At 36.6% G+C, this 144,179-nt stretch overlaps 1 long non-coding RNA gene across 1 annotated transcript; it reads right to left on the bottom strand.

Annotated features, from left to right (window-relative positions):
* Nucleotides 1-50,845: 50,845 nt before the first annotated feature.
* On the bottom strand, nucleotides 50,846-133,723 carry LOC140843262 (uncharacterized). The gene is made up of 5 exons (XR_012120874.1): nucleotides 133,702-133,723; nucleotides 66,521-66,623; nucleotides 64,057-64,131; nucleotides 52,566-52,780; nucleotides 50,846-51,147 (listed from the first exon to the last, which is right to left on the bottom strand). It is a non-coding gene; the product is annotated as an uncharacterized lncRNA (long non-coding RNA).
* Between the last annotated feature and the right edge of the window lie 10,456 nt (nucleotides 133,724-144,179).

The raw sequence follows: 144,179 nt of genomic DNA, 5'->3' as shown, positions 1-144,179 counted from the left end.
GTAGGTTCTGAGCCCATGGCATATCCTAGTAAAGAAGGCTTTTTAGTAGAGCAATATTCTAATTAACCACAAATCACCTTGGCAGATAGCGTGGATTGCTGATGGCCTAATAACAAGGCTGCTTCACAGAGGTCCTCTCATATTGGAAAACAGCTCCCAAAATATGGCCATTCTGCACACTTGTCAACACACTGAAGCCACAAGGTGCCTCAGGCCAAGAAGGCCTGTGTACTACCTTTCTACCCAGCTGACACTCCAGGCATAATTTCAAGGGACTTCTGGGGAATTCTAACAGGTTCTTCGTATAGACTGCTTAGAATTTATAGTATTATAAAAAACTATTTTCAGATTTTTAGGATAGCAGAACCAGAATTAATTTCCCAAAATGACCCAAGACTTAAAGAACCCTCATTCAGTTTCTTTACTGATCTGAACAATGAAGTAGAATGAAGGAAAGTCACTAGCCCAAAGGCACACAGATCTAGCTAATTAGTGGCAGAGGTAGAGCTAAATTCTGGTTTCCTGGATTCTGGTTCAACATTCTCTTTTAGCTCTATATGCTACCACCCATTAAGATTATTGGGAGGATTATAGAGGAAAGGCAAACAATCTGAAATTAAACTGACACAGGAAAAGGAGTAATGGTAGGGAGGACATATTTTCCAGGAGGCTGTGACTAAGCTTACAGATGGGACAAAAGGGGCTCGCTCATTAGTGTGTATAATCATTGTGTAAAATACATTCATATTCTACATATTTCTCAACTGACATGAATTTAATTTCCACAGGTTCTATTCTTCCAATAGTCTCTGCATTCAAACTAATTTGTAAGCACTGTGAAGACAGTGACTTCCACCTTCCAAGGTGTGTTCATTGCGTTCCCTTGACGCAGCACAAAGCTGGGCCCACAACAGTTACTCAGTAACTGCTTTCTATGTACTGATTGTGATACTTGCCAAAACATTCACCCTTCGAATATGCAAATTCCTTTAAGGTTTTTCTTTTTGTTTTAGCAAAGTAACATTTAGAGCTTTTCTAGTACAGTGTGCTGTCTTGATTTTCCTACTCGATTTCAACTCTAGTGTGGGATATTTTATTTAGAAAACATTTCTATTTTATTCAGTCAGTCATTTTTCAGCAAAATTCACAAGTCCAATTATTATTTAGATTAATATAAAGTAAAACACTTGAAGTTATGAAGCTTTGTTTCATGAAAGACTTAAGCAAACAAAGGTTATTCTACATAAAATGCCACATAAAGAATTTAGCTGACTTGAAAAGCAAGAAATGGGAGGGAATATGTGCAAAGAATTACATACAAATGGAGCACTAGTGGTTTCTATGGTAACCAACATAAATGAATACCTTTTTGGAAAATGGACAGTCGGTGAGATGTAAATTTATGAGCACAAAAACCAAAGAACCAATCCAATCCTATGGCATGTAAAGAAGTCCACCATTTTCCCCTAAATGGAATTGCAAATTACAATAAAAAAAGTGTTTTTGCTAACAGACCTGTTCAGGAGATTTTTTTCTTTATTAGTTGTTTTGCCTTTCAGATATTTTGAGTACTATTCAAACACTTATCAGTAATTGGAAATGACGTTTTTATTGTTCACTGGATCAATGATTAAAAGTATAGTAGGGAAGCCAATAAGGCCATCATTTTCCAACAACCCCTTCTTATCAGGATGTGGTAAGTGACTCCAAGTGATAGGAAAGAATTCGGTTTGGAGATCCAGAGAAGTCAGAGTGCAAGGTGAAGAAGGAACTCATTAAAGGAAGAGTAACAGGGATCAGCAGCTGTCTTGCAGGCAGCAGAGGAAGGAAGAAGAGGCAGGAAAAGGAATCCTGGTCAGCATAGGGCAAATCCCTTACCAACTCCAAAGCCAAGGTCACCTTGTGCCCAATGTCCGCTTGAATCTGCACAGCATTGGAACTACGCCCCTACCACCCCAGAATTTGGAGGAGCTGCAGAGCAATGGACGCAATGAGATTATGTTCTGGAAACTTCCCAAAGCAAAAAAAGGAAATTTTCAGGCAGGTTACTAAAGAGCATGATTGTACAGCTGCAGTCCTGTCTGGGTCACCCAGGCAATGGGAACTTGCAAGCCTAAATCAGAGCTCTCAAAAGCCCCTCTCTACTTATTTGAAGTAGGACAGAGACAGAGTGAAGACTTGTGTTTAAGTCTGGAGAATAGAATGAAATAGGAAAATAGGAAAACAAAGACACCACTGGAAGAATGCAGAGAAAAAACATAATGAGTTGAGCAGTAAGAAGTCTTTATTTAAGGCAAAAAGGTACACGCTTGAAGAAAGGGGAGTGTAGGCAACCACAGAGAGGAGGTGCCATAACGGTTTAGGGTTTGTGGTTTTAGAGGGCTTTTTGGGTAGAAGTCAACATAAGGCACATTGTATATAGGTGATTCATAGTTCTTTTTAAATTTTGTCTTAAGAATAGGGTTGTTTAGGTGACTGTGTTAGTCTGGATCTCAGCATTCTTTATCCACTAGATTTATTTACACTTCGGAGGTCTATCTCCTGTCCTGGTTACAAAGTTACTTGATTAAGGGTCTGGAAGAAGAGGAAGAACAACATATAGATTAAGTTAAAGAATAAACTGGGCCTTTTTTGCACCCTAAGGGGATTTTACAATGGCCTGATCTAATTGATACAATGAAGACATGGGCTGTGCTCTGATACTTTTATTTACCTGGGGAATATCCAGACATTCCAAGACACTCCTGGCTTTTGAGACTTCAACTAATTAACTAATTAACTCTGTGAGTCCTTTATGGCTCTCTGGTTTTATCTGGTTAACTCTTTGAGTTCCTTTGAGTGGGCTCCACTGGCCTTATTTCTATCTCTACCAGCTTATGTCTGTCTCTCTGCCTGACACAAGGATCAGGACACTCAACAGGATGAATTATTTGAAATTAATTAAAAATGATTATGAATCCAAAAAAAAGGAAAGAAACATATATCATTTGCTATACACTCATCCAGGCAAGTAAATAAATCCCCATTGTTATAAAAACTATACTAAATATATCTTCAGTTTTATAGATGGGAAAAAGAGAGGACTGTGTGCAGCTATTTTCAGAGACAAAGCAAACATCAATGTCCAGGTGCCCTGTAGCTTTTCTGTTTAGTGTACGTTTGGCCCACTCAGTATAATAAAGATGGTCAAATATTATACAATTTATAGTCATTTAAAGATACATCATTTTACTCCCATAGTGAATAATGGTTAAAATAAGACATTTATCTGAAGAAGAAACTTCTTGCAATCATGTAAGAGTTACAGTGATGAAGAAAGCTGAAAATTTCAACATTTCATGTAAAATTGCTCTGAATAGGAGAAAATTTCACAGTGTACGTTGGGAAATACTTTCATTTAATACTTGTATCATTAATATCATAGAGATGTCTAAAAGTCAGTTGGCCAATGCCTTTGAGTATTTAGTTCATATTTCATTTTGCCAGTTCTCTTGCTCCATGTGTCTGCCTATTCCAGCACTTTAAAAGGAAAGGGTTTTGTCAAAACACTGAGTGTCTGTGTACTGCTTCAGGTTGATGACTGATGCTACAGCTTCCCTCTGCCTCAGGGTCTTAAAAGTTGCTCCTACATCATGCACAGGGCCTCAGTTCTTTGTTCTTCAACTAGTTCATGACAGTTATGTCATCAGTTTCTAAATATGTAATTGTCTATCATTCATCTTACTCCAAAATGATGTTACTGATTGAGCAAGATAATAACATTGAAATCTAAACAGTTGGTCCTTACAAAAAACTTCTTAAAATTTTTTCATTCAAAACGATATAAAGGTGCTAGAAATGCAAGGATGAATAGGATGTCCTGCTGTCCAGGATGTTACTTGCTAGTGAAAGAAAGAAGCAAAGTAATTGAACAAGGATTCAGTAACAATTCAAAAGAAAACCCTAAATCCAAACAAGTTTTGAAAATTTATCTTTTAATTTCTATTGCTTTGTTTTGAAATTCCTTATTTTCCAAAAACAGTATTAGTGGGAAATTAGCAATGATGCTCTGAAAGTCTAACAGAAGCTATGCTTAAGACAATTTCAACATATGTCAGGCAATACTCCTGAAATTGCCTTCCATGAAGTATCTTCCTGGGTTCCTGAGCCTTTTCTAATGTCTGGAGAACTTATTAAATGTTTTTATGGTTAAATCTTATGCAACTGAAAATTTGGATATAAAAAAACAATAATAATCAATGTATATAAGTTACAGAAAGTTTATGTCTTTCTTCAATAAATACAAAGCATACAGGAAAGATAATTTTATGAATTTACATGATCATCTAAAATTTTAGTGTTTCAAAAATGACATTACTTACTCTGTTGTATTATCGAAGAGTACAGATGTTTCTGGGAGGCACCAGAAGCCCTATCTACACTGAGCAGCTATAAAGCCCACCTACATTAAGTCCTTCTCCCTCTATACAACGACTCCTAGACCAAAAAGAAGAACTCCATCTCTCCAATCTGCCTTCCAGGCAAACTAGTACATACTCGAATCATCTCCTAGCCACCTACAGTAAAGATAATTTATCTAAAGCTGAGTACCCTCAAACATTTAAAGTGTTTTTGCAATATTCATTGTTTGAGCAATGTATTCACAGGATACAAAACGCAAATCTTTGCTGTGTTGTTCTCTTCTTTAACATGAAGAACACAAAGCTGAAAAGTAATGAATATTGCAATGTTGCAAACTTCCTCAATTCAAAGACTTCATTACTTTTTACTGTCCTTCCATGCAGGCAGATATAGTATTAAAAGACTTTATTGGCTGTAAGTTTTGTTTAGAATTGTGACCACTTTGGCACTAAAAAATCTGTCAGTTTTCTTAAAGAGTTGTTAATATAGTTCCCTCCTTCTTTGTTAATCAGTATATCCATGTATACTGGGCTAAAGTGGAAACTAAAGATGACTCAGTTCTGCTGTACTTACCCACACATTTACAACTTCTGGTGCTCTTCATTCCTCTCTTTAGATTCACATTTCCATGTGATGTCACTGTCCTTTTGCCTGAAGGACTTCCTTTAACATTTCCTGTAATGCTCATGTGCTCAAAATGATTCTTTCAGTTTTTGGTGCAGTCTAGAAACCTCTTAAGACAGTACATAGGCAACTGTAGAGCTCACCTTGTTTGTTTCCATTGTCTTAGGAATTACTGTCCTGTTCGTTGTCTATTGTTCAATTTCTGAAAACACTTGTTTTACATATTTCACCTGTTTTTTGTTGTTGTTTACATTAGGAGGGTAAATCTGGTACCTGTTACGCTGTCATGGCAGAAACCGAAGTCTTTTTCTTTATAGATGAAAAACTTAATTAACTTTCAGTGAAACTATGTCATGGAATATGTTCATTGTTTTCATCTTTGTGCTTAGTGCTTTCTTTGCTTTGTCAAAGATTTTATGAAAATAAGTATAACAGGATGTAAAAAATAATTTTTGGCTGAGTGAATAAGAGACAATAGATGATACATCTCAAAGGAGATGACAGAATGTACACATGACTTACAAAAAGTTTCACTGTCTTCAAACCTCTTGTTCATACTGAGGATGTAAAAGAATTTGGAGTTGAAAGACAGAGAAAAAAAGATTTCTTTAAAGTGACCTGAAGCTGTTCTGTGAATTCTACTTTCTGTAAAGAGAAAATGAGTTTTCATCTCAGGGAAAAGGATTTCAATGAGGTAACTCAGAGGACTAAATATGTGTACTCTGCAATTGGAGGACCTAGTAGTCTAGTGTCTACTCATATCTGTACAATCTAAAGTCTAGCTTCCTCTGGCTAGCTTTTCCAACAGCAAAGCAAGGCAATAAATCCTGAATTGCATAAGACTTGCATTCCCAGGGAATGCATAGCTGTTTCCATTCAAGAACAAGGTTTGAAAAAGAGCTGGCCTTTAGTTATCTTATATTCTGTCAAATTCCACCTGGAGAACAAAATAGACAACAGCAGAAAGAATCTAAAAATACTGCTGGGTTACTTGGGGCTGAAAAAGAAGTAAATGACCAGAAGGCAATTAGATGCATTATCCTCTTAAAGGAAATTTGTCTTAGGTGAGATATCCCTAGCACCTACAAGAAAAAAACTCACTCTTAAACATCTGTTAAGCCCAAAAGAGAACCTCACACAATGCCAATCAAAAGAGAATCCAAGGAGTCTAGTAAACATAATGTTCCTCATGTAATTATAGATTAATGATACCAAAAAAAAATGTATTGTTCCTTCTTGAAGATGCTATGTAAGCTTGATCTAAGCCACCTTTTTAAGTTACTAAACCTGAGTCTTACACCTCTATATATGTGATATATATCTGATTTACATTTATATATGTGATATAAACTCTTCTTTTTCACTTAAAAAAAAAAAGAGAATCCACCTACTCTTCTCCTATTTCCAACCTACCTCAAGGGCCACAAACAGCATTTGTAAAATGAGGAGGAAGGAGGAGAAATGTCTATTAGGAGAAACCTCAACTTTAAAGTAACTTTGGATATTTGATTATTATGGAGAACAGAAAATTTTGATTGCTAAATTGTGACATTTAGTGACTGTTGAAATGTTTATATTACCTAAGAGAGAGCAGAAAAGCTGTAAGTTCTACTCAAGTTTTCATCAGGAGAAAGGAAAAAATTACTTCCACAATTTAGATTTAAAGGGCTGTTAAGACAAGAAGAGTCAAAAATAAGGTAGCTATAATGCCATCTTACAGATTTGTTCTTGTTCAATGTAAAGATTACACAAGAACCCATGAAAGATAAACAAAATCGCAAGTGAAGATAGGAACATTAGAAACAAAAAAATAACTAAAAATTCTGCTACGTAGAAACATACCAAAATGATTAAGGAAAGAATGTTTATTTACAAGCCTACCTAAATGTGTACAATAATTTTACCCAAGAGGATAATTGAATGAAAATAAAAGACTATTATGAGTGCTTTTTTTAAAACTCTTCATTGTGTCTTTTAATTTTTGCTTAATTTTAGCAACTCTTATCCTTTCAGTGTAAACATTTTGGTTTCTGTTACATTTTATCCAACATATAAAAATCACAATGCAATGTCTGACTAAATTGATTTTCAAAAATTTTGTGTGCATTATAGATAAGAAAATGTACTGCAAAGATATCAGGAATTACCACATCATGTACTACAGCCATTTATTTGTGGAAATGGAGCATGAAATAAACTATTTAGTTCATTAGCTCAAGTAGGAGAGCATTGTTCAAGCATGTTGTCCATGTATCACTGATAACCAGTGTTTAGCATGTAGACATGCACAACTGTTAACATGGTTAAATAATGTAGAATTCTCTTCATAAAAAGCAGAGTATGTAATTTTTATATGTGATTTATAAAGTAAATTTGTCAGGGTCCATGGGCAGAGCTTGGAATAGAGATTAATTAAATACTAAATTTTTACATTTTTAGAAATGGATTTTTGAATGGTCATATCCTCCTCATTCCCTTTTTCTCTAGTGTTATCTCAAATGAAATTTGTCAAGACATCTGTGCAACCAGTTAAAGCTCTGACTCCTTCTGAAACCAATATCCACTCTCTGTTCTTGATAAGATCTTATAACACATTATTGATTTCCTGTCAAGAAGCACCTCTTGGTGGACACTGCTAAACACTCTAATAATACTAAATGGGAAGAAATCCAAAGGAAATCTTGTACATGATGTATTCAAATCATCATTTTCCTCAATATTGAAAGGTAGGCTGATTATATTTTAAAGGTGGAGCAGTAGATAATGTTTTGTTCCCTGAGGTTACCAATAAGACAACCTATAATAGTAACTCTGTCACTTTCCAAATATAATTCACAACTTTAATAGCAAAAGCTTTAAATTCTGTTCTTAAAAATTAGCAGCATTATTCTAAATAGTAATATACAAAAATACCACAGGTTTCTATGACACCTGAATTAATAAAATAATATAATCACACAGAGAAGTACACAGAACAATGAGAATGAGTATTCTACACTTCAGTGATATAGGTGAATCTCACAAACCTGGTAAGCAAAAAAAGCACACCCAAAAGACTACATACTGTATAATTATACTTACATAAAATACAAAACACAGCAAAACTGAAATGTGCTGTTACAAGTCAGGATGTGGTTACCTTTGGTATGGGCAAATGGTTATGGGATAATTAGTGACTTACATGAGAAAAGTTTCTGGGGTGCTGGTAACAATCTGTTTCTTGAGCTGGGTGCTGGTTGAAGAGATATGTTGAGTTTCTGAAAATGCAGTGAACTATATGATTATGATATGTTCTGTTTTCTAAGTGTAGATTATACTTCAATAAAATGTTAAAAATAATCCTACTTGGAGGCAGAATGGAATATGTAAGTGCCTTCCTATTAATAGCGAGAGCATCTAGGTGATGATAGACTGGGATGCAGGTCTCCCACAGCAAAAAATAACAGCAATTACCGACAGAAGACACACAAGCTGAGGGAAGAAGCAACGGAGAGACCCATGCCATCTGAAGGTCAGTAAAGACTACAGGATATTACTGCTTCAAATGCAAAGTCAGCAATGAAAGGCTTCAAGGAACATGAAAAATAATATAAATATGATACCAAAGGAACATCATAATTTTTTAGGAACCAGCCCCAAATAAATGGAGATCTGGGATTTACCAGATAAAGAATTCAGAATAGTTGTTCTAAGGAAACTCAGTGAACTATAAGAAAGTACAGAAAGCACAAATAAATCAGGAAAACAACATGAATAAAATGAGAGATTTAACAAAAGGTAAACATCATTTTTAAAAAAGAAGGAAACAAACAATGGAGCTGAGGAATATAATGAATGAAATTAAAAATACAGTAAGTGCATCAATATCAGACTTCATCTAAGCAGAAGAAATAATCTGTGAAGCAGAAGACAGGTCATTTGAAATTATCAGTCAGAGGAGAATGAATCAAAAAGAATTTAAAAAGGGAAGAAAGCCTACTTTCTTGAACTAAGAGATACCAGTAGAAGAAATAATATGTGAATTACTGGAGTCCCAGAAGGGTAAAAGAGGCAGAAAGTAAAGAAATAATGGCAGAGGACTTCCCAAATCTGGAGAGATTTGGCCATCAAAGTTGATGAAGCTCATAAGTTACCAAACAAACTCAAAGAGAGCCTTTCTAAGATACATTATAATAAAACTATTTAAAATCAAAGCCAAAAAGAGAATTTCAAAAGCAGCAAGGAAAAAAATTCCTCACATACAAGGGAACTTCCATAAGGCTATAAGCAGATTTCTCAGCAGAAAACTTGCAGGGCAGGAGATATATTGACTGCGCCAAAAGAAAAACACTGCCACTTGAGGCTACTTACCTGGCAAAGTCGTCCTTCAGTAAGAAGGAAAGATAAAGACTTCTCCAGACAAACAAAAGCTGAGGGAATCAATCACCGCTAGTACTGCTTTATAAGAAATGCTAAAAGAAATTCTTCAAGTTGAAATGAAAGGATGCTAATTAGTAACATTAAAACATATAAAATATAAAACAAATTGGTTAAATATATAATCAAATTCAGAATACTCAATATTATAATACAGTGGTGTGCTAATCACTTGTTACACTAATATAGAAGTTAAAGAACAAAAGTATTTAAAATAACTACAGCTACAATAATTTTTAATAATATAATAATATAGAAGGATGTAAATTCTGACATGAAATTATGAAATTTAATTTCATTCATAAAATGGGGGGATAAGGAGGGTTTTGTATGCAGTCTAGATTACATTGTTATCAGTTTAAAATGGTATATAAGCTGTTTTACACAAACCTCATGGTAACTACAAACTAAAAACTTATACAATAGATAAATGACAGATAAAGAGAAAAGAATCAAAGCATACAACTAGAAACTAGAGAAAATCATCAACTCACAAATGAAGAAAGCAAGAGAGAATGAAAGGAACAAGGGAACTACAAAACAGTCAGAAAACAATTAATAAGACATTAGTAAATTTTTACCATCAATAATTACTTTAATGTAAATGGATTAAATTTTCAAAATCAAAAGTCATTGCAAGCCTACTGGATGCACAAAAATGAACAAGTGGAATTACATCAAACAAAAAAGTTTCTGTACAGCAATGGGTGCCATTAGCAGAACAAAAAGGCAACCTACAGTGTAAGAGAATATATCGTAAATGACATATCTGATAGGGGTTAGTATCCAAAATATATAAAGAACGTTCATGCCTCAACACAAAAAAAACAAAATAACCTGAGTAAAAAAGGGGCAGAGGACGTGAATAGACATTTTTCCAAAGAAGAAATAAGATGGTCAAGAGGCACATGAAAAGATGCTTCACGTCACTAATCATCAGGGAAATGCAAATCAAAACCACAATGAGATATCACCTCACACCAGTTAGAATGGCCACTATCTACAAGACAAGAAACAAGTATTGGCAAGGATGTGGAAAAAGGGACCCTCCTACATGGTTGGTAGGAATGTCAATTGGTCCAGCCACTATTGAAAGCAGTAAAGAGGTTCCTCAAAAAACTGAAAATAGAAATACCATACAACCCAGTAATTTCAGTCCTAGGAATTTACCCAAAGAAAACAAGAATCTATGATTCAAAAAGATATATGCATCTCTATGTTTAGAGCAGCATTATTTACAATAGCCAAGATATGGAAGCAAAGTTCCATCCTAGAGGAATGGATAAAGATGAAGTATATATACATTGGAATATTATTCAGCACCCAAAAAGAAAGAAATCTGCCATTTGTGACAATGTGGATGGAACTAGAGAGTGTTATACTAAGTGAAATAAGCCAGGCGGAAAAAGACAAACACCATATCATTTCACTTATATGTGTATCAAGAACAAAACAAAACAAATAGTAAACTCACAGGCAATGAGAAGTGTCTGGTGGTTATCATGGGATAGAGGTGGAGATGGACAGGTAAAATAAGTGAAGGGGATAAAGAGGCACAAAATCTTAATCATAATATAAATTAGTCATGGGGATGAAAGTAAGGGTAGAGAATATAGTCAATAGCTCTGTAACATCTTTTTATGCTGACATTAATTATATTAGTTGGGGTGAACATTTAATAATGTAACTGTTGAATCACTATGTTGTAAATTTGAAACCAATATAACATTACACAAAACTATACTTGAATTAAAAAAACACACACACAATGAAATATCACCTCAAAAGTAATAAAATGAAATCCTTAACTCTAGAACCTAAAAATTTTGACCACCCCAAGTCTTAGAATATATAAAGCATCACATAGAAATGTGTGGGTGTGGGAATAAACTAAAATTCATACATAGTAATATGTATTCTTTACTGCTTGCTAATTTTGGAGCCATTTAAGGTCTCTGTCACCAAAACATAGTATCTAGGAGTTTCCTGCAATTCAGAAATACAATTCCATGTCCACAATTATCAATACATACTCAAAAAACAGTTCACACCTTAGACCTCTCTGCTAACTGTTTCTGTCTGTATGTGTTAACTCTGAGTCTGCCGCCTCCATAAGCTCCATACCCGATGACTGGGGAGTACTCTGGAAGGCTGAGACTCCAGTCACTGGTGGAGGAGAGGCATACTCCACAGTTCCCACTGAGACCCAAAACAGAGGAGGCAAGTTTGAAAGATTTGCCAGCAGCAGGAGGAGTTCCAGAGGGGCAAAGGTTGGATAGAGCTGTCTCCACAGGAAAAGAGAAGGTGGAGATCTCCCTAGCCTTCCCTGGGCCTAACAGGTGTAGAAACTCTTGGGAGCATGTAACACTCATTCTCCCTCACTGGAGGCTCAGCCTTGAGGTGCTTCATGTGTACCTTCCCACACACCACCTGCCCACCTGCTCACTTGGCCCAGCAGCACTAGACTTTGCTGCCTAGAAGGCAGAGAGAGGCTTGTCCAGCTTTCTTGGCCCTGTCTCAGCCCAATTAGAGAGGCGCCTATAGAAGCCACCTCCTTCCTTCTTTGGATTGGGGAGGGGCCTACACCCAGTGATGTGTACCCCACTGCCACTGCCACCATGCACCCACACACCCCCACTGATGGTGCACAACCATGCACACACACCATGTCCCTATGTGATTCACTGCTGCCATATGACCACACTACTTATTGCAGCCCTACCCATGCACCCTACTGCTGGGGGACTTGCCTCCACCATATGCCTGCCCCGGAGCTGTGTGACTGCCCAGCCCACACCATTACCCAGCAGTGCTGCCATTGCTGCAGGGAAAGTAGAGGTCAGCCCTGCCCACACTGATCCCAGCAAACGCACCCCTGCTTTACTCACAAAGGGCTAGCAGAGGCAAACTTCCAGCTGTAGCAGACTGAAATAGACCACTGCCAGCAGACAGACAGAAAGGCAGCACTGTCCATGGCACTCCAACAGCAACAGGGCTCTGAAGCAAAGCAGAATAAGGCACTGGAGAGGAAAGAATGTTGAGCTTCTGAAAAACACAGGATGCCTTCTTCATAAAGCCATTTTTCTCTAGATCAGGAAGCATAGCACATCCATCTAATACAAAGGAAGAAACCCAGAAACCCTGCCAAAATGAGGAGGCAGAAGAATGTGTTCCAAACAAAGCTACAGGAAAAGACACCAGAAAGAGGACTAAATGAAACAAAATCACCGGTCTTCTTGATAAAGATTTCAAAGTAAGTAATAATTGTGCTCACTGATCTGTGGAAAAGTATTGATCTCAGGGAGGACTCCAACAAAGAGATAGAAGGGCTGAAAAAGAGCCACTCAGATCTATAGAATACAGTAACTGAAATAAAAAATAGAATGGAGGGAATGAATAACAGATTACTGCAAGTACAGAAAACAATGAGATGGAAATTAGAGAACAGGAAAACAAGGAAACTGAGGAACAGAGAGAAAAAGAATCTCTAGGAATGAAAGAATGGTAAGAGAGCTGTGTGACCAATCAAAACAAAACAATATTCAAATAATAGGGGTACCAGAAGGCGAAGAGAGAGACAAAGGGATAAAAAGTCTCTTTGAGGAAATAATTGCTGTAAACTACCCCAGTCTGGGGAAGGAAATAGACACTAAGGTCATGGAAACTCAGAGAGCCCCTAACAAAAGGAACCTCAGGAAGACAACACCAAGACATAATTAAAATGACAGAGATTAAGGATAGGGAGAGAGTTTTAAAAACAGCCAAAGAAAGAAAAAATATTACTTATAAGGGAAATTCCATCAGGCTATCAACAGACTTCTCAGCAGAAACTTTACAGGTCAAAGGGAGTGGCATAAATATATGATGTATTAAAACAGAAGGACCTTCAACCAAGAATCCTCTATGCAGCAATGTTATCATTCAAATTTGAAGTACAGTTTAAATATTTCCCAGATAAACAAAGGCTGAAGGAATTTATAACCACTAAACCAGATTTACAGGATATGTTAAGGAGACTTCTATAGACAGAAATATTCCTAAGCCCAAATAGTTTTCCCCAGTGAAAATAAACCCACAGTAAAGGTTGTAGACCAAACACTTATTAAACAAGTACATAATTAAAACAAAACAAAAGAAGAAAAATCAACTCTACACAAAATTGGTCAAGGGATACACAAAAAGTACAAATTATGACATCTAATACATAAAGTGTAGAAGAGGAAGAAGAAAAAAGAAGCAGTTTTAGATTATGTTTGAAATAGAGCAAACATCAACTTAATATAGATTGCTATATAGTCAGGAAGCTATCCTTGAACCTTATGGGAATCACAAACCTAAAGCACATAATAGACAAAATATAAGTGTAGGAGAGAAATTCAATCAGAACACTAAGGAAAACCATCAAATAACAAGAAAAGAGTATAAGAGAGGAAGAAAGGAAAAAAGAGGAACTATAAAAATAACCAGAGAACAATTAATAAAATGGCAATAAAACCATACCAATCAATAATTACCTTAAATGTAAATGAACTGAATGCAGGAATCAAAAGACACAAAGTGGCAGAATGGATAAAGAAACAAGACCCATCTATATGCTGCCCACAAGAGACTCATTTCAGATTCAAAGACATACACAGACTAAAAGTAAAGAGATGGAAGAAGACATTTCACCCTTCTAAGATTGGACCTGGAAGAAACAGAAAATCTGAACAGACCAATTACTAGCATTGAAATTGAAGTGGTAATCAAAAAATTCCCAGCAAGCAAAAGCCAGTACTAAATGGCTTCACAGCTGAATTCTACCAAACATTTAAAGAAGAGCTAATGTCAATATTTCTTAAAGTATTCTAAAGATAAAATTCCAAACTCATTCTATGAGGCCAGCATCACTCTAATACCAAAACCAGACAAAGACACTAGAAAAAAAGAAAATTTTAGACCAATGTGCAAAAACCCTCAACAAAATATTAGAACTGAATTCAAAAATACATCAAAAGATCATCCATCATGACCAAGTAGAATTTTTCCAGGGATGCAAGGATGGTACAATATTCATAAATCAATCAGTATCATACACCACATTAACAAAAAGAATAAAAATCACATGATCATCTCAATAGATACTGAAAAAGCATTTAACAAAATTCAACGTTCATTCATGATAAAAACCCTCAACAAAGAGGGTACCTATGTCAGTACAATAAAGGCTCCCAAACAAGCACCACTGGTCATCATACCCTGGACAGGATTGCTAGTTTCCAAAATCAGCTTGGTCCACATGCAAAACTATGACTACAGCTAATTAATACACCTCATTCTACTAATTTCCCATCTATTATTTTACACACACACTGGGGCCAAAAACTTTCAGCTCCATTAAAGCAAGCAGAGAAAGCTTTTTATTCTTGGTAAACCATCACTACCAAATATGCTGGACCCACTTGCAACATTCTTGCCATAACTAGTCTCTTCATTACCACCTCACAGGCCCTCTTTTCTTCCTACTTCATTCACTTTATCTCTTTTATTAACAGAACCCTTTCTTTTTTTTTTTTAAGGAAGTCAGAATGAGTAATTCAGAAAATGTTCCAAGAACACAATTATCATAAAAAGCAAGAATTTCTTCAGAGTTTTCTAGAAGTAGCTTGGTAGAGAGAGAGTGTCAGGATACAAAGTACTGACTATGGAGCCCGTCACAGATTCAATCTCCCTGTGGATGTTTCCTCATTTGTTTCAGGAGGACATTAATAGGACATACATCATAGAAGTATTATATAATATAGGATATATAGGATTATGGGTCTTGGTACATCTAGTGTACTTAGAACCATGTCTGACACACGGTGAGCGTTTGCTTTTACTCTTATTGTTGGCAACCTCTGTTAGAGTTCTAAGGTAGAGAATACAGGCTCTGGAAACAAACAGATTAGGGTTTGAGTCCTGACTCTGCCTCTCACTAATTATATGGCCCTGGACAAGTTACATAATGATAATAACAAGGATATCTGCCTGATAAGATTTTGAAGATTTTGCCTTATGAAGATCAAATAAAAAACATGGACAAATCTACACTCCTCAAAAACTGCTATTACTAGTATTAGGAGCTCTCCCAAAGTATTCAGGGAAAGAAGGGCTAAAATAAACTAAATAAAAACTGATGAAACACATACAGTTTAGTTTGCAATTGCTTAAATAGAGAAACAACACCACAAAAACAAGCTAGGGATAGGAGGAGAAAAAGCCACATAGCAATTAAAGAAGTATAATGCTATTGTTACCAAACTCTCAGGTTCGTCTCCTATTGCTTAAAAGAAAATCCAAGCTCTTCTTCTATTCCAAGATTCCAAACTGCCTTTTTATCACTATGCAGCAAAAATGAAAGCAACTGTATATTCCAAATGATAATTCTAATACAGTGTCCTGATTTTTTTAATGAGGGTTTTAAAAAATTATTCAGGGTGGATTAAGGATTGTGCATTGAGCATTGACCCCCCCTATACAGTTTTATTGTTGTTAACAACCATTTGATCAATAAATATGAGAGATGCCCTCACAAAAATATATATATATATATGTATATATATATATATATGCACACTTCCAATTGTAAAATAAATAAGTAACTGGGATGTAATGTATAGCATAAGGAATATAGTCAAAATATTGTAACAACTTGGTATGGTGATAGCTGGTACCTAGAATTATCATGTATATAAATGTTTAATCATTGTGTTGTACACCTGAAACTAATGTAAAACTGTGTGTCAACTACCCTTCAATAAAAAATAATTATCTAAAAAAAAAACACATGTATGAGACAGGAAGACTAATAAACAAAAATGGAGACAAAAAAAAATAACCAGGAAGACTAAGAAGAATCTTAATGTCTCCTTCATTCAAAGATAAACATTTTGGGACCACTTAGCAGGTGTACATCCCTAGCCCTTTGTCTCTCAACTGCCTATAAAACCCCTAGACAATGCACCACCCTTGGGACAAGGGCTGTCTTGTCCCAATGCTAGGAGCTCTGTTCTCTCGCTTTATCTCTAAATTTAAAAAAAAAAATTATTCAGTCACTTAAAAAATTCATTTGGATACCATAGTGTAAAACCAAGTTGGGTGCTCTAAATCATCTCTTTAATTTTATAGCTAATGTAACTGAGAACAAGAGGGGTTGAATGATTTACTCAAGGTCACACAGCTCCTAAATGACAGAACTGAAGTTAAATTAACCCAGACTTCTGATTCCTAATTCACTGGTCTTTCAACAATACATACTGCTTGCTTCTCTTCTCTCTTGTTTTTTTCTTTTTAATCTTGCACCAGAAAGATGCATCTTCTCTTTTATTGGTTCATTTCTTTGGCATGTATATATCTCTTTATCCCTGGGAAGGTGAAACTAGCACACACAGAAAGTGGAATTAAATGCAAGAACACAGAAAGTGGCCATGCTTCATTAAGAGCTATTGGAGTAAACCTACATGCAGCAGAGCAACGATTTCGCCATAACTATCTGATTTTCCATCTTAGAGAATCTGTGTGTTCCTTGCTCGTGTCTCATTAAAAGTTATTGTTGGTTCACTGGGGTAATTTTTAAAGTTTGGATGACGTGGACTAAACTTACTGCCCCACACATGAGAACTTAACTGTACCTGAGGTTCACAGACCTATTTACTTTCTTCAATACATTTCTGTCTATAGTAATGGGAACTTGAAATAGACCCTAGTCAGTAGGAAAGATAACATCATCTGCTTTTCAATTAAATTATCCAGCTCAACAATTTCTTATTTACACCAATGCTATCACCAGATGGAGGGGAGGACCGATATATCTATAGCTGAGACTTTATTTTCTTTTCCAAATTCTAATCCCTTTCTGATTTCCCTCATTCTTAATTTACTAGGGGAAAGATGTTCATTTTCTTGTTCAAGAAAATAATTTCCTCCTGGTAGGGGTAAAATTAAAAATCTTCCTAAGGCATATATCTTTCTAAAATTTGTTTTTGAGACAAACAACCATAAATATTTCATTATAACTGCTTTGCAAAATAACCAAGATGCCTAATATATAAACTGAATTTTATCCATGCTACCAGCAAGGAAAGAAACTGTAAATGCAATGTTTTGTTCTCAAAATATACAGTTTAGAATCATGTCATACTTTTTCCTAACAGATACTGCATTTTCTTTTCATTGTTAAATTAGTATGGACAAAAGTGAGAAATGAATTAATTCTCACAAGTAGTCCTGCCTTTACAGTGCTAATATTGTGGTAACTGATAACCATCAGTTGTGTTATAGCTCCATCTTGCTCATATTCGAGAATTCCCAAATGGCCTTCTTATCATGACTCAAAGGAGAAGGCAAATACGAATCAAAAAACTCTAAATTCCAGGCCAAACAGAACCTGTACCTTTTTATTTACTAGGAACTTAAAGAAAAGGGAAACTGAGAAAAGGGAAGAATTTGGATTAAGGAAGATGCAGGAAAATATCTTTAGTGAGGCTCAATTTAGTCTTCAGTGATTTCTGGGACTTACACTGGACCCTTCATAGGATTCCAAGAGACTCTGTAAGGTCTCAGGAAGTCGGCTTCAATCAAAGCACCAAGGGACTGTCCCCCCAATCCTCACATAGAGTTCAGGTCCATCCAAACACACATACGAATGAAGAGGTAGAACATATAACTGCCACTATAATTTACAAAAATAAATTTGTAAGGGATCACTTACTTCACACATTATCCTATAATTATCTTGCAAATATTTTTTTCCCTCACACTTCCAAGTACAATGTCTAATGTAAGGACTATATCTACATAAAATTATAAGTACATTCCATTCATAAAGAACCCCTAGTGGTCTGAAGGTTCTCTATATTTCTCAGGACAATTTCAAGACGATACATCTGCTAAAGATATTCCAAATCCTATGTGTCTCCAATATAGCATTGTCTTCAGAAACTACAAACTGTGTACAGCAATTAGTGATAGAAACCTCATACCTTTGGATACCTCAATAACCTGCTATTTCATTATTGACTCTTTTTTGAATACCTAAGATTGTTTTGGTCATAGAGGTACTCAAATTAATGTCTTCAGTGAAAAGGAACCAGCTACACATGAGCAAAGTTCAATTCTACAGAATCCCTATTCGATCAAAAGATCTTCTTCACAATGGCCCCTTATTAGCCCCGCCAGTAGCAATCACCGGAGAGACATACCCTGCTTCATCCTCCGTAATAAAAGGTTTGCAGAGCATCAGGCAACATAGTCTCCTGGCCTTCAATGGGGTCAAAATTCAATGTCTTCCAAGGCTTTCAACCCTCCTAATTGTTTTATATATATATATACATATCATCATGACTTCCATATATAGAAAAACTTACAAATGTTGTATTAGGTTTCTATCATTTTCCCTATCCACATAAAATCTCCTATTTTCACATAACAGCAGTTAGAGGTATCTCGCCTCTTCCCTTTCTCAGTCCATCTAGAGCAGGTAAGTAGTTTTCATCCCTGGCTCTGGGCTTCATGTGTCCTCAGCACTGCCCATCAAAGCCTCACACTTCATGAACAAAGTGATTTCATTTAGGATCCCAAGCTAGAACAATCAAGGCCAATGAAACTCAATCCCAAGGATATTTTATTAACATTTTAGGAAAGGGAAATTTTCGCCCCAATGGGGGATGAGTGTGGAGAAGGGTGCAGTTGGTTGGCCTGCCTGAAATTAAGCTAATTTAGCAAAAGAAAGAAAGAAAGAAAAGCCGAGAAGTAAAGAGAGACTAAATTGTGAAGACCTTATTTAGCCCTCAGATACAGCTCTCCTGAAGCCTGACCTATGCCTGGAATTTTCAGTTATATGGATCGATAGACTCCTTTTTCCTTTAAGCCAGGTTGTATCACATGCAATGAAAAGCCCTCAATACATATTTTATTAAACTTTTGTAGCTTTATTCAAGGTATACTTTTCAGGCAAATCATAATGCAAGCTTTTCAAAGAAAGCTAATTTTATTAATGAGTTTCCTGCAAATGGGTACACTGGGTATTACCACCATAAATGCAGATAATTTGTCTTCCTTTCTAGTGAAAAAAAGTGGAGTAATAATATGAATATCAATTAGAAAATTGGATTTTTTCATATCTTAAATTCAAACAAAAAGGTGGCTTTGATACACGTCTGAAATTTTTCAAAATAGCATTAAAATTTTTGGATATCAAGCCAAAGAATATCTTTTTTATTATAATGAGGCCAGTCTGAATTCTAAGGAAAACAAAATGAAACCAAAAAAAAATCAGAATGCCATACATTAAACAATAACAGCTTCATTCAAAACATGTAAAACCTCCACAATTGCTGTTTTGCTCTACAGTATGACAAGCCCTACCTTGCTGGCATTCTAAGGAGAATGGGAATGTAGGGAAATACTATCCTCACTATCCTAAAAGGAAAATATTTGCATCTTCTCTAATAATTTTCTGTCAAGCTAAGAAAAAGGATCTTTCTCATTCTTTGTGTTCTTTCCAAAGCTGGCACAGAATGTGTAGCAAATGAAAAAAAAAAAGTGTTTAGAAGAGCTCGTTTTCATGCACTACAGATTCTAACCTTGTCTGTAAGAGCCAAGGTTGAAGCGTCCCATGCCAAATTAAATCTAAGATGTATGCAGGAATGAAAAGGGTAGCATTCCATGAAAAATTACACTGTTCAGTTAAAGTGGCTAAGGTTTATTAAATGTGCAAAAATTACAATGTCAATGTAACTTTGCGAATTAGGGTTTTCTTTTTAAATGTTTAAGCACTGTACTGCAAAGAAGAAAACAGCTGAAGACTTTCACAGCTTATTACCTGTATCTTTTTCTCAAAGAACCTGCACTAATAAATAAACCATACATACTCGTCTTCTCTGTGTTGTACAGCTCTCCCTGTGCCCATTGCCCCATTACACATGCTAATCGTAATGTCCCCTTTGTTCTTCCCCGCCCTTATCCCTCCCTTCCCACCCATCCCCCTCTGTTCCTTTCCCTTTGGTAATTTATTCCATTCTTGGGTTCTGTGATTGTACCACCATTTTGTTCCTTCAGTTTTTCTTTGTTCTTATACTCCGCATATGAGTGAAATCATTTGGTACTTGTCTCTCTCTGCCTGGCTTATTTCACTGAGCATAATACCCTCTAGCTCCATCCATGTTGTTGCAAATGGTAGGATCTGTCTTCTTCTTATGGCTGAATAATATTCCATTGTGTATATGTACCACATCTTCTTTATCCATTTACCTACTGATAAACACTTAGGTTGCTTCCATTTCTTGGCTATTGTAAATAGTGCTGTGATTAACAGAGGGGTGCATCTGTCTTTTTCAAACTGGGCTGCTGCATCCTTAGGATAAATTCCTAGAAGAGGAATTCCTGGGTCAAATGGTATTTCTATTTTGAGCATTTTGAGGAACCTCCACACTGCTTTCCACAATGGTTGAACTAATTTACATTCCTACCAGCAGTGTAGGAGGGTTCCCCTTTCTCCACAACCTCGCCAACATTTGTTGTTGTTTGTCTTTTTGATGGTAGCCACCCTTACTGGTGTGAGGTGATACCTCATTGTGGTTTTAATTTGCATTTCTCTGATGATTAGTGATGTGGAGCATCTTTTCATGTGTCCGTTGGCATTCTGAATTTCTTCTTTAGAGAACTGTCTATTCAGCTCCTCTGCCCATGTTTTAATTGGATTATTTGCTTTTTGTTTGTTGAGGAGCGTGAGCTCTTTATATAGTTTGGATGTCAACCCGTTATCAGATCTGTCATTTATGAATATATTCTCGCATATACTGTAGGGTACCTTTTTGTTCTATTGACGGTGTCTTTGCTGTACAGAAGCTTTTCAGCTTGATATATATGATATAGTCCCACTTGTTCATTTTTGCTTTTGTTTCCCTTGCCCGGGGAGATATGTTCATGAAGAACTCGCTCATGTTTATGTCTAAGAGATTTTTGCCTATGCTTTTATCTAAGAGTTTTATGGTTTCATGATTTACATTCAAGTCTTTGATCCATTTTGAATTTATTTTTGTGTATGGGGTTAGACAGTGATCCAGTTTCATTCTCCTACATGTAGCTGTCCAGTTTTGCCAGCACCATCTGTTGAAGAGACTGTCATTTCCCCATTGTATGTCCATCGCTCCTTTATCGAATATTAATTGACCATATATGTTTGGGTTAATGTCTGGAGTCTCTATTCTGTTCCACTGTCTATGGGTCTGTTCTTGTGCCAGTACCAAATTGTCTTGATTACTGTGGCTTTGAGGTAGAGCTTGAAGTTGGGGAACAAGATCCCTCCCACCTTATTCTTCCTTCTCGGGATTGCTTTGGCTATTTGGGGTCTTTGGTGTTTCCATATGAATTTTTGAACTATTTGTTACAGTTCGTTGAAGAATGCTGTTGGTAATTTGATAGGGATTGCATCGAATCTGTATATTGCTTTGGGCAGGATGGCCATTTTGACGATGTTAATTCTTCCCAGCCAAGAGCATGGGATGAGTTTCCATTTGTTAGTGTCTTCTTTAATTTATCTTAAAAGTGTCTTATAGCTTTCAGGGTATAGGTCTTTCATTTCCTTGGTTAGGTTTATTCCTAGGTATTTTATTCTTTTTGATGCTATTGTGAATGGAATTGTTTTCCTGATTTCTCTTTCTATTAGTTCATTGTTAGTGTGTAGGAAAGCCACAGATTTCTGTGTGTTAATTTTGTATCCTGCAACTTTGCTGAATTCTGATATTAGTTCTAGTAGTTTTGGTGTGGAGTCTTTAGGGTTTTTTACAACATGAAGGATACACAACAAGCAAAGCCACAAATGCTCTTAAACCCTCACACCTTCACAAGAGATACTACTCAGCATTTTCTTTTCTCAAATATCAGTTCTCAGACTTTTTCCTGCTCTCCTGAAGTGAGTATATCAAAAGTTCAAATGTTCTACAAAGAAGTGAAATGTCTAGATATATATGTACATAGTAACATTATTTTGAATGAAAAATGTAAAAATTGGAAAAATTTACATAGCTCTTCATATATAACATTTATGTAAATTAAAAAATACACACATCACAATTAGCCATATTTGGTAAGGGTCCATATATACTCAAGGCCATACAAAAAAAGCACATTAGAATGGGTGCCTACAGGGGAAAAGGAATTGGAAACATGAATCAGAAATAAAGAGAAAAAAATAGAACAAAATAGTGGGATTGCACAGATGAATTATGTTGAATTCCATTGAGTAGAACTATGTTAACTACTCTCATTGAAGAAAGACCAGCCAAGCGAATACACTGTATTAGTGTGTTAGGTGAAGCTCTGCTGTAGTAACAAACTCTGAAGGTGAATGTATTACTTGTATTATTATTACAAAGCTGATATTGTAGAGTATGACTTGAATCTGAAATATTTGGGGCTCCTTAAGACCAAACCATAGTATTAAACTTATCCAGTTATTCATAGAACTGGGTTTCATCATACTTTCTGACATGGGAGGTCAAAACTATAAAACAGCACAGAAGAGTAGGCCAGAATGTGTACTGACCTTCCAGGGGCGGCTAGCTCCCACAGGAAAGGAGAGAAAAAGGGGGTTTAGTTCTCATTTGTTCAGTTTGCCCTTGCAAATTCACCAGCTTGTCACTCCTCTCCCTTTATGGGAAAGAAGTGAGGGAGTGCTTAGAGGGCAGGAGTGTGAACTCAGCAGAACTCCCTCCACATGGAAGGAAACATCCAAGAGGAGAAAAATTTGCTACCCTGTGCCCCATGCTGACTTAACCACAATGAAAGTTTGAATAGTCTTTGCCACATCCTTTCTGTGAGCTTAATAAAGTATATTACCACTTTTCAGTTATGACTGTTAAAACAGCTAGCTTTAAAAAACTAGATTTCCTTCTAAATCATATTCTTTGTATTCCATAAACATTACAGCTTCTATAATTTAATAAATTTTTCTCTCCACTAAAATTTAAAAACCAGTTTAGGATACTGTTACTATTCCTCTAATAGCACACTGAGTCTCTTAACTCATCCCTATAAAAGAAACAAAAAATAATTTAGGCTATTATTGCATTTGTAATTGATCACTTCTAATGCTGTTTTAGGTGATAAAAGATACAGCACATTTTATAGAAAATATTAAACAGCATCAAATTCATGTATACTTTCAGGACTATCTTAATTCCTATTCATTTATATTTTCATACAGAATCTATGGAAATAAAATCTATTCTGGTAAGGCAGATTATACAAAGAAGAACTAAAAGAAATGTTTTCTTTATGTGTTTTGGGCCAGAAACATAAGATTAGAATTGAAATAATACACTTCAGAGAGTATACACTATATACTCTCCTACCACTATATATTTTAGATTCTTTAAATTCACAAACATCTTTTTTTAAATCTATACATATTCTATTATATCTCAAACAAATCTTATCATTAGTTCCTGCTCCCTTTAAGAAGCAGCTATGATATATTTGGTATTATTGTCAGGTACTTCAGATGCTAAAGAAGCCAATGAATCTAGTGCATATTTGATGTGTTGTGAATGCATAAATTATATTTAAAAGGGAGAATTCTGTTCCTTTACATTTATTTAGTGGGCATCACTATGGTAACCAAACACTTTGACAAAGCCTAATTTATAACACACAAAAAAAATACAAACAAGGAAAAGAGCTTATACTTCCCGTGTTTTGCAGATTGACAGCGAAAACTTTTGGGTTGACACATATTTGGGAGAAAAAAAGATCTGGGAAGCAATATGGACAAAAGCAATTTCTTTCTATATGTAAAGATTCTGACCTCTCAAATCTATGCTATAAGAAAAACTACCTCAGGAAAAAGCATTCTCAGAGAGAACAATTTAATCTCACAACAGAAAGGGACACAGAAACAATCTCACCTAACTCCCTTATTTTGCAGATGTCCCTGAAGTCTAGTCAGGTAGTCGGAACTCATGAAGATCACAGAAGCAGTTTGTGACAGGCCAGCTGCCTTCTAGTCCTTTGTTCTTTCCATCTAGTCACATCTTGGTCGTCCCAGTTCTCCCACTGGTCACCATTAAAACACAACCACATTGATTAAGAAGTCTCTGATTCTGATGAGACATGTTGAAGTTACTAATTTCTTCAAAAGCTGGTTTAAACATTCAATGTATCAATCATAAAAGTGATAAAAATTCATACAAAACTTGGATGTGGTTCTTTTTAAGTTTTACAGCAAATGTCAAGAACCATGAACGGTCTGAGATTTTACCCTAGTTGCAAGCTAAGTCAGTCCACCAGTTTCATAGATGCTGGCATAAGACCTGGGACTCTGGTATGAAAAACAAAAAGCAGTTTAGCCCTCACAACAATAACTGTAGCTAGAGTATCAGCATTTGTACCATGCCCCTAAATCTCAATTCCCAAAGCCAATGCAGAAATGCCAAGTAATGCTTGCACGTGCTTTGGGTTGTTACAGAAAAGGAAACTTAAATTTAGAAAATCCAAATCTTTTATAATGGACTGTAAGCCTACCTGATTTAACCCCAAGAAGGAGACATTATTTTTATTATACTGGAATAAGCAAACCTGTCCTTTGCTCCAGAGGCAGACATTACCTCTATCTTCCATGGCTGTTGCTATACAAATATCCTTGAATAAATCTAAGCATGCCTTGGAGAATTTTGAGTTTGGTTCCATACCACTGCAATAAAGCAAATACCGTAAAAAAGCAAGTCATGAATTTCTTGGTTTCCCGTGCATACAAAAGCTATGGTTACACTATACTGTTCTCTATTAAGCATTTAATGTTATTAAACAGCATTATGTCTTTAAAAAGACAATGTATATACTTTAATTTAAAAATCCTTTATTGCTAAAAAATGCTACCCATCATCTGAGCTGTCAGCAAAACATTAACACTGATCACCGTAACAAGTATGATAATAATGAAAAGTTTGAAATATTGTGAGAATTACCAAAATGTGACACAGAGACACAAAGTGAGCAGATGTTATTGGAAAAGCAGTACTGATAGAGTTGCTCAGTGCAGGGTTGCCACAACCCTTCAATTTGCAAAAAGCTCAATATCTGCAAAGCACAATAAAGTGAAGCTCAATAAAATAGGTAAAGCCCCTAGTCCAAAAACAGAGTCAGCCAGTGTCTCTGCTTACAGAAATGTAAGAGACCCATGGAGAATTATCTTGCAGTAATAACCAACTCTCATTTCTATAATGTCTTAGCTTCTGGAAATTTTTGCCATGAGTACAACATTCCATCAACCATGAATACTAATTTGACCAACAGAAGCTAGAATCAAACATGTTCAATTTGTCTCATATAGCAATTAATTAAGGCCACTAACAACAGGATTCCAAGCAGTAGAATGAAGGCAACTTCGGTATCGTCCTTAACCGTACTTCCCAGGGTTTCAGACATACCAGCTAGACAAATTCTGTAAACCAGGAGCTAGCAAACTATGTCCTGCAGGCCAAATCCAGCCTGCCACCAATTTCTGTTATTAAAGTTTTCTTGGAACAGTCATGGCCTTTCATTTGTATATTATCTCTAGCTGTTTTTACACCTCCTCAGCAGATTTCAGTATATCTTAATATCAGCCCACTGCTGAGCGGCTTTTGTGATGAAAGCACATCACTGTCAGACCTCAAATGGTCTGGAAAGCCAAACACATGACGCAAAATAGTTTCAAGGACCACAACAGAATGGCTGAGTATAGCTTTGGCCTGCTAAGATGAAAATATTTACTATTGGGCCTTTAACAGAAAAAGTTTGCCAACCACTGACATATAACATCCAGGTCTATTCTAGAAAGCCATGTGACTTCCTTCAGTTTATGTATTGATCTTTTTATTTGACCTATGGGATCAATGCAGGTGCCAAAGGATGCATTAACAAATGCACAAATTCTGCCTTGGTCTATAAGAAAGAAGAGTAAGGTAATATTTTATATCTATAACAATCCTGGCTAGTGACTTAAGGTTGACCTGAATGCCTTCCAAGGTCAAAGCAGTGCCACATATCACTTCAGTGTTAGTCAGGAACAAATTTTGTACCACCTTTTTTTCTATTGGATAAAACACTTTAAGGTATCTCTGATCACCCCTAAAAGGAAGACTTCTCAGTTTATAGCTTTGTAATACTCTACTACTGTATGGGTACAGCACCACTGGGAAATAGAATCAAGAATAGAGTGATATGCATTGTGTTTCTTAAACAGCTTAGATTCCTAAAACTAAACACGATGCCCATTCATATTAAAGATAATCAACTTAAAAACAAGTGGTGTTCCAAAAGATAATTTTAGGTCAGAATGCTTCTTATAAAGGAACAATGTTATAAGTAGAAATTAAAATCCTATACTTGTAGTTTATTTAGTACTTAGTCTCCAAAAGTTAATATTATTTTAGTTATCTTATACACTTAAAAGGCAGGACGTCTATAATTTGTAACATTGTTTCTTGAGAAGATAAACTAGAAATTACAATTTGAAGGTCGGAATGCTAAACACACACCTCCAAATGTCACAGGCTCTGTAACAGGAAAAGAGTTATTTCATGTTTGTGTTTGTCAGTTTTGTCTTACATATTCCCCCTCTACTGGCGCTTCGGCCAGGAACAGGAAAAGGAACTCCTTCTGCACAAACCCCTGATCTGCTCGTGAGAATGTTAACTCTTAAAGCTTCAAGGATTCTATCAGTGTCAGCAAGCAGTGACAATTAAATCAGAAAAGGAAAAAGGTTTGCTAATAACACTGTGTTAGTTATTCCTGTATAACAAATTACCCCAAAACTGAGCAGTTTAAACAATAAAAATTTGTTATCTCACATAGTTTCTGTGGATCAGGAATCTGTTTTAGCTGGGTGGTTCTGGCTAAAGGTCTTTCATGAGGAGGCAGTCAAGATGTGCCTGAGATTACAGTCATGTGAAGGCTTGACTGGGCTGGAAGATCAGCTTCCATGGTGGCTCATTCACAAGCCTGAAAAATTAGTCTTGGTTCTTGTCTGGAGTCCTCAGTTTCTTGCCACATGGGCCTCTCTACAGGGATGCTTCAGGGACCATACTCAAGATGGCTTGAGTAGCTGGCTTTCCCCCAAAGCAAGTTATATGAAAAGATCAAGTTAAGTCTTTTACAACCTTGCCTCCAAGCTCCCATACTGTCATTTCCATATTATTGTAATTATGCAGATTAGCCCTGTTCAACAAGGGAATGGATGACTCTATATGTGAATATCAGGACACAGGGGTTATTGGGCTCCATCTTTATGGCATGGCTGCCATATTTATATTTTCCCCATAACTGTAGAATGTCTTGGTCACTGGCTTTTTTCATTTATTAAATTCAAGAAGCTTTTAAGTTCAGCTCATATGAAATTTCTGACCAATATAATTCCTACTGAGATATCTGTTGAATCAAAGAAATCACTTTTCTAATTTCACAATTACATTTAAATGGCAGTTATTGCAATTTATTTAATATATTAATTTTTTCATTTTCTTGTGGTAGGATTCACTTACTACCAAAAATAAGTATCATAAGTCATCATGTAAATATCTTGTTCTCAATTATCAGTGTACTTTCTTCCTCATAATATCTGAGTATGTATGTATTATACAATTAAGAAAAATAAAAGAGCAGTAGAAAAAATTCTATTATGTAAATATCAATGAAACAGATGATGTTGTACTGAAAACATAATCCAAGAGATATTTTTAGAAACTTTTAGTCAAAAGACTAAATGAAGCTTTCAAGGATTTAATTCCAAGTACTAAGGTTGATTTTCAGATTTTCACATTGTCTTTTATACTAAGTGTTTCAAGTTTTTACAAACCTAATTGTCTGAGAGGTACTTTCTAACCACCTTCACATGACTCTTTTGGTCAAGTATTACCAACCATGGTAGATAAGATCTAGTCTCTGCATTCAGGAATGTAGTCTAATATAGGGAGACTGTTATATAAGTAAATATACCTGAAATGCCCCCCAAACATGAACAAAAGTTGAATATCACACTAACAAATACACAAATATTGCTAGTTCCAAGTTCCAATTGTTCACACAGAAAACCTCGTCCCTTGAGAACCTTTATGCCTATCCTGACCAACAAAGTTTGTCTTTGAAATCTGTGAGTTTGCTACATGCATATGAATACATATAGGTTTTTCCAGCCACAGGACACTGATGCTTTAGCCATTCTGCTTGGGTGGGCCTTAAATGTTAGAAGTCCTGTGTTTCCATTTCTCCCAGCCTTCCCTCTTATGCATTTCACCCACTGCCCCACATTCATTAAGAGCTCTTACTCTTCACAGACCTTGGCCTCCATTAAGCACCGATCCATCTCAATTCATCCTCTTCCCCATAGTAGCCTAACACCTCGGAAGTCTCCTGTGAAGTGAGAAGTGGAAGGGGGAGGCACAGTATTCTGTGTTACTCTTAATAAAAAACTCCACTTACACGCCCTGTTAACCCAAAGACTCATAAGCTCTTCTCAGGGACTTTATCTGTCATCTCTGTCTTTGCCACCTCAGCCCACTAGAGTTCCCCACTTCGTCTTTACTGGTCCCTTCCATGTACATGTAAGCATGATGAAGTCCCTTCAGGTCCCCTCCACTTGACTCTCCATAGGAGAGGTATAGTCTATATTTCTTAAAAAAAGATACCTACACTCACTGTCTCCAATCCCTCATTTTACCCTCAATACCCTACCTGTCCTATTCAGGTATCAGAATCCACCATTCCATGAAAGTATTAAGATTATCAACCATACCCTGGTAAAATCCAATGGAAACTCACTCCTCCTTGCAAGGCAGCTCTGCGTCCCATGCTTGCTCACCTCCCCACCACCCACGAGGTACCTATTCCACATCAGATTTCCAAGGACCAATTGTGATATGGGGATACTGCCTATCCATATAGCCACGAAAGCTGTAGGAGGCTTGGTTAGATCTTGGCTGCAATGCCAGAACTTTGATTATTTTTACCTTAAGCCCTTGCTTCTTATTTGCCATGTCTCCAAGCTACAATTGTGGCCATTTCGGTTTTTAGCTAATTTGGGCAGGATGGGCTGTATGCTCTACCTCAGTCCCTAGTTTTAAGCTGAACCTGGATTTACTCCTCGTATCATATGAAAACACATAAAACCATATTCTTCACAGAAGCCAAGTTCTTTCTGCCATTGCCTGCTTCTGAATCTAAAGTCCAGAAGTTCCGTGGTGTTAGCCCCATACTGTGCTTCTGCTCTGTGTCTGGTAAAAAATATCCAACTATTTTTTGACCTGAGCCTTATGTTCTTGGTATTGTCCATCTATATCTCATTTAACATTATTATGTAATTTTATCAGAGAGGGTGTCAGACCATGACATTTTGAGGAGATATCTTCTACCAATTCTCTTATTCCCAAGCCTTACTCAGGTATAATTAACAAATAAAAGTGTATATATTTAAACTATACAGGCTGATGTTTTAATATACATTGTGAATGATTACCAAAATCAAGTCAAAACATCCATCACATAGTTACTAATTTTTGTCATTGTTCTGAGCATGCTTAATATCTACTGTCTTTAATAAATTTTAAGTATACAATACAGTATTATTAGTCACATACTGTCCATTAAATCCCATGAAGTTATGCATCTTATGAAACTTTGTTCCCTTTGACCAACATCTGCCCATTTCTTAACCCCCTAGTCATACCACCTATCATTCTACTCTGTTTCCATAGGTTCACCATTTTCTTTGGATTCCATACATAAATGAGATCATGCAGTATTTGTCTTTGTATCAAACTTATTTCATTTAGCATAGTGTCATTAAAGTTTATTATTGAAAATGGCAAGATTTCCTTCTATTTTATGGCTGAATTATATATATATTACCATATATATATATATGGTAATATCGCTTTTTTTTAAATCCATTCATCCATAGACAAGATACTTAGGTTGCCTCTATATCTTTGCTACTGTGAATAATACTGTAATGACCTTGGGAGTGTAGCTATATCTTCCAACATACTGATTCTGTTGTCTTCAGACAAGAATGAGATTACTGAATCATATTGTACTTCTATTTTTGTTTTCTGGGGGAAACTTTCACACTGTTTTTCACAATGGCTGTACCAACTTACATTCCCACCACTAATGTATGAGCTCCCTTTTCTCCATTTCCTCACTACTTGTATTCTCATGTGTTTTGATAACAACCATTCTAATAGGTATGATATGATACCTCATTGTGGTTTTGATTTGCATTTCCTTGATTATTAGTGATGTTAAGCAATCTTTCATATACCTATTGGCCATTTGTATGTCTTTGGAAAAATGTCTGTTCAGGTCATTTGCCCATTATTTAATGTGATTGGTTTTTTTTTTTGCTATTGAGTTGTATGTACTCCTTATATATTTTGGAAACTAACCCCTTATCAGATACATATTATGCAAATATTATCTCACATTCCATAGGTTGTATCTTCACTCTTGATTATTTCCTTTGCTGTGCAGAATCTCTATAGTTTGTTGGACTCTACTAGTCTATTCTTGTTTTTATTGCCTTTGCCTTTAGTGTCATATCCAAAAAACTGTTGCCAAGACTAATGTCAAGGAGATTTTTCCCTATGTTCACTTCCTATAGTTTCATAGTTACAGATCTTACATTTAAGTCATTAATCCATCTCAAGTTGACTTTTCTGAGTGGGGTAAGAGAAGAATCTAGTTTCATTCTTTTTCATGTGAATATCCAGTTTTCCTGACACCATACACTGAAGACACTATTTTTCCCTGTTGTGCATTATTGGCATCTTTGTCAAAAACTGACTGTATATATGTGGGTTTACTTCTGGGCTCCCTATCCTGTTCCATTTGTCTATACCTCCTTTTTTATGCCAGTACCATAGTGTTTTGATGACTATACCTCTATAATATAGTTTTGACATCAGAAAGCATGATGTCTCCACCTTTGCTCTTCTTTCTCAAAATTTGTTCTCCTTTCTTTTGGATATTTGGGGTCTGTTATGGTTCCATAAAAATTTTAGGATTGTTTGTTCTATTTCTGTGACACATGCCACTGGAATTTTGAAAGGGATTACACTGAATCTACAGATGGATTTGGGTAATGTGGAAAGTTTAACAATATTAATCTTCCAATCCATGAGCATAAATAATTTCATTTATTTGTGTCTTACTTTATTCCATCAATGGCTTACAGTTTTCAGTGTACAGGTGTCTCACCTCCTCAACTAAATACTTATTCCTAAGTATTTCACTGCTGTTTTTGATGCTATTATAAATAGTACTGTTTTCTTAACTATTTTTTAGGTATTTGTTGTTAGTAGAAAGAAATGCAACAAGTTTTTGTATGTTGATTTTGTATACTGAAACTTTACTGAATTCATTCATTAGTTTTAAGAGGTTTTTGGTAGAGTCTTAGAATTTTCTAAATATAAAATTACATTATCTACAGAGCCCACTTTACGTCAACCTCTCTGATTTGGGTGGCTTTTATTTATTTTCCTGCCTAATTGCTCTGGCTACATCTCCAGTACTATGCTGAGAAGAAGTACTAAGAGTAAACATCTTTGTTTTGCTCTACTCATAAAAAAATCTTTCAGCTTTTCACATTTTAGTATGATAATAGTTGTGGGCTTCTCATATATGACCTTTATAATGTTGAGTACATTCCTCTGTACTTTGTTGAGAGCTTTTATCATGAAAGGATGTTGATTTTGTCAAATGGTTTTTATGCATTTACTGAGATGATCATATGATTTTTATTTCTAATTCTCTTAATGTGGTGTGTCACACTTACTGATTTGCATATGTTCAACAATCCTTGCATCCCAAGAAAATCCTACCTCATCACGGCATATGATCCTCCTAATGTACTGCTGAATTCTGTTTGCTAATATTTTGTTGAGGATTTTGCATCTATTTTATCAGGGATATTGGCTTATAATTTTCTTTTCTTGTAGTGTGCTTGTCTGACTTTGGTATTAGGACAATATTGGCCTTGCAAGAAATAACTTTGGAAGTGTTCCCTCCTCTTCTACTTTTTGGAAGAGTTTGAGAAGGTTCAATTTAATTCTTCCTTAAATGTTTTATAGAACTCACCCAAGAAGCAATCTGGTCCTGGCATTTTCTTTGATGGGAGATTTTTTATTACTGATTCAACTTCTTTAGTCATTATTCGTCTATTGAGACTTTCTATTTTTTCATGATCAGTCTTGGTAGGTTGTATGTTTCAAGGAATTTATCCATTTTCTAGTTTAACCAATCTGTTGGCCTATAACTATTTATAGTAGTTTCTTATGATCCTCAGGTATTTGTGTGGTATCAGTTTTAATGTCTCCTCCTTCATATTTTTATTTCTTTGCATTTTCTTCTCTTTTCATATTTAGTCTAGCTAAAGGTTTGTTGATTTTGTTTATCTTTTCAAAAGACAATGTATTAGTTTTGTTGATCTTTTCTATTGTCTTCTAGTCTCTATTTCTTTGTTTCTGAAGTAGTCTCTATTTCTGCTCTGATCCTTTTTATTTCTTTATTTCTGCTAACTTTGGGTTTAGTTTGTTTTTCTTTTTTTAATACTTGAGGTTAAAGTTAGGTTATGTTTTTTGAGATCTTTTATTTTCTTAATGTAGGCATTTATTGCTATAAACTTCCCTCTTAGAACTGTTTTTGTGACATTCCATATGTTTTAATATAGTATATTTCCATTTTAATTTGTCTTGAGTTTTTTTTATTTCCCTTCTAATTTCTTCTTTGATCAATTTGTTTTTCAGGAGAATGTTTTTAAATTTCTACTTATTAGTGAATTTTCTAGTCATCTTCTTGTTATCGATTTCTAGTCTCATACCACTGTGGTTAGAAAAGATACTTGGTTATGATTTTAATCTTCTTAAATTTGCTAAGATTTGTTTTGTGACCTAACATGTGATCTATCCCAGAGAATGTCCTCTGTGCTCTTGAGAAGAATGTATATTCTGCTGCTATTGGAAGAAATGTTCTTTATTCTGTTAGGTGTATTTGATCTAAAGTATAGTTAAAGCCCAATGTTTCTTTATTGATTTTCTCTCTGAATGACCTGTTCATTGTTGGAAATGGAATATTCAAGTCCCCCACTGTTATTGCATTTATGTCTAGTCTGCCTTCAGATCTGTTAATATTCTCTTAACATAGTTAGGTGCTTCAATGTTGCATGCATATAGATTTACAATTGTTATATCCACTTAATGAATTAATCCCTTTACCATTATATAATGACCTTCTTTGTCTCACTTAAGTTTTCTACTCAAAGTCTATTTTGCCTGATATATGTTTTAGCTACCCTTGCTCTCTTTGCTTTTGCATGATATATCTGTTTCCATCCCCTCACTTTGAGCCTATGTATGGTCTTATGGTTGAAGTGAATCTCTTATAAGCAGCATATATTTTGGTCCTATTTTGTATCCATTCAGCCACTCTCTGTCTTTTGATTAGAGAATTTAATACCTTTCCATGTATTAAACTATTAAAGTAACTATTGAGAAATAGGACTTAATATTGCTGTCTTACTGTGTTCTGGCTGGTTTATGTTCCTTTGTTTCTTTCTTCCTCTCGATATCTTCCTTTGTGATTTGATGATTCTCCATAAGAGTATGCTTTGATTCTTTTCTCCTTACCTTGTGTATCTACTATAGGTTTTTGTTTTGTGGTTACCATGAGGCATACATAAAACATCTTATGACAGTCTATTTTAAGCTGATAAAAATTTAACTTCAATCACATACAAAAATCTCACCCTTCTATTTCCCCTAACACATTTTGTTTTGATGTCACAATTTAATTTTTTATGTTATGTAGCCATTAACAAATTATTAGAGCTGAAGTTACTTTTGTCCATTAATCTTTTTACTAGAGTTAAATGATTTACACAGCACCATCAGAGTATTGGAATATTTTGAATTTGACTGCATCCTTATCTTTACCAGAGTTTTATATTTTCACGTTACTAATTACATGATCTGTAATTAGATCCTTTCATTTCCACATGGAGAACACCCTTTAGCATTTCAAGGCAAGCAAGTGGTGATGAACTCCCTTAGCTTTTTTTTCTGGGAATGTCTTTATCTCCTCTTCATTTTTGAAGGACAGCTTTTTAGGATAAAGTATTCTTTGTTATCAGTTTTTTTTTCTTTCTTTCAGCCCTTTGAGCATATCAGCACACTCTCTACTGGCCTCAAGGTTTCTGCTGAACAATTCTGTGATACCCATATCAGGGTTCCCTTATATGTTATGAGCTTCTTTTCTCTCGCTGCTTTCAAAATTCTCTCTTTGTCTTTGATTTCTGACAGTTTTATTATAATGTGTCTCAATAAAGAGTTCTTTGGGTTGAATGTGGTTATAGATCATGTCTATATTTTTGCCCAGATTTGTAAAGTTTTCAGCTATTACTCCTTTAAATAAGCTTCCTGCCCTTTCTCCCTCTTCTCTTCTTTTGGGATTTTCATAATTTGTATTTTCATCATTTCTTTTGATGATGTCCTATTTGTCATATAGGTTTTTTGTTTTTTCATTATTTTTTCTGACTAAATAATTTCAAATGATGTGTCTTCAAGTTCACAGATACTTTCTTCTGCTTGCCTAAGTCTCATGTTGATACTGTCAGATGCAGTTTTCATTTCATTCACTGTGTTCTTTAACTCCAGAATTTCTGTTTGGTTCTTTTTTCTGATTTCTCTCTGTTGATCTTCTCATTTTGTTCACACATTGTTTTCCTGATTTTGTTGAATTGTCTGTGTCCTCTTGTAGCTTATGGCACTTTCTTAAAATAATTATTCTTAATTCTGTGTCTGGTCATTTGTAGATATTCATTTCTTTGGGATCAGTTACTAAAAAATTATTGTGTTCCTTTGGTGGTAGCATGTTTCTTGATTTTCATGTTATTTGAAGTCTTGCAGTGTTGTCTTTGTATTTGGAGAAGCAGTCACTTCCTACAGTCTTTCCTGACTGGTTTCAGGAGAGAAATACCATCATCAAAAAGCTTACCTACATATTCTAAGACTTTCTCACTCCTTTTCTATGGATGTACCCATTTTTAGTTCTTGTTCTCTCCTGAGGAGGAATTCTTTGAATGCTGTCTCTTGATCTGCTGAAAGCCTCCAGTTTGCTTTCACTAAGGTGTGCACTGAAATGCTCAAGTTTGTGTATTTTATTCTAGTTTGTTCTCTGTACATGTGTACTAGCTGTCTGCAGAGGCCCACACTATCCACCCGCAGTGGTGCACACAGCCAGCCAGCCACAGACATGGATAAGGTACACAGAGCACTGGGCATGCCCATGGGCTAGGTGGGGTATCTCAGGCAAAATGTTCCTAGCAGCTCATGGGTTGTCTTCTTGATAGAATCCACAAAGTAGTTAGTAGGAGCTAAGTCCCTTTGATGATTTCCAAGCTCTGAATGTTATACTCTGAGCAGCTTCCAGCCCTTCAGTCATGCAGATCACCTCAGCATTCTGGGGGAAGAGGTGTGAGAAAGAAGTAGACCTCCGTAGCAACATCCTCTACATCTGGTGAAGCCAGGTACTTACTCACTATGCTCTCACTTTCCCCCATAGGAAAAATCTCAGGATGAGGGGATCTCTTGGCACTGAACTGTGCCACCTTAGAGGGTCGTGACATGGGTAAAGTGAAACTGTGCTTCTTACCCTCTTCAATGCATCTATTTTTGGATTTTTATTTTATTCTGGTTTGTTCTCTATTTATTATTTTTTGTTCTAAAGGTGTACTGGAATTCCCAGATTCCCACAAAGGTATTATCATCTGTGGGTGATTGTCCAAATCAATGTTCTATCAATGTTCTATGGGGGGATGAAAGTAGAAAACCCCTATTCCACCATCTTGATGAACTATCTCCTACCAAGTCTTAACATCCCAAGATTGTTGTGAGGCTAAAACTCTATAAAGAAGGTGAAAATTCTTTGTAAACAATTCTACACAAATGTTAATTAGTATTAATAGGCATAAACACTCAAGAAAGTAGTAAGACAGATCATAAAAACACATTGTATTGTTTCTCCCTTTCCACACCTACATCTGAGACACAGGGATGAGACCATATAAGGGAACCAGACTGTGAAGCAGTTTAAGGAAAAAGTCTAGTGGTCAACAGTGGTTATAGTTAAGCTGGTACCCAGTATTTTCAAAGCTCTTAACAAGCAATACCTCATTTAATCTATTACCATTCTTTCAACTTTACAGATGAGAAAACTAGGCACAGAGTGGTTACACTGCTGTGGTGAAAGTGTTTAAAGTGTTCAAGATGACTCAGCTAGTAAGAATCAGGCTGCCTGGATTTGAGCTCCTAACCCACCACACAAAGTTGCTTTATTGTAGTAGGCAGAGATAGGCCTAGTGGAGCATGGATGAAGGACCAAACACTGTAGTTTCTCTATAAAGAGCTTGTTCAACTGTTCACTTTTCTCAAAATATCCTTGAGTGTTTAGGAAGCAAACAGAATCTGCTCATTTGGCAAGCTTTCATATAAGAAGAGAAAGCAGATTTGATAGTAACCCTATGTGGGGCCAGAATAGGGGCCAGAAAAGTTTCCTTTATTTTTCATAATCTGTTAATTTACTCTAGCACAAATAATTGAGTCAACCATTCTCATTTTCCTGAACTTCTTTAAACCATCCTATGGGCTATTTTCAAATAGATAAGAAAAAGAGAATTCAATATTGAAAAATAAACTGCTCATTCCCCTACTTAAAGAGCAAAAGCCTAGAGTATAGTTAGAGGGAAATGAAAACTGTGAAATCATGCGTACTGTTTTTGAACAGCCATTCCAATTAAAAAGCACCCTGGGATTGGTGCATGTCTGGCCATCACACAAGGCAGACATAAAGAGCTCTGCTGAGAATACCTGTAGAGTCATTTTGGCAAGACCCCTCCTGGAGCCAACTGATCAATAGGTATCCCCTCACCTCTTTTCAGAATATAGCAGGAGTCAAAGACATTGAAAAACAGCTATGACTCCTCACTAAGACCACATTAACCCAAACCACAGCACTGCCAGCCCCAGCTCCTGGGAAGGCAGCCCTCCTGGGGGTACATCAGCTCTGGGCAGTGCAATAGGGAAGTTTTGAATTGCTTCAGCTACAGTCTCGGGGTGCACTTTGGGAGCTGCAAGCACAGTCATTTTCTTTACTTTTCAGAGGTCCTTTATGTGGCTCAGTGGGTCATCAGGCACATTTCATGCCCAGGTTTAAACAAAAGGAGCTGGTGTATAAGGGAGGGAGAGACTTCACAAAGGGCCCAGCTTTACATCAAAGCTTAGTCCTCAGGTAAAGGGCTAAATCAAAAGCTTTCAAATAAAACTAATATGTGAAACCTTGATTTAATAGAAGCTCAAAATAGAAAAATTAGAACTGGAAAAAAATCAAAAGTTAAATATGAAGGGTACAGATCAGAAAAAAAATAAAGGACTGTATATAAGGCCACTTACAAAAACTGACTGCAAATATAAGACATGACTTAGTATCTCCCTCACATTAAGAAGAGATTGAACTTTGCATACTCTCAGAATGTGGAGGGAATAGAATTCCCCTAGCTACATTCTCTGACCTGTTCCTTTCCCTTCCTCATTCTATATATTATTTATAAACTGGAAGATCTATGTATTGCAATCATGTTCTGGCTCCACAGGTATTAGAAAGCAGTAACTTCTACATTCACTTATTAAGTACTTGAAGTACCACAACACCACCCAACTTGAAAAATATTAAAAACATACAAGGCCTTGATGGAAAGACAGGGAAGTCTGTATTTTCAATAATTCCAGAACTAGAGAGCTCAGTAAATATTTATAAATTTCACTATGATTTGCATGTTCATCTCATATACGTCACCCCACAATGCCACATTTGCTGGGATAGTATTTTGAAATACTCATCTGCAATTATGTTTTCTCCCTGTATTTTTCCTTTTCTTCTCCCCTAATTCAAATCAGCAACCAAGCCATGTTCTTTGCTCAAGACAAGTATGGTAAAAGGAGGAAAATAGCCTATAATCTTCCTATTATCTTCTAAAGCCTATGCTTTGAAGCTCCATAGAGAAGGTTTAAAGGAAAGGATTCTCAGTCACACTGTATTAAACAGAAGCATGAAGGGAAAGTGATTTCCTCTAAGGAAAAAAAACAAGAGTTTCCTCCTGGATGGATAGAAAAGAGAAAGATGACAGAGACACAGTTCTGTGGGTCTGCAGAGCACAAAAGAACTTTGCTCTGCTTGCCAACAGGACCAGTCAAGTAAATAGCAAAGCCCCTGAGAAAAAACAGCTGTGTGAAGTAGCGAGGCAAGCAGGACCACAGGCAGGCTTGCACAAAATTCACGTTAAGGATACCAGAGGCTTGCCCTCCCTGCACCCTCTGTGACTTGGTTGGCACTATGGCAGACAATGGAGGACTCTCATTGTCTCTCTCTCTAGCCTGAGGTGAAGCTCTGCTCTTCTCCCTGCCCCATGAGATACTTTGCCTATACAGCATACCTTATTTTATTGTGCTTCACAGATACTGCTTTTCTTATACATTCTGTGGAACAAGTTTTTCAGTGCCATTTTCCCAACATTTGTTCTCTTCATGTGTCTATGTCACATTTTGGGAATTCTCACAATATTTCAAACTGTTTCATATTGTTATGGTGATCTGTGATCAGTGCTTTGGTGTTATTATTGTAACTGTTTGGGGGCACCATGAACCTCACCCATACGAGATGGCAAAATTAATCAATAAATGTACGTGTTCTGGCTACTCCACCCACTGGTCATTCCCATCTCTCTCCCTCTCCTTGGGCCTCCCTATTCCCTGAGACACAGCATGGCTGAAATTAGGCCGATTAATCACCCTACAACACCCTCTAAATGTTCAAGTGAAAGGAAGAGTTGCATGTCTCTCACTTTAAAGCAAAAGCAAGAAATGATTAAACTAAGGGAGGAAGATACATCAAAAGCTTAGATAAATCAAAAGGTAGGCCTCTTATACCAGACAGCCAAGATGTGAATGTGCAAAGGAAAAGTTCTTGAAGGAAAATACAAGTGCTACTCCAGTGAACACACAAATAATAAGAAAGCAAAATAGCCTGATTGCTGGTAGGAAGAAAGTTAGTGCTCTGGAATAGAAGGTCAAACACGCCACAACATTCCCTTAAGCCAAAACCTAATCCAAAGTAAGGCCTTAACTCTCTTCAATTCTACCTCTCTTTAATTCTCAGCCATGTTTGCTCCTAAATAAATAACTTATGTCCTTACAAGTCAAATACACTTGTTATAAATGCTATTCCTGCTGATTCCGTACTCCTAGTCTCCAACTCCTACACCCTCAGCATCTGGGGTAGATGGATTATCTGCCCCAGGATCCTTAAGGGTTAGGTAGGTGAACCTAATGTGGCAAATTTTTACCTCTCAGTGTGTGTATTTGGGATGGAGGTGGATCATGTGACACAAACCCCCCTTTGGAGATTCTTCTCCCTATCAGCACTGATTCCATACAACAGAGAGCTTAGCTACAGGGAAAGGAAGCTTGCCCCTGACTACACAACCCTCTCATGGGCTAGAGAAAATGTGTACTACGCAACTGTCTTTCACAAAATGCCTGGTCAGGTTGGTCAGGGCAAGTGGGATCAAACCAAGTCTCCTCTTCCTACTCAAAGCCATCATCTTCCCCAGCTTCACCTCAGTATCTATGATGATGTAGAATGGCATTAAATGAATGAAGAAAATCCTCCCCTTCCTGTTCACCAACCCACAAAGGAAGCCCCAGGGGTCCATGTAAGAAGTGGTCCCCTTATGGCACTGGATCCTAAGAGAGTAAATTCCTAACTGACTAGGATTCTTCTATCACATTTCATTTTTCATTGTTCAACACATGCCCATTTCCTCAAAGTTTTATAATCACTAAAAATCATAGGAAAAAAAATACCTGTGGATTCATTAAAAAATTTCTTCATCTTCTCCAAATTATCTTATAATAAATCCTTTGCAATGAATGTATGGCTAACATTAAATTAATCCACCATTGATTTCAAAAGGGCTACACATCAGAATACAAAATGGGCTAGCTCAGGTATTTGGTTGTTATTGATTTCTATGATTATAAATGAAAGTATTTTTATATGACAGCACTCAGAGTGCCAGACAATTTCAAACCAACACTTTAAGTCAGAAAAAATCTGATTTAAAGTTAAAACTTAAAGGAGAAAAAAACAAGGAAAATCTTCTTTACACATTTTCCAACCTCCTCTCCCCAAGCTTCTACTTTAATTGCAAATACTGCTGTGAGAACTATCAATTGCAGACTTACTTTCTCAAACAAAAACACTTCTAAGCCAAAGTAAAGTGAATGCAAGAGACGCAAGAGAAATGGTTAGAAACATTTCCTCTAATATGAAGGTCATGTTGAGGACATACTTTCGGGAGCAACTCTTCTCTAAACTTACTTACATCAAGCAACAGAAAAAATGTTTGACTTTGAAGTGTTACAGGCAAAATGCTTCCTCGTGTATTTTTGCTTGTATGTACACACACATATCCCGCCTTACATACCAGCAAGGATGTGAAACATTTAGGAAAAATTCATGCAATACCACAAAATATAATTTAAAAATAGGAATCAATTAGGGGAAAAGGAAACATGCAAGTAAGAAAAATAAGAAGAACCCATGACTAAGGAAGGAAGAAGGAAACACAGGAAAGGGGAGAAGGAAGGAGGGAGGCAGGAAGGAAGAAAATTTAACATCTGTCCATTTGCTAGCGATAAGCCCAAAACTGTGAATTATATCAGTCACATCAAAAAGGAAAACATGAACAAGAATATAAAACATGAACAAGAATATGCTTCTGAGTGTCCACCAGATAAAACTCACCAGTTCCTTAGAAGAAGTGCAACTCTTCCTGATACAAAACACAGAAGTATTTTTCTCGTGGATCTGAATGGTAGTAAACTGTGTGAGGCAGTACACTTGACCCTCCATAGCAACCTTACAGTAAATGTGACAATGTGTTCCAACAGTCATATGACTGTTTCTTTTAATACCCTCAAAATAGTCAAGTAATATAATGTCAAAGCATAAGGTGGCAAAAACAGTTCTACAGGAGACATCAGAAATCATGTGAGGTTCTGATGCTCTGCTTACCTGGCATGAACAAGCAACTGAATTTTGAAATGGACTGCAAATCTTTTGGCAAACGTGAATATATTTCAACTAAGCTTTCAATATGTGTTGAGCAATAGTAAGCCCCAGACAATGACTCTTTAAAGTACCTAGTTTGTTTTTATTCTAGGTTGCAGGCTAAGTGCAGCTTCCTAATCTTTAACAACCAGCAAAGCCAAAAGTAACTTGTCATCTTCTTATGAATCTGAGGGGCCCAAAGAGGACTTGACTCAAAAGCAATGCTACTTCAGCACAGAGGTAGCCAAAGGAGAGACAAAGGGCCATCCCTCAAGCAGTGCTGATTAAAACTACCTTTGTTTCAATCACTGGGACTAGAATCTCCATGACCAGCTAATCCTAGAACAGAATTAAACTAACACCTTCATTTGTAAGCTTAGAGATAATAAAATCTTCTTAGAAATACAGACACGTAAATAAAAAGGAACAATGCTGCCTCTCTAAAATTAACCAAGAAATTGGTACATTTCATCAAAAATTTTCATTGGAAATCAGGAGTATAATATTCATGATTTATTACAACAAATTTGCCAGAGATTCTAATTAAACTGAGGATCATCTGAGGCATCAGTCCTTCAGGAAGGCTGCTCTGAATGCAAATGACAGGAACATCCTTGTATGTTCAAATAGCTGACCCTAACACAGCATTGATTACCCTGTTTCCACTTATTCCCTGTGTCAGTTAGGATGCATTCTACTTGAAATAACAGAGAATTCAACTAATCCAGTTAATTTAATAATAATAGTGATTCAATAATAATAATGAATAGTAACAATTCAAACCACAGGGATTTATTTTTCTCATATAACAGTAAGTCTAGTGATGAGAGATTGCTGGCACTGTTTCTGTTCAGCAGAATCTCTGGAATTCTCTCAGCCTTTCCCTTATCGTCAGTAGGTGTCTGCTAATGGTTCACGTGCATATTAAAGACAGGAAGAAGTGGGTAAAACAGAAGAGCCATCAGTGTTTCATTTACCAGACAATAAAAGTGTTTCCTGGTAAGAAACCTTCCAAGAAAATTTATTTTATCTTATGTTTCATTGACCAGAATTGGGTCCCATGACCAGCCTGCTTCAAGGAAGGCTGGCAAAGTAGGGGATGACATGACTTTAAAGTCTAAGGCCTAGACTCTAAGCCTAACCTTAGACTGATTGACAATACACCATCTGGCAATGGGCACACTACATACAGGGCAACGAGGAAGTACAGAATAGATATAAGGTATGAAACAGAAGACTTATCATGTCTATCTATTTCCTGAATTAGATATGAGCTTCTTGAGGATAGAGTTGCATCTGTTTGGTCATTTTATTTTGCAGAGCCTGGCACAATGTGTGGCTCATAGCAAATCCTAATTGTTGAATGGTTGAAGGAAAAAAGGAAGAAATTAATTTAAAAAATTAACTTACCAATTGTCCATCACCCTGTTCACACTTAGATAACTATATGAGATAAATATATATGTACATACATTGAACACACTTGCATTCTGAGATAGGAAATGTTCTAGTCTAGTCTGTTCCCACTTTAGGCACTCAGTAAATGCAGCTGCTGCTGCTGCTGCTGATCAGTCTCTAAAAGACATTTCTCTGTGGAAAATCAGTGCTGCCATCAAAATACAGTAAATATATTAAAAGTAGGTAGATAATTTTCATTGGCTCCATCAAAACACAGAGTTGTCCACTGAACATTATACCACAGGAAACTTGTCCCTCTAATCCCAAAGAGATATTTATATAATTATCAGTTAATTCATGTAATCAATCCTTGAAAACTTAGTACTCCCAATAAATTGCTTAGGGAAAACTCCAAACAGAAGAATTATCATTTGTCCCTGAAAAAGAAAAGAAGTGTGACTATGAGACACAAAATTTGTGGAAGCAATCCATGAAATGCAAGCCTTGTATTCAATTTAAAGAAGAGCTTGCATAGAAGTTAAAGGAGTTTTCTTTATGGATTTAATTAAAATGCTGCATATGAGACCTTTCCAATCTTAAGCACTGCAACTGTATTAAGATGCTCCCATCAAAATATTTACATTTAAATATTTTATAATGCCACACTTTAAAATATTAATGATGCCACAAGTAATCTGTGATGTTTCTACAGCCTTTTCCATAGAATGTTTTTAATAACAGAGTCCAACCATGTTGTACCTAGTCAGCTATTTGAAATTCAGCTTAACAAACACACTAGCTAGCCCATTTCTATAATTCTGGTGAAAACTCCTCTAAGAACTTAACGTCTTGCTATTACAAATTGTTCTTACTCTGTTCTAGATAGTGGCACTAGAGGTAAGAAAAAGAACTGTGCTTGTGTCATCAGTGCCACTGCTGACTTTAAATACACTCCTTATCAGAGAGAGAGAGTTATTGAAGGGTTTTATTTAAAATGTGAGAAAGGCAACTATAAAATACAGCAAATGCACAGGTTAATGCTATTCCATGTGTTCTGCACTGAAGAAATTTTTGAAGAGACCTAACTGCTATTTGGAATCAGATAATGTTGCAGAATATTGCATTTGTATAAACCACTCCCTTTGTAATTTTTAGACTCATTTCTTAATATTGTCTCCATGAAAACACCAGAGAACTGCTGCTTCTCCATAGCCATGAGTACATCCTTTTTCCTCCTACCGTCTTACTTTCTTGTTACTGGCCAAAAACAATCAACTGAGGAAGACATGATTCAAACTCTCATCTCTATAAAAAAGCACAAGCTTGCTGTGATAATAAATATGGTGCAGATAATAATGTTGGCAGCATCACCTTGAAATATGAAAGGTGATTATTCCATTCTTTGTTCCCTAGAGAAAGCTGATTATTAGGGCTAATCACAAAGGAAGTTAATGATTAGAGGAATGGCCATCAGGTGACAGAGGCTCTACAGAACCTGCCAACTCCAGAGTAAATCTGCTAAGGGATTTCAGATACATCTGGCTATCAATTTTCTCTGCTCCAAAGAATAATGCCATAATCTTTGGAGAATTTTAAAATACATAATCCTGCCTTCATGCATAGTTGGTTATAAAGGGTTAAAATAGTGATAGTCCTGGATTTGGGATTTAGATAGGAAAGAGAAAGTTATGTGAAGGTATACATTCCTTTTGGCAGGAGATTTTCTAGCTTGCAAATAAAGACTATATAAGTTAGTCATGACCTAATGAGAGATACAAATTATGACTGTAATCTCTTCTGGACAATTCAAACCAGTGATAGAACAGAAGGTTATTATCTTTCTGATCTTTCTGAGTCCATACTCAAATGTTGTTTCTAATAACTAACTGAACTAACTTCTTAACCCTTCTGATACTTCTGTCTATAGACTAGGTTTTCTCTTTATTCCTGAAGAAAATGCCCATAAAGATAATTCCTCTTTCCCTTCTTGGAATTCAACCCACCTGATGATACCAGAGATTGGTATGCACATGTTCCATATTGCAGAAGGAAGTGTCTACTGCATTGCTTTAAAATGTATTTAATCCATCTTTATAATAGGGGGATTTCAAGGTTTTTTTCCAAATATTTATATCATTTGAAAAACTGGAAAGACAGGCTTGATTTTTTGAATTATACAATAAAATGCTAAGGTAAAGATAAGACACACCAATACAATAAGATTCATCAACATGTTATTTTGCCCCATTCCAGCTTGACTACTGATACTTAAGAATAAAAGATATTCCATAGAACATGCATGGTTTCTCTATATTTCAGAAATGTGCATTCTAAAGCCCAAGATCCCACAGCAATCACTATCCAAGCACAAAAGCAGATTGCCTGAAATAACTGGACAGGTTAGCTGAATCAGTCTGAAGGCTTCTGGATAGCTTAATGACATTTTACTTAGTTTTAGGTTGGAGAACCCAAATTTAATGAATAAAAAGCCTTCAAGACAACAGGCACATTTCATTCTTTTCCCAATAGCACAAAACAATTTAATTCAAGAAGTACTTAACAAGAATATACTGTTATAAATGTTGTGGAGAACTTTAGTGAAGTAGAAGACAGCTTTGTATCTGCAGGCAGCTTACAGTTGAGTTGTATGGACAACACATATCTATTCATGAAATTGCCAAAGAAAAATAGTGTAAATGTGGTAGGCAGAATTCTAAGACAGCCTCCATGATCTGTAACTTCTCTTGTTACTCTTGTGATTATGCTACATTGCATAGCAAAAGAGATTTTGCAGATGTGATTAAGATCACTAATCAGTTAATCTTAAGATAAAGAGATTATCAAAATCAACCTAATGTAATGACATGAGCCTTTTAAAATCAGAAAAGAGTTTAATCTGGCTAGTCCTAGAAGAGAAGGTCAAAATTATTCAGAGTAAGAAAGATTTGACATGCCATTGCTGGCTTGGAGATGGAGAAGGCCATATAACAAGGAATGTAAACAGTCTGTAGAAGCTGATAGAGACCTCCTGCTGACAGCCAGCAAGGAAACAGGAACCTCAGTCTTACAACCCCAAGGAATTGAACTCTGCCAACAATTGGAATGAACTTGGAAGTTAATTCTTCACCAGTCTCCAAATAAGAACTCTGACTGACTGATGCCTTGGGTTTGGCCTTGTGATAACTCTAAGCAAAGAACCCCATTAAGACCATCTGGACTTCTGATCTACAGAACTACTAGATAATAAATGGGTGTTTTTTGAGCTGCCAAGTTTAAAGTAATTTGTTACTTAGCAATAGAAATCTAATAATAATGTGTGATTAGTGTCAAATGAGTCATAGAGCTGAGAACTATATGAAGACTTAAAGATGGGAAAGATTAATGTGGCTGGAAGGGATAGTCCCCTCCTTATTTGCTGTAACTATCATGCTTAATATTACCCCCTGGGACCTTTGCACATTCTATACTTCTTGCCTCTTGTGACATTCACTTTCTCTACTCAGCACAAGATCTACCTCTTCACTGAAACCTTCTCTGACATCTCTAGTCAAGAATGCTATCTCTCATCAACAAACTACTGCTGAATTCATGGTTATTTCTGAAAATCTTCCCACTTATTTCATTGTTTCATGTTTTCTCTTCTCTCAGTCCCTAAGCTTTTAAGCTCAATTCTCTCTTTGTATTCTCAAATAATGAAATAAATTATTATTAGATATTTGGCTAATTAAAAATATGACCTGTCTACTCTGTAGAGGAAGTCTTGAATAAATTCATGGATTTTTTATTCACCTAACTTAAATCAAATTAAAGCTATTTCTTTTTTCCCATCACATTAATTGCTAGACATTTAAGCTTACTTCTTTCTGAACCATAGTTTTAAAATAACTATGCACAAGTGGTTTTATGTGTTCAGAGTTCACCATATAGTCAACTTCACCGAAGACACAGGATGGAAATGCCCTTGTTGTAAAAACTTGCACACTCAGTTGATTCATATCAAGAGTTGAACTATACCAGGGTGCTGCTTTTAGCATTGCTACAATTATTCCAGTGGCCTACTCTGCTTCTCAAAATGTAAAGGCTTTATTAATGAAGAAATCTTATCTTTATATTCTGTTGCTATACTGCTCCTGATTGGGAAACAGTCAGTTTATTTATGGTCACCTAAAAACATCATCTGATGCTGAAAAATCTTTTTTCCTCTCTCTTTGCTGCAGTCCTGTCCTCAAGTGATTGAGTGTTTTACTTTTCCCTTCTAGTTCTTCACAAGATAAATTATCTGAAGAAAATCAGTTGTCTCCAAAAAATGATTATTGCTATAAAGCAGAGAATACTTTAAAAGTAACAATTAATATTCTTCCAAAAATCTTCAGACATTTAGATGTATGCAATGTCAGGACCAACCCTCTTGCAAATGTGTTTTTGTCTCTAAAAAACTTCTACTCATCTCCCAAAAAGCCTTTTTAAAGTACTCTTTCTTTTTTTTCCGTCCTTCATGACTGTGTTCAGGAAGTTAGTTTCACTCTAAAAGAGTTGGCAGTACTTGACATATTCATTAAGATAAATCGTTAAGAATGATAAAAAAACTGGCGACCTCAATGTCATTTTACAGAGGGAAGCCACAGACAGAAGATTTAGGTTTTAGTTCACATCTTCCAGTTAATAGACAGTGCCATATTTTCTACTTCATGATCCCCAAATGCCACATTTCTAAAATGGAGGTAAACATACCTACCCAGAAGAGATCATGGGATGACAGAGAGAATCAAATTATGCCAAATACATTACATTTACTATAAAAGCAGAAAAATGCTTTATGAATTTAATGCACCTACATATTGGTAAATTAAAATTATAAATTTTATCTATTATATGCATAAATAGCAAAGTCTCAAAATCTTACATTTTCCTCAGAATCTAAGCCAAAACTGATTTCGATTTATTAAACATTTATTGACTATGTAAAATGTCTGGCTCAATTAACCTAAAATATAAGTCCACTTCTTGATATAAAATCTATAACAATTAATTATATATTGTGATATATGCAAATGAGCATTCAGCCACTAGGATAATTGCTTCCCATTCATTATGCCATTTAATCCTCACAACAACCACTACCTTAAAACGTAGGAATCATTATCCTCATTCTACAGAAAAGGCATCCAATGTTCAGAGAATGCCAGAGACTTCTCAATGGCACACAGCACAGGGACTGGGATTCACAGGTAACAGGTACAAGAACTGTGGTCTCCAAAGTCCCTACATTTTGCTACCTCACATACAACTTGAGTACTACAAAGAACAGCATATAACAAAATCAAATGATGCAATACCTTTTATAAGTGCAACGGATCAGAGAAGGGATATGGACCAAGAAAGGAAGGCTTCATGGAAGCAGTGATGGTGAATTCGGAGTTTGATGTGTAACTTTTAGATTGGTGACTATTTCATGTGGCACTAAGTATTGACTATGCACAGAATGGATACTTTAAAAATACTCATTGAATAAATAAAATAGTAACTTCCCTAGGTATGATACAGAGAATCTAATTTTAGGAATCTACTTTCTAAGTTCATTGTTTCTATCTGTTCCTTGATTGACAAACTTTCTTCTACTCCAGTTTACCTGCCCTGCTTAACACTTAGTTTGCATCATCTAGACATACATAGAACCAGACACTCTGAGTTCCTACTGATGTTGTCATCACTCTTAGCCATGTTCATACTGAGAATCCATTTGAAAATCACTCATATAAAAACCCTTTAAATATAGTTCCCTGTTCCTAAAACATTCAGAACATGCAAAATGATTTACTCTAAAAGGAATATTTTCAAAACAACACTTTGTAAATAATAAAGAGAAATTTCCATCTCAGTAAGTGACAAATAATTAGCTTTTTAATGATCACAGTTACGCTCTTCCATCTGGCAAGCTATTCATTTTGCCTTTTAAATTGAACTAAAAGACCACTGGGCAAGATTTTATTTTCTCATTCTATATTTCTAGTTTTCATTCACTGTATTGTTGAGGGAATCACACAAAATAACAGTTTTATATTTAAGTCTTTGCTAAATATTAAAGTTGGACAATCAAAAGGGTTAAAGCCATTTTTTTCTCTGCTTCTCCTAAAACTGTCATTCTGCATCAGTCTAGACTCTTCATCTTATAAGTAATGGAAAATCCAATTCAAACTGGCTTAAACAATAAAGAGGGCTTATTGACTCATGTGACTGAAAGGATCAGAGAAATAGAAGACTTCAGTGTTGGTTTGGTTTAGCTGATCAACAATGTAATTGAGGTTTCTTTCCCTCCCTTCTCTGCTTTTCTTTTAATCAGCACTATCCAATGTCTTTCTTCTCTGGTGTGACAAAAAAAAAAAAAATTCTACGTCATTTCCACATATTCAAATCATACTGTCCTGAAGAAGAGAAAGTACAGATCAGCTCCTAGCAGATGTCCCTTCACATCTCATAGCCCAAACTAAGTCATGGTCTCCCCCAAGCCATCGGAGAAAGCACGGAGTGGCTTAGACTGTCCTCTCTGAACCCAGGGGCAAAGAGAATGTAACTAGCTGGTTAGGATTAAAAGAATTAGAACCCACCCTAGAACTGTAGATACAGTCATTGCCTCCCCCTCTCATCCCACCCCTAACTAGAAGGCTACCACAAAATGGAAGGGAAAAAGATGGGATAGTGAAGACATAATCACCATACCCATTAAATAATCCTGTGTGATCAGATAGTTCTTCCCCACATTTTAACATATTGCTGTAAATCTACATCATTTCTTAATCTATAACATGTTCCAGGACTTTTCTTTCTAGCAACCACTCCCCAGATTCCATGGAGTAAGCAACCTGGGAAGGAAGTCTTCAAACTGTGAATCAAAGTTAAAGAAAGGAAAGGCACCATCAGTTATAGCCAGGTACTTAATCTACTGGTTCATCAAAACAGATTCCTAGGCCTGTCCACAGGCATACTACACACATGCATTCCAAAAGCAGCACACATAAATACTGAGAGAGGTAAAATAAGCAGCTCCATATTTCTGAGCACAACAGCTTTTCAGGACTTTGTGGGAACATTTTCCTTGATGGCAGGTACCTGAACATCAAGGTATAATCCCACCTTCCTCATAAACTAGTAGTAATATTCATCCATGTAGCACTGACTAGCCCAGCAATGCACTCAGTGGGGGACTGTGGCTCTAATGATTTTAACATTAATTAGTATAACTAAATGCTTTGGCACAGCCCCTCAAGGGGATCTTTTTTCCAGAAAAGGACAAATTAATAGTACCATGTATTTAAAAATGCATTTTGTCACCTTAAAAAAAGCACAGAAGTCCTATACTAAAAGCAAAAGACTCTAAAGGAAGAAAACAAAGCAAATGTCTATGTAAGCACAGAATATGGTTTAGTTTGAGCAATCCAGTTGGAAAAGAGAAAATCATCAAGATAAGCAGTCATCTGTGCACAAATCATGACAGACATTCAACTAAATTTCCTTTATCTTTGTTTATGTAACAACTCTAATTATCATTTTGAAATGGACTTCTGTATTCTGAACCCTGTTAGAAATGATATGTGCACATTTTCATAAAATTCATCAATCAGAAAAGCAAAGTTTTTTAAATCTCATTTAAACATTGTTTCTCTAGTAAACAAAATACATTGCCTAATTTAAACTCAAAGAAAGCTTAATTAATTTAAATGCCACCTTGATTACCTCTATTATTGATCCAGTGAAATAATTTACCAACATGCTAAAACAGGTGAATGCCAGTATCTTTGTTTTTTCCTTATTAAGCACACAACAAAAATCACAGGATAATGTAGGAATCCAGGTTCTGTTCCAAGTTGCAAAATTTCCCACGTATTCAATTACTACTCGATATCTTGGCCACTTTCATTTACAACTATTACTAATAAAAATAAGCATGTTGTCTTTTAAGAAGAAATCATTTTCACTCTTAAGATATATTTCCTATATCTCCCCTGGTACAGGACAAAGAAGCCACAACTTGCAAGTTTTAGTACATTCTCTTGGCAGCCAAACCTCTTCCTTCTCTTTTCTTGCTAAAAGAACCTGTATTTTAAATGAAAAAAAAAAATGATTTCCAAGAATGAATTTTGCTTAATAGTGCAAAGAAAGATCATAGATATAATAAATTTGTCTTCTAGCTATGATAGGCAACTAATAGCACAAGATATTGAGGAGACTATAGCTGTTTTCATTGCTATTTCTATTACTATTAGCCCTTGGTAAACATCCTTCTCAAGAGAATGAAGAAATGAAATATTTTCATTGAGAAGTAAAGTTGTTTCAATTACCATAAATAATGGTTGATATTTTAAGGACCCTGTTGCTGATCTGAGCTAGAATCTGGAGGACTAGGCCACATTCACAGTGAAGTGTATTGGCCAGAGGGTCAGAGTGTAGACCCAAGGTGTATCAAGAGAATATGTCTAGGCAATCTTGTTCAGGCATGAGAATATGAGGACCAGGAACATAGGCAGAGGCCAGTTGTGACTGAAAATATCAGATCAGAACAGAAGGTATGGATGGAGAGAGGAGACAATGAGTTTGGAATGGAATGCTCCCTTAATCCTCTCTGCCTACCTGAATATCCTTTTAACAGCACTTGTCACTTCCAGGAATGGGTAGGGATGATCTATTAAGGGTTCCAAACTACCTTAGACATATATGAGAAGTTCAAGGATGTCTCTGCTCAGATCAATTTGGGAGATTTTTTTTTAATCTTCTGTATCCATGCCTATGGTAACTTTGTTATCACAAAAATTATTGAACATCCTTCTCAAAATGATCTATAATTTTGTCTAAAGAAAAAGGTTTGATTGTCAAATATATGTAAAACATTTTTTTCCAAAATCCAAATGGGAAAAATGTGAAATTCCTTAAAGCCTTCCTTATGAAAACTATGTACTATTGATATCCTGATATCTGCAGGCATATTCACTCCAAGTGCCAAACAACTAACACAGAATTTCATTGTGTGAACAGACTTTCAGAAGTTGGTGGTTTCCAATACATTACATTTGCATTTGAATTCCGTTTAGAAAACTATGTAATGCAGTTAATTCTCAAGTATCTCACCCTCAGAAAACACTTATTTTAAAGAGTTAGGTTTATAGATTTAAAAAGCAAATTTTTTAGCACCAAGAATGGAAATCTTTCTAGAGCTATTTCTTGCCTTATTAACCAAAATGGATGGAAAATGATTTGCTCTTTACTGACTTAGAATGTTTTATGAAGAAGATGCCCTCTGGGCCCACTGAACTACATATGAATATTTGCTTCTACCAGTGGCCCCAGAATACCATTCTTTGCTAGTAATTATAATTGTTCTATGCATTTTTCTGACTTCTCACTATCAGATTATCAACTGTGATGCACAGGATTCACAGGAGTTACAGTAAAGGCAGAGTTGGAGTCTCTCAGGCCCATTCTATGTCTATAATTCTCTTCTTTCTGCTGTCACTTACCTTTCTAAACCAGGAAGGATGCTTTCAGCTGCAAGAAACAGGACCCAGCAAAGTGTGACTTAAAGGAGACTTCTTATCTCACCAACGGAGAAACCTTGAGATGATCTCAAGGGTTTATAAATTCACTGGTTCAGCAAATAGCTCCAGGTCAGTCAACTTCTTTGCAATTCTCTTGGCTTTCCCTTTACAGATCCGACGTGGCCCCTGTCAGATACCTATCACACATAGACAACATCAAGTAAAGGTACAATTTGTGATTTCTCTGTCATGTGTCCCATTTTAAAGACAGAATATTCTCCCGGAAGTCCATCAGTAAGTGCCGCGGTCCATCATCACAGCGCCCTCCCAGGATTGCGCTGCTAAGGGGTGACCTCTGTGACCAGACAAGCATGATCGGATTCACCTGCCCAGGAGGATCTGCTCGGTGAGGATAAAAACACTGAGGTCTGGTTAACAAGGAAGCAGGAGAGGAACAACTATCAAATGTCTACCAATAGTCTCTTTTTACCAATTTAAATGGGCTGCTGCTTCTTTTCTGATATGGAAATAAACATAAAAAACATAGGCCATTGACTTTATAGATGAATTAAGATTAAACACAGAGATAACTTCATTTTCCAAGTAATAAAACGTGTGTCTTATGGCATTAATTTCATGACAATTTTTTGAAGTCTTATAAAATTCTTTGCCCTAATTTCTTGCTTCAAGCAAACTCACAGACAGCTAAACATTCATTCTTTCCAAAATCTTTTTAAAGACTTCCTACCTGTCAAGCATTCCACTGGGTACTGAAGGCACAAGAGTGAACAAAAAACAGAAATTATTATCCCTGAAACAGAGAGCTTCCAGTCTAGTGAGCCATAGCTGAGCTATGGACAAGAGTGTTATTATACGAGCTGGTTCCCCAAACAAGGATAGGAATTAAAAATCTGAGTTTCCTTGAATAAACATCTTCTAGTAACATGTGAAATTATTAGTGTTGCTTTCTTTTCATGCAAAAACAGTACTCAAAACCTGTTCTTCATTTCCACTTTCATGTAGCCGTAATTTTATCATAACGTTGCTGTTGTTTGTTGTTTTACCTTCTCAGAATTTATTTTTAGTTTGATCAATGGCTGAAAGCTCTACATTAAAAATGACTTTACTGCTGGCTGCTTTATTCTCTCACTCCACACTTAATCAAAAGGACATCCGGCAAGATACCTTCAGGTGATAATATTCTAGTGGTTTTGTCCTCTTATCCCAGCAACTTGTCAGTTTTTATTACAATGCAATAAAGCCAAGAGAATAATAAAAAGCACCCCTTCTTCTAAATTTCAATTAAACATAACATCATTTGAATGTGCTCCTGGTATCCTATTCATGTGTGCAGCTCCCTCAGCCTTCCCTTTCTCTCCTTATCTCCACTGCCCATCCCAAAGAACCTGTTAGAAGGTGTCCCCTGAAGCAATTACCAAGTGAAGGCATCTGGATGTCACACAACTGAATTCCCTTTATATCAATCAACAATGCAGGAAGTCAGTCTACTTCTTTTCTTGCCTCAAGAAGACACTACATTTGAAAAATTTCCATAGGTCTCATAATATGTGTATAATTTTATAGATGTTATATTGCTTGTTATTTTAATATTACTAATCATTTTAGAAGTGATTTACAAAGTAAGTAACACAGAGGCTAATGTTTGCTCATATATCCAACTCCTTCATCTGCAGTCATAGAAATATCAGTCCTTTGGAACAAGTATTTATGACTCTTTTTCTTATTCATGCATGATCCCAACCAACACCACTAACTTGTGCTACAACTGATAACAGTTTCCCATTCTTGGTAAACATGGTCTTCTCCCTCTAGACTCTGGGTCCCTAAAGCAACAGACACCACATTTATTCCCCCGACTGCCCATCTGCTCCAACACAACCTAGCAAAATATTTTCCATGGGAAAGGCACTCAACAAATACCCAGCCTATTAAGATATTCCTTTCTCTTACCTCCTTGTGAAAATTAAGTCATCAAAGGCAATAGAATAATTGTTATAATAGTGGCAGTGAAGAGAGTCAGCTAGGTTAGGAAATAGATGGCACCTTTGAATATTTCAAGGAATGGTTGAAATGCATATACTCAAGTTGACTAGCCTACCTTCTAGGATCATACTTTCTACTTAGGAAACTGAAATACATACAAGATATCATACAAAAATACTAGTAGGGAGCCAAATATATGGTCCTAGAGTGCACTCATGCATTCTTGGTGGTATTTCATATTTATACAGGTACTAATAAAATTCAGAAGAAAAAGCTCTATGCCAGAATTTTCATAAAATTCTTTATGGAAGAGAAGGATAAACAGGTAAATCATAAAGACAAAAAAGGGCTTCAAGAAGACAAAAGACAATGGTGAGAAACTAGCAGCTATGAATAAGAATATGAAGAAAGGAAGGTATGCCCCTCACAAAAATTAACTCAAAATGGATCATACACCTAAATGCAAAACACAAAACTAAAAAAATCCTGGAAGATAACATAGTGGAAAACCTGGAGGAACTTGAGTACATTGATGTCTTTTTCTATACACCCCCAAACACATGACCCATGAAATAAATAACTGATAAGCTGGACTTCATTAAAATTAAAAATATCAGCTCTGTGAAACACAGTATGAAAAGAACTTGAAGACAAGTCCCAGACTGGAAGAAACTATTTGCAAAAGACACATCTCATAAAGGACAGCTATCCAAAATACACAAAGAACTCTTAAAACTCAAAAACAGAAAAAAATAAAACAAAGGCAACAAAAGCAAAAAATCAACAAGTGAGACATCAACTGAAAAGCTTTACACTCCAAAGAACACCATCAACAAAATATTTGCAAATCACATATCCAAAAAGGAGTTAATAAATAAAGAATTCATGCAACTCAACACCAAAACATAGTCAATTAAAAAATGGACAGAGCTAATACCAAAACCAGGCAAAGACACCCCAAAAAATGAAAATTACAGACCAATACCCTTGATGAACATAGATGCAAAAATACTCATAATACTAGCAAACCGAATTCAAAAATACATCAAGAGGATCACATACCATGATCAAGTGGGATTCATCTCAGGGATGCAAGGATGGTTCAACATTCGAAAATCCATCAACATTATCCACCACATCAACAAAAAGGACAAAAACCACATGATCATCTCCATAGATACTGAAAAGCATTCAACAAAATTCAACATCCATTCATGATAAAAACTCTCAACAAAATGGGTATAGAGGGCAAGTACCTCAATATAATCAAGGCCATATATGACAAACCCACAGCCCACATAATACTTAATAGAGAAGCTGAAAGCTTCTCTATTAAGATCGGGAACAAGACAAGAAGGTCCATTCTCCCCACTTTTATTGAGCATAGTTCTGGAGGTCCTAACCATGGCAATCAGACAACACAAAGAAATAAAAGACATCCAGATTGGCAAGGAAGAAGTTCAACTGTCCCTGTTTGCAGATGACATGATATTGTACATAAAAAACCCTAAAGAATCCACTCCAAAACTACTAGATCTAATATCTGAATTCAGCAAAGTTGCAGGATATGAAATTAATACACAGAAATCTGTTGCATTCCTACACACTAACAATGAACTAGCAGAAAGACAAATCAGGAAAACAATTCCATTCATAGTTGCATCAAAAAGAATAAAATACTTAGGAATAAACCTAATCAAGGAAGTGAAAGATCTATACCCTGAAAACTACAAGACACTCATGAGAGAAATTAAAGAAGATACCAATAAATGGAAACACACTCCATGCTCATGGATAGGAAGAAATAATATTGTTAAAATGGCCATCCTGCCTAAAGCAATCTACAGATTGAATCCCTATCAAAATACCAACAGCATTCTTCAGTGAACTAGAGCAAATAGTTCTAAAATTCTTATGGAGCCACAAAAGACCCCGAATAGCAAAAGCAATCCTGGGAAGGAAGAATAAAGCGGTTTGAGAAGTACAGCTTTATGCAGAATAAAGTGGCCTCTTTGAACACCCTCCGTGATGACTCCCACTGCCTTCTTTGCTCTTCGCATTGTCCCAAAACCTCAAAGGCAGCCCCTGGACCCCTACACTACCATCAAAGACAACAAATAACAATTGTTGGTGAGGATGCAGAGAAAGGGAAACCCTTAGGAATTGTTGGTGAAATTGTAAATTTGTGTAGCCACTGTGGAAAATAATATGGAGGCTCCTCACAAAATTAAAAATAGAAATACTATATAATACAGCAATTCTACATCTTGGTATTCACCTGAAGAAAACAAACAGACTAATTGGAAAAGATACGTTCACCCCTATGTTCAGTGTAGTATTACATATGATAGCCAAGATATGGAAACAACATAATTGTCAAATGACAGATGGATAAAAGAGTAGCACACACACACACACACACACACACACACACACACACACACACACAATGGAACACAACTCAGCTGTAAAAATGAATAAAATCTTCACTGTGACAACATGGGTTGACCTAGAGGGTATTATGCTAAGTGAAATAAATCAGATAAAGAAAGACAAATACCAGATGATTTCAGTTATATGTGAAATCTAAAAGACAAAACAAAAGAGCAAAATCAAACTCCAAACTCACACATACAGAGAACAGAATGGTGGTTGACAACAGGGGAGGGGCACTGAGAGATGGACAAAATGGGGGAAGATGGTGAAAAGGTGTAAACTTCCTATTATAAAATAAGTAAGTCAGGTTGATGTAATAAACAGGATAGTAACTATAGTCAATAATGATGCAGTGCATATTTGAAAGTTGCCTAAAAGTAAGTCTTAAAAGTTCTCATCACAAGAAAAAATGTGTAACTTTGTGTAGTGATGTATGGTAACTAGACTTCTATGGTGATCATTCTGCAGTAGATACAAATGACGACTCATTATTCTTCAAGTGTATTTTTCCTATACACCTGAAAGGAATATAATGTTATGTCACTTATACCTCAACAACAAACAGATAAACATACTTTTTTTTAATCAGAAAGCTTTCAAGAGTTGTGAAGAATGACAGGGCTAAAATCTGGGAGAAAATATAACCCAGAGAGGCGAGTAAGAAATTCAGGGCCACTTTTACCCAAAGGGATTCTCCTTACTCAAGAAAAAGGGAATAGAAACAGCAGCTTTGATCTTTTCACAGAGATGGGGGGCTAAAATTGATGTTTAGGGTTAGCCAAGTTGGGGCCCTGATGATCCTTCTACACACTGAGTTCGGACCTTGAAAGACTTTACTCTGGAAATAAGAGGAAATGAGAAACATGCTGGTCCTTGCAAGAACTATAGTTCAGATTTGAATCATCTCATTCCCTGTAATTGGATTAAGGTGATCTTGGTTTGCTAATTTTTCAACAGTCTGTTGCAAGTAAATCTTCTTAAGAAAAAAAAAAATCACACATTGTGTCAAATTTTTCCTACAATTTTTCTTTTAAAATACACAAAAATTTCTGTTGATTTACAACCTTTCCAACACCTCATATTGTCAGAGTTCTTAATTTTTGCTAATTCAGTGGATTTAAAGTCATATCTCATGTCTTCATTACATTTTTTTCTTATTAAAGGTAAGCAGTTTTATTTTCTACTTGCTTATATCCAGTTGTATTTCTTCTTTAGTTAAATGCTTGTTCATATCCTTTGCCCATTTTTCTATTGTTTTCTGTCATTTTCCTATTAATTTTAGAAGTTCTTTATGTTAATTCTTTTTCAGTTATATATGTTACAAATATCTTCTTCCACTTTGCAGTTTGCTTTTCTTTGTCTTTGATGTCTTTAGACGAATAAAATTTTTAAATTATACTGCAGTTATATTTATTTTTTTTATATGAATACCTTTTCTGTGCTTTTAAAGAAATCCTTCCCTATCCTCAGGCAACTAGGATGTCCTCTATATTTTCTCTCAAACGTCTTAAAGAAAAAGTGATAAAGGGCATCCTTTCTCTTTTAAAAAAAAAGTGATTTTAAAGGGAATGCTTCAGAGTTTTGTAACTTATTTTCATCAGATTAAGAATGTTTCTTTCTTTTCCAGTTTTCAAAGAGTTTTCTTTTTAATGATGAACAGATATTGAATTTTATTAAATGTCTTTTCTGCATTTACTTGAGATAATCACACTTTTTGTCTATTATCTCTTTTCTGCTGAATCTAATTTGCTCTTTAACATAACCTTTCAGTTTTTAATTTTCATTATTTTTATATTCCTAAAAGTTCTATTTGGCAACTTTTGCAAATCTACCTGATTATTTTTGACAATTTCTTGTTGATTGCTCATTTTCATGATTTCAATGTTGTTTTTTCAAACATTGCACACAATTATTTATATTTGATATTTTACAATTTCCATATGTTTTCTTCGAAGGTCCAAATATAATGTTCAACAATTTCTTCTTTCCCTCTTGATCACTTAATTCCTCGTGTAGTTGTTGATTATTGGTTATGAGTTCATATGTGTTTCATTTCATCTGTGGAAATCCTGAGAGATTGCAGTGGTGATCTTTTCCTCCAGCAAATATTTCATATTGCTTCTATAGAAAGTTAGGGGATGTTACACAGCTAGTAGTATTTTAGACACTTTAGAGGATCCCAGGATTAAGTCTTGAACTTTCAAGCTCAGTTTCCCACAGTTTCCTATTTGCTTAAATTGTCAGCTACTGTTTCTGGAAAATCATGACTTTTCATTCTCTTTAAAGTTCACTGTCTTTGGCTCTGAATTGTGTGTGCGTGTGCATGACATAGTAGGTGTGTTAGTACATCATGTATGTATGAGAAAGAGCAAGAAAAACCACCCTTAATGATTTCACTTACTTTCTACATACCTAGAAATACATTAATGAGTATTAAAAAGGACCTAGTTGTTTTATAATTGAAGGGCCACTTGAAGTAGTCTCTAGTGCTGCCAGAAGTAGAAGTCTCCTATTTTCTTTTTTTTTAATTGAAGTATAGTCAAAATACAATATTATATTAGTTTCAGGTGTAAAACAGTGATTCAATGTTTAAATATATTACAAAATGATCACCAAGGTAAATCTAGTTACCACCTATCACCATACATAGTTGTTATATTATTTATTATATTTCCGATGCTGTACTTTATACACCTATGGCTTACTTATTTTGTAACCAGAAGTTTGAACCACTTAATGCCCTTCAGGTTTCATCCATTCCCCCACCCAACTTTCCCCTCTGTCAACTACCAACTTACTCTCTGCATTTATGAGTCTATTTCTGTTTTGTTTTGTTCATTTGTTTTGTTTTTTAGATTCCACATGTAAGTGAAATCATCTTGTACTTGTCTTTCTCTATCTGACTTATTTCACTTAGCATAATATCTTCTAGGTCAACGCATGTTGTCGCAATGGCAAGATTTCATTCATTTTTATACCTGAGTTGTATTCCATTGAGAGTGTGTGTGTACCACTTTTTCTTTATCCATCTGTCACTGTATAGTTAGGATGCTTCCATATCTTGGCTATCATAAATAAGGTTGGACTGAACATAGGGCTGCACATATCTTCTCAAATTAGTCTGTCTGTTTTCTTCAGGTGAATATCAAAACGCAGAATTGCTGGATCATGTGGTACTTTCATTTTTAATTTTGTGAGGGGCCTCCATTTTGTCTTCCATAGTGGCTATACAAATTTACAATTCCACCAACAACACATGAGGGTTTCCCTTTCTCCGCATCCTCAGCCCAGCAATTGTTATTTCTTGTCTTTAATGGAAACCATTCTGACAGATGTGAAGTGAAATCTCATTGTGGTTTTGGTTTGCATTTCCCTGGTGATTAGTGATGTTGAGCATCTTTTCATTTGTCTGTTGGCCATCTGTATGTCTTCTCTGAAAAAATATCTATTCAGGTGCTCTGTCCATTTTTTAAAATAGACTGCATTTTTTTGGTGTTGAGCTATATGAATTCTTTACATAGTTTGGATATTAGCCCCTTTTTGGATATGTGATTCACAAATATTTTATTGATGGTGTCCTTTGCTGTGTAAAGCTTTTCAGGTGATGTAGTCTCACTGGTTGATTTTTTGTTTTGTTGCCATTTTTTTGGAGTTAGATCCAAAAAGTCATTGGCAAGACCAATGTCAAGAAGCTACCGATCTTTTCTAGGAATTTTCTAGGTTTCAGGTACTGCATTCATTTTGAGTTAAATTTTGTGTATGGTATAAGATAGTAGTCTAGTTTCATTCTTTTGCACATGGCTATCCAGTTTTCCCAGGACCATTTATTGAGAAGACCTGCAATACAGTATTGTGATGTGTTTAAATACACATATACCTGGGAGTGGGGCAGCTTCTATAATAGTCCTCAATGCAAGGGCTCTTCCAAAGAACCAAGTCCAACATTACTAAAACTAGAAATCAAAAGAAACGCTTAAAATCCCATTTCCCAGGCTTTTATCTTCTCCTTCTTACAAATGAGAATTTCTCCCCAAATCTGTTTCCCATCTATCCTGTAAACTTTCCACCAAAACATTTCCAAATTTCACTGGACAGGCTAGTCATGTCTCTTATTTTTCCCCTACAAGCAGCTCTTCACTTTTTTGAATGAGCTATCCTATTTCCTTCAGTTCTCCCTCTCAACCATTCCTTTAATTGTTAAAAATAAAAAGAAGAATGGAACATCAGTCTCTGCTGATGGAGATTATGCGTAGTTTTAATTTTTTTATTTTTATCTGTATTTTCTAAAGGTTTACAACAAACATGATTTTTTAAAGTTATCATGTTTAATATTGCAATGTTTCTTAACAGATCACAGACCATGTGTTGTTATTTCATACCTAAGCATAATTTGATATTTACCTCTGCTATAATCAAATCAGCATGATATATTTGCATAGGTGATTTCCTTGTGTCCTTAGGACTTTAAAACTTTGCACCTGCTTTCATGTAGAAAATGAATTCCCATGCAGGTGTCCTTACTTAAATGACATATTAACAATTCTGTTCCCAAGGATTCCCTTTTAGCTTTCACTTTTACTTCCTTGGAACTCATATGTGGAAAGTGAAGGGGTTTTTTTTCTTTCCTCTTTTTCAGCAGGGATAACGTTTTTAGAAATATTTTCAGATGTACTTTCACATCCTGTAAATCATCCTGTCTTGTGACTCACTGTCCAAGAAAAGGCTGACATCAGCTAGAACAATAAAGTCACTGCTCAGTGTTGACTGTCAAATTAAATTATTTTTAAATCACTAACCAGAGAATGGTCTTGAAAGTTAGCCTTGGTTTAAAGAGAAACATTTCAGAAATTCTTTAAGCTCCAATTAACATATCAAGAGCCAGACCTCTGTCTCTGAGACATGAGTAGAGATAACTCAAGCTGCACTACACAAACTGTCCCTACCACACAGGAGGAAATCCTGCCCACTGACGCCTGTGGATTGCAGTAAAAAGGAAGAGGGAGACAGAAATAGAAGAAAGCATCAGATCCATATACCTAGTACAAAATTCCAGAGGGGAAGTACATTAGAAGAATTGAGGGATCTTGTGCGGTATACCCCATTTGGAACTCAAGGAGGAAACTCGAATACAGGATGGCCACACATCAATGCAGGTGCTGCATCTTAACTGTATTAGTGATATGCATAAAGAGGCAGAGAGAGGGCCAGAGTAAGCACTCCTTAGCCTTCCATGGCTGCTAGGTGATACAGAGGAGATCACAGAGTTACTGAGAGCTCAGGGGAAGGAGCCGAGTGGAGGGTCCATGGTGCTCTCATGCAACCACACTGGGGATGAGCAGTATGACCTTTACAGAGGCTGTAAGCTGGACAACAATGGGCTGCAGGGAGGGAGGAAAAGCATGGCTCAGACTCAGAAAGGACTGCAGCTCAGGTAAACAACAGTGATACCAAATCGGTAAGGATGACCAGGCACTGCCTGATGTAAGGAAACAAAATGTAATTTTGTCTGCTACACATCAGTAGACTCCAGCCCAGGAGGCCAAGAACTATACCATAATGTATATACTGAAGTAGGACCCAAAAAGACACAAAGGTTAGCAAAGGATCTATTGGCAGATCAAGATCTCCTCTCCAGCACCACAAGGGCATGTTAATGCTCCCACATATCCAGGCACCATTTTGGAGAGAAGTAAGAAGAATGGGAAGAAATCTGAGATGCTGAGCAGTTACCAAAAGAGAGGGAGTTTCCTAAAAGATACTGTTTAAACTGGTAGAGACTCATATTCAATTGGTTGGAAAGTTACAGTTTGTTCCTTTTTACCCTCACCAGCTGGCATGGTACAGTTCAGGAGAAAGATTAGGTCCATTGCAGAAAATAAACATTTGTTAAGCCCAGAAATAAACTTACTCATATGTGAACATTAAATTTATGACAAAGAGGGCACTGCAGAGTAGTGGGGAAAGATGTTCTCTTCAATTTATGTAGCTGAAACAATCAGATTACCATATTATCCATATAACCCCTACATTGCTTTACACACAAATATCAATTCCAGATGGCAAAACATTCTAGATTTATGTTGCCTAATATGATAACCACTAGCTAAATAAACAGTTGAAATTTTGAAATTGATAACTATGAATTGAGATGTACTATAATGATAAAATATACAACAGATTTTGAAGATTTAGTATGATTTTTTAAATGTAATATATCTCACTGAGCATTTTTTACATTGATTGCATGTTGAAATTATGATTTGGGGATATGTTGGGTAAAATAAATCATTAAAATTAAATTCACCTGAAGACGGCTGGTTAGCCAGAGATGGGTAAGATTCCTCAAGGGGAGGAACAACCTAAGACAGGCACAGTCACAGGGGGGCCATCAGGTGAGAAATTGGGGATCAACAGAGGTGAGGCTTAGAACCTCACCCCTCCCCTGTTTTGAGAGAAATCTTCTGCATCCGTGGATGTTTTGTTGCCCTTGTCTAGCTTGGATTAATACTTAGTCTACAGGCACACACCTGATCATCTACACTTGCCCTCTTACAGCACTAAATTATGCTTTCTTTCTTTATCTTGCATCTACCTACCACTTCAGCATTTTATTTAAAAAATAAAAATAAAAAATAAGGGAAAAATGTGGGATTCACATATAAATCAAGTATAAAAATCAAATGAATAATCATATCTGACTTGATTGTTTATAGTTCATGATGCGTGATCAAAGCCGAAAGTTTCTGTGATATGACTGCCCTTGCACTGTTCACCATGTAAGAACTTATTCACTATGTAAGAACTTGTTCACCATGTAAGAACTTGTTCATTATGCTTCAGAAGATTGGGGACTGTTGAGAGTTAGGCTTGGGGTTGATTAATGATTGTCCATTGAGTCCCCTATACAGAATTGTATTGTTGTTAACAACCATTTGATCAATAAATATGAGAGATGCCCTCTCAAAAAAAAAAAATCTGTAGCAGCCAGATTCATTAAATATTTATCAAGCACTAAAAAAAAAATTAGATTCACCTGATTCCTTCTACTTTCTTAAATGTGGAAATTTTTATATTACACATGTAGTTTTCACATTTCTCTTGGGCAGCTCTAGGATAGAAGAAAATATTAGCAAACATCTTAACTCACTTTAGGAAAAGACTATTTAAATTAGACAAAAAAAACCCACTGATAATCAAGGAAAAGAATGAAAAACTGCTCTATATTAAAATTAAAACTGTTCATCCAATATTCCTTTAATAAAATTAAAGGCAGGCCATGGTGTGGGAGAACATTTTGGCAACACAAAAAACTACCAAAGACCTGGCAGACAAAATGTGCAAAAACTTATACCACAAATCAAAAAGAAAAAGAAATTCAATTTCTTTAATGGGCAGAAGACTTTTAAAAGGCAATTCACAAGGAGGAAATCTAAATGGCCAATAATCATAGGAAAAGGTGCTTGGCCTCATTAAATAATAAATATGGAAATATGTAATAAAATAATATAAATGAAAATTAAAACCATAATGACATATGACTACACATCCACTAGAAATAGCTAAAATAGAAAAGGTGGGTAATACCAAGTTTTGGTGAGAATGTTAACCACAGGAAGTCTACAGATTTCAGATTGATATAACCAATTTGAGAATCAATTTTCCATTTTCAACCAAAGTTGAAGATACACACACTCAGCTATTTTCCCTCCTAAGTATTCACCCAATACAAAGGTGTACATTTGTGCACCACAACACATATATAGGAATGCCTACAGCATTATTTGTAAAATCCTAAAACTTCAAATAACCCAAATACATTCCAGTAATGGCACACTCTATGGCAATGAAAATGAGTGAGCAATAATCTCAAGAAACATGGATGAACCAAACAAATACAACATTGAATAAAAGAAGCCTTACTGAAGGACTTCACTGTATATAATTTGACTTAAACAAAATTCATAAGCAAACAAACCAGAACTCAACTATTTAGGAATAAATATTTAGGAGATTGAAAGGCCAGTGGGGCTTCTAGGGTGCTGGTAATATTTTTCTCTTGACCAAAATGGTGTTCTTGGGTCTATCTTAAGATGATTCATTAAGCTGTGTGTATATTTATGTGTTTCTTTGTATGCATGTTATATTTTACAATTAAAAATACTAGAAAACAGAGCTACCACTTTCCTTGCATATTTGGATAATAGTGTTATATTTGCCACCTTGCTACAAGTACTTTATTCTGTAGCCAATATCTTTCATATGATTATTTCAGCTATAGCTTCTTGACTGTTTTACTCTAGGACAAGCTATCAAGAGATGTAAAATTGTATACAATTATATACATCTAAATAATTCTCAGTAATTCAGCCCACCCGAATGCTAACATGTTGTGTCTAAACATCATCATAATGTTATCAATTCACTTTTAATCTCTGCATTTGCAAGCAATATACTTTTTTGCATTCCAATTGGACTTTATTATTCATTAAAGGAATAAAGCTAAAATATCATTATGGAAATTCCATAAAAAAAGAAGATAGACAATTAACCATTACATTCCTAACCTCGGCTAATTCCCCTTGCTCGGGTAATTCACCTCAGCCCCCTATCTATGTTATTTTTATGTAACCCTCTAAATAACTGTCTTTTGAACTCTCTAAATCAACTCACAGAAATTTTTGGTATTTAGATGACTTCTTTTATTGATAAAATATATCACAGAGGAACTACTCTCAACCACAAAGCTTAGTCATGTTCTCCCTTGTTGTATTAGTTTCCTGAGGCTGCCATATAACAGTACCACAAACTTAGTGGACCTAAAACAACAGAAATTTGTTCTCTCACAGTTCTGGAAACCGATGTCCAAAAGCAATGAGCAGGGCCACACCCCCTCCAGGGGCTCTAGAGGAAAGCCCTACCTTGCTTCTTCCAGGTTCTGGCTCCCTTGGCTTGTGACTCCATCAGTCCATCTCTGCCTCTACCTTCACACTTTCTCCTTTGCATGTCTATGTCTTTTCTTCTCTCTCATAAGGACATTTGTGAATTTAGGGCCCACCAAGGGCCTGTACAATTAAGACCCACCAAGATAATCTGATTTTATCTCAAGATCCTTAACTCAATTGTATATGCAAAGAACCTTTTCCCACATAAGATAGCATCCACTGGTTTGGAATGGAGGCTACTATTGAACCCCCATTACAGCTGTTACAGTTGGAAGGAGTTCATGAAGAGGACTGTTGGACCTGGGCAGTCAAGGGGCTCCTCACCCCTCCCCTCTCTTTGGAATGTACTTTTGCCCACCATTGCCACAGTAGGAGGCAGTGTCAAGAATATAGTCTTGAGAGAGTAAGATGCTGTTGAACTGTGTACATGGCTAAATCCCACTAGGCCTCTATATAAACTTTAATATTCTTGTGAGCATTGCAGAGATCTATCCATACTGCAGCACCCAAGACAGGCTCATATAAGTTCCCTTGCCCCTTAAACCTACCACCTACCAGTCTGAAGTGGTCTGCTTCTTTCTTTGGCCTCTCCTTGCCCTCCATGTATTGGACACCAGTTTCAAATTTCACTTGGGAAACTCCCAAGGTTTCAAACCAACTATAATGCAAAAGGGAAAAAAGAAATTTTTAAAAACTAAAAGGATACAAGAATAGAAGTAATGGCACTATTCTGGATGAGCTTCCACAGTTAAATTCCTAACAGAAGTATATACATTACATATTTATTTTCGTAACCCACACACACTTAATTACAACTTAATTACAAACCCTTAAGAGAATAGGAAGTAGGCTTTATTCAGCTTTGAATCCCAGCACCTAACATAGTGTTCTTAGACATAGTAAACAGTCAAGAAATAACTGAAAGTTAATTTAAGACATATCATATAAAATAATTCTGTAGTTTCTTGAGGACCATTAGCTGTGCCTAGACTCAGGATGGCTTTAACATCAGCTTTAATACAAGGAAACAGAATTGCTTTTTTTTCCCTACCTGAAGCCTAACAACCAAGCATCATGTTAGTCACTGACAACAAAAAAATGATACCTGGGGAGAGAAAGGAAGAAGTGAAGTAGATGACACAATAGATGTAGGTATTTCTGCTATGGGAAACTTAAAGAAAAGCAGAGAGGTAAAGAAAGAAACTGATGGAGCCCTAGTCAAATCACTCTGATGCGTCCTCAGATGCTTTTACAAAAAGCCCACATGAACAGCACTAAAGCATGAATGATGAAGAAAAGAAGGAAGAACCTCAGGGAACTGACCACAAGATAGAAGAAAACACTGTCTTGCATAAGGTAGGGCTGGGGTGACTCATCTTGAAAAGAGTAAATAGCCCACTTTCATGCAACTTTCAATGAAAAAAGAAATGATAATGCCAAAAATGTAAAATGACTGTCAAAAATATATAAACCAATTCAAAAGCTGTAAAATAGAAGTTGCACATCTATTCTGAGACATTATAAAAATTACACTTCTTTTAATAAAAATTCAAAACATGATCATTTTATTATACTCACATGCCAATCACTATCCTGACTACAATATGCATGCTCACCTGCCCACAGAAATTTGTGTGTGTGTGTGTGTGTGTGTGCACATGCATGCTGATCTGTGAACAAAATCATTTTACTCTATTTCAGTTGTTTGATATTCTAGTCAAGATCAGCTGTAGTTTCTCTCTTGGTAAGTGTGATTATCTGAAAATTATGTCAAAAGCAGAACTTATTAGCATCTTTAGAAAAATTCCTACAAAATTACTCAATGAGTTGTAAAGAATAAAATCTTCATTAAAACATTGTCACCATCATAAAATTTAATCTTCTGGTAAGAATTAAGAACCAAATGTACTTATCTACCTCTCAATCTCTAAAATCTTCAATGAAATAATAATGAAAAAATACAAATGACAAAATAATCCTAAGAGCATTAATAATAGGAAAAAGAATTTTCACTGAGCAGAAATCTTAATGATTTTTCTGGAAGGTAGAAAGAGAAAGCAGCAACCCAGAAAGTTCACCAAAGCCTCTGTAAAGGTGGTCCGTAGTCCATCTAAGTGAGCCCAGCAGAGACCCAAGAGCCAAACCAGGAGGTAGAAGGGATAGCTCAGGAAAGAGGAGCTGAATCTGCAAGATTTATAAATCTGCTTGAACAATTACTCCTGTCCTACTTTCCTTCTCTCCTTTCCAAACACTCTAGCCCTCCACTAAGAGATCCTGTGTTTATTTCCAGTCACAAGCCATAACGTCTGCTCCAAAGAAACTGATCTTCTATCTCTGGCCCATTAGAGTAAATCCCTTATCCTTTTGGAAATGATTCCTGCAGGTGTTCTTCTCTGCCTAATGCGAAGGGTATAAAGTCAGCACTTACAGACTTAGCCTATACCTTCTCTATGAATATGAGTACACAATCAAGAATCTCCAATATTTGGGGGGAAAACTCAAAAAAGCAAAAAACTGAGGCAAACAAACAGAGCTGACACAAAGATATTGATTATTCAGAAAAACAGAGAACTTAACTTACATACTAATATTCTAAGAATGGAAAACATACTGTAACTGTAAGATTAGAATAGATTGCTTTCATGTCTTATCAGACAAAGACAAGAAAAACAAACTTCACTCATATGTGGAATCTAAAAAAACCTAAACTCATAGATACAGAGAACAGATTGGTAGTTACTAGAGGCAGGAGCTGAGGTGGGGTGGGAAGATATGAGGGTGATTAATTGTTTGAAAGGAGTCAAAGGGTACAACTTCCAGTTATACAGTAGTCATGTGGTTGTAATTACAATATGGTGACTACAGTTAATGGCACTGTAGTTATATTTGAAAGTTGCTCAGAGAGCCAATCACAAAAATTCTCTTCACAAGAAAACAATTTGTAACTATGTGTGGGAATGGACGTTAACTAGATGTATTGGGTCATTGACGCTGCGGTTCTTTTTGCGGAGTTGAAGAATGGACTTAGCAAACACTCAAGGTAGGAGAGCCAGGGAGAGGCTTTTATTTAGAGATACAGTCTCACGCCAGGAGGGGACAAGAGAGCCCATAGTTGTGCATTGTCTAGGGGTTTTATAGGCAGTTGAGGATTTGGGAGAACCTAATAAAAGGCTTAGGGGTGCGGACTTGTTAAGTGGTCTCTGAATATTTAGAATTAACTAAACACAGGGAATTTCCTACTCTGATTTCTCCCTGGGATACTGGTGTCTTAATCTGGGAGTATATCAAACAAGGCCGCCTGCCCAGCCCCCAAGGTGGGCTGAGGTATTGTCTATTTGCTTAAGAGTAAGTTAAGAATCTTACTTCTTAACTTCCTGGGTATTAAAATGTTATCTTATTTTATTTTATTTTTTTAAGAGGGTATCTCTCATATTTATTGATCAAATGGTTGTTAACAACAATAAAATTCAGTATAGGGGGGTCAACGCTCAATGTAAAATGTTATCTTATTTTTAAGAAGAAATCATTCCTGCCTTTTACTATGTTGTTTATGGCTGGGCTTACTTGCCATTATTAATTGCCCAGATTGCAAATGACCTCATCAGATCTGAAGGAGGAAAGACAGCACATAGGCCTGGGCCTTTTAGCATGCTAAAGTGAATCTTACACATGATTACAAATGATTAGCATAACAAAAAACATGGGCTACTTTCCTTTATCTAGGGAATATTAACTGATCTTACTGAAGTATGACTCTAGAGCTTAATGTTTAATACAGAATTTTGGTAGGGTGTTTCCTTGCCTGTTGTTACACTGCTCTGACTGTAAATATCCTGCTTTGCTTTTTCCAGAGGCCCTCACCCTACTCTGCCGACACCCACGGTCCCTGTCTCATGATCACTTTGCAATATATACAAATATTGAATTATTAGGTTGTATACCTTACCCTAATACAATGCTATATGTCAGTTATATCTCAATTTTAAAAAAGATTAGGACTCTATACCAGTGGAGTAGAGAATTTTTTTAATTGCCTTGGAAAGCTAAAATATATTTGCTAAAACTTTTTTTTAAAAAATCCAGTAGAAATAGAAGGTAACAGAGAAAAAAAATGGAGAAGAGAAATGTGAGAGAAAAAGTGAGACACAGACCAGTATGTCTCAAATATTAATGTGCATACAAATCAGCTGGAAATCATGTTAAAATGAAAATTCTTACTCCACAGATAAAAAATTCTACATTTCTAACAAGCTCCAAAGTGATGTCATTGCTGTTAGTCTATGGGCCACATTTTGAGTAGTAAGGACTTAGAAACACACATGTGCTTATGAAATTTCAGATCAATCAACAAATTTTAAGTAATAAAAAGAAAGTCCTAAGAGTGGAGTCCAGTATCAGTCTCAAACCATTTGAAAGAGATTTTAAAAACTCAGAACGGTCCTAACTCCTGACCAGGACTGAATCTCCTGCAGTTCTCTCTCCTCTGCCTCTTTTGGGTCCCCCGAAGGCTACTTCATTACAAGACAAGGTTTGTTCCTCTGCAGCTTCTTTACTCTTCAGACCAATTCAGAGAATCACGATTGACTCACTGCTTTGACTTGCATAGGAACACAAAGTTTAACGACAGAATTAAGACTGGGTCCTGATAACCTGTACCAAATCATCTCTAATTTATTTCACAATATAACCAGGAATATTCAGTTTCTAAACCTAAACATTTTGAATTTGGCTTCTATTGAGAGAGAGAAAATCATAACAACATTCTGACCCTGATCCTCCTTTCCTCACTCCCAAAACGATATAATCACAGATAAATTTTTAAACTCTTCTAAACAGGAGCAAAGTTACTCTGTTCATGAAGCTATACATTTGAAATTACAGATTTTAGACTATATTATGTGTATTTTTAGCTACACGCAATAGATTAATGAAATACTGCATGCTTTCCCAAATAATACTTGAATATTCAAGTAGCTGGTGAAATCAAAAGGCTCACTAACCTTCTTTTGCAGATTTGAATTTATCTTTTGTTTAAAATGTCTTTATGACATACCAGTTGCTTCAGGATTTAATTTATCTTTTGTTTAAAAACCCTCTATTACATAGTAATTATAAAATGAGATCTTTCTAGAGAGTTTCAGATGGAAACTATTGACCATTTTCTTTGCCCCCTAAAGTAGAAGCAATGTAATACTTTCATATTTATCACTGAGAAAAACAATGAGTGTTTATAAAACCATTTGAAAGAGAGTGGAAGATTTATGACAAAAAACAACTCTCAAATACTTCTAAGCTTTTTATAATGCCTTTTTCTTGGAAGAAAATATAAATTCTGATTCTTTAAAAGTTCCTGGCAACTCAGGAAGAATAAAAATAATATTTTTCAGAAGAATACTATAATATTTAGAAATAGTTAAAGATAATTACAGCAGTTTATACATCGTAAAACTAAATTTAAAGTGACAGTTATGGGAGACTGAGGAAATTCAGAACTTCTTAAATGAATAAAGTACTATATGAGAGGATAGCCTAACGTATGCAAACTTTAACAGGCTTGACATAACTTTTCCTAGAATTTTTATTGTAGTGGAAATAGTATAAACTTAAATTTCCCTAAGATTACATCAATTTAGCCCATCTTGGCTATTCATTTATTCAGCATGGTGTTACAATACTACCTCTTGTGTAAACTATATTGCATAGTTCGTTGGCCTAATCACTCACTATAGCAAGTGTGAAATGTTCCTGATCTTTCTAAAACCAAAGGGAACCACAGTGGCCTGATAGCTCATGAAGGATTCAGTAGTACTGTTGATACTTTTTACATAAGGTGAGAAATAGATAATGTTATATTGATTTAATTTTACCCATTAGAATGTCATGCTTTTATGAAAGTGATATCATATTTCACATTCCAAACTTTAATTTACAGGTCCTAAAGCTTCATGCTGTAGTTATAACTGGACATTGAAACAGACTTTATCAGTGCCCTGCCCGTATCCTCTTGCCCTTCCTACTTAAGCAGAATTAACTTGAGTTCCAACTGAAGATCTGACAATCTGTGGATGCCAGAGTCTACTTTGCCCACCCATCTAACAGGCCAGAAGGTTATGGCCTTAATTCTAGGGTTTTAATGATCCTCTGGCCCCAGAAACTCTCAGCTAATGACTGAAGGAAGTTGGTGTATCTCCTCCAGGGAGATAATCCTGAGCATGGGGCCTACACCAGCCCCAGGGTTTCCTCAGTGGAGTTAACTCCAATTACCCACAATGGAACTGGTTTGATTATGTACACTTTACTGTCTGTATTCTCTTCCCCACCACCTCCCCAGTCCTCTACCAGTATTTCCTACATCTTCCAAATAAATCACTTGCACATGAACCCTTGGCTTGGCATCTGCTTCTCATAGAATCCAACGAAGAAAGGAGGTATCAGAAGACATCCCAGAAAGCAGATTCTCAGGAAGGGATTCTAGAATTGGACTATGTGCCTGCCAGAGATAACAATAACCCCATTTTTAGGGCTAAGTAGGGTAATAATAATCTTCGGCATGCTATAACATCACATTTACTAAGACTCTGACCTGTGGTTATTTGGAAGTGTACAAATATAAGGGGAGACCAGGTCCTTTGAGGAAGAACTTTGAACAAGTATATAAATGTATATAAAATAGTAAAAGATAAGTAACAAAAAAATAAAATGATAAGTAAAAAAACATATAGAGGATAAGTTCCTACATCTTGCCTTCCTTTCACTAAGAAAGAGGCACAGCACTTGTATTTCTCTTTGGATTTTAGACACTTTATACCACACTTAGTAAAATTATTCCACATCATTTATTGAGTAACTAAGGAGGCTGCCAATTTTGAATAGACCCAAAGCAACAGATGGCTCAGCAGCAGGTTCAAATTATGATATAAACAGCCTTGAAACTTTGACTGCATGACCCAACAGATGCAAAGGTACCAGAAATACCCACGGTCCATAAGGAAACTATAAATTATCTGGCCAACCCCAATAGGATGAACATAGCACAGACCCCTGTGGTCAAAGAAGGAGAATATGCTGTCCGCAACAGAAAACTGTTCTCTATTATAAAGGCAGTTCCGAGCAAGAGAGACCAAGTGTCTGACTAGGGTACATCAAGCCACTGTGCAATTGGAGATCCTCGTAATAAGCTACATTTTGTCAGCCACCAAGTGATAAGGTTGAAATGACAGAGCAGCAACTCAGAACACAATGGAAAGGCTACTTTCAGGATCAGACCTGAGCATTCCCGAAAGTACAAGAAAGTTACTCACAGTGGTGGAGCAAACCTCCATGCTGACCAGCTCTGCTGGGGAGATTCTAGTCTGTCGACTCATACCTATGGCTTTGTGGGGGTTCCTTATTACCAGCTAGTGAAGGAGAGGGAAACTCTGAGTTTGGTTCACAGGTTAATGAGCCTGATGTAATCGTTTTGCTAAAAATATTGCTGCCATAACACGGCTGCACTCAGGAATGACCCTAAAAGACAGTGACGACTGGAAGTCCTCCAGTGGGCTCAGCGTGGGGGACAGAGTGAATGACAATGTCAGGAAACTTTGGGTTCAGTGACAGGGAGGATCAGAAAGGCAGGTGGTACTAAAAATGAACTTTGCCTCAGTTATGGACCAAATGTTTGTATTCCCCACAAAATTCATACATTAAAATCCTAACCCCAAAGATGGGGCCTTTGGGAAGTGCTTAGGCATCCTTATAAAGAGAGCCCTGAAGCTCCTCTGCCCCTTCCGCCATGTGAGGACATGGTGAGAAGTCAACCATCGATGAACCATGAAGTGAGACCTCACTGGACGCCAAGTCTACTGTCACCCTGATCTCAGACTTCCCAGCCTCCAGAACTGTGAGGAATAACTGTTTGCTCAAGCCATGCAGTCTGTGGTATTTATGTTATAACAGCCTGAACATATTAAGACAGCCTTTTTATAATTTCTCCTATAGCCAGGTCAATCTACCTCAACTGAGAACCAGTGATCTAAAAGACACATTAGACAAAATAGAATCTGAATAGAGACATTCCTTAGGGGCCACGGAATTCCATCACTCAGCTAGGAAAATACTTACCTAGGACTTATCTATGAATATAGTAAAAGTGTAAAAAGCTGGGTTTTAAAACACAATCCTGTTCATAAAGAATTCCCACATTAAAATCTCCATTTTCCTCTATTATCCAGCATTATCTATGAATGCATAATTCTGGAAATGGTAGTTTTCTGGATTCCATTTTAAGGACTGGGATTTTCAGAACTATAATGTGCAGGTGGGTGCAAACACATACATAAACACATGCAGAAAATCTGTTCAAGCTTCTGACTTATCTGTTCTGTATTCCTTCTAAGACTGTTGGGGTACATGATATAAAAAATCATTGACACAGTCTCTATTTTATCATCACCTTTGCTTCTTATCTCTTCCTCTATTTTCTCTCCTTTTTTTCCACCAGCAACTGTCGCTTCTGTGATTCTCAGATTTCAGACAGGAAAGTCTGCCTTTTCCTAATATCATTATCCTATAAAGCCCTCCTCACCTTCTGTTTAGACAGAGAATGAAATAATCATTACTGTTTCATGGTTTCAGTTATCCTTGCTCATCGCACAAATGCATTTAGAATATCTTTCCAAATGAAGACACTTTTTTTTTCCTTAAGTCTGGGCTTAGTGCTACTCAGATGTTTAAGGCTATCAAATAACCAAAGTGTACTATAAATAGATGTAATGATTCTAAATTTGTTTATCATAATTCTAACAGTGATGAATTTGCAAGTCAATGCTTTTATTAAGAGTAGATATAAGAAATGATCTTCTGATAAACATGTCTCATGCAAAATCATTTTTCTGTGGACAATTGCTATTCATGTTGCTAATAAAACTTTGATTTGCTCATTTATTTAATGAGCATTTGCCAAGTTACTGTTATCTTTGAAGCTCCTCACTAGGCACTGGTAATATAAAGTTAAGTAAGATATAGTCTCTTTTCTCAAGGAACCCAGAATCAATGAAGGAAACAAACAAGTACAATATTTTTCTATGATTTACAAATACCACAGCAGAAACAAATGCAAGGTACAGTGCGAACTGAGAGAAGGGTAAACTTAACTCTGCTTGGTGGGATCTGGAAAGTGCTCTCATGAAGTGTGACATCTGAGCTATATCTTTAAGGATGGGTAGAAATTTTGCAGGCCAAAGACCTATAAGACCTATAGTGAAGAAACTGCAAGTGCCAAGGCATGAATGCACAATATAACAATATATCTAGAAAACCAGTCGCTTGTAATCAAGTGAAGGAAATAAGTTTCAGAAGAAATGCAAGAGCACAATCGAGAATGACCTTGTATACCATGCTAAAGGCTGTCCTTTAACCTGAAATGCTAAATGGAGAGCCATTGAAGGACTTTATGCAAAAGAGTAGCATGATCAAATCTGTATTTCACCAAATCACTCAGACCATACCAAGGGAAAAACTGAAGATAAGATGAGAAACTGGGTGGCCAGCCAAGAGATAAAACAAGAACCTAATTCTAGCAGTGGGAGCAGAGGAGAAAGACTAGAGAGACATTTAAGAGACACAATAAGTAGGATCAGGTGATTACTTTGTATGTGGAGAAGAAAGAGGAAAAGGAGAAGGGAAAGTAATAGAGAAGTAAGAGTAAAGCATTATACCCAGGTATCCATCATGAGGAGTGGACGATAGCAGTGATTTTACTGGGTAAAAAGACTGAGGGGCAGGAAAAGGTTTGGAGGTCAAGATGAAGAATTTCTTTACAGAAATATTGAATTTGAAGAGCCTGTAGAATACCCTACTAGAGGTAAACAGAAAGCTGCTATATATAGGTCAAGATCTTAGGAATAAGGTCAGTGCTAGACAGATAAGGCATATAGGTAGTAGTATAAGTAAAACTTACCCCAAGTCACCACTTGAAATGGAAACCATACAGAAAAATATTACACTTTGAAATTAAGAGTGCACAGAAACCCTGCCTAAATGGAGACTAACATTAAGAACCATTCTGAGTCACTAAGGCAGTTGGCTCTGTCTTCTGATAAGATGAACCAATAAAATCCCTGAAAGTGAAGCCATGATATCTTTCTTAACCTTGAAGTTTATCAAAACCAACTTCTCTCTCTTCTCTTAGGTTCTATTCACTTATGCATTAAACTTATATATATGCTAATTAATGTAGCCCAAATATCAATAGCCTTATCTGTTTTGCCCTGACCTGACTCCTAAGATCCTGGGCAAGAAAGACCTTGCCCAGGTCTGGGGTATTTCTTTTCAGCCTAATACACATTGTCTTATTCTAGACTTTTTAAGTTGTTTACTAAAAATAAAGTTATTATGTCATGCAATGAAAGAAATGATATTCAAATAGCATAGTCATTCCAACTTTTTAAATTTTTTAAATACATCTTTTAAACCATAAATGCTGACCTCCAAAAAAATCAGTATAATGACCCCCTGTATGGTCAACGTCTCACTTCATAAGGTATTCAGCATCATCTCATTAAAATTCTATAGTTCAAAAATTGGATTTCTTTAAAAAATAAAACCAAAAAAATAATTTGGTGAAAGTCAAAGCTTCTTTCTGAATCTCACTTTAACCATAGATCCTGTAAAACAATAAGGTTTAATCACATCCTGATTGTTACAGACTTATGCAAAGAGTTTATGCAAGAATTAATGGACATTAAGAAAGTCACACCATGCATACTGATATGTGATTATGCCTGAAGATATGTAAAGTCATCCACAGCTGGAAACATGCTAAAATAGTAAGACTATGGTTGGAAATGCTATTTTATTATGAATTTCTTTTCTGTATTTAGGTAGTACCTAATACTTCACTTACTTGTATTAGAGATACATTATTTTAATTTAAATTTTATTCTTTAAAATTCCTACATATGTAGAAAATTAAGAAAATATATCACTGACATATGTAATAGTTTCCACATTCAGAAAAACTACTGTGAGGTTTATATTTTCATCTCAAATAGAAAAAAGAATATAGCCACAAATAAATTCATGCACCTAATCAAATCAGAGAAGTAGGGTTTAAAATGTGTTCACTTAATGTAAAAATTGTTATCATGAACAGAGGAAAAATAAAAGACAAAGAGACTTCCCAAAGAACTGCACTGTCCTACTTCTCATCAACTAACTTCCAGATTGTCTCTACATTATCAAGGAAGGAAACTAACACTTACTGAGCAGCCACCTAACCAGTCATATGATAATATACAATTTACCTAATTTAATCCTGTCAATGTACAGTATAAGCCACACTCCATAAACGAAAAAAAGAAGCTTACATAAAGGCCTTGTGGTGATTTTTTTTTAATGTTTGAAAATTCTTTGCAAAAGTACAATCACTTCCTACAGTATAGGTGAATATATTTGTAAATGACATATCTGACAAGGGTTTAACATCCAAAATATATAAAGAACTCATACGCCTCAACACCCAAAAAGCAAATAAGCCAATTAAAAAATGGGCAGAGAAGTTGAACAGTCACTACTCCAAAGAAGAAATTCAGATGGCCAACAGGCACATGAAAAGATGCTCCACATCACTAATTATCAGGGAAATGCAAATTAAAACCACAATGAGCTATCACCTCACACCAGTAGGGATGCCCAACTGGCATAGTCATTCCAACTTTTTAAATTTTTTAAATATATCCTTTAAACAATAAATGCTGACTTCCAAAAAATATCAGTATAATGACCTCCTGTATGGTCAACATCTCAATTCAATAGAAAAGAATAGGAACAACAAATGCTGGCAAGGATGCAGAGAAAAGAGAAACCTCCTACACTTCTGGTGGGAATGCAAACTAGTTCAACCATTGTGGAAAGCAGTATGGAGGTTTCTCAAAAAACTAAAAATAGAAATACCATTTGACCAAGGAATTCCACTCCTAGGAATTTACCCTAAGGATGCAGCAGCCCAGTTTGAAAAAGACAGATTCACCCCTCTGTTTATCACAGCACTATTTACAATAGCCAAGAAATGGAAGCAACCTAAGTGTCCATCAGTAGATGAATGGATAAAGAAGATGTGGTACATATATACAATGGAATATTATTCAGCCATAAGAAGAAAACAAATCCTACCATTTGCAACAACATGGATGGAGCTAGAGGGTATTATGCTCAGTGAAATAAGCCAGGTGGAGAAAGACAAGTACCAAATGCTTTCACTCATCTGTGGAGCATAAGAACAAAGTAAAAACCGAAAGAACAAAACAGCAGCAGACTCATAGAACCCAAGAATGGGCTAACAGTTACCAAAGGGAAAGGGACTGGGAAGGCGGGGGGAAGGGAGGGAGAAGGGGAATAAGGGGCATTACAATTAACACTCATAATTAGCAGGGGGGCCACAGTATAGCCACTCATAATTAGCAGGGGGAAGGCAGTATAGCACAGAGAAGACAAGTAGTGATTCTATAGCATCTTACTTCGCTGATGGACACTGAGTGTAATGAGGTATGTGGTGGGGACTTGATAATGGGGTGAATCTAGTAACCACAATTTTGCTCATGTAATAGTATATTAATGATACCAAAATAAAAATAAATTTTTAAAAAATGGAGTCACTTTCTCTTCCCCTTGAGTGAACGCTGGACTTAGTGACCTGAAATATGGCAGAAGTGTTGCTTTGTGATTTCTGAGACTAAATTATAAAAAATATTGAGACTTCCTCTTGGAGGGCTCCTTCTGGAGACACTAGCTGCCATGTCATGAGAATATTCAAGTAGCCTATACTAGTCAGTTTGCCATAACAAAATACCACAGACCAGATAGCTTAAACAACAAAAAATGATTTCTCAGAGCTCTGGAGAATGGGAAATACAAGATCAAGGTGTCATCTGATTCACTTCTGGTGAGGACTCTCTTTCTGGTTTGCAGATAGCTGCCTTCTCACTGTGCCCTCTCAGGCTGGAGACAGAGAGCCCTGGTGTCTCTTTCTCTTCTTATAAGGACCCCAGAAACAGATCTCTCTTCTTATACAAGGGACCCTCCTTCATGACTCATTAAATTTTTATCACCTCCTTTCTTCAAATACAGTCACACTGGAGTTTAAAGCTGCAAAGTATGAATTTTGGAGATAGATGAATATTCAGTCTATGACACAACTCTATGGAAAAGTTCAAGTGTCTAAGAGCTTAGGCCCCCTGCCAACAGCCATGTGAGTGAGACAGCTAGGAACCAGTTCTTCCAGCTAGAGTCCAGACTTCCTCTGACTACAGCCCACATCAACATATTAAATGCACCTCATGAGAAACCCTGAGCCAGAGCCACCTAGCTAAGCCTATCCTAAAACCTTACTCTTAGAAACTATTTGAGAACATAATTATTTGTTGTTTAAGCTAATTATTGGAGTAACTTGTAGCAAGAATAAATAACTAATATATGTACATCTAAGTCAGTAAGTGGTAGAACAGGAATTAAAAACCAGTTCTTCTGACAGCTGAAGTATGTGCTCTTTCTTCTATAGACACTGACCACACTGGCTCTCCAAATTTATTTAAAACCTCATTCATTTATTGAACGACTTTACATATATTCCCTCAGTTCATCCTAATAGCAACCTTGAGAGATTGGTTTTATAATAATACACAAAAGTGTATTTTTGTTATTAAAAATAATTTTAAACCAAGTAAAAGCTATGATTTTGATATTATAAAGCTCCACATCTAATGAATACTTCAACCTACTTTTCTTCATGTCCACTCCACCTACCATAATCCTTGCCACCATCATCTCTGGCCTGGACAACCTCAGTAGCCCACATGGTTCCTTGCTTTCACAGTTTTCATCCCCAATCTGTTTTTCACATAGCAGGAGGAATTAACTTTTTAAAATGTAAATCAAACCATGTTATTCTTCTACATAAAATCTCTCTGTCATTTTGTGTGACTCCTCTTGCTGGTTATACTTAATATATCTAAGTTAGAGTGAATAGTACTAATCATGTGGTCACTCAATTGGTGGCAACCCATTGTAACTACAATACGATAGAGACTACCTGCCCCGTCATTTCTTTTTACTCCCTCATACTGGAGGAGAGAACCCACAAAACCCAACCTCAGTCTGGTTCTATCCCATGAAGCCATGAAAGCCATCCTCAGTTTGATTTCAGAGTCTTTACAATTTACAAACCAAGGAAGAACATGATCGCCAGGGAACAAAAGATGAGCTCATAGATTAAAAATGCTATGGAATAGCTGAGGCATACAAGCATTAAGAAATAGGACACTGAAAAGTTTAGAACATAGGCAAGAATATAACTAAAGTTTATTGAACACTTAAATAAAACATTCCACACTACAAAAATAGAAGCAACTATAAACAACCTAAAAAATCTGAATTTTCTTGTACCCCTAATTATGTTAAGCATAGATATCTAGGTCAATAGATCAAGTCATTTGTCTGTTCTGCCTTTACTCTCTGCCATGGTTTCTCAAATTCTCTCTCCTGCTGAGTTGGCACTGACCTTAACCGTAGACAGTTGTATATTAGAAAGGAACACACATTCCCATTGGACCAAGCTCAGTGCTCAGACATGGCAAATGCAATAACCAATGCTTCCGCCTTTCCTGGCAACTACCTCTTATATGCTAATTATATGTTAATTAAGACTCCATGATCTCCTTTGTCTCTTCCTTTTTCTGCTTCTCTTTCTATTTTTTTAAAGTTTATTTCTCAGTCCTATACATTACATATTCCCAATACCCCAGTAAATCCTGGGGCTCTCAGTTCTCTCTACAACTGCTCCTCCCCTATTTTTGCTCAATATGGAAAAACTTCATTTCTCTTAAATATCCATTGTTTTCCTGACAGTAGCACCAAAACAATTACCCCAAGAAATAATACTTATCTAGGATTCCTGAGACTAGTGATCAGGAATTATCCTCATTTTTAAGTGTCCTTAGATATAGCTATGTAGTAAAAATAAAAAAAGCTACAGTGGACTTGCCTCCTCCCAGTTAGTTTTATAACTATAACTCATAAACAGAAGGTCAAATGTGGTCAAAAGTGTGCTTCAAAGTCTCTTAGGAGTCACACTGGAGACTAATATACCATCTCTAATAAATCTATCACAGCTTTTCTTTCCAGGGGTGGACTACATTACCCTATTTAGTTTAACACCAGATGAAGGAGCTTGTTTGAATCCAAATTGTATTACTAAATACTTATCATTAAACAATGGAGTCACAGTCTTACAATAACATTTCATGCTATGAGAGGCATGAAAGGACTGAAAACACCTGAGTAAGAACAGCAGATTGACATCTCCCCTCTCACACTTACTTTGGGGAAGAGACACCCTAACAATGGTGAAAACACTCCTCTTATTTAAATTTCCTGGTCTCTTCTCACTCTCTCTCTCTGCTCCCTCTTATTAAGCCTACCCTAAATTGATAGGTAATGTGACTACAGAGGATACATGTAAGGCCATTACCTGTCCTAGCTAAATGACAGTTGCCTTGAAATGAAAGGAAATAACATCTCCTTGCTTTTAGCCATAAACAGCCTCTACATGTAACTTACTCCAGGTTTTAAGAGGTGACCACCAACTCTAGAAACACATATACAGAATAAATAGTTTACTAATATCATATTTCAATACACATGAAAATAGTACTAACTGTATTTCCAAACACTGAGAGCATCCTATATACAAAATATTTTGAACAATTAGAATCTCTACTCTTTAAAAATCTTATTTTGACAATGCTAAAGTAAGTAACTATAACAGGTAAAAGCATAAAAGTATTAGGCCATTTTCACCAAAATAACTGTTATATCAAAGATATAACTAAAAATTTAGAGGGAGGGAGCCAAGATGGCGGCATGAGTAGAGCAGCGGAAATATCCTCCCAAAACCACATATATTTATGAAAATATAACAAAGACAACTCTTCCCAGAATAGAGACCAGAGGACACAGGACAACATCCAGACCACATCCACACCTGCGAGAACCCAGCGCCTCGCAAAGGGGGTAAGATACAAGCCCCAGCCTGGTGGGAACCAAGTGTCCCTCCCCCCAGCTCCTGGCGGGAGGAGAGGAGTCAGAGTGGGGAGGGAGAGGGAGCCCAGGACGGCTGAACACCCAGCCCCAGCCATCCGCACCAGAGCGCAGACACAGTGCATGCGGCGGGTCCTGGATACTAGGGAAACAGGGCAGCAAGATCAGTGAGTGGGTCCCTGAGAAAAGTGAGTGGCGTTTTTTTCTTTTTTTTGGTGAGTGCTTTTGGGAAGTCTTAAAGGGACAGGGACCCCAAAACCGGACAGAAGTGGCCCAGGAGACTTAGTCCATAGGGAGGGAATCAGCGGATCTTTGGGCACTCTAACCCCTGGGCAGCAGGGAGCATGGAGGCCCCTCACGGAGATAAATAGCTTCCCAGACGCTCCCACTCCAACAAGGCTCCACCACCTTGGAGCAGCAGATCCAGGCAGGCCATTCCCACAGCAACAGCGGAGATAAACTCCATAGCAGACAGGCAGGAATCACAAGCCCTCTCTGTGCGCAACTGCCCAGCACAAGCCACTAGAGGTCGCTGTTCACCCAGGAGAGGAACGCCACAAACCAACAAGAAGGGAAGTTTTTCCAGCCGTCACTCGTCCCAGCTCTGCAAACTATTTCTATCACCATGAAAAGGGAAAATTACAGGCAAACCAAGATCATAGAGACAACACCAGAGAAGGAGAAAGACCTAACCTAACCAGTCTTCCTGAAAAAGAATTCAAAATAAAAATCATAAACATGCTGACGGAGATGCAGAGAAAAATGCAACAGCAATGGGATGAAGTCCAGAGGGAGATCACAGATGTCAGGAAGGAGATTACAGAAGTGAAAGAAACTCTGGAAGGATTTATAAGCAGAATGGATAAGATGCAAGAGGCCATTGATGGAATAGAAACCAGAGAACAGGAACGCATACAAGCTGACATAGAGAGAGATAAAAGGATCTCCAGGAATAGAACAATATTAAGAGAACTGTGTGACCAATCCAAAAGGAATAATATCCGTATTATAGGGGTACCAGAAGAAGAAGAGAGAGAAAAAGGGATAGAAAGCGTCTTTGAAGAAATAATTGCTGAAAACGTCCCCAAACTGGGGGAGGAAATAATCGAACAGACCACGGAAATACAAAAAACTCCCAACAGAAACGATCCAAGGTGGACAGCACCAAGACACATAATAATTAAAATGGCAAAGATCAAAGACAAGGAAAGAGTTCTAAAGGCAGCTAGAGAGAAAAAGGTCACCTATAAAGGAAAACCGATTAGGCTATCCTCAGACTTCTCAACAGAAACCTTACAGGCCAGAAGAGCATGGCATGATATACTTAATGCAATGAAACAGAAGGGCCTTGAACCAAGGATACTGTATCCAGCACAATTATCATTTAAATATGAAGGAGGGATTGAACAATTCCCAGACAAGCAAAAGTTGAGGGAATTTGCCTCCCACAAACCACCTCTACAGGGCATCTTACACTGACTGCTCTAGATGGGAGTACTCCTAAAAAGAGCACAGAACAAAACACTCAACATATGTAGAATGGAGGAGGAGGAATAAGAAGGGAGAGAAGAAAAGAATCTCCAGACAGTGTATGTAACAGCTCAATAAATGAGCTAAGTTAGGTAGTAAGATACTAAAGAGGCTAACCTTGAACCTTTTCTAACCAGGAATTTAAAGCCTGCAATGGCAATAAGTACATATCTTTCAATAGTCACCCTAAATGTAAATGGACTGAATGCACCAATCAAAAGACACAGAGTAACAGAATGGATAAAAAAGCAAGACCCATCTATATGCTGCCTACAAGAAACTCACCTCAAACCCAAAGACATGCACAGACTGAAAGTCAAGGGATGGAAAACCATACTTCAAGCAAACAGAGAGAAGAAAGCAGGTGTTGCAGTACTAATATCAGATAAAATAGACTTCAAAACAAAGAAAGTAACAAGAGATAAAGAAGGACACTACATAATGATAAAGGGCTCAGTCCAACAAGGGGATATAACCATTATAAATATATATGCACCCAACACAGGAGCACCAGCATATGTGAAACAAATACTAACAGAACTAAAGGGGGAAATAGACTGCAATGCATTCATTTTAGGAGACTTCAACACGCCACTCACCCCAAAGGATAGATCCACTGGACAGAAAATAAGTAAGGACACGGAGGCACTGAACAACACAGTAGAACACATAGACCTAATAGACATCTATTGAACTCCACATCCAAAAGCAACAGGATATACATTCTTCTCAAGTGCACATGGAACATTCTCCAGAATAGACCACATGCTAGCCCACAAAAAGAGCCTCCATAAATTCCAAAATATTAAAATTCTACCAACCAACTTTTCAGACCACAAAGGCATGAAACTAGAAATAAATTCTACAAAGAAAACAAAAAGGCTCACAAACACATGGAGGCTTAACAACATGCTCCTAAATAACCAATGGATCAATGAAAAAATTAAAATAGAGATCAAAGAATATATGGAAACAAATGAAAACAACAACACAAAGCCCCAACTTCAGTGGAACGTAGCAAAAGCAGTCTTAAGAGGAAAGTATATAGCAATCCAGGCACACTTGAAGAAGGAAGAACAATCCCAAATTAATAGTCTAACATCACAATTATCGAAACTGGAAAAAGAAGAACAAATGAGGCCTAAAGTCAGCAGAAGGAGGGACATAATAAAGATCAGAGAAGAAATAAACAAAATTGAGAAGAATAAAACAATAGCAAAAAATCAATGAAACCAAGAGCTGGATCATTGAGGAAATAAACAAAATACATAAGCCTCTAGCCAAACTTATTAAGAGAAAAAGAGAATCAACACAAATCAACATAATCAGAAATGAGAATGGAAAAATCACGACAGACTCCACAGAAATATCAAGAATTATTAAAGACTACTATGAAAACTTATATGCCAACAAGCTGGAAAACCTAGAAGAAATGGGCAACTTCCTAGAAAAATACAACCTTCCAAGACTGACCAAGTAACAAACACAAAAGTTAAACAAACCAATTACAAGCAAAGAAATTGAAATGGTAATCAAAAAACTACCCAAGAACAAAACCCCCGGGACAGACGGATTTACCTCGGAATTTTATCAGACATACAGAGAAGACATAACACCCATTCTCCTTAAAGTATTCCAAAAAATAGAAGACAAGGGAATACTCCCAAACTCATTCTATGAAGCCAACATCACCCTAATACCAAAACCAGGCAAAGACCCCACCAAAAAAGAAAATTACAGACCAATATCCCTGATGAATGTAGATGCAAAAATACTCAACAAAACACTAAGCAAACGAATTCAAAAATTTATCAAAATGATCATACACCATGACCAAGTGGGATTCATGCAGGGATGCAAGGATGGTACAACATTCGAAAATCCATCAACATCATCCACCACATCAACAAAAAGAAAGACAAAAACCACATGATCATCTCCATAGATGCTGAAAAAGCATTCGACAAAATTCAACAACCATTCATATAAAAACTCTCAGCAAAATGGGTATAGAAGGCAAGTACCTCAATATAATAACGCCCATGTAGGATAAACCCACAGCTAACATCATACTGAACGAGAAGCTGAAAGCTTTTCCTCTGAGATCGGGAACAAGACAGGGATGCCCACTCTCCCCACTATTATTTAACATAGTACTGGAGGTCCTAGCCACGGCAATCAGACCAAGCAAAGAAATACAAGGAATCCAGATTGGTAAAGAAGAAGTTAAACTGTCACCATTTGCAGATGACATGATATTGTACATAAAAAAACTCTAAAGACTCCACTCCAAAACTACAAGAACTGATATCAGAATACAGCAAAGTTGCAGGATACAAAATTAACACACAGAAATCTGTGACTTTCCTATACACTAACAATGAACCAATAGAAAGAGAAATCAGGAAAACAACACCATTCACAACTGCATCAAAAAGAATAAAATACCTAGGAATAAACCTAACCAAAGAAGTGAAAGACCTTTACCCTGAAAACTACAAGTCACTCTTAAGAAAAATTAAAGGGGACACTAACAAATGGAAACTCATTCCATGCTCCTGGCTAGGAAGAATTAATATCATCAAAATGGCCATCCTGCCCAAAGCAATATACAGATTTGATGCAATCCCTATCAAATTACCAAAAACATTGTTCAACGAACTGGAAAAAATAGTTCAAAAATTCATATGGAAATACCAAAGACGCCAAATAGCCAAAGCAATCCTGAGAAAGAAGAATAAAGTGGGGTGATCTCACTCTCCAAATTCCAGCTCTACTACAAAGCCATAGTAATCAAGACAATTTGGTACTGCCACAAGAACAGAACCACAGACCAGTGGAACAGACTAGAGACTCCAGACATTAACCCAAACATATATGGTCAATTAATATTTGATAAAGGAGCCATGGACATACAATGGTGAAATGACAGTCTCTTCAACAGAGAGTGCTAGCAAAACTGGACAGCTACATGTAGGAGAATGAAACTGGACCTTGTCTAACCCCATACGCTAAAGTAAATTCAAAATGGATCAAAGACCTGAATGTAAATCATGAAACCATAAAACTCTTAGAAAAAAACATAGGCAAAAACCTCTTAGACATAAACATGAGTGACCTCTTCTTGAACATATCTCCCCAGGCAAGGAAAACAACAGCAAAAATGAACAAGTGGGACTATATTAAGCTGAAAAGCTTCTGTACAGCAATAGACACCATCAGTAGAACAAAAAGGAACCCTACAATATGGGAGAATATATTTGTAAATGACAGATCCAATAAAGGCTTGACATCCAAAATATATGAAGAGCTCACATGCCAAAACAAACAAAAAACAAATAATCCAATTAAAAAATGGGCAGAGGAACTGAACAGAAAGTTCTCCAAAAAAGAAATACAGACAGCCAACAGACACATGTAAAGATGCTCCACATTGTTAATTATAAACCACAATGAGGTATCACCTCACAGTAAGGATGGCTACCATCCAAAAGACAAACAACAACAAATGTTGGCGAGGTTGTGGAGAAAGGGGAACCCTCCTACACTGCTGGTGGGAATGTAAATTAGTTCAACCATTGTAGAAGGGAGAATGGAGGTTCCTCAAAATGCTCAAAATAGACTTACCGTTTGACCCAGGAATTCCACTCCTAGGAATTTACCCTAAGAACACAGCAGTCAAATTTGAGAAAGACAGATGTACCCCTATGTTTATCGCAGCACTATTTACAATAGCCAAGAATTGGAAGCAACCTAAATGTCCATCAGTAGATGAATGGATAAAGAAGATGTGGTACATATACACAATGGAATACTACTCAGCCATAAGAAGAGGGCAAATCCTACCATTTGCAGCAACATGGATGGATCTGGAGGGTATCATGCTCAGTGAAATAAGCCAAGCGGAGAAAGAGAAATACCAAATTATTTCACTCATCTGTGGAGTATAAGAACAAAGGAAAAACTGAAGGAACAAAACAGCAACAGAATAACAGAACCCAAGAATGGACTAACAGGTACCAAAGGGAAAGGGACTGGGGAGGATGGGTGGGTAGGGAGGGATAAGTGGGGGGGAGAAGAAGGGGGATATTAATATTAGCATGCATGGGAGGGTGGGAGAAAGGGGAGGGCTGTAAAACACAGAGAAGACAAGTAGTGATTCTACAACATTTTGCTATGCTGATGGACAGTGACTGTAAAGGGGTTTATAGGGGGGGCCTGGTACAGGAGAGAGCCTAGTAAACATAATATTCTTCATGTAAGTGTAGATTAAAGATAGCAAAAAAAGAAGAAAGAAAGAAAAGGGGGATTACTCCCTGATGGGATAAAACTAACTGTAAATCAATGATTAACGCACGCTTTTAATATCCTTAATTTTGATCACTTAAAGGGTGTCAGATGATCAGCTATAGAGGTACATTATTCTGATAATATTCCTTTCTCTTAAAAAAAAAGCAGTTTCTGTGTGTGACCTCCAATGAGTTCTACACAATGGTATAAAGGCCATATAAAACTGTGGGCAAAGGGTCTGTTTGTGTTTATACAGAGGATCAAAGCCTGATTTGGCTACTCAGAAAATGAACTAAGATATGATATGGAGAAGAACTTCCAACATCAGCACTCTCCAGAAGAGTCATATCAGAAGATGATCATCAAAAAACCTCAACAAAGATCCAGGCAATGCTGCAGTTGTAGCTGCATTCATCCCACTGGTTCCTGGTCTTGCCATTGGAATGAAGAAGGAGATATCTAAGCTGGCCTGTGCATACAGTAAAACAACAAATTTGACTGGATCTATACTGACAGAACTCAACCAAGAATTAGGAGAAGTGCAAGTTGCAGCGCTCCAAAATCTTGCGACTATAGACTATCTACTGTTAAAAGAACATATGGGATGTGAACAGTTCCCAGGAATGTGTTATTTTAACTTGTCTGCTTTTTCTCAAACTATTCAAATTCACTTAGACAATATCCATCATATCATTGATAAGTTTTCACAAATGCCTAGGGTGCCTAACTGGTTTTTTTGGTTTCACTGGAGATGGCTGGTAATTGTAGGTCTGCTTTGGTGATGTAGCTGAATTCCTATTATGTTAATGTGTGTACACAATTTAATTAGTAGCCTAAAACCTATATATGCTTATGTTACTCTACAAGAAGATATGTCAAAGAAATAATCAATCTTCCCATGTTTTCTTCCACCTGCTACTTCTATAGCTTTTCTTCTTCCTTCCTAATTATAACCCTTAAGTAGAATTCGTGCCTCATATCGAATTTACTGAGTATCATAATTCTTCCAAGTGGTAAAGATACCTCAAGACAAATCCTGGGCATAGAAGCCACAGGGCATAAATCTGCAAAGAAATAAAAAGCTAACCTTTTCAAACAATATTGCTTCTCTCTCACTTACCAACTTTACATTTTTCTGTATGGCCCCGGACGATGACTGGTTAGCCAGAGACGGGTAAGATTCCTCAAGGGAGGAACAACCTAAGACAGGCACAGTCGCAGGGGGTCCATCAGGTGAGAAACTGGAGATCAACAGAGGTGAGGCTTAGAACCTTGCCCTCCCCCGTTCTCAGAGAAATCTTCTGCATCCGTGGATGTTTTGTTGCCCTTGTCTAGCTTGGATTAATACTTAGTCTATAGGCACACACCTGATCATCTACATTTGCCCTCTTACAGCACTAAACTATGTTTTCTACCTTTATCTTGCATCTACCTACCACTTCAGCATTTTATTAAAAATGACAATAATTAATAATAATAATAATAAAGGAGAAATGTGGGATTCACATATAAATCAAGTATAAAAATCAAACAACTATTCATATTTGACCTGATTGTTTATAGTTCATAATGTGTGATCATAACTGAAAGTTTCTGGATGACTGTGCTTGCACTGTTCACCATGTAAAAACTTATTCACTATGTAAGATTTGTTCACCATGTAAGAACTTGTTCATTATACTTCAGAAGATTGGAGACTGTCGAGAATTAGGCTTGGGGTTGATTAATGATTGTGCATTGAGTGCCCTATACAGAATTTTATTGTTGTTAACAACCATTTGATCAATCTCCAAGCCTATGTCTAAAAATAAAAGTTAGATGAACATCCTAACTCGTAGTTTTAGCCACCTTCAGCTTCTCCTTGGAATAAAAGCAGTTATGTGTTAATTGGATGGTTGTAAGGAAAACCAACTAATTTCCAGGCAAACTAGATGTGTCGAGTTAGAAAGAGAATGATGGTTCTCGATTCAGATTGGACATGTGGTAAGCCTGCTAGAGGACCCCATACCAATCTCAGAAAAGAGCAATATGGACTCAAAATGACCAACCAGATGTACAGAATCATGATCATTTCATTTTCTGCCAATAGTTTTGTAAAACCTACCAGCATAGAAAATTAAAGGTTTTATTGCTGGACAGATGGACATGCATGCTGGGAATCCATATAGCTGGCCACAAAATGGATGAACAGTCCCTGATTTCCATAACACTGCACTTGAAGACACAGCATATTTCCTGCCTGAGCAGTAAGGCCAAGGAAATAGCAAAGACTCCTTTCTAATATTTTTCCAGATAGTTAAATATGAGTATCTAGAGAATTTCCCTTTACAGTTAGCTTTGCTGTGCTTGGCATGTCTCCTACCAGGCTTCATTATCCCATGCAGCTTCAGGTGCCTGAGGGAGGTGGGCGAGAAGACCTGTGTCTACATGGTCTTGGTCTCTGCTGTTAAGCCTAACTGTGGCAGCAGCTGAATTACATTATTGCTCCTCTGGGGCTATTTATATTTAACACAAGCTTCAAGCATTGGTTCCTAAATCGTAGCCTTAAAAGTACAGTTTCCTTGGGCCACACAATGTATGATTATGATTAGCAGCTTTGGAGGCTAAGGGGGGAAAGGGGAATCTACCAGAAAACTACATTTTAACTGGTATTCCCAACAAACATACCCCTACTTAGGAATCACTACTTAGAAGATCAAAACAATCAGGATAAGAGTGTATCTCTAATAGTAAAATTTAATATATGGGCAACAGAAATAAAACTTTTGGAAGTGAAATCATACATTAGTAGCTGTCTGTCTACCTTTGCATGAAATCAAACCAGTTTGAGCTGTTTTAAATTTCCATCTAACCAATACCTCAATGCAAAAAGTTTGAACTAAATGACTTTTCTAACTCCATTTCAAGGATTATATGCAGTGATAAGCTGGTGAATGTTTAATAACCAGATCTCTGGGAAAGATGTGTGAGCATGTGTGCATATGCTTATTACAAATTTTGTTGATATAAAAGATATATAAAATAAACATAATAAAATATGTTATTTATTGTAAATTCCATGTATATATAACTTCAGTGTGACTTATTTTTTGAAAATCCACTAAAAGTTTTTGCAATTCTGTTGTGAACAATAGTGTCACAAAATGAGACTATGAATATACACTTGATTACTACCCAATTCGGTAAAGAAGTCACTCATATAATTAACAAATGAGTGTAGTTGTGGTATGATAACTGGCTGATAATGCTATTTACAGTAAGGAGTAGACTAAAGTGAAATAATGAAAGCCTAAGCAGGAACTTGATTCACACCTCGATGTGAGCAACTTCTTGACTAAATTTGATAATAGCTTGTAAATAATGGACAAAAAGTTTCTCATGTTCTTCTGTGCTATTCACAATTTAACAACTGCAAACACAACACTCTTAATCAGCATTTAACATTTTCTCCATCACTTTTAAAATTTAAACAATCAAGACACTTAATCAAGTCCTAATTTTCACAATTTACTAATCTCTGTGATGTGAGATTCCTACATTGCCAATTTCAAGCTACCAACATCACTGAAGCCCAAGTTTGGAAGAGATGGACAACAGTGTCTCTTCCACCAGACAACTGATGTCTATAACCTCAAGAGCAAAGAAAACGGTTAAAAATAATTTTAAAAATTAGGATGTAATGAGTTTTGAGAATTCAGCACTTTCATTTTAATATAAATTAACTATAAGTTAATTTAATTTTTTTCTCACTTAATTTTCTTTTGAGAGGGCATCTCTCATATATATTCATCAAATGGTTGTTAACAACAATAAAATTCTGTATAGAGGACTCAATGCACAATCATTAATCAACCCCAAGGCTAACTCTCAACAGTCTCCAATCTTCTGAAGCATAATGAATAAGTTCTTACATGGTGAACAGTGCAAGGGCAGTCATATCACAGAAACTTTCGGTTTTGATCATGTATCATGAACCATAAACAATCATCAGATATGATTATTCATTTGATTTTTATACTTGATTTATATGTGAGTCCCACATTTCTCCCTTTATTAATATTATTATTATTATTTTTAATAAAATGCTGAAGTGGTAGGTAGATGCAAGATAAAGGTAGAAAACATAGTTTAGTGCTGTAAAAGGACAAATGTAGATAATCAGGTGTGTGCCTATAGACTAAGTATTAATCCAAGCTAGACAAGGGCAACAAAACATCCACGGATGCAGAAGATTTCTCTGAGAACGGGGGAGGGCAAGGTTCTAAGCCTCACCTCTGTTGATCCCCAATTTCTCACCTGATGGCCCCCCTGCGACTGTGCCTGTCTTAGGTTGTTCCTCCCTTGAGGAATCTTATGGGATGTGAATCTTATGGGATGGCTAACCAGCCGTTGTCCAGGGCCATACAGAGAAATGTAAAGTTGGTAAGTGAGAGAGAAGCAATATTGTTTGAAAAGGTTGGCTTTTTACTTCTTTGCAGATTTATGCCCTGTGGCTTCTATGCCCAGCATTTGTCTTGAGGTATCTTTACCACTTGGAAGAATTATGATACTCGGTAATTTTTTATATGAGGCACGAATTCTACTAAAGGGCTGTAATTAGGAAGGAAGAAGAAAAGCTATAGAAGTAGCAGATGGAAGAAAACATGGTAAAATTGATTATTTCTTTGACATAACTTCTTGTAGAGTAACATAAGCATGTATAGGTTTTAACAAACTACTAATTAAATTGCATACACACATTAACAGAATAGGAATACAGATACATAACAAAAGCAGACCTGCAATTACCGGCCATATCCAGTGAAACCAAGAAAACCAGTTAGGTACCCTAGGCATTTGTGAAAACTTACCAATAATATGATGAACATTGTCTAACTGAATTTGAATAGTTTGAGAAAAATCAGACAAATTAAAACAACACATTCCTCCGAACTGTTCACATCCCATATGTTCTTTTAACAATAGATAGTCTATAGTAGCACAATCTTGAAGCACTGCAACTTGCACTTCTCCTAATCCTTGGTTGAGTTCTGTCAGTATAGATCCAGTCAAATTTGTTGTTTTACTGTATGCACAGGCCAGCTTAGATATCTACTTCTGCATTCCAATGGCAAGCCCAGAAACTGGCGGGATGAATGCAGCTACAACCGCAACAGCTCCAGGATCTTGAAAGTTTTTGATGATCATCTTCTGGAATGACTCTTCCAGAGGATGTTGATGTTGGAAGTTCTTCTTCATATTGTATCTTAATTCGTTTTCTGTGTAGCCAAATTAGGCTTTGATCCTCTGTATAAACATAAACAAACCCTTTGCCCACACTTTGATATGACCTTTATACCATTGTGAAGAACCTATTGGAAACCACCACACAGGAACTGCTTCTTTTAAGAGAAAGAAATATTAACAGAAAAAAAGTACTACCATACCTGATCATTTGACACCCTTTAAAAGAACAAAATTAAGGATATATAAAGCATGCATTTATCATTGATTTGCAGTTAATTTTATCCTGTCAGGAATTAGTCCCCCCACCTTTTTTTGTTGTTGTTGTTATCATTAATCTACAATTACATGAAGAACATTATGTTTAATAGGCTCTCCCCAACACCAAGACTGCCCCCACAAACCCCATTACAGTCACTGTCCATCAGCATTGCAAGATGTTGTAGAATCACTACTTGTCTTCTCTGTGTTGCACAGCCCTCCCCATTCCCCCACCACCCACATTATACATGCTAACCATAATACCCCTTTTCTTCTTCCCCCCTCTTATCCCTCCCTTCCCTCCTATTCTCCCCAGTCTCTTTCCCTTTGGTAACTGTTAGTCCATTCTTGGGTTCTGTGATTCTGCAGCTATTTTGTTCCTTCAGTTTTTCCTTTGTTCTTATACTCCACAGATGAGTGAAATCATTTGGTATTTGTATTTCTCTCCTTGGCTTATTTCACTGAGCATAATACCCTCTAGCTCCATACATGTTGTTGCAAATGGTAGGATCTGTCTTCTTCTTATGGCTGAATAATATTCCATTGTGTATATGTACCACATCTTTATCCATTTATCTACTGATGGACACTTAGGTTGCTTCCATTTCTTGGCTATTGTTAATAGTGCTGCGATAAACATAGGGGTGCATCTGTCTTTCTCAAACTGGGCTGCTGCATCCTTAGGATAAATTCCTAGAAGTGGAATTCCTGGATCAAATGGTAAGTCTATTTTGAGCATTTTGAGGAACCTCCACACTCCTTTCCCCAATGGTTGAACTAATTTACATTCCCACCAGCAGTGTAGGAGGGTTCCCCTTTCTCCACAACCTCGCAAACATTTGTGGTTGTTTGTCTTTTGGATGGTAGCCATCCTTACTGGTGTGAGGTGATATCTCATTGTGGTTTTAATTTGCATTTCTCTGATAACTAGCAATGTGGAGCATCTTTTCATGTGTCTGTTGGCCATCTGAATTTCTTTATTGGAGAACTGTCTGTTCAGTTCCTCTACCCATTTTTTAATTGGATTATTTGCTTTTTGTTTGTTGAGGTGTGTGAGCTCTTTATATATTTTGGATGTCAAACCTTTATCAGATTTGTCATTTATGAAATATATTCTCCCATACTGTAGGGTACCTTTTTGTTCTATTGATGGTGTCCTCTGCTGTACAGAAGCTTTTCAGCTTATATAGTCCCACTTGTTTATTTTTGCTTTTGTTTTCCTTTCCTGGGAGATATGTTCATGAAGAAGTTCCTGATGTTTATGTCCAAGAGATTTTTGCCTATGTTTTTTTCTAAGAGTTTTATGGTTTCATGACTTACATTCAGGTCTTTGATCCATTTTGAATTTACTTTAGGGTATGGGATTAGACAGTGATCCAGTTTAATTCTCTTACATGTAGCTGTCCAGTTTTGCCAGCACCACCTGTTGAAGAGACTGGACTGTCATTTCGCCATTGTATGTCCATGGCTCCTTTATCAAATATTAATTGACCATATGTGTTTGGGTTAATGTCTGGAGTCTCTAATCTGTTCCACTGGTCTGTGGCTCTGTTCTTGTGGCAGTACCAAATTGTCTTGACTACTATGGCTTTGTAGTAGAGCTTGAAGTTGGGGAGTGAGATCCCCCCCACCAACTTTATTCTTCTTTCTCAGGATTGCTTTGGCTATTCAGGGTCTTTGGTATTTCCATATGAATTTTTGAACTATTTGTTCCAGTTCATTGAAGAATGTTGTTGGTAATTTGATAGGGATTGCATCAAATCTGTATATTGCTTTGGGCAGGGTGGCATTTTGATGATATTAATTCTTCCTAGCCAGGAGCATGGGATGAGTTTCCATTTGTTAGTGTCCTCTTTAATTTCTCTTAAGAGTGTCTTATAGTTTTCAGGGTATAGGTCTTTCACTTCTTTGGTTAGGTTTATTCCTAGGTATTTTATTCTTTTAGATGCAATTGTGAATGGAATTATTTTCCTGATTTCTCTTTCTTTTGGTTCATTGTTAGTGTATAGGAAAGCCACATATTTCTGTGTGTTGATTTTGTATCCTGCAACTTTGCTGCATTCCAATATCAGTTCTTGTAGTTTTGGAGTGGAGTCTTTAGGGTTTGTTATGTACAATATCATATCATCTGCAAATAGTGACAGTTTAACTTCTCCTTTACCTATCTAGATTCCTTGTATTTCTTTGTTTTGTCTAATTGCTAGGACCTCCAGGACTATATTAAATAACAGTGGGGAGAGTGGGCATCCCTGTCTTGTTCCCAATCTCAGAGGAAAAGCTTTCAACTTCTCGCTGTTCACTGTGATGTTAGCTGTGGGTTTATCATATATGGCCTTTATTATGTTGAGGTACTTGCCCTCTATACCCATTTTGCTGAGAGTTTTTATCATGAATGGATGTTGAATTCTGTCAAATGCTTTTTCAGCATCTATGGAGATGATCATGTGGTTTTTGTCCTTTTTGTTGATGTGGTGGATGATGTTGATGGACTTTTGAATGTTGTACTATCCTTGCATCCCTGGGATGAATCCCACTTGGTCGTGGTGTATGATCCTTTTGATATATTTTTGAATTCGGTTTACTAATATTTTATTGAGTATTTTTGCATCTACATTCATCAGGGATATTGCTCTGTAATTTTCTTTTTTGTTGGGGTCTTTGCCTGGTTTTGGTATTAGGGTGATGTTGGCTTCATAGAATGAGTTTGGGAGTATTCCCTCCTCTTCTATTTTTTGGAAAACTTTAAGGAGAATGTGTATTATGTCTTTTCTATGTGTCTGATAAAATTCTGAGGTAAATCCGTCTGTCCCGGGGATTTTGTTCTTGGGTAGTTTTTTGATTACCGTTTCAATTTCTTTCCTCGTAATTGGTTTGTTTAACTTTTGTGTTTCTTCCTTGTCAGTCTTGGAAGGTTGTATTTTTCTAGGAAGTTGTCCATTTCTTCTAGGTTTTCCAGCTTTTCAGCATATAGGTTTTCTAGTAGTCTTTAATAATTCTTTGTATTTCTGTGGAGTCTGTCGTGATTTTTCCATTCTCATTTCTGATTCTGTTGATGTGTGTTCTCTTTTTCTCTTAATAAGTTTGGCTAGAGGCTTATGTATTTTGTTTATTTTCTCAAAGAACCAGCTCTTGGTTTCGTTGATTTTTGCTATTGTTTTATTCTTCTCAATTTTGTTTATTTCTTCTCGTATCTTTATTATGTCCCTCCTTCTGCTGACTTTAGGCCTCATTTGTTCTTCTTTTTCCAGTTTTGATAATTGTGATGTTAGACTATTCATTTGGGATTGTTCTTCCTTCTTTAAGTATGTCTTGATTGCTATATACTTTCCTCTTAAGACTGCTTTCGCTGCATCCCACAGAAGTTGGGGCTTTGTGTTGTTGTTTTCATTTGTTTCCATATATTCTTTGATCTCTATTTTAATTTTTTTATTGATCCATTGGTTATTTAGGAGCATGTTGTTAAGCCTCCATGTGTTTGTGAGCCTTTTTGTTTTCTTTGTAGAATTTATTTCTAGTTTCATGCCTTTGTGCTCTGAAAAGTTGGTTGGTAGAATTTTAATATTTTGGAATTTATGGAGGCTCTTTTTGTGGGCTAATATGTGGTCTATTCTAGAGAATGTTCTATGTATCCTTGAGAAGAATGTGTATACTGTTGCTTTTGGATGTAGAGTTTTATAGATGTCTATTGGGTCCATGTATTCTACTGTGTTGTTCAGTGCCTCTGTGTCCTTACTTATTTTCTGTCCAGTGGATCTATCCTTTGGGGTGAGTGGCATGTTGAAGTCTCCTAAAATGAATGCATTGCATTCTATTTCCTCCTTTAGTTCTATTAGTATTTGTTTCACATATGCTGGTGCTCCTGTGTTGGGTGCATATATATTTATAATGGTTATATCCCCTTGTTGGACTGAGCCCTTTATCATTATGTAGTGTCCTTCTTTATCTCGTGTTACTTTCTTTGTTTTGAAGTCTATTTTGTCTGATATTAGTACTGCAACACCTGCTTTCTTCTCTCTGTTTGCTTGAAGTATGTTTTTCCATCCCTTGACTTTTAGTCTGTGCATGTCTTTGGGTTTGAGGTGAGTTTCTTGTAGGCAGCATAGATGGGTCTTGTTTTTTTATCCATTCTATTACTCTGTGTCTTTTGATTGGTGCATTTAGTCCATTTACATTTAGGGTGACTATTGAAAGATATGCACTTATTGCCATTGCAGGCTTTAAATTCATGGTTACCAAAGGTTCAAGGTTAGCTTCTTTAGTATCTTACTTCCTAACTTAGCTTCCTTATTGAGCTGTTATATACACTGTCTGGAGATTCTTTTCTTCTCTCCCTTCTTATTCCTCCTTCTCCATTCTTTATATGTTGGTTGTTTTACTCTGTGCTCTTTCATGTTTCCTTTAAACACTTTTTGTGGATAGTTGATTTTATTTTTTTCCTTTAGTTAGTATTCGGTTGTTCTGCTTTCTTTTCTGTGATTTCATTTTCTCTGGTGATATCTGTTTAGTCTTAGGAGTGCTTCCATCTAGAACAGTCCCTCTAAATACCCTGTAGAGGTGGTTTGTGGGAGGCAAATTCCCTCAACTTTTGCTTTTCTGGGAATTTTTTAATCCCTCCTTCATATTTAAATGATAATCGTGCTGGATACAGTATGCTTGGTTCAAGCCCTTCTGTTTCATTGCATTAAATATATCATGCCGTTCTCTTCTGGCCTGTAAGGTTTCTGTTGAGAAGTCTGATGATAGCCTGATGGGTTCTCCTTTGTAGGTGACCTTTTTCCTCTCTCTAGCTGCCTTTACCACTCTGTCCTTGTCCTTGATCTTCGCCATTTTAATTATTGTATGTCTTGGGGTTGTTCTCCTTTGGTCCCTTCTGTTGGGAGTTCTGTATACTTCTGTGGTCTAATTGATTATTTCCTCCCCCAGTTTGGGGAACTTTTCAGCAATTATTTCTTCAAAGACACTTTCTATCCCTTTTTCTCTCTCTTCTTCTTCTGGTACCCCATAATGCGGATATTGTTCCTTTTGGATTGGTCACACAGTTCTCTTAATATTGTTTCATTCCTGGAGATCCTTTTGTCTCTCTCTGCATCAGCTTCTATGCATTCCTGTTCTCTGGTTTCTATTCCATCAATGGCCTCTTGCATCTTATCCATTCTGCTTATAAATTCTTCCAGAGATTGTTTCACTTTTGTAATCTCCCTCCAGGTGTCATCCCTTAGGTCTTGTATATTTCTCTGCAGCTCCATCAGCATGTTTATGATTTTCATCTTGAATTCTTTTTCAGGAAGACTGGTTAAGTCTATCTCCTTCTCAGGGGTTGTCTCTGTGATCTTGGCCTGCCTCAAATTCTGCCTTTTCATGGTGATAGAGATAGTTTGTGGAGCTGGAACCAGTGACGGCTGGAGACTATCCCTTCTTGCTGGTTTGTGGCCTTACTATCCTGGAAGAATAGCGACCTCTAGTGGCTTTTGCTGGGTAGCTGTGCACAGAAGGAGATTCTGGTTCTTGCCGGGCCACTTGAAGTTTAGCTCTGCAGTTGCTGTGGGCGTGGCCTGCCTCGGACCGCTGCTCCGATATGGTGGAGCCACATTGGAGGGGGAACGGCCAGTAGGCTCTTTATCTCTGTGAGGGGCCTCCATTCTCCCTGCTTCCCAGGGGGTTAGAGTGCCCAGAATTCCCCAGGATTCCCAGCTCCTGGTCTAAGTGTCCTGGGACACTTCTGTCCAGCTGTGGAGTCCCTGTCCCTTTAAGACTTTCAAAAAGCACTCACTTTTCTTTGTCCCAGGGGTGCTGGCTGCGGAGACCCGCTCACAAGTCTTACTGTCCTGTTTCCCTAGTGTCCAGCACCCCACGCACACACCGTGTCTGCGATCTGGTGAGGATGGCTAGGGCTGGGTGTTTGGCAGTCCTGGGCTCCCTCTCCCTTCCTGCTCTGACTCCTCTCCTCCTGCCAGGAGCTGGGGTGAGTGGCGCTCAGGTCTGCCGGGCCGCAGCTTGTATCTTATCACCTTTGCAAGGCGCTGGGTTCTCACAGGTGTGGATGCGGTCTGGCTGTTGTCCTGTGTCTTCTGGTCTCTCTTTTAGAAATAGTTGTCTTTGCTGTATTTTCAAAAATATATGTGGTTTTGGGTGATTTCCACTGCTCTACTCACACCGCCATCTTGGCTCCACCGACCAGTTAATTTAATTTTTCATAATCGTATTTAATAACTGGTTCAAAAAATTCCTGAAAACTTAACAATTGATGCTCATGGACCAGTTAGAACCATTATGATACAGACACTTACATGTAGCTCAGAAGAGACGAGCCAAACTAAGTTAGATAGCCATGGAAGGAGAAGAGAGAAGAGCAAGAAAGACTAGCTGGAAGATAAAAATTCAAAAAACTTCCATATCTATCTGCAACCATCACTTTCAATTAAGAAATTTCCACTTCTTAATTATAGTGGCAACTCACCATCAGAATCCTCAAGAGAAGGACAAAAATCAATTAATTGATAATGGGCCATGGTCCCTGGCCATGGCATGTCCTCTGAAAGCAATGGCCCCAGTAGTTGTCAACTCTGGTGCCCATCAGAATGAGCCATGATTTGTTCTATATGTATATAGGTATCAGGGCCACCTAACCAGAATTTCCTAAGGTGATTTTACATTCAAAACTACCCTGAAATTTTTACCTTAAATGTTCAACATTTAATCATCTCTATTGATTCACATTAAATTGTCCACTTCTGAAAGCTCATTTTGAAACTAGGTAACTACCACATCAATTTCAACAAGTATGTGAAATAATCCATTCCTGTGTTTAAATATGAAATTGTATGCAGCATATTATTTTTCAAACCAGCTGTAATAAAAAAGGAACATCTCAACTACAAAATTTTTTATGATTTCTTTTCTAATATCCAGTCATACTACCCTATGAAAAGTTTATATTCACAATATTCTGTTGCCTTGCTATATTTCTAAAGTTGAAGGATAAAGAAAAAAACAAAGACTGACAATATGATGACAGGGACAGAAAGAGTATGTTTTTTAGGACATATTTTCAAAATTGTGCACATGGAATGATATTTCAGGTTTGGAAGATCCTATTACCTTAAATGGGATTTACATGGTTACCTTCCAAACTACTTTGAAATTTTAACCTAGAATGTTCAACTCTGATGGTGTATATTTGACTTAAGCTCATATCGGATAACTTACTTTTCTAAGTCACTATTTCAACACTCAGGTACTTTGAAGAAATCATTATCTAACATTTTTAAGCTTTTAATTAACTTTGTAACATAATTATCAGACTGAATCAAAATTATTTTAATAGCAAAATATAAACTTATTTTCAAAAAAACTTTATGCATCCAAAATAGTGTGGAGGAGATTTAAAAGGATTACAATCTAAACTTGAATTTAGAAATATTAGTAATCATCTGATGTTTTAATGCTTAGCATTATAATAAAAGCATCATATCAGGACATTTATATTCACTATTTAAACTGCTAACATTGTAAGTGTTCACATTTTAACATTATTCTAGGTGGTAGTCTCTCATTAGGAGGTCAGTATTCTCCTGATAACATAAAAGCAGTTTTGGCTGGAGCCCCTCTCTGAGTCTCCCTTTTCTCTACTTACATATGTCTTCTCCTCCCACCCCCACAGTAATGGTGTTAGTATTGCTGCCAGTGTCTCGAAAAGGCATGAATAGTTGTGGATGATAATCACTTATAAAGTTAGTAGCACAACTACAAGACAACCAATGGGAGAGTTTAGGGTTCAATTATCCATTTACTACTGAGTTAACACCCAATTTTACAGACACAATGATTAATTTCACCACCACAGCATAGGCAAAAAACTGTGGGCACAAACCAGAAAAAGTCACTATATACACAATACTAACTTACCAATTATTTCATTTTTGTTCATTTATTTCCATCTGTTTATTGCTTACAAACCCTGCTAGTCACTGTATTAGTCAGATACCACCTAATGTTCTTTGGCACTTACTATAGTTGCCACTAAACTAAAATTCTAAAAGAGCTTTTTAAAGACTGAATTTTTATCTTTGCCAATGTGTAATTGTGAAACCTTCCTTATCTATTCATTGCACCAAAAACCTGATTTCCCCAGATGCTAAATCATTAATCTTGTCTGGATGTATTTCAAGATCAAAGTTCCCATTTTAATAAATTTACATGACAACCAACAATAAATCTTCAGATGCCCACCTTTAGGATCTTGCCTGACAAATCTTTCATCTGAAGCTGACACTACACTACTTCTGAATTTGGAAACAAGGAACATATTTAGGGGATTAAATTTAGGCAGAGAACAGCAAGAAATCTTCTTTTTATGTATTTTTCCTTTTTCTGAGCACATGCGATAAATTTATAGCTCTGCAGGTTAACAGAAAACATGGATGTTATTATACATGCTGCTTTGTTCCCTCTGGCTCTCTTCGAAATATCTAAGACTAAGGCCTTGAAGAATTTTCTATAACAGAACTTTGCTGCCACCAACTGAACACATTCGCCCAATGCAAGTGGATTTTATTACAAATTGGTGTTGTAAAGGAAGATGAAGGGAAATCACATATTGTCTTAGCCCAGAACCCAAAACCTAACCAGAACTCTATTTCTAATCCATTTCTAGTCAGTAATAACCACCAGAGCAATAGCAGCTCTATCTTAGCAACCCTAAACCAACTTGTATTAATATAGAACTAATTAGATCAATTAATTAATATATTAATATAAAACTCCTCCTTTAAGGCAGTAAAGGGCATGTGTTTATTTATCAACAAGCATAAATCAAAGGTTCTGTGTCAGAAGTGCCATGTCATGAAAGGGCAAAGCTGAGGTGGTCCGTGAGCTGGGCTAAGTGGATTACCAGGTCAGGAAAGCAAACTCCTCTCATCTCATTCTAACTGGTGAATTCTCACCAAAAAAATGCAGTGAGGTCTCCGCAGGTAACCCTAATTTCTTCTCTCACAGCCATCTCTTCAAAATGGAAAATACGACTTAGTCAAATGGTCCCAGATCTTAGCAACACAACAGGACCTGCTGGTGAAATACAAATGCCAAGACCACACCCCAGAACTACAACTGGAACCTCCCAGAGGAGGGCTTGGGCAACAGAAAATCCTAATTCACAGCCAGAGTAGAGGATCACCAGTTCAGTTACCTCATTTTTTGGGTGGGAGTAGCAGAGACAGCTAAGAAGAGCAAAAGCAAATCACCAAACTATGTGCATAGGCCCTCAAAGAAAACGCAAGGAGCCCTGCAGCCTTCAGTCTAGAGAGTGGAGCACCTGAGTTCACAGGAGAGACTTAATCTGTGTGGAAACCCCTCCAGCATGTTGAACTTTGCGATTCTGCTTTTTCTTTTGAACAATTCACCACAAGCAGGATGAAAATGTTATTTTGGTCAAGAAAGAAAACAGTGATTTGAAGATAATAAGGAGAATAACTCCAGTTTATTTTCATTTCACACCTGCCCCATTATGCCTGAAATTTTTGCCTTCCACCTTCTGAGAGTTGAAAATATTTTTACTGTGAGTCAAATACAACATACTTTGTTAATTCCCAGGACACTACTGTTTTCCCCTGACACAGACATGTGACACAGCCCACATATATAATGTTTTAAGTTAAAATATTATATATTTGAAGCTTTTCATGTATTTGGCCTAGTGTTTATACTATATAAAAGGAAACAATTGAAAACATGGTATATCTGTTCCCCCCAATCTTGTAATGTGTTTAACCTCCCTCCCTCTTGAAAAGAGCCTTTTTTAAAGAGATTCACAGAAAACCATGAAAGAGAGTGAATGCTTTATTTCTCCTGCTTCTTGGATCCCCAACTCGACCAGTCCATCCCCAGGTGACCCTAGCCCTAGCAACCCAGCAGTTACCTTGCTTCAAGTCTAACCCTACTTCATCTACCTTCCTGCTTAGTGGTGACCTTAACCAGCTCTCATAGTGAGCACCAAAGAATCCTTAAAATTAAATGTGCACTGATGCCCTAACCTAATTAAGATGGCTCTGTTCTTCACAGTAAGCAGCTGCTTTCACACAACAGAAATTCCTCTTTTTGGAAATTCAATTTGCACTGATATATGGTGGGGAGAGAAGCAAGCAAGGAGGAGGTTGGTGGTGGAAGTATCTTGACTCCACTATTAAGAACTACAAGTCTACAACAAGCAAGATTTCTTACCAGAAATCTGATAAGATGAAGAAATAGGTCATCTCCTAGGGCAACTAACCCAAAGGGATGAAGTGGTCAAACAGATAAGTTGCCTTCAGTTAACAAAGCCTCAGTAGCTGAAGGGTTATAGGGGTATGAACAATTCTGCTTTGGTTACCCATGAGGAAAAATGTAAAACTAAAGCAAAGGCATGTCTTATTCCTGCTTCTTAACAAAATACAGAATGGATTCTGGAATTCTGAAGACAAGGAGAACAGTAATATGATTCTGGCCCTTGAAAGACTTTAGGATACCAGTAGAAGACAGAGAACCCCAACAAATGGTTTACCCAAGTGGTTTGCCCAAGTGCCACAGGACAAATCAAAAGAAGGGCCAAACTAAAAAGAGAGGAAAAAACAGGGGTCATGCAGTTACTGGAAGGACTAACTCAGGAGTACACTCAAAATATTTCTAGAAGATTCCCATGATTAACTTAGAAGCCATTTTTAAGGAATGAAGGTGCTAAAATAGCAGACAAAACTGCTGTTGAATGCCTACTAGGTTGCAGGCACTAGTGATAGAAATAAGCAGACTCCCTCCCCAAAGATGTCTCACTTTACCTCCCACCTGTGAACATATTGTATCACTTGGAAATATAACATATGCCTTCTCCTGATATGCCTTTCTTATCACAAACTAAAAGGTCCCACAAGAAGTGGTTAATTGGGAGGGTGGGGGGAAGGCAAATCTTGTCCAATTATTGATATAAAGAATATATAATATTAAACATAAATCTGTATTTGTCAGATATTGTCCTATAATTAGACAACACTAAAGTAATTCAATCCACTATTCTCCACTCTTAAAGGAATATGTTTTGCAACTAACTTGTTCTCATAGAGCCAATCACATAATTTTTTATAAAAAATTCATTCTGCAGAGATCATTATTGAAGTCCTATTATAGCAAGGGAATACTTGGCTTTGAATATTTTCAGGCTGAAGTAATATCTTTGATGCTTTATTATTACAAATTTATTAGAGGTACATCTTCTGGATTTCTATTATGTGTCCCTATGACCCACCTTTATGATAAAGTGGGAAAGCGTGCAGGAGAAAAATACAAGCACCCAAATTTTCTAAATAAAATGTCAGCATTGTTATCTAAAATATGTTAATTAACCAATTCATCATCAGAGTTTCAAGAATTTTATGGAGACATCTAACATGATTTGACTGTATCTAACACTGCCACACAGAGCTGGTGGTATAGGAGTACAATTCTACACAATAAAGCTTGTGAAACCTAAACGCAAGAATCTTCATTTCAGTGATTACCAATGATTCACTGTAACATAGAGTCTACATCAAGCTACATGGGACAAACACCAAGTATCTAAGAAATATGGCTATAGAGGAGGGGGTCTTTGTATGTTCTATCACAGGCTCATTGATGCATTCATATTACTGTAAGGTATATCCTACAGTCCCAATAATCCCACCATGACATTGTATCCCAATGTAAGATTAGGAGACTCAAACATGTAGCTAAATCATTCGGATCCTTACAAATATATCACATCCCTGTTTGTAAATGGTGAGTGATGAGCTAACCTTCTGTATAAACAGAGCGGCACTCACCACAGATGGGAAATTTGAGTGCTCCAGGAAATCCCTGGTATCCAAAACCCTCTCTCCCTGATTAGAACACTTCAATCACTGAAATTTCACATCTGGGAACTCATCCTGTATTCCATTTACAAATGGAAAGTATGTCCCAAAAATTCACATATTTTATCATTCTACACTAAAAATAATTTATCAGAACTGAATTCTGCAGTTGGGATTTAAGGCACCATTGTCTGAAAGAGGAAAGACGGTCATAAAAGAGGTAATGACCAAAGAAATGACCATTAGAGCACTGAGAACTTGCCTACTTCCCAAGCGGGTTAGTTGCCAAGCCCACAGAGCTATCCTGGCAGACCACTATACTGTTTCTATCATGATGGTGACAGAAAACGAAAAAGAGCACAGGAGATGAGACGGAACCATGGGGAAAATACATCCATGGAAGATACTATCTCACAAAAAGTTTCCACTATGGAAGACAGAAAACTGTAGTAGAAAAGGAGGGTAGCCACATTATATTTCTGAGCTTCAGTTTACTTATGTATAAAATGTTGGAAATACACCAACCACAGTCTACTTGATCCTAATGAGTATAAAAATAAGAAAATGTAAATTAAAACATTGTGAACATCATAAGCATTACACAAAGGCAAAATATTGCAAATACATGATTTTTTCTTAAACCCACTTTGGCGCCTGACAGTGCTTGCCTCACTGTATGTCCTTTATTTTTATTTAATGTATTGTGAAAAAAGAGCTTTTGAAAAAATTTAAAATATATTGTTATTTTTCCTGTTTTATTGATTTTTAATTGACAAATAAAACTATATACTTAAGGTATAAAATGTGATGCTTTGATGTATGTATCTACTGTGAAATGATTATGACAATCAAATTATTGAAGACATCAGGCACCTCGCATAGCTACCATTTTGGTTTAAATCCTTAGGATATACTCTCTTCACCAATTTCAAGTATACAGTAGAGGGTTATCATGTGTAGTCACCATGCTGTACATTAGATCCTGGAACTTATTCATCTGCAAATATATTATTCTTAAACAACAAATAATGGGACTTTTTCTGAATTTCTGTATTATTGTCAAAATGTTATCCCCTGATGAGTATTTATAACCTAAGATTGCCTTTAATAAACCCATAGAGCCTTTTCTGCCTCTCCCACTCCTTTCTGTTTTTCCCTTTGGGAATGGTATGAAGAATAAGAAGGAAGGGTGCTGCCTATTTCTGATTTCTCAGCTTCTCTGGAGCTGCCACTATAGGGATTCCTCTTGGTTTTGGTTTGCTTTTCTGCCTCTTTTACCAACACATCTTTAACTGAATCTGTAGAAGCTCTGAGTGCCAAAGGTCTATGTGAAGAAAATTAATACACAGAGACATAATTCCAGAAAAAGAATTGTTGATATGGAAGTTACTAGAAGTTGCATTTGCAAAATAACTTGCACAGCCTGAGCAACTGTAACCCATTCATTTAACATAGTGGCATAGTATACTAGTAGTATACTAGAATAGACTATAATATACTAGTGAAGTACAGAATAGATTATAATACACTAGTATACTATACATAGTATGTTAGTAGTAAACTATAATAGACTAGTGAAGACAGATAACAAACAGCACTATCAATATGCAAGGACCCTAATTCTGGGAAGTGGCTGGTATAGTGAAGCAAAATGAGAAGAGAGACCTTTAAAACATAGGGTAGATCAAAAACCTTTTGAATCCATACCACTTCTTTTAGGAATGCTGACTATTACTTTAGATTGCCAAAAGCGTCAGTAAGTTTTTTCTAGCAGTGGGTATTGACCATGGTTTATATATTATTATTGTTAACTTTCAAATGTAGATCAATTAGAAGTTAGAATAAATATGCTATTCCATGTATCTGACTAATAATGGACATACCTCCTGATAATCACTACTGCTTTAGTCAGTAACAGTAAAACTGAAATACAGCTCCAAGTTTTTATAATATAGTACAAATTTCAAAGCAATGTAAAATAAGGTATTTGGGAAAAGGAAGACCAAGAAAAGTATACCAGAAAAAAATAGTATTTTATTCTATTAGATATTAATCAAATAATATTTGTTGAACACATATCCAAAAGCTATGTTTTGACCTAAATACATTATTTTGGTTATTCATCTCACTAACAATGTAAGAGAAATATTAGCCCTATCTTGGAGATGAAGAAATTGAGACTCAGAGGTATCTTCCATGGTTATACAGCTAGAAAGTTAGGTAGTAGGCATTCTAACTGACTCTAAGTCCCAGGTTCTTTCAATATAATAATTTTAATGTAATAGTTTTCTTATTCTATTGATTGTATAAACAATAGGTTCAACAATTATGAAAGAGGGTACCCTAAGCCATAGAAGCTAGGAATTATTTGTGACAAATCCTAATGATCTTTCTAGCAACGTTATGGAAAATAAATAACATGTTAACTTTAAGGATAGATGAAGAAAAGACTAAAGTGGAGGTCAGCTAATATCTTTAATGGATACTTTCTATGAAGTGATTAAAGATAATCACTTGAGCCATTTATGCCCCAAACAAATGAAAAATAAAACAGATTATAAACAATTACCAGGTAACACAGGATTGAACTACCCTAAACTGATAAGGAAAAATGCATATAACTGAGTAAAGAAAAATATTTTTACTACAGAAGCCAGTAATCCCTATTTAAAACATTTCTCATTTTCTAAGATTTCAAACACTTCTTTTCAAATTTGAAAACAATTTGTACATTTTAAGGACATGAAGGCAGTACTCAACAGAAACTGAAGGCTAGAGCTGAAAGGAGTTGCTATTCTTTTTTGTTCTCATTCTATGCAGTGTCTTACTTTGGTATCATTTTCTTTCCACTTTACCTCAGTACTTCATCTGACAAATAATGAAGAAGTCAGAAAAATAAATAAAACGTATTTTTAAAACCCTAAAAATGTTCCATTACATATGCTAGAAGAGTTAAAGTAATCAAAGAGAAAATGATAAACATGTTCAAATTATGAGATAGGAAAATGCTCGAAATTTTTTAGTAGCAAACTCTCATTTTCCTGAGAGATTAATCATGTTATATCCATACATAGAAATTAACTGGAGAAACGAAATAACCAGAAAAAAATAAACTCAAAACCAAAAAACTATTTTGAACATTCAGATCATTTGTATATAAGATATAATTTGTAAAAGCCAGTATTATCTACACAATTGTCTCCTTTCAGTAAGTCTGAACTCCAACTGATATGTATGAAAAAATGAAAATCAGCCCAATTGTCTGTTCTGCTTTGAGAACAAAAATGACATCCTGATAGAACATGAGTGTTAAACATGAAACATGTAAGATCATTGAACCTCGAAAACATTGTGCCAAGGAAAGAACCAGACTCCAAAGGCCATATATTGTATGGTCTAATGTATATGAAATGTGCAGGATAGGCAGACAAAGATTAGTGGTTGGCCTGGGCTGGGGGTAGGAACAGAGAATGACCACAAACAGGCAGATTTCTTTTTGGAGTGATGGGAATGTTCTGAAATTAAAAGGCAAAGATGGCTGCACAATTTCATGAATTTATTAAAAATCATTGAACTGTATTCTTTAAAAGGGTGAATTTTATGCTATATAAATTATACCTTAATGGAGCTGTTATAAAAATTGTTTTTAATTACAGTCCACAGAATTCTGAAAGCTTCCCTTTACCCTTGTTGATGTAAAATACAAATACTTCTGCAACAAGAAGTCTCCTGTCATTTTTCACGACTATGGAGGGTCCAATAGAGCAGTACTTACATCTCATTTCCCTCTGAAACTCTCTCTGTTAAAATTAAGATAATCTCAGCTGAAACCATGAGACTTTGAAACCACCAGCTCTTATTCTCTCCTATACCACATAGTAAAGCCCACAAAAGGGTAAAATTTAGGGATGAGTCAAATTCTAAACTAGGAGAATGCTTAGTACTATGCATGACTGACCACACCCATAATTAATGTGTGTGAACATAACTTAATTACTCTCTTAAAGTACTTTACATTTTGAAATAATGGATATTTTTTAAATAAGGTTTTTGATATTGTGATTTATAAACTTAACTTTCTTAAGTTTTCAAAATTAGTGGTAGTTTTCCTGTACCTCAGAAGGGCTTTTCATGTCTCACTTTTATATTATGGGCCACATCAGGCTCAGTTAATAATGTTAATTAATGAGAAATCTCCTGGATTTAATGGGGCAGTAACAAAATCAATCTGAGCAGAAATAAGTCTGATAATAATAGAAAGGACTCTTACCTTCATGCTTTTAAAGGAGGTATACAGACATTACTCCTAAGGGCCAAACTAGTTTACCCAAAGACATTTTGCTTTTTATGAAAAACAATCTCAAAAAGAAATACCTTCATGTCTGAAGCAAAGAATAAATTTCTTTGAATTGATACAATTGCTCTTCAACTATCTATAAGCATACTCAATAAGTGATGCAAGAGTGGTAGTTAAATTTACTATTTAACTCATAGGTGGAAGAATAGCAAGAAATAACAAAAATAGGAATAAACCAGAACTAGAAATGAGGTGAACATCACCAAGAGATAATGGCCTCTGGAGCTGAGAAGAGGTTTTGAACATTACCAGAGATTGCTTCAAGGTGAAGGAGCTGAAGACCACTTGGCTTTGACCATACTCTTTATTAAGAAACATTACCTCCTTTTTTAATATTAACCTCCTTCCTAATCTTCAATTCCAATTGGAGAAGTGCTCTCCAAGCCTACTGGACGACCGACTCCCTAAGACTTCTTTCCATTGACCTCCAGGATTAGGTTGACTGTTTCTTAGAGTTCGTAGTTTTCTCATATTTGTACTCTGTTTTTCTGAACAACTCATTCTTGCATAATTTTTTAAATACAGGTACATAAAAGGTAAATTTGCCAAGCCCACCCATTCCCTAGAAACGTCTCTAGAATGCCTCAGGTTTGGCATTAGAGCTTTCAGTCACTTCTCACAAACACATAGGGCTGCTTTGTTGTCAACCAGCAGGAGGTGTGCTGGTGAATGGCAGGTGCCACTCTGCCATACCTTTGCATGTAACCTTTCTCTCCTAGAATCTTCTTGTTTTCTTTGGTGTCGGTAGGCAGAAAGACAGATGAGTGGGATGAAAAGAGGGTGGAGCCCACCAAGAACTCAGAGAGTTTATCTCTGAATCTGGTCTGACCCTGAGACTTGCTCTAGTTAATAATGCAGGTGAGATAGGGTAGAGGCAAGGGAAAAAGCATCATGATTAATCTTCCCCCAGAATCCTGAGATTAGCTTAAGAACAGGAAAGATTATCTTAAGGCTAAAAAACTACTCCCTGAAATGCCCAGCCTGAGAAACAAAGGTATTTTCTGATCCCCCAGCTCAGACCTAGCACCAAGTCCCAGGCAACCAGGTGGCTTCCTCCTTTCCAGTGCTTTTAACCCCTGGACTGTTCCCTTGCTTTTCTTCTCCTCCAACCTTTCTTTTAAACATTTATTTTTATGTCAGCAAGTATATATTTTTTTAATTTTCAATTCCTTTTTGTTTTCTAATTACTCCTTTTTCATAGAAGCTTCCTCAGTATTTAAGAATATTATATTAATTCAAATCCCTCTGAGAGGTAAATTAAAACTTTTTAAGTTATCTTCCCTTTCCTGAATTATTCTGATAGTTACATTTGTTTGATCCCTCTTTACGTCATCATTGTTGAACATATTGTAACAATTCTTGATTGCCTGTTAGCATTTATGTGTGATGACTAGTTAACAACTAGATACTAAAAGGAAATTCCTCTGCCATTACGCAGGATGGTTTCCTACCACAAGTCTTTCTCCTTCATGGAAGAGCTGACCACAAGTTCTGTGACTGTAGTCAGGGTGTGTCCACTGGAAAGCTCACTTCATGATGAATAAATGATGAATCAGCACACCAACTGACTATGCTATCCATGCTAAAATAAAGAGGATTATTCTGCAGCATAAATACTCAAACTAGGAATCTTAGGCATCCTTGACAGATGGTTTACATTCTGAGTCGAGAGCAGATCTGTGCTGTAGTTGCCAGTCTGCAGAATGGGGGTGGGGAATCATGCTCCAACAGGTGGTACTCTATGAGAGGAGGGAGGAGGGTAGGAACATGGATAGTAAATAAGAAATAAACCCACCTTCCCACATAAACCCTTTAATGAATTGTCCCACAGCATAATCTTTCTCTGTACTTACTTTTAGCCTGTTTAGGACTCCTGAGAAGAGAAAGGCTACCACCTTGGCTATAGCCTTTTCCTGGACATAGAATACTACCTCTGGGCAGCTACTTTCCCCATTGTGTTTTATTCACCACCTCTGTTTCCAACCCACTAGAAATCCAAGTCTGTAGCTCACTGGCCCCAGTCTCACTCCATTCTCATGCCACATCTCATTCTCTGCTCTTATTTTTCAGTTTATTCTCTTCCTATATGTTACTTATATGATTTCACATATGTTACACATATGATTTCAGTGCCATTTGGGTAATTAAGGAAGGTAAATAAATGCCTTGGCCTATCCACCATACTGAAGCCAAAAAGACTACACAAATTCATTGAATTATTAAATTTGGGGTTGTTTTTTTTTCTTTTTCTTTTCTTTTTCTCTTTTTGTGTGTGTAAGAACTGAGGAAATGAATACATACCCCAGAGATTTTGAAGCAAGAATAATTTTAAGTAGAGGTTGCATCAGAATTTTAGTCATTTATATTCTTGTTATTCTGTATGTTCCAAAGACATCACATATATTTAATATAAGATAAAATACAATTTAAAAGAGAAGAAAGAAAATTGGGATGGGATGGAGATGACTGGCAAGCAGGTAGAATAAGAAGAGAAAAGAAAAGATGTAAAAGTTTTTCTAGTAATCAATACAAAGAAAATAAAAATTATCTACTATATATAGCAGTATGTAAATATGTATATATATAAAAATATAAATAAACCAACAACCAAAAAAATACATTTCTGATAAATTTTTATTATAAGCAATATAGTGAATATCTTCAACAATAAATATAACAATATTTTTCATAGAGGAAAGGCTCAGAGAGTTAGAATAACCATGAAAAGAGGCAGTTAACCAAGTGTTGGCAAGGATGTGGAGAAATGGGAACCCTCCTACACTGTTAGTGGGAATGTCAATTGATGTTACCTCTGTGGAAAGCAGTATGGAGGTTCCTCAAAAAACTAAAAATAGACATACCATTCGATCCAGTGATTCCACTTCTAGAAATTTAACTGAAGAAAACAAAATCCCTGATTTGAAAAGATATATGCACCTCATGTTTATCACTTCATTATTTACAACATCCAAGATATGGAAACAACCTAAGGGTCCATCAATAGATGAATGGATAAAGAAGATGTGGTACATATACACAATGGGATATTATTCAGACATAAAAAGAAAAGAAATCTTCCCATTTGCAAGAACATGGATGGACCTAGAGGATATTATGCTCAGTGATAAAAGCCAGGCAGAGAAAGACAAATACCGCATGATTTCACTTCTTTGTGGAATCTAAAACAAAGCAAAACAGAATGAACAAAACAGAAGTAGACTCATAGACACTGAGAAGTGACCAGTGATTACCATAGGGAAGGGCCTAGAGTGGGTTGGTGCAGAGAGTGAGGGTGATAAAGGGGAAGAAAAATTCCCAATCATAATATAAGTTAGCCATGGAGATAGTAATACAGCATGGAAAATTCAAAAAAAAAAACAGAAGCAGTTAACCACATGCTTGAGAGAGTAATAAAGATTGTCTTATTAGGAAATAATATAAATTCAAAGAAAATCTAATATGCTCTTCCAATTACCATCTTCTTGTTTTGTTTTCACTATAAAAATTATATAATATTGGAGTCCATGGATGTTAGAGGCCTGCTAGTCCTACTCTCTATTTGTTACATATTTGAACATGTGATTAATCAGTTTCTAACTGACACTTTGAATATTCAGAAATTTATTATTTTCCAAGGCAATCCATTCCACTATTCGACAATTCTATTTATTAAACACTTATCCCATACTTCAAATCAACAAAAATCTCTCCCATCAGTCCTATACCTGGCTTCTGGAGTGGCAAAAATAAGCTTCACTGCTTGCCATGTAATATATAGCACACTGACTGTTTACAGGCATCTAGCACAGGACCCTACATCCCCATGTTACAGTCTTAGATCTCCTATTTATAAAGAAACTCTGAGGAAATTTATTATGCATAGATGCTCATCTTCTGTGAGTCAGCAAATACAGTTTTAAAAAATTGGGGTCAAAACAAGAGAAAATAGGACATTTGTAAATAAGAGAGAGAGAGAGCCAATGCACATTTTATTAAATAGCTTTTAAATACAGATTCCTGAAAACCTAAATTCTTGGGTCTTCATTGATAGGAGGATATTTTTAATGAATAATATACAGAATACACAAATATCCTTATTATTATAAGTAACAGTTATTTTCAATTATTTTAAAAGTGAATTATTAAAGGATCTATTTTTTCTATATTTTCTGAAATGTTATTAGGAATAATTTAGTGCTAAATGTTTTTAAAAGAAAGGGGAAAGCTGTTTACTTCAAGTATTTTCTAAAGTAGGATCAAGTTTTGAGTGGATGAGGAATAGCTAAACTATTGTTGAGCTCTATTTTTTAAGATATCTATCCCTATATAGAAAATGTGTTCTTTGAATCCAAAATAAGACTCTCTCATTTAAAAAGAAAAATGTTAATTTAACCACTATTTTAGATATGACTTGCAAAACAGCACAGTTTTTCAACGCATATACCATTCCTACAACAAATCCCGGAAATCACTTCCATTTTCTTAAATCACATTTTCCAATAACACATTGGGTACAAGGAAAACCAAAAAGAAAAATAGGAAGAAAATGAATGAATCATCAAAATATTCCAAGATGTACATGGGTGGCCTCGTTCACCCTCCACTCTCTGGCTTTTGGTGCTGGGCAAAGCAAGGCAGCCTGGTTGCCAGATGGCTATGGAACTCCACCCTTCACAATCTTGGGGTCATAAGATGAAAAGCCATCCTTTCTCCCTGACCCTCTTTCTCCCTCCCTTTAAAGATCTTGTCTCTTGGTGAATCACTGAGGCTTATAATATCCTTATTTAATTCCCTCTAGAATATGAAATAAGAGTATTATTAAAAAAATCCAAAGAGAAACCAATTCAAATGCTACCATGGAGAAAATTAGAAACTAAAGTGTCAAGGAGCAGAGCCAAATCTGTCTATGATCCTCCACATTCACAAAAGCAATCAGAGATCCATGGCTCTCCCTTTGTAGTATAAAACTATTTCCCTTCGTAGTAATGCTCAACTAGACACTGATAAACAGAAGTACTTAGTGAAAAACAAACAATCCTGTTCATTGATAATGAATAGATATCAGTGTCTGTCTAACTCGGTGTCACCCAGTTTCATAATTTCCCAAAACTAAACATAGTTATTACTCTCATATGCCTTTCCACAGAAAGCATGCCTTAGTTCTTCTAACGAGGAGAGAAAAGACTAAACAAGCTAAGAGCATTCATTCTAAGAGTATTCATTCATTTGAAAATGTCACTAACACATTTTCAAAAAAAAGGTGAGTTTTGATTCTTACCCATTTTACTAAATTAATATTATTTTCCATTTGACAATTCCCCATTGTATTTATCCTATTGAAATTTAGCTTGTCCCCTCGCTAATGACTTAGGAGATGCAAAAACTTAACATTGGTCATTAATGTTCTATGATATAGTGCTTTATAACACAAAATTTTGAGTTTAAGGAAGAAGAGAGATTTCACATTGTTGACTCTTTAAGGGTACTGTCAATTTTTCTTCTCCATTTCTCATATTCTGCTCTAGCTGTTCATTCATAGTTCCCAAATCAATGAAATTATAATGAAATTGATTCCTACTTGTAAGTCTGTGGTTTCTTTAAGAAATCTTATCATTTAAAGATTAAAATCTTTAATCAGATTAAAGTCTGAGGAAAACAGACTATTTCAAAAATGGTACTTATACATCAAAGACACAATAGCTCATACAGCCAGGGAAAAAAATTGTTTTTCATTTCATAGCATTGAACTTTTCAGGAGGACCCCATTCATTTTCTCCCTGCTTTCTTCCTTATTTTCTTTATCATGTACTATTAACGTAATTATTCAAATTCACTTTTTCCTCTACAAACCCTGAAGGCATTGGTTGTCACTACTGACCTCTTTGTTGGGCCTACTAATCATTATCGAGAAAAGATATAGGAAAGGAGAATATTAATTCACATTCTCTTATTTGATCCCAACAGAACTCTGAGGGAGGGAAAGAGAGAGGGACCACATTCTGATCATCCCCATTTCACGTGGAGGGGAAAACTCAGAAATTAAGAGACTTGCCCAGAGTTAGAAAGTCAGTCGCAGTGAGAGTCAGGACTAGAGTCTCTATCTTCTGAGCTTTACTTCAGCTCTCTTTTCACATCACTATATGGAATTTCTTTATAAATTTCCAGGATCACTAATATCCACTACTAAGTTTCTTATCCTCCTCATCAAAAAGGAGAGGGAAAATATTATTTGAATTAAAGTATGCAGAATCTGAAATACTTCATATAATTTAAGGGCATATACTTTCTGTAAATTTCTGAAATCAGCTGTGTTAAGACCATTTCTATATGCAAGAGAAATCAATGTACTTTTCACTGCTATTTCTTAAATTTGTGCCAAATTTGTTTTTCCTTTCTGCTGGGATATTACTGATATCTTTTATAAAAGATAGCATATCTTTTCTGGTGTACTTCACCAAAAACTGATCATTCCCAACACATTACCACCCAGTTATTACCTTATGATTTAATCTTCATTGTCAGCATGGACTATGAGCTAAACCTGGGTATAAAGTGGTCTTCCATGTTCCACCTAAAGCAACTACCACATCTGTAAAGCATGCTTCACCTTTGCAACATCACTTAATAATATCAAAGAGAAACAGGATTTATGTTGATACCTAATTTTGGTATCAACAATTTGAAGTACACTTAATATTTCCTGTGTTCTAAAGGAAAATAATAATCAACATGAGCAACCTTAAACTATGAAATGCTTGAAAAACTTAACCCACAGCATCCAATTGCTACTGGAGCTCACACTACCAATAAGCAGTCTCAAACCCACATCAAATCTTTCTTTCCTTTATTGTAATTCACAGCTTGATGATCCAGAGAAATGTGACTTGCACATTATTATTCAGCACAATCTCATCAACTTTATCCTTTGCAATGACCTTACGATTGGAAATTAAGCCCTTTGAAATAGCATTTGTAATTAAGCCATTTCCATAAGATTAACATATCAAATATCACACGAATACATGTAAAAGTCTTCTGAAGCTTAAACCCCCAGTCACATTTCACTTAAAACCATACCAAGTATTATCACGATGTAATCAGCAGATATAAATTGCTAGGTCACCCCTGTGTTTTATGTTCATTCATTGATTCATTCTTCAACAAATATTTATTAATATGTCAATGTTTCAGGCACCACATTGTAGAGTCTAAAGAAACAGAGAAATAAGGCTAAGTCCTGGTTTAGGGGAAAGACAGGCATACTAAAAAAGAATAGTTAAGTTATTCTGATGATATAAGAGATATGAATAGAGTCAAGGTCTTGGATGCATAGGGTCAGAAACATCTCTATACATAAAACTAGAAAGACTCCAAGACTCCAAGTAGAAGAAATAATGTGCTACACATAGAGGCACAAAAAATTATGGCATATTCAGAGAATAACAAGGAATTCAAGTGAAATGCATGACAAACTATCCAACATGTCATCCCTATTTCTCCTAAAAATAATGGCAAAGGTAAGACTGTACAGCGTGGCAGAAAAAAAGTTAGAAGAGCAGATCTGGCACTGATTTTGTGTGGCCTTCTAAGAAGTCTAGAGAAGATTTGGGCTTTCTCCAGGTGATAGGAGGCCACTTGATATTTATAGCAGGGAAGCCACATTATGAGACATGCTTTAGAAAAACAAGTATTGTGGCTGGCATGAAGAATGGATTGTATGAGAAAAAACTAGACATAGTCTGATTAGAAGACTATTGAATTAACCCCAGTAAAGACTTGACTAAAAACAGCTGTTGCTTAGGCAAAGAAGGAGAGGTAAGGACAAATTCAAAATAAATGTAAGGTGTAGACTTCAAAGTAAAGTAACTGTGAGTTAGTGAGTAAATGCGCATACCTGGTGAGGAAGAGAATGATACCAAGTTTTCTGATTTAAATGGCCAAATATATTAACTATCTCTGAAATAAGGATGCCATTCCATGATTATTAGAAATGAAGTACATTTTGAGGGGAGAAAGAATGTAGTAACATTGGTTGAGAAAACATCAGGGTATTCAGGAGGAAATTGCAAGCTCAGAGGAAAGAAATGGAGGGCCAGGAGGGTGTAGGGTGCACGTTAGGAGTGAAAACTGCAAAGCCCTTGGCAAATAGATGGCACTTGCAATCATGTTACTAAATAAAATTGCCTATGAAGATCATGTAAGGAAGAAGTGAAATATTAAATAATCTTTAGCTCCCCTTAAAATACAATATCTGCAATGTGAAAGGTGTAAACAGGAAAGTATGCAATATTTAATATCCTCATCCTTCAATGGCAAAATTAAATAGAAATACATACAAAGCTTCCAGCATTAGCCACTTTACTATTTAATTCACTTATCGCTACAGCAGAGTGGAGAATAGGTGACTAAAAGAAGAATATTAATAATGATCTAAACAGGTAAACAGAATGCCCCAGGACAGGGTTAAAAAGGAGATAATTCAGGAAAATATAGAAAGATACAGTGTTAATAGTATCCTGAAGTTACATAGTTGTATTAGTCATTTTTTACATTTATCTAATGTTTCTAAGAGTAACATTAAGCATTCTGCTAAACACTTTATATGCATTAGTTTACTTAACCCTTATAACTGAGTTAGATATTGTAATTCTCATATTATATATGTGATACCTAATGTTTATAGGGATTATGTATCTTGCCAAAAGTTACAAAGAATGTAAATGAAAGCACTGTGATTTGAATCTAGGACTCTCTAACACCAAGGTTCTTTGTCTTAACCACTGTACTATGCTTCCCGGTGCCATTCATATTAAATACTTCCTGATTGTAGATTAACTTTGCTTCATAGTAAGTCTACTATCACTGCTTCTATTCAACATTGTACTAGAATTCCAAGCCAGGGCAATTAGGTAAACAAAAGAAAGAAAAGGCATCTGATTAGAAAAGAAGTAAAACTCTCTTTATTCAAAGACAACATGATCTTGTACAAAGAAAATTCTAATGAATGCACTAAAAAACAACAAAAACTACTAGAACTAATAAATGAGTTCAGCAAGTTCACAGGATACAAGAGAAACATACAAAAAACAATTATTTTTCTATCCATTAGCAATGAATGGTCTGAAAGTGGAACTAAGAAAACAAGTCCATTCTTAATGGCATCAAAAAGAACAAAATGCTTACTAATAAATTCAACCAAAGAAGTGTAAGACTTGTACACTGAAAAGCACAAAATATCATTGAAATTAAAGTCTAAACAAATTGAAAAATAGCCCATGCTCATGGTGCAGGAGAAGCATATTGTTAAAATAGCAATATACCCCAAATTGATCTACAGATTCAGCGCAGTCCCTATCAAAATCCATGTGAGTTTATATGCAGAAATTGATGAGGTGATCCAAAAATTCATGTGGAAATACAAAGGACCCAATATAAGCAATCTTGAAAAAGAACAACAAAGTTGGAGCACTAACACTTACTAATTTCAAAACTTAGTACACAACTAGAGTAGCCAAGAAAGTGTAGTACCGGATTAAGGACAGACATATAGGTGAATGTAATAGAATAAAGAACTCAGAAATAAACCCTTACTTTGATGGTCAATTGATTGTTAACAAAGGTGCCAAGAAAATTCAGTGGGAAAAGGATAGTCACTATGACACATGATGTTGGAACAACTGGATATGCACATGCAAATGAATGAATGAATGAATGAATGAATGAATGAACCCTTTATTCAAAATGAATTGCAGACCTAAATGTCTGAGCCAAAATTATAAAACTCTTAGAAGAAAACACTGGAGTAAAACTTTGTGACCTTGGGTTAGGCAATGGTTTCTCAGACATGACAAGTGACAAAAAATAGACAAATTGCACTTAATCAAAATTAAAAACTTTTTTTACATCAGAAGTTACCATTAAGAAAGTGAAAAAGACAGCCCACAGAATGAGATAAAATATTTGCAAGTCATAATCTGATTAAAGTCTTATTACAGAATATATGAAGAACTCCTACAACTCAATAAGAAAAAGACAAATAATACTAAAATAGGCAAAAGATTTGAATATTTCTCCAAAAAGATATGTAAATGGCCCATAAAAATGTGAAAATATGTTCAATGTTGTTAGTCATTAGGGAAATGCAAATCAAACCCACAATGAGATACCACTTCACACACACTAGGATGGCTATAATTAAAAAGACTGACTATAACAAGTATCAATGAGGATGTATAAAAACTGGAATATTCATACACTGCTAGTGGGAATGTTAAATGGTATAGCTACTTTGGAAAACAGTTTGATGGTTCCTCAAAATGTTAAACACAAAATTACCATATGACCCAATAATTCTATTCCTTGGTGTTTACACAGAACAAATGAAAACATATGTCCACACAAAGATTTGTATGCAGATGTTCACAGTAGCATTATTCCCAAAAGCAAAAAGTGGAAAAAAGCCAAATGTCCATCAGCTGATGAATGGATAAAACAAAATGTGGTATAATCTTACAACAGAATATCACTGTCATAAAAAAATAATGAGTATTGATTCAGATTAGAAGATGAATGAATAAAAAGCATAATTCTCTAGTGAGAGAAGCAAAACATAAAAGGCCACATATCATGTAATTTATATTAAATGTCCTGAAGAGGCAAACCGGTACAGATAGAAAGTAGATTAGGGGTTACCAAGGTCTGGAGGAGGGAAGAATAGGGAATGACTGCTAATGGGTACAGACAGAGTTTCTTATTTAAGTTGTGGCAAAATACACATAAGAAATTTATCATTTAACCATTTTTAAGTGTACAGCGCAATGGCATTAGGCATATTCACATTGTTACGTAACCATCACCCCCATCCATCTCCAGAACACTTTTCATCTGAAAAAACTAAAACTCTGTACCCATTAAACATTAACTCACCTTTTTCACCTTCCCCCCAGCTCCTGATAACCACCATTCTACTTTCTGTCTTTATGAATTTAACTACTCTAAGTACTTCATGTAAGTGAAATTATACAGTTTTTATCTTTTTGTGACTGGCTTATTTCATTTAGCACAATGCCCACAAGGTCCATCCATGTAATAGCATGTGTCAGAATTTATTTTCTTTTTTAAGACTGAATACTATTCCACTGTATGTGTAAACCACCTTTAGTTTAGCCATTCATCCTTTGATGAACACAGGGGTTGCTTCCACCTTTTGGTTATTGTGAATAATGATGCTATGAACAGGAATGTACAAATATTTCTTCAAGGCCCTGCTTTTAATTCTTCGGGGTATATATCCACAAATGAAATTGCTGGATCATATCAGTTTTTTTTTTTAAGGTAATGAAAATGTTCTAGAATTAGTGGTAATGGTTATACAACTCTGAAAATACATAAACCACTGAACTGCACACTTTTTAAAAAAGAGAGGTATGTTTACCTTTTGAAAAAGGAAATACAGATACTCAGGCATTTGCTGTTTAATTGTAATTCACGTGAGGCATTAATCCAGTAAATTCAACAAACAAAAATGCTTTAGTTTTATAAATAATAAGACTACAGAGGGAAGAAGGGAAATGGAAAAGAACAGAGAAAGAACACGAAAAAAATTTAATAGAAGAAAAATTAAAATGGACATGGGCCCATATGTAATTTGGGGTTAAAGTGTAAACATCCACAATCCTTTCAATCATGCCTGATTCTTCTCTCCCCACTACACCACCCCCACCATAACTACCTCATCCCTCCTTCTCATCGCATATTAGCATTTAATCTGAGGTAAAGTGCTCATGTTACATCTCCAATTCTCTTAACTTGTGGGGATCAAAGTAAATTATCATCTATTAAGCAGAACAGTTCTCTGGAAAGAAACCTGATTTAGGAGTCAGGAAATTTGGGTTCAATTCAATTCATCTATTTTCCAATCTCATATGCTGTCAAATTGAAGTTCTGAGAATAGTGTCTGTGGTTGAAAACTCTAAATTTCTCATCATTTTAGTAGTAATTGATTTAAAGATCTACCAAAAGGCACCAAAAAATTCAAAATAACATCTGTGGTTCATGTCAAGATGTGCCAACTACAAAATGCTAAGAAATCAATATGTGAAACTGCAGTTGGCTAAAAGAAAACGTCAAGAGAGTTTCATGACAGCTGTGCATAGGTGATGAAGAAGCAGACATCACAACTTTAGTATCCTGTTGGACACAAAATAAAAGATATGAACCACTTCCCCTTAATACACAAAGGATTTTAAATATTTTCTATGAAACACAGTGGTTACTTCATCTATGCTTATACTTTCATTGAACTAGCATGGGATTTTTCAATTTTCATTGTTTACTTTCCAAGCACAGTTTTAAAACCTTGGAAAGTAATGTAAAGGATGTGTCAACTAAAAAAATCTTTTAACATTTCCCTAAATATGCTGTATTAATTTAAGATCTTATTGATTGTACAGAATATGTTGTTTTTCATACACACCAAAAAGTGGAGGCAGGGAAGGAGAGTAGGTAAAAGTATAAGAGAAGATGAAAATGAATAACTCACCAGGTACTCCTGATCTGACCTTCTCTCATACATTTTAATTACCATCCTTAACACTCACTATGCACATTTCCAGAGCATCAATTCTGCAACCAGCTGGGCTCTGGGACTCAAAGAAAAGAATTATTAGAACCTCTGACAACACTGGGTTCTCATTCCAGCATGGCAAAAATTGGCTGGAGCTGGGTAGTAGTTACCCACTAGACGGATCATGAGCTCTCTAGTCTGACACATTTCCACTTGACTCATTTTCTTCATTTTTGTTCCCTGCTTGACCACTAGGGTTTGTCTACAGTACTGAGCCTGAAGAAACTCCAATATCAATGGCGCAAAAGAGGATGATAAATTTGCCAAGGAAGTTGAGAAAAAAGAGCCACAGAAGTAGGAAGAAAACTTGGAAGTGATATGAAAAGAGTTTTCAGAAAAGAAGAGTAACCAACTGCTTCAAATATGGCCAAGAGAGCAAAAGAGACACACTCATTGGATTTAGAGGTTTACACAAGGACTGTAGCAATTAAGCAGGGAACATAAATGAAGAAAATGGGTCAGGTAGAAAGTTGTCAAGCTACCAAGCTCATGATCTATTTAAAAAGAGACTGCAACCCAGCTCTAGTTAGTTCTTGCCATGTTGGAATGAGAACCCAATGCTGTCAGAGATTCAGATTTCCAAAGAAGTTGGAAGTTCAAATATTCCTGTGAAATATTCTGATTTTTACATACTCACTCAATTTTATTTTTAATGCCATGTTAAACTGGCAAATTATATTAGCGGTTCAGTTTTGGCCTATGGACTACCATATACAACATCTGCCCCAAATTCTCTCCATGTCCACAATTTCAATTGCCAACTCAACTTCCAATATTTGGCAAATTAATCTCTCTATCCCTGATTTCTCCTCTAACCCATATATCCATCCCCCTGGTCAGCATTTCCATTTGGAGATCTCAATGCACTTCAAACTCAACATGTCTGTAAGTCCCAGGACTTCACCCTTCTTTATTACTCATTCTTCCAGTGTTCCTAACCTCAGTGAGTGGCACTCTCATCCATCAGCTTGTGAAAGCCAGAAATCTCTCTGAACAACTCCCTGTTCCTCAACCTTCATATCCAACCTCTGTGGTCTTATCTCTGAAACATCTTAGTCTTACCCTATTAGTCTTATCTCCTTGGTATCTCTCAAATCTGTCCTCTCCCAGCTACTTTTCTAGTCCCAGCTAACATCATCTCTCACCATGGCAATAACATCAGAGCCTACTAGTGCTTCTCGCGCATTCACTCAGTATGAATTCAATTCAATCATTTCTCAACTGCGTACTGCATGATCTTTCCAAAACACAAAACTGATCATATGTCCTTCTTCCCCTCTCCCTCCAGCCACTTCAATAGCTTTCCGTGTTTCCGAAATCTATAACATAGTCTAAGAGACCCACCATGTTCAAGCTGCTGCACATCTCTCCACCCACATTTCTTCACAGTCCCCCTCTCTCTGTTTCCCAGGCACACTCTCACTGACCCCTTACAACTCTGCAAACTGATCATATTAGCTTTCATCATGGGACATCTGCACCCTGAAAATGTCTTCATTTCACCCACAAGCCACTCTCCCTACTCTGTTCAATAATAAGTCCTACCCTTTTTTGGATCTTAGCTCAAGCATCATTTCCTCAATAAGCCTTTAAGACCCAGTCTAAGTCTTTGCTGTTGCTCGCATAAAAATGTGTGTCTCCACTTTAGAGCCCTATCTCACTTTGTAATTAAATATCCTTCAGAGTGATTATGTGATTAATGTCTGTCTCCCCTACCAAGTGAAAGTTCCATTTATTCAACACTATTAAGTCCCTGACAGCAGGGACTCTGTATATTTTTTATCACCCTTGATTTCAATTGCCTCACATAGTATGTAGGCACATTATAGGCACTCAATAGTATTTTTTGAATAAATGAAAGCCTACATCCTTTCTAAATAAGACTGCCTTTCCCACAGCTACTGAGAAAGAGGCAAGCCACCATGTTTTATACCATAGTGCCAGCACGCTACCTAGCATGGCTGATTAGACCAAAAGGAATATATTTTTATTAGTTACCTTTTGCTGTGTTGCAAACTACACTAAAACTTTGTGGCTTAAAACAAGTCATTTATCTCATGATTGAATAGGGCACCAATTTGTGCTGGTATAGACTGGTTGATCTGGGCCAGACTTGGTTGATCTCAGCTGGGCTTACTCATGTATTTGCAGTAAGCTTTAGCAAAGGCAGTCATATGGCAGATATCCAAGAGAAATAGAGGAAATGCTTAAGGCCTCCAAAAGACCAAGCATACATGACTCTACTGGCCAAAGTCACAAACCAGCCCAGATTCAAGGATAGAGAAATAGACTCTGTCTCTTGAAGGGAAGAGCTACAAAATCACATTACAAGTATGTTGTTACAGGAAGTGTGGCTCTTTTTGCAATTTACCATACCATCTACTGAATAGACTATGACTTACAGCATGATACGCAATACAAAAGTAAGCTGGGACAATAAGAGCCTTCCTCTCATCAGAATGCAGAAACACAAGAAGACTGAGCAATGCAGAGTGAGTTTTGAAGGTGAAAGGAGTCTTTTGGCTGCAGTTTGAAAGGATAATGACTATACAGCAGGCGCCGTGTCAGCCTAAATTATAATGGAATTTAAGTTCGAAATAAGCAGAAGAAATTGGTAGAAAAAGAATGTCACAGACACCAGAGGTGTCATTGGAGAGATCCTGAGAAAGATGGAGAAAGAAGCTGGAAATCAGAGCTATTTTAGTTCCACTTCACCTTTCACTACCAGTTCTAATCCATGCATAACCCTACAATGGACCCTAGTTTTATTCAGGCTGGGTTCTTTGCAACCAAAAGGCTAACTAGATCAGTTTATGAGAAATGTACATGCAATCCTTTTTCTTTTCTTTTCTTCTAAATAGAACTATGCCACACACTCACCTACCCTTCCAAAAAAAGGGGGGGGGAATGCTTCTTGAATGCATGAGTGAATTTTGTGATCCAGAGAACTGTGACAGCATAAGCTTTGAAACAGAACAGTATACCAATGGATGCAAGTGACAAGATAAGGTTAATTTTCATAGAAAAAAGTTCCTTGAATTTTCTTACATTCATATTCAACTTTCACTCTGTAAAGGTCAGTGTTCATACATAGGTATGCAGGAGATAGTCCTTTTGGGTCCATCTTGTAATTCTCAAATGTTTTCCACTTGAAAACTACTGACACAAAGAAACATGGGCTTCTTTGACAAATATAAATATTTTAATCTGCATAAAGAAAATCATATTGCAAGCTAAATATTACCCATTTGGATTTGCAGCCAAGTTACAGTCCACTACATCCTAAGTACATTTTTTTTCCAGACAAAGCTCTATTGCATTTCAACTCTCTTGTTAGAAACTGATGCTAGCAATTGACAAGATAATAGGATAGAGAAAGTTTTCAGATCTCATTTACAGCAGATAGAAGAAGGGTCAGTTTCCTGGGTAATGAAGCATTGTCTGGTTGCCCCTAAATCACTCCAAACTCTGCCCAGTCCCTAGAGGCTTAGAAAAGCATCTGCATTATCACTATCCTTCACAGCATTATTCTAACATCTCAAAAAAAGAGAAGTTATAATAAATGATCTGAGAATTGGGAGACACAAATGCCAAACTTCAAATTCTGGTTTAAAAAAGTCATATACAACCCTCCTTCTAAGAGAGGAATACTTGTGACTCACAGAAACAGCTATTAATTTATATCTAGCACTAGATCTTTTTGTCTAATTTGTTCTTTTTCAAACTAATGTGACTTGAAAGTTCCCATTGACAACTTGTTGCTAACAATACACAGAGGAAAATAAAGGGGCACTGTTCCTGCCACTCATTCCAGTCCTCCTCCTGTGACTCTATTCTCAGTCTATAAATACTTCTTTTCCACCCTTGTCTTGTAGAATAGTGCCCAATCCCATAAGTTATGCATTTGGCCTCCCTGGGAACTCGGGGATCAGGATGTTGAGGATTAGTAAAGGAGAACATCATCCCAAATATTAATCTTTTAATTTCAGCATCAGATATCTCTTTCACCCTCATGCTTGGTTCTCTGAAGCTCCCACAGAGTCTCCTGGCATTTTGAAGAACAGAAGGCTGTTATAGAGCTCATAGGATTTCTGGAATGTCAATTCGTATACTATGATGGGCACCTAGATAAGTGACTCATTTGTCAGGCTCACCAACATCCACAAATATAAGAAACAGCATCTATCTTAAAGCATCATTATATTCAAGAAAGAATGTCATTTAAAGACCATAAGAATTAGTCCAGAAACTTCTACTCTAAGCCTTTCCAAGCCTTTATCTTCTAGCAGTAAAAATCAGGAGCCTGAATAAATACTGTGTAACTACCATTGTGAACCATGTTTTATATGTTATTAAATATCTGACTTGCATCAGTTTGAGTTATTTGAGTCCTTATCTGTGAGCCTAGTCTAATTCATAATGATTAATTCATCATTCACATCCTCGTTGATTCTGAAAAACAGTACCCCTACATCCTTGAGAGTGTACTCCACACCCGTTCACATGAACTTCTCTATTTGTACATTCTTTTGTAGGGTTCTTCACAGATTTGTGTGTGTGACCAAAGGAATGGAAAAATGATTTCAAGAGAGACCAAAGTGACATCTGCCCAACCATGCAGGGTGGAGAAAAGACTCACATATATGTATGCATACACGTGAGGTCTTATATACTAGGGAATTAGCATAGAGAGAATATTTGCTTTCTCTTTCTTTCTTCAGCAAGCCTGACTCAATTTAAACTCTCACGTTCCCTTCCAACGTTACAATATAATAGAAATGGCAGCACAACTCTTATTAGTGGAACTACTAATACTGTTGTTAGGCAGAAAGTCAGAAATGAGCAGGATGAAAAGGAGAAAGGGCCCCCCAAAGATGACTCAGGGAGTTGATCAAATAGAGCCAGAAATCCAGAAATGACCGAGAGTGAATCAGATGTAGCCACAGGGTCCAAGAGGGACTCAGGAAATGTCCAGGGTCCCCCCAGATAACAAACATCAGAGGCACAGGCACAGCACAGCCCCTGTCCCCATTTCACCAATCAAAACAAGCCTAGAGAGCTGACAGTCATCAGTCAAGGACCTCTCTGCCCTGCCAAAACCACACAGAAGGAGCCTCAGAAGGAGCATCCGGGCCTGTCTTACCTTAGGCAGGCCCGCTCTGTTACTCTGTGCAGAGTGCATTAAAACTTACTTTGCTTTCTTGGCTTTGGTCTCTCGTCTCACTGTAACTGACTTCCCTGCGACACCGAGCTGAGCCCTTTCCTTCATCACACTGTTATAAACTTTGTAACTTTTCCATTTTTGCTCTTTCTAATTTTTAAATATCCTGTTTATTACCACAAATATATCATCAGAAAAACTATTAAAATACTGTTGCCTGTGTTCTGGCATAGTAAGAAGTAGACAGAAGCCCATCTCCCTACTCCCAGTATTCAAAGTGCTGGATTTGGTGGTGGTATCTCTGGACAAGGGAAGGAGAACAGAAGTACCCTTGGAGCCTACCTGGGTCAAAAGAAGCCAGGTTGGGCCAGAGAGGGGGGTCTGGGGCTAAAACAGGAAGGTTTGCATGCTATTCCCCAATAGCTGGCTTTACTCTATATTCACGACATTGTTTTCATAAATATCTCAGAACCAGAAGCACTGACCATCAGGTTCCCGAGAAGAAAGCTACAATGAATACATTCCTCAGATTCAAAGGAACAACTCAGTGTGCTCCTAGCATATTAGTGGACTGAGTATTATTTTGTTGTCGTTGTTTTACTTTGCTCATATGTTTTGCTTTAGTTTGGATTTGGGATTTGGAACTGGTTTGATTTGGTTTGGGATGAAGTCTTAATTCTGTTCTTTCCCTTCCAATAATGTACAAACCACTCCACAGGTTTGCTCCCAACCTTTCTGCTGTCTTAATTTTTTTATTTTCTCTTATTTACCTGTCTTCTCAAAATCCATTATGATAAGATATACCTTACATTTATATGGCATTTAAAATATAAATTACTCATACATATCACATTCACTTAAACCTTATAATAACCATATATGACATATATTTTTGTGAACCTTTTACAATAAAGAAAATGGAGTTAAAACCAAATGCTTTCTTTTCAGATCTAGTAATATTTAATATTGTTGGACACTTGCAATATTCAAGACTTGTACTAAGTGCTGTATCTGTACTCATAATTCTCACACAGCCCAGTGAGGTAGGCATGATCAATTCTCCTTGTTACACATGAGAAAGCACATGCTTTAGCAAAATTAAGTAACATGCCCACTGCACACAGCTACCTGAGGTTATGCAACCACCAGAGTCAGCACCAGAACCCAGGTTTTCCAATTCCGAATAAGGGGCAAATCTAACACAGTTCTTTTGTTTCTTTTTCAAGCCCTGTATCATAGCAAAACACATTTGGTTGTTTCCTTTGTTAAAACATTCTAAATAAAATGTGTTGGAAGGCACTGTAATAAATGGAAGTATTTTCTCTAGATGTTATATGTCACACTTCAGAAGGCAGGACAGAAAGAGTTAAAAGACCTCAATGAAGCTGAATCATCCCCTAATTTATCAGTGCCATAAAAATGAAAGACTTCTTCAGTTTCCTAGCAGCTTTGCTGTCTTAAAAGTGAAATGCCCTCAGGGTCCATAAATAGGTTTTGTGCTTTTGGAGTGCCCAATGTTCCAAAGTGTTTTTCATCTTTAAAATACTAAGTAAATACTGCAAAGTACTTAACTGATCTCTGGGGGTATTTCTGGTTTGATACTGACCCTTCAGCAAAGCTACTGAAGTACAGATCTGGATAACTAATCAAAAGAAAACTAAATTCACAGCTTTCTTTAAATATTTTATAGTGCAAAGTTTTAGTGTTTCACCTGCCTGCTGCCTCTGCTGGTTTATGAGCAGCTACCCTAAGTACATGGATTGTGCTTCCCACATGGACACCACATCCACAGAAACAAGACCAGCAGCTGGGGACTGGCCAAAGAGAGGAAGGCACTGGTGTCAGCCTGCTGCAGCCTCTTTTTCTTTTTTGACTTCCCCTTAGTAGGAAAGCACATTAGAAGCTGCTTGAGATGAACAATAACTGGCCAGGTTTTCGTCATCCCTCTGGCAGCAGTGTCCACAAGGAGCACTTAACATTGCACAGAGAAAATGGTTCCCAGCCATTGACTTCCTCCCCATAAGCAACCAACCATTTCACAAATGGGGACCTGGAGAGTAGCGGGATGTCTCAGCTCAGACTCATCCCTGATGCTGGGAAGAACACCACCACTAAACACTTAGTTTGCCAGCAATATATGTCAGTAGCATCATCATCTATACACAAAGGCTTTTTAATAGCAATTCTAAGCAAAACTCCAACACATTCCCTACCCATCTGAACTTCCAAAATTCCAAGAGAAAAATCAGTCAGAGGATTTATTTTTTAATGCATCTCCTCCACTCAATAAAGGAAAAAGCAACTAAAAAGCTTTATCCAGACTAGCAGGCAGACACACACACACACACACACACACACACACACACACACACACACACAGTGATTTTTTTTTCCAGATCCCAGCAATAACCACCATTAATTTAAGCCCCTAAAAGAGGTTTTTATGGTAGTTCAGAGATTCTGAACTACACTTCTATTTCCACTTGTCCAATGATTTGAGCTACAATAGCTTGGGTAAAGGGGAGAAAACACTGAGCCCTCATACCCACAGCATTTCTCCCCTTCTCTAGAACCCATGTGTGCTCTAAAAGGTTTCCTGTTAGCCTGGAAACAGATGAGATATGGGCCCACCCAGCATGTGGAGTTGGGTCACAGTCTGTGGTATCTCTTCACATCTACTGATTTACATGAGGGATGAAGAGCTTCAAAGACAACTCAAATATGACCAAGATTAGAGTTCAGATATAATGGCATGTCTGGCAAACAAAAGTGACAAGAAGAAGGTAAATTGCCCAGGAGAAAGCAGAGTCCCTAAGAAAGAAATCATTCCAAATAAAGAAGGTATCTGTCATGATGAACAAGATTCAAAACAGAACCTAAAGTTTAAAGCAAAGTGGCAACTATGACTAACTCAAAACAGCTCTTTGAGCCTGCCCATATACAGAAAAAAAGAGAAAGCAAAGCAGCCCGGAGTCGCAGCAGAGCGTCACAGCATCCAGAGCGGAGTGGGTGGCGTGAAGCGCGGCGAGAAGTGAGGGCAGCCTCCACCTTGAGACCCACAGAGAAGAAAACAGTCTGAAGAAACTCTAGGGAGTGGGGTGTCATTCTGCCTTAAAGTCAATGGTGGAGGTTATCCAGTCAGTAAAAATCTGCAACTGCATATTAATGGAACCATATTTATGCCTTCTGGATGTTGCAGGTTACTGAAGCACAATTTTTCAACCTTCAAATACTTATTTCTAAAAAATGATAGCCACCCATTCTAGTACAATAGATACTTGAATTCCTAGCATGAATTTCACATGGGAACCTCCTGTATTAGGCTGTTCTGAGTTTTTGTTGAATCCCCAGTGTAACTCAGGGGGTAAAATCCCAGGCAAATCTCAGTCAAGGGAGAAATAAAGTTTATTTCTTACTAGCAGTCATCCACTTCTGCTCCCTTGTATCTCTCACCAACGGGCTGCAGAAGAAGAGACCCCCACCCAACCTCTCTAGTACAAATAAGCCCTCGCTCCCCTTGTAATTACCTATTGATATAGAGATGGACTACTTCTCTCCATCCCCTGGAAACACCCGTTATATGAAGATGTACTAAAGCCAGGTGAGAGTTTCTGGAAATATTGCAATTTTACCCCCACTCAGCTGTACTTTGAAACAGGTAATGTCTAAAGTATCAATATGTGCAATAGTATCTGAAGCCAAGTTAGTTATTACCTGCCTAGGTACCTATTAACAAACCTATCCCATTTAAACTAATGTGGAGATTTCTCTTGTACAAGGTAATTGACCCTTTTGGACCCTACATTTTCTAATTTTGTCCTTTCACCTTCAGTGCTAGTCTAAATGTTCAAAAAGCAATGCAAATTATAAAGAACGCATGCGTTTATTTTAAAAGGAAAATATATATCGGTCTACTTCATTTCTTAGCCAAGCCTTTTGAGATATATCAGAGAATCAATGTTCCCTGCAGCCCAAATATGTTATTGCTATGCCTTCCAACTGGACAATATCAAAAGTAATTGTAAATGTTTTGAACTTACATGAAGGAGTAGTAATCACCCTGTTTTTCTGCTCCCCTTTACAACAAACCCTTGAAAAACTTGCTTCCACTTCTTACCCTCTCATTCTTTCCTGAATCCACTCCAATCTGTTCTGTCTCACAAATCCAACATCAATTCTTAGGCCCTACTTTACTCACTCTATGAGCAACAATTGACACGTCCCTTTACTCTTTTTCTTGACTCCCAAATTTATTATTCTGGTCTGGGCCTCTCTGCTGACGTATCCAACTGCCTATCTTCAACTTTTCTACTTCAGAACTAAGGCATTTCAGACTTAACCAATGACTTCCATTCTTTTTCCTCCATCCTGTTCCTCGTCCCTCAGTTTTCCCCAATCTCAATAAATATCAACTCTATTTCTTTCTGGGATAAAAACCTTGGAGTCCCATTTTGACTCTTCTGACTCCCCTCTTTTTCTCATATCTTACTGAATCAATCAGCAAATTCTATAAGATTAGTCTTCAAAATATTTCCTGAATCCAACCACCTCTCACCACCTCTATAATTGCTCTTTTTTTTTTAATTTTTTATTAAGGTATTATTGATATACACTCTTACGAAGGTTTCACATGAAAAAACAATGTGGTTACTACATTTACCAATATTATCAAGTCCCTACCCATACCCCAGTGCAGTCACTGTCCATCAGTTTAGTAAATCTATCAATGCTCTTATCTAGAAAGTTCTAAGAGTCTCCTAACTGATCTTCCTGTGTACACTCCCTTGTCCCTTAACAGTTCTCCACAAAACAGCCACAACACTTACATTAAAATGCAATCAGATCATGTCACTTCTCCACTAAAAATCCTTGTATAGCTTGCTATCTATCACAGACTGAAATCGAAAGCTCTTACTGCTACACCTACAAGTCCCAACCTAATTTGGAGCTCACCATGCCTTTGATGTCATCTCCGACTACTCTCTCCCTCCTTTCTTCCACTGCAGCCATGCTGGCCTACTTGCTCTTCCCCAACACCCAAACATATTCCCATGTCGGAGCCTTTGCACTCACTGTCCCCACTACCTGGGTTTATCTTTTAGTTGACGGTTCACTCCTTTCCTTCTTCTGGTCTCTTCTCAAATATCCCCTCATCAGTGATGTCTTCCCTGACTATTCTACATAAAAAGAACACCTGCATTTCCACATGTTACTTTCCTTCCCTCTTTCTAGCTGTGCTTCTCCTTCAGAGCACTAATGATCACCTGATATAATTGTCCAGCACCCTCATTACAACAGAGGCTCTGTTAAAGTAGGGATATTATCTGCTTTGATCACTGATGTATTCTCATCACCCAGAACATTCTCTCACTCACATATCATACTTCATTTCCTCCAAGCCTTATATTAATACACATTTTAACATCTCTAAATTGGGGATGCATCTTATAATATGCAACATTTTTTCTTTTTTACTAGACCATATAACAGTGGTATATATTATAATTGACATCTTAGGGTCAATGAAATACGATATTGGCATTCAAAACACATTTCAAGTGAACAATTAAATCCCATTTATTATATTTTCAGAGGTGTGGGCTCAGGCTCTTGGGCAAAAGGAGACTGAATTATAATTTAGTATACAACTTAATCTACTGATTTTAAATGTTTAACTGATTTATACTGAAATTTATACAGGAAAAAAAAATAGATTAAAAGCATCAAGGAAAGGGAATTGTCAAATTGAAACAGCCTAGCGTAAGGAAGAGACAATACAGGCAAGGCAAGAGAATTATCAGAACTTATTTTAAAATCTAAAATAATTAATCAAACAGACATACATAACTCACTAACCTCTGTATTAATACAGTAAATACTGTATTAACATATAAAACAAAAATTATTCATAATGGTAACCTGGGACCTAGCCATCACAAAATGAATAAAATATTTAGTATGCTCAGTTCAAGAACCAGAAAAATAGCACATTTGTATTAGGTTTCCTTCAAAAAATGGTTAAAATAAAAATAATTAATTTGGCTTTTAAAAGTGATAAAATTTAATAATGTCAAACATTCATTTCAGTGGCACACTGCTCTCCTTATGATGTCATCATCATCAGGCTAATTCTCAGAGAATTTCTATTGGTCTTCACTGTACATTTGAACTAAATTTCATCAAGACCTAATGCAATACTAGAAAAAAATCTGGGGAATGGCAGTCATAGAAACCTTTTTACATGAATTCCAATCTTCCTTCTTATTTTGATAGATGCTCTGAGTTGAAATGTGTGGGAATACGATGGGTCATTTTCTTGTGCTTACATTTTCCATGCTTCTGCAAGTGAATAAAACTTACCTTTCCCACCTTGTATGCTTCCTGCAAGAAGACACAGGAAAAAAAATGCATGATTTTCTAATTGTAATTCTCTCTGCTATATTGTTTATGCACACTGCTAAGTTCTGTATATCATCATAATTTTAGAAAAATTTTTATCAGCATAAGAAAATAAAGTGAAAATAAAGTCAACAGATAAATCTTGTGTAGTTGGGAGAGGGAGGTGGGTTGTAGTTTGGGGCAGAGATGAGTATCAATGATTTCAGCTGCACATAAACACAACCTATTAATGCAGATGTGTGTTGTTCATAAAAAGTCAGTATTACCAATAAAGCTAATTTCCCACATCTCAGTTATTAAAATGTTTATTCCTTGTTTTCTGTTCTCAAAATATATAATAAAGAAATTCATTCATCAAAATGTTGAGTGGTTGTCTGTTATTTCTTTGCCAGTTCATATTTTGTATAATAAAACATTACTTCAATAATAAAAAAACTGAAATGTTGATTTTGTACAAGTTTTTAAATATTGACTTTGTGCAACTTCAGTTCCTCAGTTGTTACTTAGGGATAAGAATTCCTAAATGAACAGTTATGAGAAATAAATAATACCATAATGCCAGTAAAGAAAGCTGAGTGGTGTGTGTTACATGGAAAAAATTTTTATTACTATTATTACTATTATTAGCTTTGTTGTTGCTATTAAGGAATTAGAAATTTGGGCTAAAACAGCAATCTAGGAATAAAGACAAAAGAATTTAAAGAATCTCCTCTTGGACTGCTTCCTCTGGTACTCTGAGTGTGAACAGGGGTGAAGGCTGATACCCCATTTATTAAGAATTGGAGGGAATTAAAAAAAAAGACTGTGGAGGACTGAGTGCATCAATTCTTCCCCTTGTTGTACACTGCCTTGGCCCTGTAACTTTTTTATGGCCTCCCACTCTGAGCAGGGTGCTGTGTCCCTCCTCTAGTTTCTGATCTCAGCCATGTGATTTGCTTTAGCCTTTGGGATGTTAACCACAGAACCTGAAAAAGCACTTTCACCTTTTTACTTGTTCTTTTACTCCTTTGCCTTTGCCACAAGAATATGCCCCGGCTAGCCTGCTGGGTGACGAGGCACAGAACAGAGCCCCAGCTGTCCCAACGAAGGCCTTTCTAGACTAGACAACAGGCTGTCTGACACCCAAATATGCAAGTGATCCCAATTATGGTCTGTCAATATATAAAGTACCCCAGCCAAGACCAAAAGAACCACTCATTCACCTGAAAACTAAGTAAATGTATTGCTTTAGTCACTGAGTTTAGGATGATTGTCACAGAGCATTACTGTGGCAATACATAAGTGCTTTGGAAACTGATATTGAGCTGAGTGGAAACAGTGCAAAGAATGATGCCCCAGTTCTTGTAAGTGAAAAAAGACTATAATGATTAGCGGTAAAATGTTAAAAGTATCAAGGGCCTGGGTGCTTGCCTTCCAGCGCAGTAAGGAACAAAGGCCTGCGTCCCACTCCAGATCAGTCTTGGAAAATCCAAAGGATGAAAACTGAATAGCGGCAGCAAAAACAGAAAGGAAACTGGACATAATGTCCGAGTGTACAGAAAGCAGGAAAAGGGAAATGCAGGGAATTAGTCTGGTCCTGAAAAGGACCTTTTCATTCAACAGAAGAAAGTCGCAAGTGGTTCCCCAATATTTGTTCTGACAGATTTTTTAAGGATCCTTCTAGTTTTTCAGTCAGGCAAATACCATCATTTTTAAAGTGTTCTCTCATATTAGTCTCCTATCCATTTTCGTCATCAAAATCTTAAAAATTAACCTCCTTCTCACCTTACTACTGCAAAATGACCTCTTTCTGGCCTGATGTGGTCCACTGTCTCATCAGGAAAACCACTATCAACACTGATAACACATGATTTTCAAGCCAAGTTCAATCATGTCTCTTTGCTGCCTAAAAATCTTTAATGACTAATTGCCTATTAAATTTCTTACACCTGAGGCACCCTTTCACATTAGATTCTCCACAGAATAGACACAACCTTCTGTTTCAGAATGGATGGATGTATGGATGAGATAGATGGACAGACAGCTAGATAAATAGTCAGATTCATACATAAATGACAGATAGACAGACTTAGACTAAACTATAAGCCACAATAACAAGTTGCTTTTACCTCAGGGGTTAGAAATATGACATAGGAAGGATGGCTTTATATACATATTTCTGAGTTTCATATTTGTAGTTCTTAGGAACATTAAGATTTTAATCCAGTAATCTTAACCTAGACTTCACATTGAAATCACCTGAAGAGCCTTAATAAATACTGATACTTGGATTCTGAATTAACTGGCATGGATGACCAGACATTTTAAAGGTCCCCTAGTGATTTAAACCTATGAACCACTGTTATAACTGAACTATGCTGGAGTGTTCTTTTTCTTTCTAGTTTCAACAAAATGCCTTGCCTTAACATACACCTAGCATTTTGTTGTATAATGCGATGAGAAGTAGAGAATCTTCACTTATAAGTACATTGCAGTGCATTGGTATCTGTAGAACAGAAATGTGGACTGTGTATTCTATCTTCTCTCTACCCTTTCCCCCAAAATGGAATCCTTTTGTAATAATGGCAAGAGAAAAAATAAGAATTTTGTTATCCCTGTTTGCAAAATGACACAGCCCATATGCACTGAAAGGAGACTTAAAAGAATCCAACTGATTGGGTGGTGAATGCCAACCTGCCCCAGCCACGTAAAACTGGCTGACTTAGCACATCCAAGAGCTGCCTCCTGTACACAGCCAGCCATGTTTTGGCTGCCTCTATTATTGCTTCATGCCAATACTACAAACTTAGACACCAACATAGCAACCTAATTCCACTTGCAGACATCGCTTAAAACAGGATATCTTAGTGGTTTGAATGATAATTCATAATTTCTAATTAGAAAAAGGGCAATTTTCCACAGGGCAAGCCAAACTATTCTTTCTCCAGACCATGTCAGCCCCCAGAGACACAAATTCAAAGGCTTGGATGACTCTTATTAGAACATGTGGTTCCAGTTTTGTTTTTTTGTTTTTGTTTTCTTCATTCAACTCACCTATTCATCTTTCCCTCCATCACCCAGACAGAATGGACCAAAAAGCTTTTTGGAAAAGAATTGGATCATACCGCCACAATCAGTGAGTAATCCCCTCCCCCACTCCCTGCATGCGATCCTATGAAGCTCAGGCTGCTGCTGTCTTGGCCAACCCTTGCTTGAAACTGTTAATGGCAGCTGCTTTTTTGGGCATTTATTATATCTTCAGCTTCAAATGAACACCAGAAAAGATGACTTTCATTCAATTAGTCATAGATGATGATTTATATGATTACAGCTCTTTTGGCCCTAAAAGATAGCTCTGCTCTTCAAATTTTGCAAAACATTCTGTGTCAGAACTAACACCAAGTTTCCCAGGAGGCCAGGTCAGGGGTTGATTCAGATTATGTCCCCCACATGTGTCACAGTATCAGTCTTCCTGTATTTGAAAAGTGACTCATTCTTTCAACCTTTTCCTACCTCATAGTGACTTATTTGTTCCCCAGGACCCTCCCAGCAATTTAGAGCAGCCTCATTTTAATCCTTCATCATTAAGGAGTCATAAATCTAGCTTCTGGAGACAAATCCTCAGATCCAAGTTGCCCTAACCACCTCACAAGATTCTAAGAGCCCTCGAGGAACTGGGACTACTACAGCCTGACCCAGTGTCCCAGAGTTCATGAGGCAGGTATGCAAATTCAACTGTAACTGAACTTCATTACACAGGCTTCAGCATCAAAATTATACAACCAATTAGTTAGCCTGTTACACATGAATATTACCTTACACATTTCTCATTCAAAACCATATTGATACTATGATATATTTAGTCTTCTTTGTTCTAAGTATTATACTCAAGTCTTCTTTCACCTTAACTTTACTGATGATAAAACACAATGTGGGTATTTTTTATTTTTAGGGGACAATATACATTCCCCTCTAGAACATTCTGGTCACTGGGCACTACAGGGTAACACTAATCAAATGGAAAAGGAAAAAAGGGACTTTCAACAAGACAGTCCTTTATTACTGTAATACAGTTGAGTTCAACCTGCTTTAAAGAAAAAAATCACTGCCGTTTGCACCTAGAAAGCACCAATGGAACATAAAATGTTAACTATAACTCCTAGTGCCCCTAGGCATACATAGCAGTCCTCCTTTCCCATCACAGTGGTATGAGCCAATTCCTTCCTAACAGACTTCTGAATCATTCCTGATGAAAGATTCTCCCTGAAGGAGGCACTCAGTGTGCTCACTAGACAGCTCCAGTTATCACCTGTGCTGTTATACCTTGAAAAAAGTATTGTCAGCTCAACTACCTTAGTGAAAATACTGTGGCAATAGCTTCATTAATTACTGGTGAGTTGCAACCAGCACTAACTTTCATTTAGTATGTATAACTATTTTTAGTGTATCACTGCTAATACCATACCATATGGTTAATACTATAATCCTATGGCACTTTTAGTGAATTTTCTGAATATGTTTTAGCCCCTGGATTCACTTTGTGAATAATCCAGCTCATTTTGCCAGATACAAAAACAGTTCTGGGGCACCTTTTCTCAAAGCAGCAGTACTAGAAAGGCCCATCATTTTCTACTTTCTTTATAAGAACATAACTCATCAACAGCCTGGAAAAGGTAGTTCTACATACTTCATGTTCCACATCTTTTGGGTCAAAGAAACAGAATCAGGATGGAGCCTCCCACACAAACTGGACCAATGAGGTTCTCCAGAAATTTAAAACTAGGACCGAGAGAGTCCGTCAGTCAATTACGGTCAGCAAGTAAACTATCTCTTTTAAAGCAATGAGTCAATGGATAAGCCAGTCTACAAAAAGAAAAAGCGGAGTGTCAGTTATCTATTATTACTTAACAAATTACCCCAAAACTCAGTGCCTTAAAACAACAAACATTCATCATCTCATAGTTTCTGAGGGTCAGGAATCTGGAAGCAATTTAGCTAGGTGCCACTGGGTCACAGTCTCTCATAACATAGTGGTGACACTGTCAGTGGGATTGTAGGGACCTCACAAAACTGAGGCTCAAGAATCTGCTTCTAGATCACTCACATGATTGATGGCAGACTTCAGTTCCTCCTGCCTTGAACACCTTAAAGGGTGTGGTCCTTGCAATACCACATGGACCCATAGGTCTGCTCACTACATGACATCCCCTATTACCATTAATCAAGAGAGAAATAGAACACACATCTAAGATAGCAGCTAAAGTCTCTTAAGATATAATCTCAGAAGTGCAGCCTATCCCTTTGGCTATATTATATTCATTGGAAGTGAGTGCCTAGGTCTAGCTCATACTCAGTGGGAAGAGATTACACAAGAGCATGAATACTAAGAAGGAAGATCACTGAAAGCCATCTTAGAGGCTGCCTATCATGTACACTTATGGCTCCCAAGGATTTACCTCTCTCACATGCAAAATTCCCTCATCTTCTCTCAAGGCATCAAGAGTTTCACCCTATTATAGTATCAGTTCAAAGTCAAGAATCCTGTCATCTAAATTAGGTCCAGGTGTTGATAAGGCTTCTCAAGGATAGTTCCTTAAGTACATTTCCTCAAATTCAATACCTCTTGATCAAATAGATTTGTGAAACTAAAGAGACAAGTTATCTATCCCCCCTATAAACACATATACACACAGAAATCATACAATGGGGACAGGTATTGGAAAACTGCTATACACATTCCCATTAAAAAGGGAAGAAATGGGATACAAAAAGGAGTCACTTGTCCATGGCAATTCTGAAGTCCAGCTGGGCAAAGGTTGGATGTTCCTTGATTAGATTTCAAGGCCTGTGAATAATTTCCCCTGTCAAGTCTACCTTCACAGTTCTTTATTCTGCCATCTGAGTATCCCTTACTTTTGTTGTGAAAGGTAGCATGCTTTTACAGCTAAGCAGTTATCAGAGTCTCCTTACTTCCAGTATAGTTCTGGAGTACAAAAGCCTCCTTCTTTCCATACTGTCTCTATTCCCCTGAGTCCAAGCTGGTGATGCTTTTGCATATATAACTCTTTCAAGAACACTATATGGGTCTCCTATGAATCATCTTGGGGTTCAACCCATTAGACATAAGCCACACTCATAAATCTTGAAATAAGCTTTTCTCTCCCTTGTACCTTGAATAAGAAAGCTAAGGCACATGCCCTTAAGCTTTCTAAAGCACTGTTGTTTCATTGAAGAGTATCTGTGACACACACCATTAATCTCTTCAAAGGGCCCTTTGTGTGACTGAATATTACCCTGAGACAGGACTTTTGATCTTTCTTAGATCTTAACAGAAGTTTTGACAGTCACATTCTTTGCTTCATCTTTAGATCACTGCTCTCGGGCAATGCCCTGGATTTTATCTTTGATCAACGCCATTTGTTAGTTTTGGCACCAGTTGCCATCTCAAAAAACAGAATTTTCAAAACTGTCAAGTCTTGGCTCCTTTTTACTTACCATCCCTACCTTGATTTAGCTCATTCCTCTTCTTCTATTTTACTATAAGCAGCAAGAAGAAGCCAGACAGCACCTTCAGCACTTTGATTGGAAGTCTCCTTAGTTAAATCACTCAGTTTATGAAGACATTTACTTTTCACAGCACTACAAGAAACAATGTTACTGAGTTTTTGCCACTACATAACATGGATTCACCTTTGTTCCTTCAGTTTACTGCCAGCATTCATTCTCAGCCTTATAAAAGACCAGAAGCTTCTATTAACGGCTTCTTCAGGGCACTTCAGAATTTCACTAACACTGCTCAAATCCCAGTTCCAAAACCACTTCTACATTTTAAGTTTTTATCATGGCAGCTCCCTACTTATTGGCACCAAAATCTGTATTCATTTTCTATTATTGCATAACAAATCACATAAAAAATTAGCATCTTAAACAACAAACATTTATTATCTCATTGTTTCTGGGGGTCAGGAATCAAAAGCAGTTTGTCTAGGTAATTTTGGCTGAATGTCTCATGAGGCTATAATCAAGCTCTCAACTGGTACTGCAACTACCTCAAAATTCAACAATTCATCTGTGGAGGTGGTACCCACTTCGAAGTTCACGTGGTTACTGGCAGGCTTTACTTACTCATGGGCTTTCAGATTAAGGGCCTCAATTCCTCATAGGCTGGTGACTGAGGACTTCAGTTCACCATGTCATCTGGGCGTCTCCATATGGCTACTGAAAACATGGTACTTTGCTTCACTTAACACAGGTGTTCTTAGAGAGAGAAGGAGTGCACACACCCAAGATTGATGTCACCAGCTTTTTTAACGCACACTCAAAAGTGACCTCCCATTACTTCCACTTTAGAAGTGGGTCAATAAGCACAGCCCACAATTCAAAGGGAGAAGATTATTCAAAGGCATGCATACCAGGAGTGGGTAGTCATTATGAACCCTTTAAACTTGTCTACCACACAGACCCCAAGATGAGAGATGAAGACCATGAGGCAAGAGAGGAGGAAAGTTCTCCTGACGGATTTCCAATTTCATGAGAGATGGCTATTTCCAACAGTCACAAGAGCTAAATGGCTATTTCCAAAAGTGAGATTTCTCTGAACACTTAAAATAAATGCACTTCAAGTAACCTTGATTAAGTTTCTGCTTCTGAACAACCAAATTATTCCTAAAAATCCCATTTTCTTGCAGAAACTGTACTCCATGTTTGTGAAACTGAAAGCAAATACACTTCTCTACAATATAAACAGGACTCATAATGTCTGAACTGACCTACAGATATAGATCAGGCATCTTCTGTATTCTCTTGACCCTGTCAGCAAAAAGCTCTCTGCCAGAACATTAAGGACAGCTTCTTATATTAGAAGCTGCACTTTTAATTTCTGTGACATGTAATGAGGCAGTCTCACTAGCCGGAATATTTTATTAGGTCATAATGTGTTAAATGTGGTTTAATCAAGAGCTGCTATTAGATAGCTTCCCAATGAACTTCAGATGTAAGATGATCATATAACAAATCATCTGTGGAATCTCTCTTAAACAGTGTTAAGAGAGACGGGCCTCTGCAATATGAGCAACAATACCCTTATAACTAGTAATAATAATGATGAAAATAGCTACCATCTACTGAGCACATAAATAAGGTTCTCTTATAACTCAAGATGGCTCTACTGGAAATGCCCATCATTTTCTACTCTTACCCACACACACCCAACTTATTCTAAGAAAAGAGAACTTGATGTAACAGTTACTAAGTGCTAATATCTAAAATATTAAAGACAGCTACCATTATTATCCCCATTTCAAAGCCAGTGAAACAAGGTTACCAATATTGAGCAACTAGTTCAAGGTCAAATAACTTGCCTCCCAACCTCTGGGCAGTTCCCTCTCACATTGTATCAGGGACGGTCTGTGGGATCAGTTATTATGGCAGAAGTTACGGTGTGTGACTTCTGATGCTAGGTCTTAAAAACATTTCAGCTTCCATCTTGCTCTCTTGGGTCACTCCTTCTTGGAGAAGCCAGCTGTCATGCTCTGAGAACATGCAAAAATAGTAAGAGGACCATGTGGCAAAGAATTGAGGCCTCCTAACCACCATCAACTTACCAGCAATGTCAGAGAACCATCTTGAATGTTAGTCCTCCAGCTCCAGTCAACCCATGAGGTGTCAGTAACCCCAACTAGCATCATGACTATAACCTCATGAGAAACCCCAAGCCAGAACTACCCAGGTGAGTCACTCCTACTAAATTCCTGACCCACAGATACTGTAAGATAATAAATGTTTTTAAGTCTCTAAAACTTAAGCTAGTTTGTTAAACAACAACAGATAACTGATACAGTAGTAAAGCTGGGTGACCCTGCCTCAAGTTCTCTCATTGATTGTAGTCAGGATTTTTGCCAAAGATGAGGTTTAATCTGAAGGGTTGAGTGGGTAAGGATCTTCTTTTAAAATCACTTATGTAGCTGTCAGCAGATTTCAGGTCTTTACTGGTAATTGCCCAGAGACCTTCCTCAGTTTCTTGTCATATGGGCCTCTCTGTAGAGCAGATAACATGGCAGCTAGTTAGATTCCCTTATAGCAAGTAAAAAAAGAATAAAAGGAGGGCAACCCAAAATGGAAGACATAGCCTTTTTATAATCTACTCTCAGAAGAAATAGCACATCAAATCTTCCATATTCTATTTCCTAAAGATGAATAACTAAATCCAGCCAACACCTATGGAGAGGAAATTACACAAGGGTTGGAATACCAGAAAGTGGGGATCATTGGGGGCCATTCCCTTCACTGGATATACCATACTGACATATGATGTCAGTAGTCTGAGTCAATGCTCTTCATTGCTTACACTCTACTCCTCCCTTGATCTGATCATGGATTCCATTTACAGAAGTAGAATCCAAGCAACAGCCTTCCCGTGTAATCAGCGCACAGCTCCGTAGGATATTTGGTGAAAGGATAGTTAGGCTGAAGACTGCTCCTGAATCACCTGCATGTTACAGCTGCTTCTGCTCTCTACTCATATTTCTACCTTGGGTCACTGTTTGATCAGCTAAACTCAGACTCAATTCCTTCACTCTTCAAATTACACCAACTCAAGACTTTATTCATAGACAATCTTACTGATGGGTCCAAGGTAACTGAAATTATTTACTGCCGCTCAGTAGATATCTTTAAAATTGAATATTGGTCAATACTGTCTTTAAAAGTATTCCAGCCCCATAGGCACTGGTAACTTCTCACAGGTCACCTTTCCTAAAGGCTCTGCCTGCTACTTTATTCCTCCCTCTCCATGGCTACCACAGAGTTTATGCCAGTTGTTCACTCTTCAAGGGTGCTTGACTAAAGGGGTGAGTAGGGGACTGAAATTCAGCTCATCATTCTGCTCCACAATCTGAGGCACATGTGTTGGGGTGGGGCTGCATCTGCCTGAAGTTGCACGAAGTACTAAAAGGGCTAGTTGAAGTTCTCTGCACTTTTCACACTGCTTTTCAGGTCCCCTTATCTCATTTCTGAACTATTCCTGGAAACTCTTCTGACAAGAAAAGAAAATGATGAAAAGCGCATTATTATTCTTAATTTAAAAATGCTAAGAGTGGATCCTAAAAGTTAGAGCATCTTTTAGCTGTTGAGCACATCATTTTTAATGTAATTGTCTTTCACATACTTGAAGATAGAATTCAGTGAAGAGTAAGAAGATGCAAAATTAGAATAACTTAGACAAAACTAAATTGCTTTGCTTAATAAAAGAAGATTCAGAGTTGTGAAGAGTCTGGAACCAGGAATTAAAGGCTGCATGGAGGCAAATGAGAACAACTTTGAAGACAAAAGACCTATCTTTTACACATACAGATAAAAGATAGGCTTTTTTGGATGAAATGCAATTCACTTGAGATATAAAACACCCTTCCACCTTCCTAAAATTTATACTGATCTCTCACTACTACCTAGGGACATATATT

The sequence above is a fragment of the Manis javanica genome, chromosome 8 (genome assembly GCF_040802235.1).
Source record: "Manis javanica isolate MJ-LG chromosome 8, MJ_LKY, whole genome shotgun sequence".
NCBI lineage: Eukaryota > Metazoa > Chordata > Mammalia > Pholidota > Manidae > Manis > Manis javanica.
This window is presented reverse-complemented; position numbering and strand designations above follow the sequence as displayed.